The sequence below is a fragment of the Triticum urartu genome, chromosome 5 (assembly GCF_003073215.2).
Source record: "Triticum urartu cultivar G1812 chromosome 5, Tu2.1, whole genome shotgun sequence".
Classification (NCBI taxonomy): Eukaryota; Viridiplantae; Streptophyta; class Magnoliopsida; order Poales; family Poaceae; genus Triticum; species Triticum urartu.
The window spans coordinates 544,779,330-544,923,508 of NC_053026.1; the positions used below are offsets into that span (position 1 = coordinate 544,779,330).

The 144,179-nt window shown below is 44.8% G+C and overlaps 1 protein-coding gene and 2 pseudogenes across 3 annotated transcripts; all 3 read right to left on the bottom strand.

The window, feature by feature from the left end:
- Positions 1-23,854: 23,854 nt before the first annotated feature.
- LOC125510547 lies at positions 23,855-28,652 on the bottom strand. Of its 3 annotated transcripts, XM_048675764.1 has the most exons (4): positions 28,225-28,652; positions 26,170-26,297; positions 24,639-24,690; positions 23,855-24,479 (listed from the first exon to the last, which is right to left on the bottom strand). In XM_048675764.1, exons 1-4 carry the CDS (start codon positions 28,235-28,237, stop codon positions 24,364-24,366), a joined length of 309 nt encoding a protein of 102 aa, XP_048531721.1. In that variant the 5' UTR covers positions 28,238-28,652; the 3' UTR covers positions 23,855-24,363. The 3 variants fall into 3 exon arrangements, 1 of the variants encoding a protein (XP_048531721.1); XR_007284657.1 differs by lacking the exons at positions 23,855-24,479; positions 28,225-28,652 and having other exon boundaries at positions 24,638-24,690; positions 26,153-28,216; XR_007284656.1 differs by lacking the exons at positions 23,855-24,479; positions 28,225-28,652 and having other exon boundaries at positions 24,638-24,690; positions 25,570-28,216.
- A 43,632-nt stretch (positions 28,653-72,284) lies between these two features.
- On the bottom strand, positions 72,285-75,202 carry LOC125507348 (annotated as a pseudogene).
- A 4,864-nt stretch (positions 75,203-80,066) lies between these two features.
- Positions 80,067-105,412, bottom strand: LOC125507349 (annotated as a pseudogene).
- Positions 105,413-144,179: the final 38,767 nt, after the last annotated feature.

Here is a 144,179-nt window from a genome sequence, read left to right on the forward strand (position 1 = left end):
AAAACGAAGATGGTTGAGGGGCAGCATGTAGCGTGCGGAGGTGCATTAATAAGAAAGATCGCTGGAGATCCATGGCCAAAGGGTTCCTTTCCAGAGGTGTCCGGATTATAGCAACGGGAGTGGTTTTACATCACAGCTCCCAGAAGTGCCAAGTGGGCGGCTGCCCCTACTTTCCGCTCGGGCCCTCCACCACAACTGATGTCATGGATTAGCAGAGGGCTGAGCTGGGGTCCAGCCAAGGACATGTCTATACCGCAGAGCCGCATTCAAGATCTCTTCGAAGGAGATTTCAGTCTGGTTATGGTGGTGCAAGTCATGCTGGTTCGTCGAGTCCAGCCTTGCAAACGCCGGCCCCTCCGCATGTGGGAGTTCAACCCAGAAGGACTGCGCACTATTCAGAATTTCCTCGGCCTGACGCACGAGGAGATGTATAAATCATTCTTTGGACCCCCAAATAGAGTGTCCAGATACTACCAGGGACGTGGGCCTGAGCAGCAACCGCACCGCCGACCAAGCAAGTAAACCTCTAGCCAAACACACCATCTTTCATTTATCATGACGTCATTCCGAGAAATCGCTCTTTGTCCAGGACTGGCTAACAAAGGCGAAGATGATTCGGTGTTCGGCCCCCTTCCTGAGGGTTTGGACAATCCGGTACTGGAAAGATGCTCGAGCTAGCGCCTTGCCCGACGCCCTCAAAGGAAGATAAGGGAGGAATAATGAGGGCGAAAGCGGGCCCCCACCGCTACCAATTCCAACCAAGGGAATAAGTGCCTCCGTGAAGGAGGATAACCAAGGGGAAGAATCTGACATTCTCTCGCTCCGGGGAAGGAAGAGGACTGCCTCTGAAGAGCCGGAAACCAAGGCTTCCAAACGAGAGAAGAAGTCTCCACCAGAGGGTCCTGCCTCGGAGGGTGCTCTTGCCGCACAAAGTCCGCACGGGGATCAGCCCTCAAACGAGCCGTAAGTGATAAAAAATGCTTAATAGTAAAGATGTTATACCATACTTCTGAGGAAAATAACTGAAGCGTTCATCTTGCAGTTTGGATCTTAGCCCTTCTCAACAGAGCTCATCTTCAGGGGATCTTCTTCCGGAGATGATGGAGAGCGAAATGCCTCCCCCGGACTCCCCCGCTCAAGAAGCGGGCGACCTTGAGGTGTCGTCACGGAGGGCCTCCCCGTGTCCGGCGAGGCCAGAAGATAATCCTATGGTCACCCGAAGTCCCCAGTATCCGGCCCTTGAAGAGGGCAAACAAAAGAGTCCGGCGCCGTCTGGTATGCGGTCGGACGCATTGAGTGATCTGCTGAAGCGAGCGACCATCTCGGAAGAACACCGTATATTGATGGGCACAGTGATGGAAAGGATTTCGTTCACCGAAAGCGGGTTTCATGACGCCTTTATGAGTCTACTAATGAGCTTTGAGGTACGTAAAATGATATACATTTGTGATAGTACCGCACATTTTTAGGTGTGCCCTGTGTAGGTAGTAGCCCCTAAGACTCTGGTTGTCGCCGAGAACGGCGGCAAACAGAGGATCATAGTCCCAGGTAATAACCATACCGCTTTTATGTGCAGGTGGTGGAAGCTCCATTGGCTAGCCGGACTAATGAGTTTGCCAAACTAAAGGGGCAACTGGATGCGGCAGATGCCGACATCGAGCTTGTTAACAAGTGGCTTGACGAGGCACAGGGTAAGTGATGTTTTCTGGTGAATGTCACATAGGAAGAGCAGCGTGATGCCAGTATCTTTAATATGTTGTGACTGCAGATGGAGCTGCCACCATGGAGACCCTTCGGACGGAACTTGCCCCAGCCAAAGCACAAGCAAGGAGTAGTAATGCGGCTGCTTTGAAGGCGGCCGAAGAGTTGAGAGGCGAGAAGGCCACGCATTGCGAGAGCAAAGAGAAAATGGCCAAGATGGTTGTAAAGTTAAAAGACACTGCTGACCGTTGCCAGTTCCTTGAAGTAGAAAACCGAGCGAAGGCGACGGACCTTGAAAAGGCCACGATGGCGACCAAAGACACCCGCTCTACTATGAGAGCAAAGAAGGAGGAGCTGCGTGAAGCCGGGGATATTGTGGCTGGGAAGCCCTTTATGCTGCGGAGGAAGTTCAGAGATCCACGGTATGCCCCTCTGGATCGGCTGTGGAGTTCGGCAGACGCATATCTGTCCTTGGCGGCGAGGGCGGTCGGTGCGGCCGAATACTTCCGAGATCAAACATATCGTGAAGTGGACAAGCTGTTCTGGTCACAGTTTAACGTTCCAGAGCGTCCGCTTCCATTGACTGATCAGCTAGCCGAATGGGCCAAACTCAATAGGTTGTCCTGACTCGCCATGAGGTCTGTCATGGATCAACTGTGGCCGGAAAGGCCAAAGCCGAACAACTATTTTAGCCTGGTGCAGCAGTTCCTTGGTGCGGTGTCGCGCATCAATGCGATGAAGAGGTTGGCGTGCATAGAAGGCTCGCGGATGGCCCTTGCCCATGTCAAAGCATACTGGGCGGAGATGGATGCTACCATTGTTGTGGCGCAGGGTTCGGCCATAGGCCGAGTGGCTGCCGAGCACTATTTTGAAGAAGTTCTTGAGGGTGCTCGTTTGATAGAGTCCCAGTGCACGAAGAATATTATGTTTGAGTGACATGTATTCCCATTGTAAAAACAATGTTTTAGTAAATTTATCAAGGCTGTATTTATACTTTTGCCCGAAAGTAATATGATGCCTCCTGTGCGGCCGTTTACGTATGTATATCCTGAAAGATTGCAGTCGTCGGCTTCAGCCCCCACGCATATAATGCGGGGATGTTCACAGAAGACGTGTGTTCACACTTAATCCAACCTCTTGGTCCTATTAAGGAGGTGATAGCGCAGCGAACTACAACCGGACTATAATGCTTTAACACTTTCACTTAGCCAAAGGAGTTTGACAGTGGGGCTACTATATAGCCCCTGGTGGCTCCGCACTCACCCGAATTCGGGGTGCGTACATGCTTGGCCGGGAAACGACCCTTCGTTAAGGCAGAGGAATTCTAATATTCCGATAGGCCATCGAGTGCTTGACCAGTCTCACGCTATATCATGATAGTCAGTTTTCGGCTTTCTCTACTGAGGTGCTCGTTCGAATGAACCAGGGCACAATCGCAGTAGTTCTCCTGGTGCCGATTCATAGAGCGGAACATAAGGCAGAAAAACACAGGAGCTGGGCAAACCCAACATTTGACCAAAGACATGATTCGGAGCTGATGCATATAAGGCCAAACTCGCGACGCCGAACACTCCCTATGGTATTCGGTCTTTATGGTGTAAACCAGGCCTAAACAGTGCCCTTTGTAAGAAGCCACGGGTGTCCAGGTACGTGCATTATTCTAACGTGGCCACATGCCAAGACGTCAGCATCCTTCTCAATTGTAATAAGTATCCAAGGGATGTGTATCAACAAGACACAATAAAAAAAGGTTGACGCAGGGTCTTAATCTAGAAAGAATCCTTGGAACGGGTCCCTGCTGCACGTCTGTGCCTGTGTCTCCGTTGTGCCGTATCCTGGACGGGTGTAGCACGATGTTCATCTGTAAAAGAGAGGAACTTAGGTGAAAAGTTGTCTTGCAAAAAGGTAGGTGTAAAGAACCATGTACAATTCAAGATGAGTAAAAATTACCACTTGTCTGCGCGCATTGAGCCCCTTGTATTTGTAATAGGGGTGTGGCCATCAAACCTGTATGAATTGCATATAGCTGCGTTGGACTCGTCTAACCGTGTCCGTAGTCTTGACGACCTATCGAATGCTTTAGTTGGTGAGGCCGTTTTAGTGTGCAGCTGCCAAGGCAGCCGCACTCTCTTCAGCGCGCAGGGATCGCTCAATATTTTCATTTACTGTAATGATGCCACATGGATCGGGTATCTTAAGCGTGAGGGAAGCGTAATGTGGTATTGCATTAAAGCGAGCGAAAGCTTCGCGTCCAAGTAGTGCTTGATAGCCACTTTGCAACGGAGCAATGTGGAAGGTTAAATTTTCACTAAGGAAGTTATCGGGGAAGCCGAATATAACCTCTAGTAGCAGGGAGCCCGTGCAATGAGCCCTTGGGCCTGGCACTACTCCTTTAAAGGTAGTATTGCTGTGGCAAATTTTCGTTGGGTCTATCCCCATTTTGCGGAATGTGTCCTGATATATCAGGTTTAGACTGCTGCCACCGTCGATCAGGACTCGTGTGAAGTGGTAGCCATCAATTATTGGATCTAATACCAAGGCGGCCCATCCTGCGCGTTGGATACTTGCCGAGTAATCCTGATGGTCGAAGGTGATCGGTTGAGACGGCCAGTGGCAGAACTCCGCGGTGATAGGCCCTTGGGCATATTTATCTGGGAGTGCCGCTTTGTTTCTCCCCTTTATCACGTGTAACACATTTACTGCTTTGACTTCTGGTGGAAATTTCTTCTTTTCCCCAGTGCTTTGCTTGCGAGGCTCATCCTCGTCTTCTCTTGGTGTATCCTGCCCCTTATGTTCGGCGTTGAGCTTGCCGGACTGCTTGAAGACCCAACATTCTCTGTGGGTATGATTTGCAGGTTTATCGGGGGTGCTATGATCTGACATATTTGGTCAAGAATATTGTTTAGGCTGGACAGTTCATCTATGGCACCTTTAGAGGGCGGCTTTTGCTGACCTGGCTGAGAGCTTCTGAATCCGGCGTTTACCGCCGTGCTCTTCGGGCTGTCTTCTTTTGTAGCGACCAGACCTCAAACAGTCTGATCTCTGTGCTCCGGTGTCATCCCTGGATCAGTAATGCTGACACCACAGAGTACTCGGAGGATTTATAGCAGAGTAGCAATCACACACTTATTACATCGAGTGTCTCAAAAGAGAACTTAAAACAATAAATATGGCTTAAGGCCATCTAATAACGATAACAGCGGAAGGCTTGGAAGATAAGTGAGTCCATCAACTCCAACGGCATCACTGAGTATAGAACCACGACCTAAAACTCCTCAATCGTCGTCTGAAAAGTCTGCAACATTAACGTTGCAGCCCGAAAACGGGTCAGCACATGGAATATGCTGGCAAGGTAACACATAGAGAGTAATGGAATGCAACAGCTATACTATAAGCATATTTGGCTGGTGGAAAGCTCTATGGTTACAGTTTTTGCGTAAAGCCAATTTTTCCCTACTTCAAAGGAATAAAAATTAATTACTATCATGGTGGTTGTGAAACATTGAGAATGGTTGACAGCATTCTCAATACCAATTAAGTAACATCATTAAAATCCCACAAAATTGATTTAGAGTAACATGTTGAGATTCACATGATAATCCAGGTACTAGATACTCAAGATGTCCATAACCGGGGACACGGCTAACCATGATTAGTTTATACACTCTGCAAAGGTTTGCGCACTTTTCCCCACAAGACTCGATCGCCTCCGTTTGATTTCTCGCACTACATGGTGTTTGAGAAACGGATGACCGAGACACAGTCTTTCAGAAGCGCTAGCACCTTACAACGGATAGACCGGTACACCTACTTTCCCCTACATCTGCTAGTCTACCCTGTAAGAGTTCGCACAACTTACTCAACTATGCCAGAGCCCATAATGGCTTGTGGCTGCACACGGAAGTTTCTAGTATGAATAATCTCATGATCCCTTTGAGCCTGGGTGGCGGTCCAAGAAAACAGGCAAGTCTTGGTAACCCCAGGTGCCTCAATCCACCCAGATGTGTGTTAGGTTGCCACCTTAGATAAACCCTTAATTAACAATCTCACATCTATCATGGATTTCACTCACCCAATCCACGTCTACTAGCATAGCATGGCATAATAAGCAAACGTAGAAGTAACTCCCAAAGGTTTGGTAATAAACAGGTAATAGGTACTACCTCATCTACATCCCATCCCACAATTTAATTAGATCCTAATCATGCAATGTGTGAGGATTGATCTAATGCAATAAAACTGGGTTGTAGAAAAGGTATGATCAAAGTGTTACTTGCCTTGCTGATGATCCGCGTAACCTAGAGATTCGAAGTAACAAGCGGCGCACTCCGGGTATTCTATCGCAGACAAACAACAATCATACAATAAGTACTCATCTAATGCACGGGTAAAACTCAAATAGAAGATCTAACCAGAAAGTTCAACTTAAGAACTCCGGTTGGCAAAAAGAATCAAATCGAACGAAGCAAAAGAAATCAAACGGCGAAAGAAAACAACTTCGTTCTAGTAATCTGGATCTAGGGCAAATTTTACAGTAGCAAAAACTTGTTTAAGTTGATTATTCGGAAAGAGGGTTTCGAGACGAAACTCCAGGCGCTTGAATCGCCTGATTCCGATAAACGAACGAAAAGTTATACTAAAACGAAAATCGGATCAGAAATCGCGATCAGAAAATAACCGCGGAAAATCTGACGAAAAAGAAAAAACGAGAACAGAAAAAAAAATTAAACAGCACGGAAAACGAGGCGGCGGCGAACCTCGAAAGGCGCGCAGCTCCGGCGGCGGCGGGCGGCGGCGGCGGCGGGGCTGGGGCTAGGGTTAGGGTTTAGGCGGCGGCGGCTGGGCTCTCCTCGGGCCGGCTCGGGCGCTATTTAAAGGCCCCGGGCGGAGGTTTCCTGGCCGGTTACGGCCCGGAGTCGGTTACGCGTTTTTTTTATATAATTCCGCTCGGAAGAAAAATAAAAAGAAATACTAAACGGACTCCAAAATTCATGAAATAAATTTTGCCGGGTTCCTAAAATTAAGCCCGATAAAGTGAACATTTATCTGGGCCCAAACTACAACTTTGAAAAACGCGCATTTTTCCTAAATTCAAATAAAAATACCGAAAAACTCCGAAATAAAACTTATTTGATTTTTTTATTAAATCCTCAATATTTCTATATTTTGGGAAAGTCATTTTATTCCCTCTCTCATATTTTTTTGTAATAGAAATAATTGATAATAAAATAAATAAAATCAAATGATCCTGTTTACATAATTTGAGAAAACTCAAATATGTAAATAACGAAATCCCCAACTCTCTCCGTAGGTCCTTGAGTTGCTTAGGATTTTCTAGGATCAAAAACAAAAGCAAAATAAAATATGATATGCATGATGACCTAATGTATAACATTCCAAATTGAAAATTTGGGATGTTACATCTTTATTCCGGCGCTTATTATTTTTGCTGCATCATGATTTCCCGTTTCCATCTCTAACTTCGGATGTACTTGGGTCGCTGGTGCTGCATCGGGCTAGCCAGCTATCCTCGCCCGCGCAAAAGCGGGTCATGAGGCTTGTTAATGCTGCCATTCTTCTCGGCTTTTCTTGGCCGAGGTGTCTGGCAAGCCATTCGTCTTGGACGCTGTGTTTAAAAGCTGCCAAGGCTTCGGAGCCCGGACAGTCGACTATTTGGTTCTTTTTAGTAAGAAACATGTTCCAAAGCTTTCGGGCTAACTCTCCGGGCTGTTGAGTTATATGACTTAAATCGTCCGCATCCGGAGGTCGGACATAAGTCCCTTGAAAATTTTCCCGAAAAGCGTCTTCGAGCTCTTCCCAGCTACCAATGGAGCTTTCGGGGAGGCTTTTAAGCCAGTGCCGAGCTGGCCCTTTGAGTTTGAGGGGTAAATACTTAATGGCGTGGAGATCATCTCCTCGAGCCATATGGATATGGAGGATATAGTCCTCAATCCAGACCCCAGGGTCTGTTGTTCCGTCGTATGCCTCTATGTTTACGGGTTTGAATCCCTCTGCAAATTCATGGTCCAACACCTCGTCGGTGAAACATAGGGGGTGTGCGGAACCCCTGTATCTGGGTGTACCGCGTTGTTCGGATGTTTGTTGTGTTGCATCGTATGCTGGAGCGTGCTTGCGTGGTCCATAGATGGATCTGGTTGCGCCGTCCTTTTGATGTGAGCCCTCGCGTGGACCGCGTATTGGCTTATGTGCGGCGTTGTTTGCCGCTCTATGTTGGTCGTGAGGTCGTCTATCCGGCCAGATGGTCGTTTTAATTTTTGGTTGCGGGGGATCTAAGGCCTCCTCATCGAATTCAGGTAGCAACTTCTGCTTCGGGTAGCTCTTGGTGGGGCGATTACCGCCGTACTTCGCTGCTGTGTTGAATACTTTACTCCATCTGATTCTGAGTGTGTCTTGCGTAGCCTTGAGCCTTTGCTTTTGCTTTTTTAGACTCCTCGCAGTGGCAACAAGCCTTTGACGGGCATTCTGTTGCTCCGGGTGTCTGTCCAGTGTGATGTCGTCCGGACTATTATCTTTGACAGAGTCGGGTTGTTCGGCTTGATTCTCCGTGTTGCCGTGGTCCGGCGATGGTTCACCCTGCTCTAACGCTGGGTCTATATGATCGTTGTTTCTGCCGAGGCGGGATTTGGAGCGGCGCTTACGCCGCCGCTTTGACTGCTTCTCAAGGGGACAACCCTTCATTGCATCCTTCCATTCCTCGTCGTCATTTTCTTTTGGTGTGTCCACCATGTATACGTCGTGTGATGAAGTGGGCGTCTAGTGCCCTGTGGGCAGTGGTTCCTGTTCGTCTCCTGCATCGTCGTCCTTACCGTCGATGTCTTCAGAGTCGAAGTCGAGCATGTCGGTTAAGTCATCGATAGTGGCCACTAAGTGGGTGGTGGGTGGGCGGCGAATTTCTTCGTCATCCGCATACCAATCCTGCCGGACATAGTTCGGCCAAGACTCTCCTGACAAGGAGAGAGACTTTAATGAATTCAGTATCTCGCCAAAGGGCGAGTGCTGAAACATATCCGCAGAGGTGAACTCCATGACTGGTGCCCAGTCGGATTTGATAGGCACGGGCGCAGGTGGTTCGGAGTCTGTGGCCGGGGAAGGATCCGGCAGTTTGGCAACACGGCTCTCATGAAGGGTAAGGTCGATATTCGGCTCGATCACCGCTGAGGATACGGCCTCCGTGACGGGGTCTATCCACCCGTCCATGGATGGCGCAACTGGCTCCGAATTGAGGCTCGGAGCGGCTGTCGGTGCGATGTCCTGAATACGGTCCGAGGTAGAGCTAAATCGTACTCATCGTGACCACGTGGCGCACAAGGCAGGGGCTCGAATCCGTCGAAGATCAAGTCTCCGCGGATATCGGCTATGTAATTTAAGCTTCCAAATCTGACCTGATGGCCAGGGGCGTAGCTTTCGATCTGCTCTAGATGGCCAAGCGAGTTGGCCCGGAGTGTGAAGCCGCCGAACACAAAGATCTGTCCGGGGAGAAAAGTCTCACCTTGGACTGAATCGCTATCGATGATAGAAGGAGACATCAAGCCTAACAGCAACGACACAGAGGAACTCTCGATGAAAGCACCAATGTCGGTATCAAAACCGGCGGATCTCGGGTAGGGGGTCCCGAACTGTGCGTCTAGGCGGATGGTAACAGCAGGCTGGGGACACGATGTTTTACCCAGGTTCGGGCCCTCTTGATGAAGGTAAAACCCTACGTCGTGCTTGATTTATTCTTGATCATATGGGTATTAAAAGAGTTGATCTACCACGAGATTGGAGAGGATAAACCCTAGAAGCTAGCCTATGGTATGATTGTTGTTGTCTACGGACTAAAACCCTCCGGTTTATATAGACACCGGAGAGGGTTAGGGTTACACAAGGTCGGTTACAAAGGAGGAGATATCCATATCCGTACTACCTAGCCTGCCTTCCACGCCAAGTAGAGTCCCATCCGGACACGAGACGAAGTCTTCAATCTTGTATCTTCATAGTCCAACAGTCCGGCCAAAGGATATAGTCCGGCTGTCCAGAGACCCCCTAATCCAGGACTCCCTCACCAGGCGAGTCTCCCCTTCACCGGTAGGGTGGTCAAGCTTGAAGTCCTCAAATCTGTCCATTATTTCATCCACCATCACCCTAGCATATCCTTCTGGAATCGGCCGGTAGTGAAAAGTTGCACCAGGTTCAGGAGGTGCAACAGAGCCAACAGCCACCTTGACTTTCAAATTCTTCCATTATGTCATAAGGTGGCAATTTTGAGACTCCGTGATTAAGTCCACGGGGTAGCTAGCAGGAGTCGTGAAGATAAGCTCTAGCTGCTGCAGCTCGGAGGAAGCCACACTGCTTCTCCGCTGAGATGGCGGGGTAGCTTCAGGGGAAGCTTCGACGGGTCGCTTGTTGCGATCTGCTTCTCGTTGCTCTATCGCTTGTACCCTTGCGTGCAACACCTGAATTTGGATCTGCTCCACTTTCTTCCGCCTGTCCTGGCATTTGTAACCTCCTGCCTCCGGAAACCCTGCCTTCCACGAAATGGAGCCTGGCGTGCCTCGTGTCCGTCCAGGGTGCTCAGGATTCCCGAGGGCCATTGTGAGCTCGTCATTCTCTCTGTCTGGAACGAACGTCCCTTGTTGCACTACCTGGATATACTCCTGAAGCCTCATGATGGGTATTCTCAGTTGCTCGTCCATCCAAAAGCACTTCCCTGATACAGGGTCCAAGGATCCGCCAACCCCGAAGAACCAAGTCTGGCAACGGTCTGGATAGTTCCTCGTCTCTGGTTCGACCCCTTTACAAATCAGGTCATTCTCAGCCTTGTCCCACAACGGTCGGGCTTTGAGGTAGCCACCTGACCCCGTGCGATGGTGATGCTTCTTCTTTGTAGCGTTTTTCTTGTTTGTCACTGACATCTTCTTACTCTTGTCCGATGTCTTGTGGGCCACAAATGCCGGCCGGTGAATTCTGGTGTCTTGTCTTTGTCGACAAACGATGTTTTCAGCTCATTCTTCAACCTCCTGAATAGTTCTGCCATCTTCTTAAGAGCATGAGACTTGATCAATTGCTCTTTAACTAGCTTCTCCGGATCCTCCTCTACCTGTATGGTGAAATTTGCCTTCAGCACGGTCCAAAGATCATCTTTCTGCATATCGGAGACATAAGACACCTCAGGGTCTTCATCCTTAGGCTTTAACCATTGGTGGATACTGATCGGGATCTTGTCCCTAACAAGAACCCCGCACTGAGCAGCAAATGATTCCTTTGTTTGGATGGGTTCAATCGGCATGCCATCACGTGCGATTGCTGTGATCTCAAACCTTTCATCTGAGTGCAAATTTTTCTTCGGGCCTCGTCTCTTTACCGAAGTTGTGCTCGATCCAGAGGTCTAGAAAAAATAAGAAAGATGAGAGTTAATTAATATGTGTACATATACCAAAACAATGAATGCATCAATTAGCTAGTCTGCACTGGCTTAACTAATATATATACCTCGCCGGACTTGGTTCGTTCACCGGAGCATTCATCATGGTCTCCTTCTTGCACCGGCATTGGGTCACCAGAGCCGTCATCACGGTCTCCTTCTTGCACCGGCATTGTGTCACCGGAGCCATCATAATTATAGCCTGCTTCTTCACCCTGTCCTTCCAGACCATCGGTTTCGTTGAGAAACGACATGACAGCATCACTTCCTTATGCGATTATGTCTGCCAACTCCGCTTCTGTTGCTTCGATTTGGGGGTGCTCCATAGTTTCTGCTCATATTTACAACATGGCAATTATTATTCAAACATGACAGATGGATAAATTAGTGGCAAACGTAGGACTAGCTAGCTAATCACAATAAGGAATCATATTAGTGGCCTCGACACTGCTTCTCTAGGGTTTGGGGTGGCCTCGACACTACTTCTCTAGGGTTTGGGGTGGCCTCGACAATGCTTCAAGGGTTTGGGGTGGCCTCGACAACACTTCAAGGGTATGGATGGCCTCGACGACAACACTCTTTTAACTTGGTAAATTTGGGTGGCTTCGAGAGAGTTTTGTCGGGTAGGGGCGCGGCGGGAGGGGGTAGGAGACCGACATCGTTTTGTCTAGGGTTTGGGTGTCCTCAAGAGTTTTGGTCGAGTGAGAGGGCCGGGGGGGTGCTCCCGTGGTATAAGTTATCTTGGTCGAGAGGGCGTATATTGACAACGACGACATATGAAGACCCCTCGACCCACGAACCCTCGGCAACCCTCGACCCCTATGTGACCCTCGACCATCTACCCTAGCTAGTTCCCGACCCTCGCCCCTCGAACCCTCGGCGAACCCTCCCCCCTCCCCCCCTCATGTCGAAGTTATCGGGGAGGGGGTATATCGATAACGACATACCTGATAAAAAATAAGAAAAGGAAGAAGAATAAAAAAATAGGAGAAGAAGAAAGGAATAGAGTATAAGAAGAAAAAATAGAAAATATTCCTTTTTTTCTTCTTCTCCTCTTTTTCCCCTTTTTTCCTCTTCTTATTTATTTCTCCTCTTCTTCTCCTTTTTCTTTTCCTTCTTCCTAACCTAAACATAAACTAAAATAATCCTAAAACTAAATGAAACTTCTCCTCCTCCCTTTTTATTTCTTCTTCTTGTTTTCATCCTAAAACTTTATGAACAAAATTAAAACAGAAAAAACTATAAAAATTCTATGAACAAAATTACAACAGAAAAAACTCATAAAAATTTGATTAAAAAATGACATATTCTTTGCATATGAACATACAAACATTTGCATGTTCTACAATAATATCACCAAAAAAATCTATGAACAGAAAAAAAATCCTAACTTTTGCATATGAACATACATACATCATCATCATCATCTACTACTACTACTACAATATGAAGAAAAAAATAAATATATATGATCACAGGGGGCCTGCTTCGTCGTCGGCGTCGGGGCGGGCGGCAGCATTGGGGCACGTGGGGGGGGAAGGGGAGAGGAGGGGGAACGGCGCAGTGAGGCGCTCACAGTGCAGGCGAGCGGCGTGGTCGGGGCAGGGCGCTCGGCGGGCGCGACAGCAAGGTCGGGTCGGGCAGCGTGTGGCGTGGTCGGGGCAGGGCTCGGCGATGGCGAGGTCGGGGCAGGGCGCGTCGAGGTCGGGGCAGGGTGCGGCGAGGCCGGGGCAAGGGTGACGGCGAAGACGGAGACGGCGGACGGGGGCGCGCGGCAGCCTGGCGGTGTCGATGTCGTCGGCATCGTCGAGGCAGAACTGCGAGATGATAAGCGAAAATTTTCACAAGTCCTTCTTATATACCCAGAGCATTGGTTCTGGTTCATAGCACAAACCAGGACCAATGCACCCTTTAGTTCCGGTTGGTGCTACCAACCGTGACCAAAGGTCAGTTTTCGGCAGCCCAAAGGGCGGGAAGTGGCGGCCTTTGGTTCCGGTTGGTGGCACCAACCGGTAGCAAAGGGGGGGCATTTCGTACCGGTTGGTGCCACCAACTGGAACCAAAGGCCTCGTGCTCCTCGTGGCCAAAACTTTAGTCCCACCTCGCTAGTTGAGAGGGGCGCGTAGTGGTTTATAAGCCCCACTGTCGTACCCCTCTCGAGCTCCTCTCGATTGCAGGCTTACGGGCCTAATTGTCACTGTTATGCCTGATGGGCCTACTGGGCCATCTGCGGGCCTGAATCCTGGCCCATGGTAGGGTTTCTAGTGGTATTCATGCCATGGTGGCCCGATAGTTGGCACTTTTTTATTTTTTGTTGTTGCTCTATTTATTTTATTTTGTTTCTACTTACAACAAAAAACGTATTGTAGCTATTTCTATTTATTTTATTAAATTTTATTTATTTTACTTTTATAAAGTTTATTTTGTTTCTACTTCTTCATTTTATAAAAGTTTATTTTATTCTATTTTATTTTGTTTCTCCTTATTTATTGTATTAAATTTTAATTTGTTTTATTTTTTTCTACTTATTGATTTTATTAAAGTTTATTTTATTTTATTTTGTTTCTACTTATTTATTTTACTAAATTTTAATTTATTTAATTTTGTTTCTACTTATTTATTAAAGTTTATTTTGTTTCTTTGTGCTTTTCATGTTTTGAACAGAAAATACTTTGATAATTTCAGTGGCCCGAATTTTATATAATTTTAGTTTAAAAAATACGAGAGGTTTATAAAAGCTTTTTAGTTCGTTCCTTTTGCTATTAGAGTTCTATAATTGTTTTTTAGTTAATTTTCATTTTGCATGGTATCATTAATTCATCCACATAGCATGTGCAAGAAAGTAGAGAGGGTTACGGCAAAAACTGGATGCACTTCGTGTACAAAATGGACAATCTCTTTCGAAGTATCAGGGTTTCATACGGAAACACGTCTGTTACAAAGGGATGTCAATTTTTTTGAACTTATTTGAACTCCAGTGTTTTTCTGTGTTCAAAATGCACCATTCAAAGACACATCATCAATTTTCAATCCTTTTTGACTTTATTGTTATTTTTCATTCATTTACTGATTATTTTGAGCTATAAGACCCTGAAATTGAAAAGCATTTCAAATGAACTCTGAAAAGGTTGAAAGTTGGCATGGTATCACAATTTCACCCACATAGCATGTGCAAGAAAGTAGAGAGGGTTACGGCAAAAACTGGATGCACTTCGTGTACAAAATGGACAATTTCTTTCGAAGTACAAGGGTTTCATACAGAAACTCGTGTGTTACAAAGGGATTTCATTTTTTTGAACTTATTTGAACTCCAGACTTTTCTATGTTCAAAATGGACCATTCAAAGCCATGTCATCAATTTTTAACCCTTTCTGACTTCATTTGTTATTTTTCATGCATTTACTAATTATTTTGAGCTATAAGACCCTGAAATTGAAAAGCATTCCAAATGAATTCTGAAAAGGTTGAAAGTTGGCATGGTATCATCATTTCATCCACATAGCATGTGCAAGAAAGTAGAGATGGTTACGGGAAAAACTGGATGCACTTCGTGTACAAAACGGATAATCTCTTTCGAGGTATGAGGGTTTCATACGGAAACTCGTCTGTTACAAAGGGATTTCATTTTTTAACTTATTTGAACCCCATATTTTTTTGTATTCAAAATGCACCATTCAAAGCCACATCGTCAATTTTCAACCCTTTCTGACTTCATTTGTTATTTTTCATGCATTTATTGATTATTTTGAGCTATAAGACCCTTAAATTGAAAAGCATTTCAACTGAACTCTAGAAAGGTTGAAAGTTGGCATGGTATCATCATTTCACCCACATAGCATGTGCAAGAAAGTAGAGAGGGCTATGGCAAAAACTGGATGCACTTTGTGTACAAAACAGACAATCTCTTTCGAAGTATGAGGGTTTCATACGGAAACTCGTCTGTTACAAAGGGATTTATTTTTTTGAACTCCATAGTTTTTCTGTGTTCAAAACGCACCATTCAAAGCCACATCATCAATTTTCAACCCTTTCTGACTTCATTGTTATTTTTCATGCATTTACTAATTATTTTGAGCTATAAGACCCTGAAATTGAAAAGCATTTCTAATGAACTCTGAAAAGGTTGAAAGTTGGCATGATATCATCATTTCACCCACATAGGATGTGCAAGAAAGTAGAGAGGGTTATGGCAAAAGCGGGATACACTTTGTGTACAAAACGGACAATCTCTTTCGAAGTATGAGGGTTTCATACGGAAACTTGTCTATTACAAAGGTATTTCATTTTTTAACTTCTTTGAACTCCATAGTTTTCTGTGTTCAAAATGCACCATTCATAGCCACATCATCAATTTAGTACATATAGCTCTCATGAATAGATAAGTGACCAAATTAATAGAAGTTCATCATCACACTACTGGAATTAGCTAATTTGCCGCCTGCCAAGTCTTTGCCGTCCGCTAGCTGACGGCAAAGAAGGTCTTTGCCGTCCGCTTGCAGAAAACGGAACGCAATGAAGTGGCTGATGGCAAAAAACGGACGGCAATGAAGCTAGCAGACGACAAAGAATCTTTGCCGTTAGCTAGCAGACGGCAAAGAGGGTGGTGGTCCCCACTAACAAGCTGAGTAGTCCAAACTTAACAGTCCCCCTCTTTGGCGGACGGCAAAGAGGAAAAAAAGCTGACGACAAAGGTTTGGCAGACGGCAAAGACCTAATAACCTACCTAACGGCGAGACCCACCCCGCCCTGGATCCATCTCTCTTTCTCTCCTCTCTCCTCCCCAAGCCACCAAGCCGCCGCCCGCCGCCGCCCCCACCCCCTGCCGCCGCCGCCACCTGCCGACGCCCCCAGCCCGTGCTGCCGCCACCCCCACCAGCCACCCCCACCTTCCCCACAACAATCAAAACATACACAGCAGGGATACACGTGGCGCGCCGGGCGGGCGGCTGGCGCGACGGCAACCGGGTGGGGGTGGAGCGGGGGTCGACCCGGGAGTGCTGTGGATTGGTGGGCGACTGCGGCAGGGTGGTCGGGGTCTGGCGGCTGGTAGCGTTGGCGAGCACGGGGCTGGGGGTACAGGCTAGGTGGGCGGAGGAGGGGGTGGGGCGTCGGACGGACTGGGCGGCGTCGCCCACACCCTGCGCCCCGCCGCCCCCGCGCCCCACCACCCTGGCGTCGCCGCCGCCCCCGCCACCTGCCACCGCGGTCCGGTGAGTTATTTTTTTTCTTTTTTTTCTATTTAATTGTTAGTGTTAGGTTTAGTGCTAGATATATATGTGTTAGTGTTAGATTTAGTGCATGGGTTTTAGATAATAAGTCATATAATTAAAAGAAGTAGAAAAAAGATGAAAAAATAAGAAGAAAAGAAGAATATGTAGAAGGGGAAGAAGAAGAAGAAGAAGAGGGGAGAAGAAGAAGAAGAAAGTGTAGGAGAAGAAGAGGAGGGGAGAAGAAGAAGAAGAAAGTGTAGGTGTAGGAGAAGAAGAGGAGGGGAGAAGAAGAAGAAGAAGAAGAAGAAGAAGAAGAAGAAGAAGAAGAAGAAGAAGAAGAAGAAGAAGAAGAAGAAGAAGAAGAAGAAGAAGAAGAAGAAGAAGAAGAAGAAGAAGAAAAGAAGAAAAGAAGAATATGTAGAAGGTGCTCTTTGGCCTTCCAGAGGCCGGCGGGGTCATATATTTGTGAATTATGAGTTAGGTCATATATTTTTCGATTTTGTTATGCAAAACATCATACATATTTGTGTTTATCGGGTGGATTCAAATGTGCAATTGTTTCGTCGCTGCGAGGGTGTGTTGTTTGACGACCTCCGCCCCTGCGTTCGTTGGTGAGCACAAATGACATCTCCTCCTCCCCCTTCGTTTGCTCTGTTCCGGTCTTCGTGCAGATGAAACTTGCTAGCTATAGGTGTCAATCATTAGTATGCGTAACCACTATGCGTCTCCCGTTCGAAAGGGTTACATATATAAATATGCATGCATTTGCATATTTATAACCGTGATTCTTTCGAATTGTCCAACGCTATCCATGGACAACTCGATTATGTGTAGATTGGGTTCGTTTTCCCATATGCTTTGCTCCGGATCCGACACATAAATTTCGTCAGTGTCTCCCCTGTTGTTCTTCGGGTACACATCCTCTCTGTTTATTGCAGAGATGTGTATCAGGAGAACAGCGGGGAGGTGCTGCCGAAATTTTGCGTTGGATCCGGAGCGTAGCATGGGAAAAGAAACCCAATCTACACATACTCTAGTGGGATTAGGACCTATCATTACCTATTAGAGTGTAGGTTGCTTGGACGTAATAAAATTGACAAACTAGATCAACTGATGAATATATACATGGTGAATTATATATATATATATATACATCCGGGCTATTCTGTTACGCGTAACAGAATATTATTCTATTACCCTTCTTGAACTGATGAATTTGAGCAGTTGTACTGATGACGTCATTTCGTTGAACTGATCTTTTTTATTAAAAGGGTAAATAAGAGCTCCCTCCCGCTCTCTCCGTGTTCCGCCGGCCACTCCAGTTGTTGATCGAGCTTCTCACGGCCGATCCATCAACCCGCCCGCCACCCTCCACAACCCAGGCCCCACCCTAGGCACGGTGATGGGCACCAGCATGGGCGACGGTGGCGGCGCTCTCGGGGCGGCCGGTGGCGGCGGCATCGTCCACCAGGACGTCGATGCTCCCAAGATCCCCGGCTGCTCGAACGACTTCATGCTCGTATGCCCACCTCCCCTTCCCCCTCCTCCCCCTCCTCCTCCTCCTCCTCCTCCCCCCTTTCCCGAGCGACTGGAGCGGTCGGCCCCGGTTCCTGATTTCGAGCCCATGGCCGGGTGGTCGGCGGAGCTCCGTTCTGGCCGGGCGCGCGACCCCAGAGCCTCCTGATTCTGAACCCGTGGCCGGGTGGCCGGCGGAGCTCCGTTCTGGATGGGCGCGACCCCGGAGCCTCTCGATTCCGAGCCCGTGGCCGGGTGGCCGGCGGAGCTCCGTTCTTTCCGTTCCTCACCCCGTGCGGCGCCAACACCTACATTCCTCTGATAGCTTTTGCCACCTACGTTCGTAGTTACGATTGATTGTTGTGGTTGTAGGAATCTAGAAGAAATGTGCACTATGGCTCTACGGGCGGAGAAATACATATATCATCTGATTATAGTTACTCAAGAAGTTCTGTTTGAGAGTTTAAATAAGAAAAAAATGCAGATGCTAGAGAAAGGTTGAAATGTATACTCCTTAATGCTGATAGAATTCTGTTAGTGATAGTTCAGGATATTCTTGCTTCAATCTTGCTTGTCTGAATAATAACATTATTCCAGAATGCAGGTTTACCCCGGGCTCTAGCTATATAGTTCACAAGAGGGTTACTTGGTTGCTTTATGTAAGTTATTCTCATTGAAGCTCTATTTTATTCACTAGGAAGTGGTGAATCATCATTGATGGACATCGTGGCATATGCTGGGCATGAGTTTGCTGGTACCTCACTTGCGATGTTTGTGTGCATCTTCTGGAGCTACTCATACAATACTATTTTTAAGTACATACATAGCCATGATTGTGTGATAAATTATTTGTCAGGATATGGTCATACTTGATTAAGCCTATATTGTAGACAGAGTGTCCGAATTTACCAAGGTGTTAACTTTGTTATTCAGGAAGAGGTTGTCTAGAAGACAAAATCAGTTGGGAAACTCAAACAAGAAAGCTGAGATTTGCCTACAATAGAGTGAAAGATTTAACAATGAGAAGGTTGAGTTTGAGCAAGCTTCCTTCACAAGAGGTACAGCTCCTTGTCCCGACCTCTTTCTTTTGTGCCCATCGCTAGCTAGCGATGTTTTTGGTTATGCAATTTTGTGTGAAGTTCACCCTTGCCATGGACAACATGTCATGGACCCTTTGTTCCTGGCCTCCACTCCGTCGAGGCACGGATCGTCGTCACTTGCTACTTATAGTTCAATTAATTTGTTGTTCCATTTCAGTTTGTTGGTCTACTGTGTATGCGGTTGCATTTCGTAGCTCGTTGTGGACGCCTTCTCATTTCTTTTACTATGATTCAATTTAAGTTGTTTGTTATTCAGTTTGTTTGTTGTTTATAGGTTCTACAAGTTGTTTGAAGTTTAGTTCAGCCGAGAAAGAGCTCCGCGTCGTGCAGTCCACCTCACACTACTGGCTCAATCTCCTTTTCCTTCTCTCCGTGATCTGCTATGCAGTCTGCAAGGCCACGCTCCCTTCCGTTTCACTAGTGTGGCTGTGGTGGAAAGAGAGAAATAAAGCTAGTGAAGGTGACAAAATTAGATCCATATGGGAAGTTTCATCTTTAGATGATTATCATCTTTTTAACAGTATGAAGGCCAAGACTCAAGGGAAAGAGAAGAGCACCAGGAAAATGCAGAAATGGAAACCACCTCCAGTGGGGAACCTGAAGATTAATATTGATGGGGCTTTCATCGAGGCATCAGATGTAGGCGGCTGGGGTTTCACGCTTAGAAATGATCAAGGAGTTTTGTTGGCTGCTGGTGCGGGTAAGCTAAAGCATGTGTCTGATCCAGTACACGCTGAAATGCTTGCCCTGCAACAGGCTACGAATATTTGTGATTGAAATGGGCTGCCAGCAGGTAATATTGGAAATGGATTCCATGATGTTGAAACAAGCAATCATTAGTCTTGAATATGATTTATCAAAGTTGGGATCCTTATTCCAAGATGTAAAATTTCAGATGCGCGTAGGCCTTATCGTTGTAAGCTTTGAACATTGTAATAGAGAGTGTAATAAAGCAGTACATGTTTTAGCTGCGCATGGTCTCTGTATGGAAAATGCTTGCTTTGAGACTTGGCTTGGCAACTTCCCAGATTTTGTACTGGATGTTGTTGTTGGCGATATGCCAAATGCTCTAATGTAATGGAAATGTGTTCCTTTTAAAAAAAAGAGGTTTCATTTTTTTATCAGGGGCTGGTTGTATTTGTACACGGGGCTGATTGTACTTTTATGAGGGGGGTCAATTGCAAGTACATGACCATAAAATCATAGGGGGCTGATTGTATTTTTATGAGGGGATATTATTATTTTTAGCAGTTCATCACGCCATCGTGTTACTATTGTTGAACTGATAAATTCGAGCAGTTGTACTAATGCTATCATTTTGTTGAATTGATCGTTTTTATTAAAAGAGTAAATATGAGCTCCCTCCCGCCCTCTCCCCATTCCGCCAGCCACTCCATCCATCGACCGAGCTGCTTGTGGCAGATCCCTCCACCCGCCCGCCTCCCTCCCAGCAACCTAGGCCCCACCCTAGGCACAGCGTTAGGCACCGGGGCACGGGCGATGATGGCGGCGCTCGCGTTGGCACTCGTACTGATCTTTGTGTGTTTTTGTACAGAGGAGGTATTTTTCATAAGAGTAATTTTGAATGGTTCCGAAAATAGTACTTGAACCGATGTCCATATGGCTTTTGTACTGAGCATGTTTTCGTAGACTAGATTTTACTCTATTTTTTGGTACGGCTTTTCCTCGTAAGTTTTCAATGGTTTACGGTTTTCATAGTCCTCGAACTTGCATGGTTTATATCATTGAATTGAATGATATTTTTTCGAAAAGAAAATGTTTTGTGTGTTTCTTTTTTTAAACCCAAATTTTTTTGGAACGATTTTTTGGACTTCTCACGTTTTACGACTTGAACTTTTACCATTTGAATTTTCGTGGTTTTTCTTTTGTATAAGCTTTTTCCCAAACTTATCTGAGACGTCATGTTTGAACATACAACTTTTGTAGTTGTGAACTTGTGATTTTTTCCATTTATTAATTTGCTTTTCCTCCGAACTTTCACTGCTACAATTCTTTTTTGCAAATTTATTGTCCCTTGAGTTAGAACTGATGCAATTTTTAATTTTTAATTGATGGTATTTACAGTACTAGAGAGTTTGTACTTCTCAAAAAATAATCACTTGATGTTCTTTTGGTTTTAGTTTTTAATCTTCTTTCCCATCCTTATCCTTACTCACGGTGTCATCACCATCGTACCTTTATGGTTTATATAGTTGAATGGACTTACATTTTTACCATTTTCTTCTTTTAAAAACTTGTGTTTTTTTCTCCAAACTTCCTACCTGACAAGAATCAGAACTTATTTACTTTCTACATTTGTACTTCCAAGTGTCTTTAATGACATTTTCACTATTTTACTTTCTTTTACCTCATCAAACAGGCGCACACCACATTTGAAGAAACAAAATACGAATCTTTGAAGCACTAGGGGGATAACCATTGCGCAGGACTTTCATGTGTGCCTTCATCATAGAAAAATAGTCTGAATATCGCCAAGTTCTAAGGTTGAATAAATGAATCATACAGAATATTGTCAAAACCCCACATTTTTCTCACTAAAACAAAGTTATGTACTTGCATACAACCCTCTTTGAACTTGGACGGCACCTAGTGCTCAACTTGGACGATGACCAGTGCTCAACTCGAACGGAGGAGCTTCCATTGCAGTGGAGAAGACGTTGACATGCACTGGAACTTGGCATGCTGGAGTGATACACTTCACGCCTACTCAATGTCACGATACCCTGCACACACACCAGCCAACAATTAACCATGTGGACTAAATTGGAGCTACAATATGAATTGAACTGGATGAAATTTAGAAATTGAGCTAACAGAAGAAACTAGACACCACATGTACATCAAATAAAAAAGTGGAGTAGTTAGTACCAACTACTAAACTAATGTACTGGATAGTTAACTTATAGATTGTATATTGGCGAACTTTTACACTTGCCGGGAGTAATCAACATGAACTTTTACACTTGCCGGAAAGTTGTAAAATATCTGCAGAATTGAAGGATATGCTTTTTGTATTATCTCTGATCACAATGAACAAAGTATTTAGAACTGACGCATATATGATACTAGATCAATACTAAAATGGATAATATTTGTTTAAGTTTCTCTGTATGAACCTACCAACTTTCTGAACATGAACTTCTTGCTAAGGTTATTCTTCGGTATTGAAAAATGTTTTCTGCATTAACAACAAGCACCTAAAGAGCATCATGTTTTCTGCAAGTATATATGAACTTTTGAGAGGACACTTTATTTATTTCACTGCATTTTCTCCATAATTGGAGCGACAAATGCCATCTATTTTTTGTAAAATGGAAGTATGAAAACATTTGTAACATGAATTTTTGCTAATGGACATGTACTGATAAAATACTGCAGTTATTTGTTGTCAAACTGTACTTAGTTTGGACAGGCAGCTCAGCCACTTTTGGCACATGTATTAACATATCTAGTTGACAAGTGGTACCAAATGTCTGAAACTAGAAAAAGTACAGAAGCTGAATCAACACAGTACAACTCTTTGCCCCATGCAGCAAAGTGTGAGAAGAGATGTAAACTAATGAATTCGCACCTAGCTGCGGTTGTTTCTTTTTGGAATCCATTGAACTGAAAAAAAACTGGCAATGTGTACTGAAAAACTAACTACAGTGTGATATGAAAAAAACATACAAGTGTAGATGGGGGCATTGATCTGGAGCTCGATCCAGCACGGGGAGATGGCGGAGTTGCCGGCTGGGTTGCGGGGTGACTGAAACTAATGAAGATCCAAACTAGTATATTTATCTACCATAAGAAGATAGAATTATGAACTGATGAAAACTTATATCATGAACTGATACACATAGTATAGATATATCTTTCTATGGACAAGAAAAAAGAATTCTCCAGACAACCATCATATTGGAGAGACTAATTAAGCTCTATTTTTTGTGGCCATCCAGCAATAACATTCTTACAAACATGGTGCACACAAACTGTCATTGCGCAACAAGAAACTACATTTAATTAGCCTGCGATGCTCTAGTTCAGCTACACTGCAACAATTCATTATTTTTATGTATACCACCATCAACCATGGCACTGGCACTTATCATCTAAAAACACATAGTGGAATGTTCAACAAACAACTAGTAAAACTGCGGGTAGAAGCAGGCATGTGTGCATCAGCACTGCAGCATGTGCCTACGGATTACCGCTTTCCTAGATTTTTGAACGTATGATTTTTTTTCTCTTCATGAACTTACCCATGTTTTCTAAGCAAGATGTGCACTCCCCAAAACAGAGTGTACTTACTAAGCATCAGTAATCGAACTTCAAGCATTGTGTGTGTAAAATATACTTTTTTTAACCCAAGTGAACCCTAGTTTGTAGGCGAACATTTTCATGTAGATGTACAGACATGAAAAGGCTATGATGACAGAAGTGTTGTATAAAGCTCCACAAAGAAGAAGAATCTTCTTTGCCAAATGAATCATACAAAATATTAACCAAAAATCATTAGTATACACATTATCCAGATATCTCATAAGGCATTTTGTGTACAACATCATTATCAAGCACAAGTGGTATAGGAAGAAGATTGAAACACTAAATAAATTGGACTTACCAATGGGAAGTCGATGAACTAAAAAGCATATAGAAGATGAATTTGTGAATCTGCCTTTTTTATGCACCCTGCAAGAAAATAAGAACTATAACAATAAAGCATTACCACACTGATTTACTTGTTTCACTATTAAAAATGGGTTTCAAACACAACTTCTAAGCAGACAGTGCTTACTTTTGCTCTCCCACTTGGACTGAACAGGCAAAAACAGAACGCATCACTTGCGCTAACAATCTAGAAATCTAATGAACACAAAAAATATAGAATTATTCCGATACCTCGGGCGAATGGCTCTGCATATGTCGCTTCAGATGAGTCGGTTGGACTGATTTCCTTCTCCCATCTGGACGGATAAATTGTAGAACTTGCACGTCGACGTCGCAACACTCACACTTTGGACGGATCTCCTTCTTCCATCTGGACTGACAGTTGCAGAACTTCCATCAGGCAACAAACGTAACAAGCACGAATACAGCGATATCAACGAGAAATCATGAGGGGGAGGGGTGGTCGCAGCGGTGGCGGGCGTGGGGAGGGTGGAGACGTGGTCGTGGCGGCGGTGGGTGCATGCGGAAGCGGGAGGGATGGACAGGAGGCTGGCGACGCTGGGGACGGGCTCATCACATGAAACTGTATTTTTCTATAACACACATGAAACTGTATTTGTGCTTACTTTACGAACTGATGATAAATTACATCATGCACTCCGATGCATAGTGTTTGTTTCTTTTTTTTGTACACATCATATGATTTGTGAGCTGCATACGCGAGATAAATCATCCATTCTCATGGCGCCTCGACGATCTCCGGTGAAGCTCCCAGCGCCCGGCCTGGTCTGCAAGGAGAAGGGAATGCAAGGAGCCAAGGGAGGGAGAGCCCTTTTGTGGTGCTTGTCATGCTTCCTGGACGAATCAGAATGAAATAAACTTGAGAGACTGCAGATATCTGCAGGGATCTTTTCACCTTTTGGATCCTACATGATGCAACACAGAGACAAGATGCCATGACACACAAACGCACATTCATAGAATGAGGAGTGGCGGGTTTTATTTTGAACTTGCCTGGAAGTAATACTCTGGTCCCAGTAAAAGTATCATGTGTATAGTGTATAATCTGTAAACAAAAAAAGATGCAGAATTTACAGACGAAAAGGGTAAAATAAAAGTTGAAACAACAGAGAAACTATGAAGCAAATGGCATCAGTGAACTGAAGCACCATACTGTACTGATTTTTTTTTTGTCAATGAACTTTTGCAATATAGGTACTAGAACTCACTGATGCTATTTACTCTTCGTATAGTGTTGTCTTTTTCATATAGGTAACATGTTCTTCTGCACATGAACTGATACTCTAACACACAGAGAACTGTTTCCATGCTTTTCTAAGAACCGAAGATAAAATATAGGGCCGGACAATGGGGGATTAATGTTTGTAGCAGTAGTGCTCATGGCAATATAGGGCTCTCCCAGGACAGGCCCTCGTGTATAAAAAAGCTAGTGGTTTAAATTCAAAACAATGACAACGCCACCAAGCATTTCATTAGTATATATTCTCACCTTATCCTCGAGTGCCTATTTTGTGTTATATGAAGATGGAAAACATGAAGGCAATTGTACTTACGATTTGGAATTAGATGTACTGAATAGCATACAGAAGATGGACTGAAAAAATTGAACTAGCACAACCATTTTGCCTTTTGACAATCTTTTGAACTAGCTCTACGACAATTTTTTGAACTTACGTATGTAGACGAAGTGAACTTTTTGACACATATCTTTCATCTGTAACCATACCCAACTCACACCCTCCTTGATATTGTGTTCAACTACTGTTGCATTTTTTTTTATCCGGTGACCTTTTTATAAAAAAATACTGACTACTGTTTTCTAATTTACAAAATTACAAGAACAGAGCAATACAAACAATCAATACGAGGAGGAATCTCTAGATGAATAAGAACAGAGCATCAAGAAGATTCATCAAATTCATACCAAAAATATGAGGAGGGGTCACGGTACGCCAACTAATAGGCTATGCGGGAGGAGGGCACCACCTAGGTGGGAGGAGGCCGCGACCTGCAGTTTCAGTGGTATATGCCTAATATAATTGGAAGGTAGATGATCAGCCAGTGTCGGCCTCCAAGGCCAACAACCTTCTTGACAACACACTGTAGACCGACCAACATGGACTTTGTTGGGTTTAAATTTTTTATTCATGCACTATTAGGCGTGCCCATTTTGAACTTACAAAGTTTTCTATACCCATCTGAACCTACGAAGTTTTCCTATAGCCATTTTGAACTTACAAAGTTTTTCTTGACGAACTTTCATGTGGTTTGTTTACAAGGAACTTTCGTAAGGGAACTTCTCACGCAATTGCACATGTACTGGTTATATTTTCTCCCGAAGCCAGAATGGTTTTCATATGTTTCGTACACTATGGTGATGAATATAAACAGCGGGTGAGCACCAAGACAGATTCAACATGGGATCCCTTTCCCCAAGAGGAAGCAATAGGAATTATTGATTAGAAAATAAGCAAGAGCAAGTACGAGGAGAGTAACAAGAGTTGTACTTTTGGTGTAAGCATACATGAGCAGGGCTTGCGCGGAGGCTGCGTGAAGGAACTGGTTGAGGACGGCCACACTGGTATTTGTGCTCCTGCCATTGTGGCAAAGGGGGTAACGACCTGTGTTGGTTGCAGGAGCTGGACTGACCACCTAGGCATCACATCAAAGTAATTAGCAAGATTAACCACTACTTTTTACAAGAATTAGCCAACAATTAAAAGGGTAAGAAATAAGAGTTCTAGTAATTATAATTTCCAAACACTAGTAGCAAGCACTGTTTTGGTTCAGTTTCCTTTGAATAAAATCAACGGCACCATCTCTTTATGAATAAAGCAGCATGCATTATCTCAAGGCCATGTCCACACTTCCTCACACAACGATTCAAAATCCTCTCAGCTAAGCTCGAACAGGTTTCTATTCTCAAGCTATTTGGCTTTTAATACAAACAGGTTGTGAGCAGATAAAATTACGCATTAAAAAGAGTGTATCAATTTCTCAATCGCTAGAGAAAATAACACAAGAGCGGTGCCAGCTTCCATGTAAACCCACACCTACGCCCACCTAACCCAGCAGCGATCGAGCCAGCCAAGAAGGAGCCAGCATTGAAGCACTTGGGGGAATGAAGAAACGGAATCATCTAGGTTCCATGTATAAATCATGGGAGCTCCTAGGCATTTTATCCAACACAACCAGCGCCTACTACTGTCAGCACCACATCTGCAGCTGTAGGAACGCCGCCAACTGAACGGCCTAGGTGGCTGAGTTTGAACGATATGGTCGCTGAGGCAGCGGAGCGGCGCGCGTCTGTAGGAAGGCATGGCGGCGCACATCGACGGGGAGGCGGTGGGCGCGCGTCTCAGGGCGGCGTGCATCTACGGGAAGGCGTGAAACAATGAACAAATTACAGTAGCAACACTTAATGTTTTAGATTGCCTTGGCACAACAAGTTAGTACATCTAGCAATCTAGGCCAAATAAAATCCATAGACTACAGATTGACTAAAATAAGAATTGAAATGAACTAAAACTAAAATAAGAATTGAACTGAAATAAACTTGGATATTGTACTCAACTAAAATGAGAAACTTTGACTAAACTCAAATGAGAATTTGAAATTGGACTGAACTTTTTTTTTGCTGAACTGATCATGAAAGAAACAAGAATCAATTCGTTCTGGAAGTATTTTAAGCATCAAGTCCACGAGGTTTGAGAAGTTACAGAATTATTTTCAGTTTCAAGCACAATCGCAATTCAGAATTGCTAACATAATTTCAAGGTAATATGCAAAAAAACACATTACATTACATTGAGATGTCCAACTACATGTACCATATTAATACCTTCTCATAAAAATTGAATCAATAGTAAGAAACAAGGTAGTAACAATCCTAACTCTGCATAGTTTTGGGATTTGTAGAAGTCTGAACATGGTTATCATAGTTAATTAGTTACTGTCTAAGCAGGATGTGTTTACACACTTATAATTCAGAATTGAACTGAAGGACCGATTTTTCTTGTACTGAAGCTTGTTTTCAGAATTCGTATCAGTGGGGTTATTAAACACATGCATCAACATCGAAAGTGGAACACTAGAAAAAAGGACACCGCTATGCAGGAACTACAGTCTACAGATCCAGAGGAGAAATCATCAAGCAAAAATCAAGAGAGGTCGCAATCCATGGAAGATGCCGACGGATTTGCCATGGAAGGGCCTCCCACTCCCCTGCTCTATCTCCTCCCACTCCCTGCACACACAAACGCAGACCAGAGATAGAGAGAGGATGAGAGGGAGATGACTAAGACGGATCGAGGGCGGACACGGGGTGGCCTGTGCGCAGTTCTTATCGCGACCTACAACAGAGTGTGCTGTTGTACTGTCGAGGCAAAGTTCCTCGACCCAGCGGCTCCACCCGCAGCCGCTGAGCGCAGGCCATGGCGCGACAGCCGAGGGTGGCGCACGGGAGTGAAGCTGCGGCCGTGGCGCGAGTGAGGGGTGCCGAGGATGGCGTGCGGGGAGGGAGACATTTGTACTACAAGAACTGAATATTGTGCAAATGTTGAACTTGTAGGTTCCATACGCAAGCTAGCCATGAATGGGGCGGTGCGTGACCAGAGGCGATAGCGGAGACAGGGCACGGCCCGCCAAGGCAGATGCGGCGGAGGAAGGCGGCCGACAGTGGCTCGCGGGAGGAAGGCGGTTGGCGGTTGCTCGCCGGAGGAAGGCGACCGGCTATGTCTCGCGCGAGGAAGGCGGATGGCGGTTGCTCACCGGAGGAAGGTGGCCAGCGGTGGCTTGCACGAGGGCAAGTTGGGGGCGGGGGGCGGTGACGGGAGGCACACTAGGAGGAGGGGGATGGTGGCGGAGGTGCCTGGGAGGAGGAGGATAGGGCCAGCGGCACGCAGGGTGGCGGTGGGATCCGGGCGGCGGCGCGCTGGGTGGAGGTGGGTTCGGGGCGGCGCGCTGGGCGGAGGTGGGTTCGGGCGGCCGCAGGAGGAAGAAAATGGACGCGCCTCTATACAGGGCCCGAGGGGGTAACAGAATAATATTTTGTTAAGGGTAACAAAATAGTCCAGTCCTATATATATATATATATATATATATTTGTTGTATGTCAGTAGCTTTGAAAGTCAAAATGAGTTATTATGTGTGGATGTACACCGGTCACATTTGTCAGAACAAATGGAGCACTGAATGATTCACAAAAACCAAGGCGTTTGTGCAAGCCGCATTTGCAAATGGCCAAAGGAAAACCTGGTGCCCCTGTTCCCGGTGCGACAATTGGGAAAAGAGGACAGAGGCTGAAATGGGCAAACACCTGCAGAAAAGTGGTTTTACGCCCAATTATACGGTGTGGACATTTCATGGTGAGTCTGCCCAACGTGACCGAGCTGAGGTGGTTCGTCCTTCAAGGCCTCTACAAAGGCCTTCAATGAAATGACCGATGAGCATGGTACCGCTATGGAAAACATGGTGCAAGACTTGGATGATGCTCGGGATTCGGACGAGGAGATGGAGGAATCTGCAAAGGCCTTCAATGAAATGTTGGAGTCTTCAATACGTCCGCTCCACGAGCACACTGAGCTTTGTCAATTGGATGCCATCTCACAAGTAATGGATCTGAAGACTCAGTTCAACTTGGGCAGAGAATGCTACGACGCAATTATGACAGTATTTGGACGCTTTCTACCCAAAAGCCATGTAATGTGTGCAAACCTGTACCAGTCGGACAAAATCCTCCGTGCACTGAAGATGCCCTATGGGAAGATACATGCATGTGAGAAAGGATGTGCCTTATTTATACTTGAATATGCGGACTTGAACTATTGTCCCATTACCAAGTCTTCCAGGTATGTTGTGGTAGACAACTTTATGGGTGAGAAGACGCAGACCAAAATCCCCGTTAGTGTTCTTCGGTATATGCCAATCGTACCAAGACTTCAATGTCTTTTCATGGTTGAAGAGACGGCCAGACAGATGACATGGCACAAAACAGGCAAATAAACCGAACTAGATGCAGATGGGAATCTGATGATGGTACACACATCAGATGGTGTTGCGTGAAGAAGTTTGATGAATTACATGATGACAAAGCGGCAGATCCGAGGCATCCTAGAGTCGGCGTAAGCACGGATGGGTTCAGTGTGTTTGGTCTGACGGCAACCCAATACAGTCGATGGCCCGTATTTGTCTTTCCACTCTATCTCCCCCCAGACAGATTATGCAAAGAAAGAACATTTTCCTGACGTTGATAATTCTAGGGCCCAACTATCCGGGGAAAAATATGAATGTGTACATGCAGCCGCTTAAAGACGAATTGCAAGAAGCCTGGGATAATGGGTTCAAGACATACGACGCCTATAGCAAACGGAACTTCATAATGCGTGTCTGGTACATGTACTCGACGCATGACTTGTCGGCGCATGCGCTATTCGTTGGCTGGTGTGTGCATGGAAGGTTCCTGTGCCCCACATGCAAGGGAGCTCTTGAGTTTCGTTGGCTTCAGGCCGGTCGCAAGTTTTCTTGCTTTGACATGCATAGACAGTTCCTGGATCCTGGCCGTAAGTTCAGGAAAGACAAGAAGAACTTCATCAGAGGTAGAGTTGTCAAAAACTCTGCACCACCTGTGTTGACAGGCCAACAGACCCTGCATCAGTTAAACGCTCTCGAGCCAGATCCAGAGCGTCCAGGGTACTTCAAGGGGTATAATTCTAAACACGCCTGGACTCACAAGACATGCTTATGGGATCTGCCTTACTTCAAAGACCTCCTTTGCCCACACAACATCGACGTATGCACACTGAGAAGAATATCGCCGATGCACTTTTTGGTACATTGTTCGGCATAGATGGGAAGTCAAAGGATAATAATATGGCTAGAGTCGATCTGGAGGCGCTATGTGATAGGCCGTTACAAAACATGGAAGAACCAAAAGTAAAGCAGAAATGGACGAAGCCAAAGGCATGGTTCAATCTTAGAAGGCCAGCTATGAGGAAAATTATCTTATGGGTGCAACAGCAGTTGTTGTTCCCCGATGGGTATGCAGCGAATCTAAAGAGAGGAGCGAATCTTGATAAATTGAAGATATTTAGTCTCAATAGTCATGATTGGCACATATGGATTGAGCGGGTAATGACGGTGATGTTGCGTGGCTTCATCCCTGAGGATGAATGGCTAGTACTTGCAGAACTCAGCTATTTCTTTCGTGTTCTTTGTGCGAAAGAACTATCACCTGGCGTGCTAGAAGAAATGGAAGAGTTAGAGCCGGAGTTGATCTACAAGTATGAAAAGATCTTTCCACCGGGCTTCTTTAATCCAATGCAGCATTTGATTTTGCATCTCCTGATCGAGGCAAGATTGGGGGGGGCGTGCAAAATTGTTGGTGCTACCCAACTGAGAGGATGCAGAAGACGCTTCGGCAAAATGCAAAAATAAACGTAGAATTGAATCATCGATGGCTGAGGCAGTCATCACTGAGGAGGCGACAAACTTCGTGACAGCACACTACGAAGCCAAAAATCATCATTTGCATAATCCGAAGCCTCGGTACAATGCTGACGAACCTCAAAAGGGTGGATCCAACCTCAGCCTATTCAAAGGGAATCTCGCACCAGCCAGTGGTTCTATACCAGTATCTTTGGATAACGAAGAATGGCGGACCATTACGTTGTATATCTTCAACAACCTGACAGAAGTGCGGACATACGTCGAGTAAGTTCTCGGTACATTGTTTCGCAACTTCTATTTCCTTTGAACTACTCTTATTCCTGGATATTTCATACAGTCGATACGTCGCCATATTCTCGTATGGAGCGGTAATCCAAAATGATTCTGTCGAAGAGTATGAGCTTCTCGCAAAGCAAGGAGGCGGCTATCCCGGTTTCATCTCTTGGTTCAAACAAACAGTAATTTCTATTAGACCATTTCATTTCATTCGCTAATTTCTGCCTAATGCAACAATCATTTCGTATTAAACTTGCAGGTTAATTCAGAGTCTATGGACGCCGAATTGAGACAAGTCGCTAATAGTTTTGACTATAAGGTCCGTTCATTTCAAAAATACGACATCAACGGGTATCGCTTTCGTACCTATGGCAAAGAGCTATCTATGGCCGACCGAAAGTCTACAAATTGTTGTGTATCTGCTATCGGCGAAGGAGGTACTGAGTATTATGGGAGAGTTGAAGCAATTTATGAACTTCTATTCTATGGTGACAACCCACCGAATGTTGTACTCCCCAAGTGTTATTGGTTTCAGCCGAAGGAAACTAGAAGGACTCATGAACATATAGGGCTAGTTGAAATCAAACAAAGCACCCATTTAGATGTTCCTGGTGTCTATATTACGGCTCAACAGGCGACCCAAGTATTCTATCTACCGTGGGCCTGCAAAACTAATCCAAATCTGAAAGGCTGGGATGTCGTTTATGAAGTGCCGCCACGTGCTAGACTATCTCCCCCAAGGAAAGAGGATTATGAACCTCACATTATCCCAGACACATATGAAGGAGAATTCTTCCAAGAGACACGTCTTTCCAAAAAAACGTTTCAAGAACTGATATACTTCACCCCAAAACATTGAATTAGACAGCGACAGTGAATCTGTCATCACCCCAGAGGAGGAACAAGAAGAGCCGGAACAAGAAGAGGTTACTGTTGCGGATGACCTGTCAATGCTTGACCGATTACGTCAAGGTGGTCTTCCACATTTTGATGCCGCTGAACCCTATGAGCACGTCATTGATGATAGTGATGATGATGATTATGCATTTATTGATGATAGTGATCGAGATTATTAGTAGCCCGCTCCTACACCTCCATGATCACGGTAAGTTTCTCTAGTGTTTTGCTTAACAAATGCATAAAGACCTAGACTTAGCTTTATTTCCTGCAAAATGACTTAATAAGCTAACTGACCTCCAAAACCATCCATTTTACCGAACTTAGATTACTTATGACAAAAATGGCATAATTAGCTTAGTTAGCTCATAAACGATCCATTTTACCCAAGTTAGCTCTAAAATGACCCATTTTACCTAGGTTAGCTCCAAAATGACCCATCTTACCTAGGTTAGCTCTAAAATGATGCATCTTACCTAGCTTAGCTCATAAACGATCCATTTCAACTAAGTTAGCTCATAAATGATCCATTTCACCTTAGTTAGCTCATAAATGATCCATTTCACCTTAGTTAGCTCATAAACGATCCATTTCACCTTAGTTAGCTCATAAACGATCCATTTCACCTTAGTTAGCTCATAAACGATCCATTTCACCTAAGTTAGCTCATAAATGATCCATTTCACCTAAGTTAGCTCATAAACGATCCATTTCAACTAGGTTAGCTCTAAAATGATCCATTTCACCTTAGTTAGCTCATAAACGATCCATTTCACCTTAGTTAGCTCATAAACGATCCATTTCACCTTAGTTAGCTCATAAATGATCCATTTCACCTAAGTTAGCTTTAAAATGATCCACTTCACCTTAGTTAGCTCATAAACGATCCATTTCACCTTGGTTAGCTCTAAAATGATCTATTTCACCTTAGTTAGCTCATAAATGATCCATTTCACCTTAGTTAGCTCATAAATGATCCATTTCACCTAAGTTAGCTCATAAATGACATATACTTCTTCTTCTAGTCACCTTTTTCTAACTTTCTTATTTTCCATTTTGCAGGTCTCATTCACTTCATGGAAGCTAGCTTGCTATGATGGAGTGCTTGTTTTTTCTTTCATTCTCTTCTAGTATTCTTAGCTTGCTATGATGGAACAATGTGTATGTGCAACTTGCTATGTATGAATGGATGGAACTATATATGTATGTACGATGAAACTTATGTGCTGGATATGTCATATGTTTGCTGTGAAATAACCCTGTGAAATGTATCTATATATGTCATATATATTTGCTGTGAAAATTGTTGGATTTAAAAAAACAGAAAAAGAGCCAATGCAGGCTCTTTGCCGTCATCCACCGATGGCAATGGGCTATTTGTCGTCCGCGACAGACGGCAAGAAGCCACGTGGCAGCCAACTGTGCTTCTGGGAGCTGACCCATTTGGCTAATTTGCACACAGTGGCGGACGACAAAGCCTTTGGCTACAGTGGTGGACGGCAAAGACTTGCTGGAAAGTGACGTCCAACTGACGTCATCAGGCAGACGGCAAAGGGCTGATGATATTTGCCGTCGGCCGCGGATGGCAAACACTGCCGTTAGCCACCCAACGGTCTAACGATGAATTTATTGCCGTCGGGTTTCTTTGCTGTCCACCGCGGATGGCAAAGGCCCCTTTGCCATCCGCTTCCGAAAGCAGACGGCAAAGAAGCTCTTTACCGATCCTTTCTTTGCCGGTGCATTTTGCCATCCGCCGTCCGTGCCTTTGCCGTCCGCCTTGGCGGACGGCAAATTAGCTGATTCCTGTAGTGTCACATTAAAAACAAAATACATACATAGTTCTCATTGAATAACATATAGCTCTCCAGAGTATCTAGTTAAACCATACATTGAAACTATGTAAAACCTTTCAATGCAACAACAAATACTATCATAATCACAACCAAGGTAAAACGTGATCCAACGGCATAATGATACCAAGCCTCGGTATGAATGGCATATTTTCTAATCTTCAACCGCATTGCATCCATCTTGATCTTGTGATCATCGACGACATCCGCAACATGCAACTCCAATATCATCTTCTCCTCCTCAATTTTTTTATTTTTTCCTTCAAGTAATCGTTTTCTTCTTCAACTAAATTTAACCTCTCGACAATATGGTCGGTTGGAATTTCCGGTTCAACTACCTCCTACATAAATAAAATATATGTCAACTTGATGGGCATAATTGTAATAAACAATAAATGAACCAAACAGTTATAAAAGATAATATATACCACATCTGAATCATAGCCAGGACAAGGGACGACGGGGGCGGATACCAAAACCATCCACTATATAATAACAAGCAATAATAAAAGTAAGAAAATTAGACAAGTATCTATCTAAAGTAAGAATTTTTTCTTTCAGAAGAAGATAAGAACAAGAGGCTCACCACGGTGGTGCAGGCGACGAGATCGGCATGGGCGATCGACAGCGGTGAAGACGGGGACGGGACGTGACGGACCGCTAAACCTAGACAAATCTCGGGGAAAATGGAGCTTGGAGGTCGATCTTCGAGAGGAGAAAGCTTAACTAGCATGGCTCGGGCATTTCATCTAACACCTCAGGTGCATAGGAGGTGAGCTAGAGCACCCAAATGCCCTCTCCTCGCCGGCCAGAAAAAATAGAGCACCGAGGAGTGCTCTGCTGCGGCAACGGGGTATATATAGGCAACTCATTTGTCACGGTTCGTGGCTGGAACCGGGACTAAAGCCCAGCCTTCTGTCCCCGTTCGAGCCAAGAACCGGGTCCAATGTTTGTGGGCTAGGAGTGAGGCCCATTGGCCCGGTTCGTGCCTAGAACCAGGACAAATGGGTCCGTACGAACCGAGACCAATGCGCACGAGGCCCCGGCCGGCCCCCTGGGCTAAAGAATCGGGACGAATGCCCCCATGGGTCTCGGTTCGTGACTGAACCGGGACTAATGGGCTTGCCCTGCCCGAACCAAAGCCCTGTTTTCTACTAAAGTGAGAAGGTGCAATGTTCACACGGTCGTCCTTGGCGACGGCTCTTACCCACTATAAGCACGTCCCGATCAGCGTGCCTTGCCGTTCTCTCCCAAGCATCGCTAGCGAGGGACGGCCTCCCACCCCTTCTTCCTCGCTGCCATAGTGTGGGCAGATCCAGCCTCCCGCTGCCCACCTAGCGATATCCCGGCGACCCTCAGGTATAACTTCCTTCGAAAACCGGCCTTGCTCTACTTCCCGAGATCCTGAAGTCGCTGCATTTGTATCTTTTACTATTTCTCAGGCCCCCTCGTAGATAGGATCGATCGACTGTTTGAAAACCACCTATTTTTTTACTGTTAAGAGGTAAAACTAGTTGATGCACTTGAATCTAGTACTACTTGGTTCAAACAAGGAAGAAAGGGGTGGGGGTGGGGAAGATTTATTACCTGAATCTAGGACTTGGTCGAAAGAGGCAATAATGGGGGCAAAAAGTAGCAGAGAATGGCTATCCAACTGGTCTCTAGGTCTAATAGGGAAATAAAGGGAACACTGTACAAACTCAATAAAAACCCGATCTATTGGTTGAAAAAGGAAAGAAAGTGGGGACTGGGGGACAAGTCAACAAAGTAAGTCCAGCACTAGATTTTCTAGCCTCACACAGTAAAAGGTGGTTATATACCGAACAAAAACGGGACCAACCCAGATATCCTCTTCTGATATTTGTTGCCCTGAGCCTCTCTTATGTAATGCCACTAGTAAAATGAAGCAGTCGCACTGTTAAAAGTAAGGACACGTTAAACCAATGTTTTTCAATGTAATGCCTCCAGAAATATGAATCAATGGCACTTTTTTCATGTCCTACTACATTTCCCATTAAGATAAGTTCTTCTTTTTGTTAGAGATGCAAATGTCCTGGTCCGCCTACTCTCTCGTGCCCAAATACCGACTCTGTAGCAGCTGTTAATGTAATGTTGCTGGTAAAATGAAGCAATGACACCATTAAAGTAATGTCGTATTTAATGGTTGTCATAGTTAATCCTAATGCCCACACTAATATCTAGATATGCTACTAGAAATTTCTATTGTCCTTGTACGATTGCCATTCAGATAAGGAACATGCTTTTTTCATTTGATGCATGTTTCATCACTTGTTAGTCACCCTCCTTTCCACCTTTTTTGTGCCAACAGAGATATACATTTCACGCTTGATCTTAGTTGAACTGCACAAATGATATCCAAATTATAGTTTAACATTCCAGGAGCTTCACGGCTGTCAGGACCGTATTTTCGGGATATTAATTTCCCAAAATCGGCCCTCGTGCTCACCAGCCCCAGGATTACTGTTAGCTGATGAGACACCAACTTGTTACAGAAACTCCAAGCAAAATACAAAATATGTAGTACAAGACCATTCTGGCCTATGAGTACAACGAATGGTTTGCTAGTGGCTGAAGGCGAAAGCGATTTGCGGATCACCAGCATCTATGGGACTCCATTTTCCTCAGGAACAGCTGACCATGATAACTCCTATCTTCGCGAGGCTGCTATCTCCGTTGCATAGGTTCCGGGGCTGACCATGATAACCTGGTGATTTTTGACAAAATCAGAAACTTGTTAGTGCAAGTTTTGCAAAACTTCAGTTTTGGACAGAAAGGAAAAGGCATGGTTGCATGCACTAAAAATCCTCCAATGGGTCCACTCTTCTGGACTTAAGGGTTTTGTAAGATGGTCTATAAGCAGGAGAAAGCACATGGTCACTAGAGGAAAAATAATTAGGGTTGCTGTAGAAATCACCAGGTTGGACCAGAATGAAAAAGAGGTTGTTTCACTCAAATTTTTCAAGGAACATTACTAGGTTTTTGCACAAAGTTGAATAATATACTTCTATTAACATCCCATAATTTTAGTGGAAGCTTTAAATAAATATTTAAATAGGTTGTAGTTCAAAATTGCCCACTAGACCAGATTTGAAAACCTGGTGTAGATCTCTAAATATCCAATGAATGAAATATGTTTTTGCATAAAAGTGATTTAAAAACATCACATGACACCTCCAAATTTTGGTTGGAATTTTAGATGAATTTATAAAAGGGTTGCAGTGCAAATGGGGCCCTAAAACCAAAGAAAACTCACTTTAAGGAATAAAACTCAGAGAGAAATAATTATGCAATTAAATCCACTTTTAATAGAAATGTTCTTCTTGAGGGGAAAGACAAGTCCAACAATATATCTGGAAAGATTTCACTTGGGGTAAAAACTCCATGATAACAAAGGAAAGAATGGCTCTGAAATAAAAGGAAAAACCAGAAAATAAAAATTTTAAATTCCCTGGCAAAATTTTAATTAGTAAAACATGGTCAAAATTTTGGGGTGTCACAACACTACCCCCCTTAAGAAAAATCTCATCCTCGAAATTTGCTAAAAGCTGCTTTAAGAAAATATAAGCAATAAAATGTGGCTAAAGTGAGGGGGCAATAAGTGGTGTAAAACCACAGTGTGGAACACTGGCGCTGCGTGGAAAAATCTACGGTTAGGGGAAAAACGAGAGATTTCTACGTTGGATACAGTAAATTTAGAATAAATTCTAAATTTAAAATACGCTGGTCGTACCCGAGAGCACAGTGCTCTCTCTGGCTGACAGGTGGACCCGGGGCCCACTGTCAGCCTCTTCTTCTTCCTCTGGCTCTCTCTTCTTCCTCTCTCCCGCGCGCTTTCCCGCGCTTTCTCCACCGGTGACGTCTAGCGCGTAGGGCATCTAGGCCGTACCTGCGGTAGTGCGCGGCGTGCTAGCTGCCGGTGCAGCGTGCACTCACCTCGCGGGCCAGCGTGCTATCAGCACTGCTCGCAGATTCGCCTCCGAACACCGGCGATCGGGTGACGAGCGGCGCTGGTGGACTTCGCCCACCGTACACCGAGCTAGAGCTATAAAACGGCCGAGGTGCTTCTTTCTTCTTCCTCACACCTGGTCTCGCTTCTCCTTCTCCTTCTTCCTCCTCCATTTCCACTTATAGAAGCTCGAGATGAGGCTCTAATGGGGGGGGGGGCAGTGCCGGGCTGGTACATGATCCTGGTGTGCGGAGGGCTGGCGGCATTGTTGGGACTCTCCGTGCTCCTGTGTGCGATGATCCTCGATGATCGTCATGATGCTGCCGCTCGAGTGTTGGCTCTTCGCGGTGGCGGTGATCACGAGGAGTAGGTGTGGTGTCAGGTGCTAACTATTGTTGGTATGCTGGGCAACTTGTACCCAGATGATTACCCACTAATCTCTCCTTCAGAGACTGTGGTGTATTAAGGAGATGATTAGTCAGGTGCAACACGGTTACGTGGTGTTGCGAGTAGTGTATGTGTTCGAGTGGTTGTGGTTGTGAGTCTGTTGCCGTGGTGCCGCGTGAATAAAAATCCATGCCGTGAGGAGATATATGCCACAGCAACTCAGGAAAAAAAACATCTCACTCTAGGATTTTTCGCGAGAGAAAATTAGTTAAACAAAAGTTACAGTAGCAAAAACTACTCACCACAATCGAAACCAAATATTTAACTCATCGCACAAGATTTAGAAAAATACGTATGAGTTACAACACTTAGCTAAATGTGGGAATAAAAGAACATAGTAGTGACGTCTAGAATGAAAACGGCAACTGGACGGGGTCCCGAGAAAACGTCTCTGGTATTGGGGCGCACTCTTCTTCTATCGGGGGAAGTGGATTGATCATTCGATGAACGCGTCTCTCCTGGCCGGGCCTCAGTGGTCTGCCGATGGCTATCTGAGGATTTAAATCAGCAAGGCTCTAGAGATAACCCATTACTCGCTGGGTTAAACGCTCTTGAGCGATGACATACTGGACAAGGTTGGCCAGTACTGGGTCTCTCTCAATTCGTCCACCGGGAAAAGATGTCACTTCCCCAGGTGCTGCACAGCTCGGAAAGTAGTAATACCCTAGTTCGCTGCCATAGGGTATCGCGAATCGAAGGCAAACAAGTGCTTCGTGTGCAGCCATTTCTCTGGCCATCTGCGGAGTCGGCATAGATTTCCCCAGGAGGGAGACTTCCGTTGGGTCTTGGTTTGAGTTTACGGGGGGAATGTGCACTACTGCCCAATATTTCAAGGTGGAAGAGGTGATCCTCGATTTGAGCAGCTCGTACTGGGGTGGCTGGGTAGAACCCATGGTACTGCAGGTAAAGTCCCACAATATTTTAACAAAGCTACCCGGGGTTGCATCTGGGGTTCTCAAATAAATGCTAGGGCTCGGCATGGCAAAAAATGGTTGTGAGAGTTGTGCACAAGATGAGGTGCACTTGGCATTGTCACGAGGTGGCCTTTTATATAGTGACTAGGCTGAGTTATTTACCGCGGTGAGGGGCACTAGCTTGTTGGTTCTACTCTCATGCGGGTCGGGGTCAAAGCCACAGATACACACATCACACAAAAGTGTCGTGTTACTGTGGGTGTCGTCGGGGTTGGGTTTGGTAGCTACGCCCGGAAAAATGTAACCGTACATCAATACAACTACTATTTAAATTAGGGGCGCACAAGCATGTAACATTGTGGTGATACAAGGTCACACAGCTACAGGTTGTGGACATACAGAGACTCGGTACTACTCGAGTGACTTAGTCCACCTCGTTTATGTCTAAGCGGGCGTGCCTTGTGGCTGTCGAGGTTTCTCCACGGGCTTCGCCATCGAAGTTAGGTGCAGGTGGTTGCGGAACTGCAGGACCGGGGTAGTGATGATGACCATCGCGGGGATTGTTGGCCACAATCCCGTTGGAGTGTGTTCCCAAAAGGCGATGAAGCACTTCTGGGGTCATCAAAGCACCTTGGTCGATGGCTGGGGCTGATCTCAAGGTCTCGGTCGGTTGTCCGAACAGCACGACTGGGTTGTCGGCATCGGGCTCAGCTTCTCTTCTTGCCGGGGCTCAGCGAACCAGTTCTCCACGAGCTGCGATCAGATCAAGGGTGATTTGATCGAATAGTACCTCTAGTGAACTTACATAGCGTACCAGATGCAATAATGCAGGATCTGTCTCGTGATCTCCATTGGCAACTTGGGGTGGTCTACCATACCCGTCACGGCTGGGGTAGTAGTAGAAGGAGCGACAGTTAACTCTGGGCGACAAGTGCAGGAGTTGAACTATAGCTTCTCGAGCAGCTAGTTGGATGGCTTGTGGCTCAAAGGAAGTTGTCCTCCCGGTGAACCTGTAGGGGCGCTCTGGTGATAGACCCCTACCATAGACGTGCACAGTGGCCCAAAATTGATGGCTCTCGCCGCTCATGGACCCTTGGTACACAACATATTCTGGGGGCTCTTCTAATGCAAAGGCACGGTGGGTGAGGTTTGCTAGCACGGTCACAAAATCTCCAAGGTTGGTTGTTGTGGTCTCATTGTGAACAATGGGGCGAGGCATTATAGCTTGGTTTGGGGTAGAGGCTGTGTTGTGTTGGGTTGAGGCTAGCGTGCCCTTTTTATAGATAAGGGGGACGGAGTCTTCCTTCGCATGCTTGCGAAAAAGGACTATTTAGGGGCCGGTCACTGGTGCGTGATCGACAGGCTAGGAGGGTAGGTTGGGCACCGACTGCCAAAAAGGTGTCGGGCTTACTGTGTGGCTATCTTGTACGAGAAGCTTGGCCGAGGTTTGGTTAAGGTCTGGTGGGTTGGTTTACCTAGGTTTTCGACCTGGCTAAGATAGGATTAGCCCATGGTCAGCCTGGCTCTGATACCAAGTTTGTCAGGACCGGATTTTCGGGATATTAGTTTCCCAAAAACGGCCCTTGTGCTCACCAGCCCCAGGATTACTGTTAGCTGATGAGACACCAACTTGTTACAGAAACTCCAAGCAAAATACAAAATATGTAGTACAAGACCATTCTGGCCTATGAGTACAATGAATGGTTTGCTAGTGGCTGAAGGCGGAAGCGATTTGTGGATCACCAGCATCTATGGGACTCCATTTCCCTCAGGAACAGCTGACCATGATAACTCCTATCTTCGCGAGGCTGCTATCTCCGTTGCGTAGGTTCCGGGGTTGTCATCGCAACGCTACTTTCCACGCAAGAAATCTGGCCAAGACAATAGCCAGGGACAAGCCAGTGAGTACTTTGAATGTACTCGCAAACCTTATGAACACAGGCATAACATGCCCAAAATATTCTATGATCACAACGTCAGTCACAAAAATAAAATCCATGATGCACGCAAGCAAGTTATTCACAATACACATGAATAATGCAATTAGAGAGTAGAAATAGAATGCCTCAGTCGGGCGTCTGAGCAACACCACAAAAAGGGCTTATAAGTAATTGAAATAACAAGCATGCCACAGTCGGGCGTCTGAGCGACACCACATAAAGGGCTTATAAGTAATTGAAATAACAAGCATGCCACAGTCGGGCATCTGAGCGACACCACATAAAGGGCTTATAAGTGATTGAAACAACAATCATGCCACAGTCGGGCGTCTGAGCGACACCACATAAAGGGCTTATATATATATACAAGGAATAATAAGCATGCCATAGTCGGGCGTCTGAGCGACACCACATAAAGGGCTTATATGTATAAACATAATCACAGTGAATATCCAGGAGGCAGAACTGTCCCAGGGATATTCATTATCTCCAATTAATGCAAATGGTTAGTCCATAATAATAATAATTATAACCATCATATATCACCAGTCATAATCAATGTTCTGGTTTAGTAGTTTCTCCTCCGAAGACCGACACTTGACCCATCCTAGACTATAGTCCTTAACCATGGACACGGCTATTTGAATAGATTTAATCTCTGCAGAGGGTGTACTCTTTACCCACTAGCAGTGGATTTCCTTTAGTCCATCGGGACTAATTCTGTCCACGGTCTTTCGTTCGAAAACACACCTAACCGCACACACCAGCCTAACTTACCGGTGTCTGGAATCACTCTTGGCACCTGTTAAGCAAAACTCTAAGTGAGGAGGCTACAACCTCTACTAGCATGGGATCACAAAATTTATACCGCACGCAAACTAGGGGAGCTACCCCTTTGGCTACAACCGAAACACCCATGCCCCCGGACTAGGTGGCATGCCTACCGGATGCAGTCGGTATCTTCCACCATGGCCTCTCTGTACGATGGGTGCTAGGAAAGGGGATGACAACTTACTGAACTATACCCTACCCATGGTAGGGACAAGTGGTAGTACGAAACAAGTATGGGGTTTACCGGAACAAGACTCGATCTATGGTCGACTCAGGAGGTTTAGGTATTCCCTGCACGATTATTATAGCAAAAATATTTCAATCCAACAGACAGAATCACCGCTCATCATACCTCATCATGCCATACCGGACGCTACTGCATCGGCGAGGAACTGGAGACAAGCATCGTGTCTACCCAAGACAAAGGCTTTCCCGGTTTCCCTCTGGTATGCATGAAAGGCATACGATGGTGATTACTATCACCACGTGTCCATTTCCAATAGTACGGAATCATCAATATGCACTTATGAGTATGTTCATATCATCACACAAAATAATGAAAGCTCTGAAACGAGGGGTGTTGTAACCGTATTAAACAACACACGGCAATATTATGCCCGGGGTCAGAATGCTTGCCTTCAAGGTGTGGAGAGGTGAGGTGCACTCCAATACTTTTTGAAAACTCTCTTCTCTCTCTCCAAAAATCCTATTTTCGAAAATATGCAAATAACACATACTTTAAAAACAGTACAAAAAGTTGTCCTAATTATTTTTGAAATAAATCTTAAAATAAAGTAGGTGAAATTTGAGAGAGGTAGGAAAAAGAATCAATTCATTTGGAGTTTTATTTAAAAAGATATAGCCAGTCAAAGTTTTGGTCAAATTCTGTTTTTAAAATAAAACAGAAAAAGCAAACGTTTCAGATAGAAATACGCTTCCGGGGCAGAGGAGATATACTTATGAAGTTTACGCCTTCACTTAAAACACGTGGAGGCGGGGCTGGGTCACTGACAGTGGGTCCACGGGGCCCACTGGTCAGGTTTGACCAGTCGCCCCTCCCTCCTTTTCCTCTGCCCGAGCAGGGGCGTGATTCCGGTGATCGTCGCCGGCTCCTCGAGGGCATCCGAGGCCAGGGATGGATCCGCCACTCTTAGGCGGTCCTCCCGGTGGTCAACTGGCCGGCGGGGACGGAGGGAATTGCCGGCGGCGAGCTCCGTGGCGGAGGGAGCTTCGGGCATGATTCGGGGGTTGCCTCCGGTGGCTCCCGATCAAAATTGAGCTTGGGGGGTGGACTCACGAGATGAAGAGAGGGCCTCTGGTGAAGAGAGTGGAGAGGGGGAGGCCCTGGTGGCGCCGGAGTGAACGAGACGGTGGCGGCGGCTGTGGTTGCTGGAGAAGAAGAAGACGACCACCTCTGGTCTTTCTACTGCTACGGGAGGGTCAGTGAGGGAGTGAGGTAAGTTGCTTGAGGGCCTGACGAGCTCGGGGGCTTCTTATATAGGCGGGCAATGGCGGCCCCGCGGCGGCCGGGGATAAGATCGTCGGCGACCGTTGTTCTGTAGCTAGGGGGTGCGTGGCGATGGTTGGCGAGGTCTGGCAGGGCGAGAGGATAAGCGCGAACTGCTCAAGGGCGAGCTGGCGAGCGCTCATGGCTTGGGCGGCGCCGTCCACGGCAGGGCGCACTATGGCCGTTGGCGTGCCGCCAAGAGGGCCCTGGCGGTAGCGCTGTAGGGTGCCAGGGGCGAGCTGGCGTGTTCTGGTGAGTGGATGAGGTCGGGGGCACGGCTCTACAGGCGAGCATGGGCCGGGGCGCGACGCGGTGACCCGAGCGCACGCACGTGCAAAACGCGTGCTCTGGGCGCGCCCAGAGCACCCACGCTACATGCTCGACAATATGCCAAGTCATGCTAGGGGGCTCCAATCCATAAGAGAGTTAGCAGGGTGGGGCTATAGGCTAGGTCAAGTCCATGGGACATGCTGGTCTGGCCACGGGATCAAGTTCACAATGTAAACTTGAAATCATGCCAAATCTGGCTATGCACACAGGGTGTTTGACAAAATGCCAAGGGCAACTAGGAAATTCTTGGGGTGGCCAAATTCTCCAGATCAGTGTCTTCTTGGATGAGCAAGAGGGTGGTGAAGTTAGTTTGACAAAATCAGAAACTTGTTAGTGCAAGTTTTGCAAAACTTCAGTTTTGGACAGACAGGAAAAGGCATGGTTGCATGCACTAAAAATCCTCCAATGGGTCCACTCTTCTGGACTTAAGTGTTTTGTAAGATGGGCTATAAGCAGGAGAAAGCACATGGTCACTAGAGCAAAAATAATTAGGGTTGCTGTAGAAATCACTGGGTTTTTGCATAAAGTTGAATAATATACTTCTATTAACATCCCATAATTTTGGTGGAAGCTGTAAAGAAATATTTAAATAGGTTGCAGTTCATAATTGCCCACTGGACTAGATTTGAAAACCTGGTGTAGAGCTCTAAATATCCAATGAATGAAATATGTTTTTGCATAAAAGTGATTTAAAAACATCACATGACACCTCCAAATTTTGGTTGGAATTTTAGATGAATTTATAAAAGGGTTGCAGTGCAAATGGGGCCCTAAAACCAAAGAAAACTCACTTTAAGGAAAAAAACTCAGAGAGAAATAATTATGCAATTAAATCCACTTTTAATAGAAATGTTCTTCTTGAGGGGAAAGACAAGTCCAACAATATATCTGGAAAGATTTCACTTGGGGTAAAAACTCCATGATAACAAAGGAAAGAATGGCTCTAAAATCAAAGGAAAAACCAGAAAATAAGATTTTTAAATTCCCTGGCAAAATTTTAATTAGTAAAACAAGGTCAAAATTTTGGGGTGTCACAACGGCCAACCTTGACATTGCTCAATTTTATTGCAACTAATGAGGAGAAGCTTTGTGGGTTTCGTTTTTCTGATGGAAGTGGAACCGGGGCTGGAGCCCTTTTCTTAAAAAAAGAAGAAGCTGCTAGCTCATGGGACATTGCTTCACTTTAGGTGAACTGCACCAAAAGGTCCCACGAATTGACTCATCCATGTTGATGACTGGTGTCATCCCTTCTACGATGGCATTGACTGCAGATATGGTTCCCACTGTTTTTTTATATATTGAAAGAGGGGGTTCCCTCCGATTTCATTAAAGAAACCCAACCATCTTAGTGTAAACGGGAAGATATGCAACTACTACTTGAATGGACTGAGTACTAGCAGGAGACAAGTTCCCCACATAAGCTAGACAGGTAGGGGGACTCAACACCAGCTTGACCAAGTTTGGATTACAACCCAAATGCTACCACAAAAACATCAGGGGGAAGATAGGGACTGAAAGAGCCAGCTTCAGCATCCCAGTCTAAGCACCCCCGGCCTTCATCCTTGTGACGCATAGTACACCTTGTTTGCAACCTGCTCGACCCTAGTGTCACTGATAAAATAAGTAATAATACAGTTAAAATAGAGCGAGTGTCCTCTCTATCATTTGAACTAGTCCCATTGTTAATGTTTAAGTAATAATACAGTCAACTAGTCCCATTGTGAATGTTTAAGCGTTTCTGCAAACTGAGCTACTTAATTTTAGTTAATCTGCACAAAAATAGAGATTTGAATGTCTCAAGGCCCCTCCTTGTACTACCGCTGTACATTGATGTTCATCACTGTCAGAAGGTGTATCGGGGAGACTTGGGACGATTTCCAGTATGAGGCGTGGCGTACCGTATGAGGCGTCGCAGGCCCATCTCGCCCTCACAGCATGGCATACTATGATACTATCGCAATATTTTCTTCTATTTATTTTTGCGTGTTTCATCAACTAGTGCCACTATAATGTAATCACCCTTTTTCATTATCTATGCAAACAGGGTTATTCAGCTACATTTTGGTGGAACTGCACAAATGTACGAATGGAACCGGCATATATGCAGAGTGCGAGGCGTGCCAAGTAAAAATTACCGACACCAACCATGCTCCAGGAACGCATTGGCATCCATCACAACCAGTGGGATGTGTGGCGCTCTCTGTGGACGGATCTTTCTCTGCAGCAAATCCTCTAACCAAATACTAGTAGCTTATATTGGCAGTTTTCTAGGGAGTACTCTTTTCTGAAAGAAGCACCAATCTACTTTTCTTTATTAGTACACAGTGTCACAACTTTGACCCAAAGGTCCAGAGCTATTTAAGAGTGATTGGCGTAGTACTCGGAGACTGATTGTAAGCATGATTTTCATTAGCTGTCACACTGATTGTAAGCATGAGTAGGTGGAAGATTAGGTTAGTGCGAAGCTTACCTTAAACCCTACCGCCGCCGTTGAAATGAGGCGAGCGTCGAGGGAACCGTGGAGAACGGCGGGGAAGCAACGTCACGCCATCCGGCCTCCTCTTGCGGTGGGAGAACGAATACTCCTGTGGCTCCGGCTGGCTCTGCACCCTCACGAATGGCACACCATACTCGATCGATTTGTTATCATCTGGGTGCTCGACGTTCGACCTGTATGCCCATCACCTCCGCCTGACTTTCTCCTCGGGAGAATCTGTCTGCTCCATCGCCTAGAGGAGATACTCGATGAACTCGAAGGACTGCGGCGTGACTGCCGCTGAGGAGTACATGTACATTGCCGCCCTCATCGTCGTCGTCTCGCTCTTTCTCATACATTGCCACAAGGCCCTCACCGCCCTCAAAATCTCCCACTCATTGTGAAAACCAAGTAAGGATCTCCTTCAGCCTGGCTAACTTTGCCTAGCCGCCACCGGCGATCTGCCTGATCTGCTGCTGCATCCTCTCCATAAATGTCCTTCTGAGTGATCCGGTGCTAGCTTTGGAAGATGGGAGGAGAGATGGTGGTCTTGCAATAGAGAAGAGGGAGAGGCGAGATGGTGGTTTTGGAATGGAAATGATGGAGAGGAGAGGAGGTGATTTTGCAATGGATAAGAGGGAGAGGCGACACAGTGGTTTTGTAATGGAGATTATGGAGAGGAGAGGAGGTGGTCTTGCAATGGAGAAGAGGGAGAGGAGCGTGCGGCCGCGATTTAGGATTGGACGAGAGGGCCGGTGCGCTATGACTCGATCAAAATCAAAATCAATTCACCCTTCAATTAAGAAAGCGACCCCACATTAACTAGTTTCCCTTTTATTCTGGATCATAATTGACCATGATTTTCACAAATAAAATATATGTCATATGTTGCAAAAATAATATAATTTGAAAGTACATTCAGATACAAACCAAACGATACAATTTTTGGTGACATGCATTCACATTTTGCTTGTGAAATACAGTACGTGGTCAACCTTTGACCCAAAATACGCAAAACAAAAAAATAATTCCATGACCAGCGCCGCTCTTCTGCTCTTCTCCTCTTAAACCACCGTCACTCCTCTCCTGTTTGAATGTAAATCTAGCGCCGCTCCTCTCCTCTTCCACTTCAAAACCACCGCCCCTCTCCTGTTCCAATCCAAAACCAGCATCGCTCCTCTCCCGTTCTAATCCAAAACCAGCGCTGCTCCTCTCCTCTTCCATTCAAAAACCACTACCGGTGAGTGAAGGTGCTATGGAGAAGTACATTTATGGAGGAGTACAATCAATACGGGAGGATCACAGACGGCGACCTGTGAAGCTAGCTAGGATGTTGGAGATACAGTCTTGGTTTGACAACAAGGACCAACTAGCAACGACGACGACATCCATGGCCAAATATCTGCAACAGAGGAAAAGGCGACGATACTCCCGGAGGGAGTCGCACGGGAGTAAAAGAGCCGCTCCTTTGGGCTATGGAGCAAACAGATTCGCCGAATCCAATCGTGAGGGAGCGGTGGTGGGAGTATCGATTGCAGATGGAGCATCAACCAGAGATTGAAGGATCGAGCATCTACAGGGTGCCGTTTGTGAGGGTGTCGTGTCAGAGTGAGCCGATGGAGTCTTCATCGACCGAATCCAACTGCAAGAGGACAAAAACAGTTGGCTCGAGGACGCTTCCCCGCCACCCTCTCCCTCGCCGTTCACATCATCTCATGGGGCGGCTGTCTGCTGCCGAGGAATAGGAGGGACAGCCCCCCCCCTAGTCCAATAGTCGGGCAGGTTGTGAATTGTCAGGAGGAGCTTAGGGTTGTCAGTATTTGCAGGTTGCGAATTGTGTTTTGTGTTTTGTATGTATTTTGAGAGTACTTTCAGATATGAATATCTTTTGAATTTCAGATTTGTAGTATTGAGCATATGAAGTATTGTATGAATTCTAGAGATCTATTTTTAGCAGTTAAAAATGTAGTTTCATAGGAGTATAAGAGTGCAGACAATGTGATTCTCAAAGAAGAAACTGCAAGTTTCAGTTTCAGATAAGAAACTCCAAGTTCAGTTTTAGATAAGAAACTGCAATTTCAGAGGTAGAGCATTTATATTAACACGGCCTTTTCAAACAGTTTTAACATCATGTTGGAAGTTTTATTCATGGTCGAAACTGGAACTACCAGCGAGTTAACATCATGCTGATCAACATTCATGCATAGCACATCTTCGTATGATGCACAGTCAAAAAGATATGCTATTTTCAAAATGTCCACACAATGTCGAGTGTGTGAAAAATAGAGAAAACGAGGGATGAAGTTTTGGCAAGTGTTGGATGTGGTGTGCGTAGATGACAATTGGGACCCACATGTCAATAAAGGCAGAGGCAAAAATTTTGGAGATATTTTCTCTGCACAGGTGGAATCGAACCCGGGCGGAACATCTGTCGGGTAGTGTCACTCGGCCACTAGGCTAGTTCAGTTGTTTCGTTACTAATAAGGCACTTCCTCAGGTGGTCAGATCTCCTCTTGCGCGTTTGTGCGCTCGCCGCTGTCTGCCATTTTGAACATGCTGAACAAATGAGAGAAATCTGGAGAGGACTGTACTTGGAGAGGCGGACAGTCGGGACCCACTAGGTCTATGGCCGTACGCAAGCAAGTGCCTCATCGAAGAAAATACTTCCTCCTAATGCTATACTGACATTGGGGCCCATGGGTTTGTCAACATAATTACATTTTTTTTAGGTGCTTCAACGTAGTTACTATAGGAGATAAATTCACAATGAAGCCAGGGAGCTGGCAGGTATATTTTATTATCACTGGGGCAGCAAGTAGCAGCTGGGTTCTGGGTGCTCCATAGGCCCGTTTGTATTTTCTTGAGGGCCCTCATGTATCAACCAGCCTATGGACCTCCCATCCGAGGTTTTATTTTTCCTGAAACATCGGCAACCCAATTTATGTATTCTTTATTGAAGAAAATGCAGAGGTATGTTCTATTTTTCTATATAAGCATAGGAACGCCTGGTCCAACTTATGTTTCCCTTCTAACTATATTATATATATTTAAATTATTTTTATATGTTATTATATATTATTGTTATTCTCATCATATATTTAACAGATACTTACATATGTAAGAAAATAATATCCCACATCTTATTAAGTTATAAAAATAATTTCTTATCAATAAAATCCTGGATTTTTTTGGCAATGAAAATCCTGGTGATTGTGTACAAATGCTTGGTAAGATTTAAGGACCAATGTAATAATAAATCACTTATTATATATATATAACAAAATGCTCAGCCCGTGTTTATTTTTTGATAACATTGTTGCACCCACCCCAACATTATAATTAGAATCAGCCAAGCAAAATCATGTATTTTGAGAAAGTGCAAATGGCCTGTATTTTTTAGAAAATCATAAATGAGCCTCATGGACGTGATACGTCTCCAACGTATCTATAATTTTTGTTTGTTCCATGCTATTATATTATCAATGTTGGATGTTTTATATGCATTTATATGCTATTTTATATGATTTTTGGGACTAACCTATGAACCTAGAGCCCAGTGCCAGTTTCTGTTTTTTCCTTGTTTTTGAGTTTTACAGAAAAGGAATACCAATTGACGTGCCAATTTTTGACGATTTTTTATGGACCAAAAGAAGACCCCGGATTAAAAGAGTTGGGCCAGAAGAGTCTCGAGGCGTCCACCAGGGTGGGGGCGCCCCCCAGGCGCGTGCGCCTGCCTCGTGGACGACTCGGGAACCTTCTTGACATCAGACCGACGCCAAAAATTCCTGTAAATACAAAAACCTCCAGAAAATAACCTAGATCGAGAGTTCCGCCGCCAGAAGTCTCCGTAGTCATCGAAAACCAATCTACACCCGTTTCGGCACCCTGCCGGAGGGGGAGAATTCCTCGCTAGTGGCCATCTTCATCATCCCGGTGCTCTCCATGACGAGGAGGGAGTAGTTCTCCCTCGGGGCTGAGGGCATGTACTAGTAGCTATGTGTTTGATCTATCTCTCTCTTTCGTGTTCTTGAGGTGATACGATCTTTAAGTATCGCGAGCTTTGCTATTATAGTTGGATCTTATAATATTTCTCCCCCTCTACTCTCTTGGGATGAATTGAGTTTTCCTTTGAAGTTATCTTATCAGATTGAGTCTTTAAGGATTTGAGAACACTTGATGTATGTCTTGCATGTGGTTATCTATGGTGACAATCGGATATCACGTCATCCACTTGATGTATGTTTTGGTGATCAACTTGCGAGTTTCTTGACCTCGTGAACTTATGCATAGGGGTTGGCACACATTTTCGTCTTGACTCTCAGGTAGGAACTCTGGGGCACTCTTTGAAGTTCTTTGTGTTGGTTGAATAGATGAATATGAGATTGTGTGATGCATATCGTATAATCATACCCACAGATACTTGGGGTGACATTGGAGTATCTAGGTGACATTAGGGTTTTGGTTGATTTGTGTCTTAAGGGGTTATTCTAGTACAAACTCTATGATAGATCGAACGGAAAGAATAGCTTTGTGTTATTTTACTACGGACTCTTGAACAGATCGATCAGAAAGGTTAACTTTGAGGTGGTTTCGTACCCTACAATAATATCTTCGTTTGTTCTCCGCTATTAGTGACTTTGGAGTGACTCTTTGTTGCATGTTGAGGGATAGTTATATCCAATTATGTTATTATTGTTGAGAGAACTTGCACTAGTGAAAGTATGAACCCTAGGCCTTGTTTCCTAGCATTGCAATACCATTTACGCTCACTTTTACCACTTGCTACCTTGCTGTTTTTATATTTTCAGATTAGAAAAACCATTATCTACTATCCATATTGCACTTGTATCACCATCTCTTCGCCGAACTAGTGCACCTATACAATTTACCATTCTATTGGGTGTGTTGGGGACACAAGAGACTCTTTGTTATTTGGTTGCAGGGTTGCTTGAGGGAGACCATCTTCATCCTACGCCTCCCACGGATTGATAAACCTTAGGTCATCCACTTGTGGGAAATTTGCTACCGTCCTACAAACCTCTGCACTTGGAGGCCCAACAACGTCTACAAGAAGAAGGTTGTGTAGTAGACATCAAGCTCTTTTCTGGCGCCGTTGTCAGGGAGGTTAGCGCTTGAAGGTATATCTTTAGATCTTGCAATCGAATCTTTTTGTTTCTTGTTTTAGCACTAGTTTAGTTTATAAAAGAAAACTACAAAAAAATGGAATTGAGTTTGCCTCATACGCTTCATCTTTTTAATATCTTTCGTGAGAATGATGGAAAGGAAAATTGTGCTCAAATGCTAGAAGAAGAAGTCTATAAAATGTTTGGCACTAAATCTTTAAATGATGAGCATGATTGCAATGTTGTTAGTATGAACTCCTTGAATATCCATAGTACTAATGATGATTGCACTAGTCATGATGAAAATGTCTCGTATAAGCATGTCAACTTTTGTGGAGTGCATGGAGTTTGCAAGTACACACCAAATAGGGAAGATAGATTTTGTAATAGGCATAAGTATTTAGAAACTAAATGGTTGCAAGAAAGGATAGATGCTAGTGCTGAAAATTTAAAATTTGTTCACCATGCTTGTGAACTTTGCAATGAACATGATCATTTAAATCTCAAATGCAAATTGTTTCATGATCGTATCATGTCCAAAAATTGTGATGTTTTGATTTCCCTTGCACATCATGATGAACATAGTTTTCTCTTGGGTTATGAAGAAATGAAACGTATAACTAAGTATATTCCAAAATATAACCCTGAGAAATTCTCTGATCTTGATATAGAATAAATTTTTATGTATTGTGCGGTGCATTGCATTGAAAATCCTTATATTGCCAATTACATAAAGAAAAGAAAACAAACAGAGGATGAAGAGAATACTAATGAAAGGGAAGAGGCTTCCCAATATCCTCCTATTTGTGATGAAAGAGAAGAAAAAGAAAAGACGGAGAAGCAAAGGTAAAAATGTGTCCCTCGCAAATGTTGTTACTCCTATTTGTGATGATGATAATTGTTATACTATTGGTGCTATCCATACTATTAATGATGAGAGTGATTATGCTTATGATATGAAAAGGCCCAAGCTTGAGGATGCTATGTCTGATGAGAATGACATGTTTGAGAATGTATTTGCTACAATTAATGTTAGTCCCAAGCTTGGGGAAGCTATGTTTAATGAAAATGATATTTGTAGTCTCCCAGGTTTTGATATGAAAATTTATTATGATGATAGCATGCCTCCTACTTATGATGATTATATTGATGAAAGTGCGTTTGGAAGAGTGTCCACTTTAGGAAGTAATGATCCCACTATTTTGGAGGATGTTGAATCTTATTTTGACAATTTTGAAAGTGGATTTGGAGAGGTCATAACTTTATTTAGTAATGATTCCACTATCTTGGAAGAGGTTTCAATCGATTATGATGGGAACAAAGTTGCTACCTATGATGATTATTGTGATGACACGTATGCTATAAAAAGTAGTGATGATTATATTAAAACTTTTCATGATTATGATTACCCTTTTCCTGAATACTACTCTTTTAATGTGGAAACAATTTGTAGTATTCGAGTTTCTTATGATACTCCCACTATTCCGAATGAGAAGAATTTTGCCTATATGGAGAGTACTAAATTTTCTATGCTTGGAGATCATGAAAAGAATGCCTTATGTGATGGTTATATTGTTGAATTTATTCATGATACTACTGAAATTTATTATGAGGGAGGAATATATGCTTGTAGGAGTTGCAATAATATCAAGTTTCCTCTCTATGTGCTTAAAGTTTTGAAGTTTTGCTTGCTTTACCTTCCTATGCAAGTTGATTCTTGTTCCCATAAATTGTTTGCCCACAAAATCCCTATGCATAGTAAGTGGGTTAGGATTAAATGTGCTTGTTATATTCTTCATGATGCGCTCTTTATGCCCCAATTCTTATCTTTTGTGTGAGCATCATTGAAATCATCATGCCTAGCTAGGGGCGTTAAACGTTAGCGCTTGTTGGGAGGCAACCCAATTTTATTTTTGTTCCTTGCTTTTGGTTTCTGTTTAGTAATAAATAAATAATCTATCCTCTGTTATGATTGTGTTTTTATGTTTTACTTAGTGTTTGTGCCAAGTAAAGCCTTTCGGATCTTCTTGGGTGATTGTTATTTGATCGTGCTGTAAAAAACAGAAAGTATGCGCTCACGACAATAATTTTAATTTTTTACCAGAGAGTGATAAAATACCAATTCCACTTGTAGTAGATTAATAAACAAATTCACTAGGAACTACTAATTTCTCAGGATTTTTGAAGTTACAGAAGTATTGTAAACCTACAGATTACTACAGAATGTTCTGTTTTTGACAGATTATGTTTTGTATGTGTTGTTTGCTTATTTTGATGAATATATGAGTAGTATCGGCGGGTATGAACCATAAAGAAGTTGGAACATAGTAGATATTACACCAATATGAATTTAGAATGAGTTCACAATAGTACCAAAAGTGGTGATTTATTTTCTTATAATAACGCAGCTCATGAGATTTTCTATCGAGTTTTGTGTTGTGAAGTTTTCAAGTTTTGGGTAAAGATTCGATGGACTATGGAATAAGGAGTGGCAAGAGCCTAAGATTGGGGAAGCCCAAGGCAACCCAAGGTAACATTCAAGGACAACCAAGAGCCTAAGCTTGGGGATGCCCCGGATGGCATCCCCTCTTTCGTCTTCGTCTATTGGTAACTTTACTTGGAGCTATATTTTTATTCACCACATGATATGTGTTTTGCTTGGAGCATCATTTTATTTTATTTTGTTTTGCTTGATATTTGAATAAAATACCAACATCTAAAATTCTTAAAAGTTAGAGAGTCTTCACATAGTTCATAATTATTCGACTACTCAATGATCTTCATTTATATCTTTTTAGAGCACGGCGGTGGTTCTATTTTGAAGAAATTATTGAACTCTCATGATTCACTTATATTATTTTGAGAGTCTTTTAGAACAGCATGCTTGTTTGCTTTGGTTATGAATTTTGTCCTAATATGACAGGCATCCAAGAGGGATATAATAAAAAACTTTCATATAAAGTGCTTTGAATACTATGGGAAGTTTGATACTTGATGATTGTTTTGAGATATGAAGATGGTAATATTAGAGTCGTGTTAGCTGAGTAATTGTGAATTTTAGAAATACTTGTGTTGAGGTTTGCAAGTCCCGTATCATGCATGTATGGTAACCGTTGTGTGACAAATTTGAAGCATGAGGTGTTTCTTTGATTGCCTTCCTTATGAGTGGCGGTCGAGGACGAGTGATGGTTTTTTCCTACCAATCTAACCCCCTAGGAGCATGCGCGTAGTGCTTGGTTTTTGATGACTTGTAGATTTTTGCAATAAGTATGTGAGTTCTCTATGAGTAATGTTGAGTCCATGGATTATACGCACTCTCACCCTTCCATCATTGCTAGCGTCTTCGGTACCGTGCATTGCCCTTTCTCACCTTGGGAGTTGGTGCAAACTTCGCCGGTGCATCCAAACCCCATGATATGATACGCTCTCTCACACATAAACCTCCTTATATCTTCCTCAAAACAGCCACCATACCTACGTATTATAGCATTTCCATAGCCATTCCGAGATATATTGCCATGCAACTTTCCATCGTTCCGTTTATTATGACAGGCATCATCATTGTCATATGGCCTCGCATGATCATGTAGTGGACATCGTATTTGTGGCAAAGTCACCATTCATAATTCTTTCATACATGTCACTCATGAGTCATTGCACATCCCGGTACACCGTGGGAGGCATTCATATAGAGTCATATCTTGTTCTAGTATCGAGTTGTAGTCTTTGAGTTGTAAATAAATAGAAGTGCGATGATCATCATTATTAGAGCATTCTCCCGAAAAAAGGCCAAATAAAAAAAGGCCAAATAAAAAAAGAAAGGCCAAATAAAATAAAATAAAATAAAATAAAAAGGGGCAATGCTACTATCCTTTTTCCACACTTGTGATTCAAAGTAGAACCATGATCTTTATGATAGGGAGTCTCTTGTTTTGTCATTTTCATATACTAGTGGGATTTTTTCATTATAGAACTTGGCTTGTATATTCCAACAATGGGCCTCCTCAAGTGCCCTAGGTCTTCGTGAGCAAGAAAGTTGGATGCACACCCACTTAGTTTCTTTTGTCGAGCTTTCATACATTTATAGCTCTAGTGCATCCGTTGCATGGCAATCCCTACTCCTTGCATTGACATCAATTGATGGGCATCTCCCTAGCCCATTGATTAGCCGCGTCAATGTGAGACTTTCTCCTTTTTTGTCTTCTCCACATAACCCCTTCATTATATTCTATTCCACCCATAGTGCTATATCCATGGCTCACGCTCATGTATTGTGTGAAAGTTGAAAAAAACTATGAGATTACTAAAGTGTGAAACAATTGCTTGGCTTGTCATCGGGGTTGTGCATGATGAGAGCATTCTTGTGTGACGAAAGTGAAGCATGAAAAAACTATATGATTTTCTAGGGATGAACATTCTTTTGCTATGTTATTTTGAGAAGACATAATTGCTTAATTAGTATTCTTGAAGTATTATTATTTTTATGTCAATATTCAACTTTTGTCTTGAATCTTATGGATCTGAATATCCTTGCCACAATAAAGAAAATTAAATTGATAAATATGTTAGGTAGCATTCCACATCAAAAATTCTATTTTTATCAATAGCTACTCGAGGACAAGCAGGAATTAACCTTGGGGATGCTTGATACGTCTCCAACGTATCTATAATTTTTGATTGTTCCATGCTATTATATTATCAACCTTGGATGTTTTATATGCATTTATATGCTATTTTATATGATTTTTGGGACTAACCTATTAACCTAAAGCCCAATGCCAGTTTTTGTTTTTTCCTTGTTTTTGTGTTTTACAGAAATGGAATACCAAACAGAGTCCAATTGACGTGCCAATTTTTGACGATATTTTATGGACCAAAAGAAGACCCCAGAGTAAAAGAGTTGGGCCAGAAGAGTCCCGGGGCGCGCCCACCCCCTCCAGGCGCGTGGGCCTGCCTCGTGGACGACTCGGGAACCTTCGTGACGTAAGACCGACGCCAAAAATTCCTATAAATACAGAAACCTCCAGAATATAACCTAGATCGGGAGTTCCGCCGCCAGAAGCCTCCGTAGCCACCGAAAACCAATCTAGACTCGTTCCGGCACCCTGCCAGAGGGGGGGAATACCTATCCGGTGGCCATCTTCATCATCGCGGTGCTCTCCATGACGAGGAGGGAGTAGTTCTCCCTCGGGGCTGAGGGTATGTACCAGTAGCTATGTGTTTGATCTCTCTCTCTCTTTCGTGTTCTTGAGGTGATACGATCTTGATGTATCGCAAGCTTTGCTATTATAGTTGGATCTTATGATGTTTCTCCCCCTCTACTCTCTTGTGATGAATTGAGTTTTCCCTTTGAAGTTATCTTATCAGATTGAGTCTTTACGGATTTAAGAACACTTGATGTATGTCTTGCATGTGCTTATCCGTGGTGACAATGTGATATCACGTCATCCACTTGATGTATGTTTTGGTGATCAACTTGCGAGTTCCATGACCTCGTGAACTTATGCATAGGGGTTGGCACACGTTTTCGTCTTGACTCTCCGGTAGAAACTTTGGGGCACTCTTTGAGGTTCTTTGTGTTGGTTGAATACATGAATCTGAGATTGTGTGATGCATATCGTATAATCATACCTACGAATACTTGAGGTGACATTGGAGTATCTAGGTGACATTAGGGTTTTGGTTAATTTGTGTCTTAAGGTGTTATTCTAGTACGAACTCTATGATAGATCAATCAGAAAGGATAACTTTGAGGTGGTTTCGTACCCTACAATAATCTCTTTGTTTGTTCTCCGCTATTAGTGACTTTGGAGTGACTCTTTGTTGCATCTTGAGGGAAAGTTATATGATCCAATTATGTTATTTTTCTTGAGAGAACTTGCACTAGTGAAAGTATGAACCCTAGGCCTTGTTTTCTAACATTGCAATACCGTTTACGCTCACTTTTAGCACTTCCTGCCTTGCTGTTTTTATATTTTCAGATTACAAAAACTATTATCTACTATCCATATTGCACTTGTATCACCATCTCTTCGCCGAACTAGTGCACCTATACAATTTACCATTGTATTGGGTGTGTTGGGGACACAAGAGACTCTTTGTTATTTGCACTAGTAGAAAACGGACCATTAGTACCGGTTTGTAAGGGCCTTTAGTGCCGGTTATGGAACCGGCACTAAAGGCCCCCCCCTTTAGTACCGGTTCGGCACGAACCGGCGCTAAAGTGCCACCACGTGGCGTGAGCTCGCGCCCTGGTACGGGGGACCTTTAGTACCGGTTGGTGTTACCAACCGGTACTAAAGGTTTTTTTTGAATTTTTTTTTTGAAAATTTTGGAAAAAAAATTGATTTTTTATTTTTAATTTTTCTGAATTATTTGATGATTTAGTCTCTAATCACCTCTCTTAACTGCTCAAGTTCGGATCACTCATTCCAAATCATCTAACTTCCCGACCGGTCACCCATCCCTCTCACTACTCCAGCCCGAGCACGCTTAACTTTCAGGTTCTATTCTCCTTCATTTCCGAGTCTGCACTTGTTGTTTTCCTGACAATTGTAAGATGTCAATCCTATTAACCCTCAGGAGTTTAGCTTGAGAATGAAGTCACACATTTCACCGTTTGAGTTTGAAACTATTATTCTAAAAAAACAGTAATTATTTAGTAACGCTAATATTTCTTGAATAAGTTTGGCCATAGTTTGACCACAGTTTGACCATAGTTTGACCAAATTTGACCAAAATTCAAAAAATTGAAATAATTATTTAGTAACACTAATATTCTTGAATAATTATGTAGTAACACTAATATTTCTTGAATAAGTAGTTTGACCACAGTTTGACCATAGTTTGACCAGATTTGAACAAAATTCAAAAAAACTGAGTTACTTATTTAGTAACACTAATATTATTGCGTAATTATTTAGTAACACTCTATATTTCTTGAATCAGTTGTTTGACCGGTTTGACAAGATTTAACCAAAATTCAAAAAAACATAAATTAGAGCATATCTTTTTTTCCTTTTACAATTTGTCATTTCAAAAATTGTCCTAAACTCTAAACCCGGGACTTAAAACGTCGGAAACTCTATGCTAAACAGTAAAAACTAAGGGTTTAGACCATAAAACCTAACCCTAAATGCTGAAATCTAAACCCTAGCTCTAAACGCTAAAAACGTCCAAAAAAACGTCTAAAACGCCCAAAAACTCTATTTTCCCTTTGGAATTTTGTGATTTTAAAAAATTGTCGAAACGGCAAACTGGTTGTTTCAGCGGATCAATCTTTTTGTTCTGCAAATTTTGATATATTATATGTATTTTTTTTGAATTAGGATGATTTAGTTATGATTTTTTCAAGTTTGAAAATTGCCCTATAGTGCCGGTTTGTGTCTCCAACCGGTACTATAGGTCAGACCCCGTTAGTACCGGTTCATGGCACGAACCCGTACTAAAGGTTAGACGTTTAGTACCGGTTCGTGCCACGAACCGGTACTAAAGGTGATCGTGGGGCTCCGGCCTAACGCCAGCCTGCCACCACCCCTTTAGTACCGGTTCGTGCCACGAACCGGTACAAAAGGTTCGACACGAACCGGCATTAATGCAAATCCGTTCGAACCGGCACTAATGGTACCATTAGTACCGGCTCAAATACAAACCGGCACTAATGTGCTTCACGTTTGACCCTTTTTCTACTAGTGTTGGTTGGAGGGTTGATTGAGAGAGACCATCTTCATCCTACCCTCCCACGGATTGATAAAGCTTAGGTCATCCACTTGAGGGAAATTTGCTACTGTCCTACAAACGTCTGCACTTGGAGGCCCAACAATGTCTACAATAAGAAGGTTGTGTAGTAGACATCAGGACGCTACATTGTTTGTTCACGCAGCCCAGCTAATGGATTGTAATTCAAAAAAAAGATCAAATTGATTGTAAATTCTACCCTGCAAAAAAAGACTCTAAATTCTGAAAAAATGGGTTGAATACGTGCCATATTTTTGGAGGCTGAAATATGGGCCAATAGGTCGCAGCCAATGCAAGTCATTGTCAACTTAATCAACAAATGATTCTGACATCGTTAGCCGTTACGTTTACATCCAATGACCAGCATCCATCTTTAATCTCTCGTCTTCTTCCTCCAGCATCGCCGGGACCACCTACTCCTGCCTCCTCCTGCTAGCAGCTCTGCTTAGCACGCTTCACTGTGAAGCGCAACTCCACCGTTGGCCAGGCCATCCCTCCACCCCTCCACACCTCCTGTTCTTCTCCACCTACTGCCGAGCCACACCGCACCAGCACCAGTTAACCCTCATACACCTCTCCCTCTACGACTCAACTCCCGCGTCTTCCCATCTCCAGCTCGTTGCTGTCCGGGGCCTCGCCGTCGTCCACCACCTTGGATGCGCCTGGCACGAAGTGGTCAACGTGGTCAATGAACGACACCATCGGAAGTATACTGTGCGTGGAGAGGCTGACAGCTGGGTCCATGGCCGCATGTAAGGAAATGCCTCCTTATTACACGCAAAATAATGATTCCTCCACCTGATAGCTGGGACCCACCGGAAGGGCCTCTGTATTTCGCGAAAAAACGTTCCCACCGCTGACAAGTCGGACCCACCAGCTATATCTTCACACACAAGGCAGTGCCTCCTAATCATGCTAAAATAAAATGAATACCCCCTACTAGCTGGGACCCACAATAGTGGGAGGCTGACTTGTGGGCCAACTAAGTTGACGGGGACGGAGGGCTTTGTCAACTTAGTCAATATGAATGATTCTAGCTCTAGTGGCCGTACGATGTCCATCCAACGGCCATAGTGCTTCTTCAACCTCTGGTCTTCTTCCTCCAGCCGCCCAAACCAGCGCCGGTCGTGCCTCATGCTCCTGCCTCCTGTGGCCGGCTGTGATGCCGCGAAGGCCTCATTGCCCCCTACTACTCCCACCGCTGGCCAGGCCACCCCTCTACTCACCCACACCCCCATGTTAATCTGCGGCGACGGCAGCCTCACACCGCAGCGAACCAGTGAACCCTCATACTCCTCTACGCGTGGGCATTCACTGCCGCTTCTTCCCCGGCTCCACGCCGTCCCCTTCCTAGGCCTCGCCATCGTCCACCACCCTGGTGCTCTCAGCGCGTCGTGGTCAACGTGGTCAAGGAACGACTTCCATTGGACGTGGACTGTACGTGGAGAGGCTGACAGCTGGGTCCATGGCCGCAGCAAGGAAGTGCCTCCTTATTACACGGAAAATAATGATTCCTCCACCTGACAGCAGGGACCCACCAGACGGGCAACCGTATTTCGCTAAAAAATGTGCCCCCCTGACTGCTGGGACCTACCAGCGACATCTTCCCACGCAAGGAAGTCCGTCCGAAAAAACGATTCGCCCCCCTGACTGCTATGACCCACCAGCTACATCTTCGCACGCAAGGAAGTGCCTGACAGTCGGGACCCACCTGGTCGAAGCGTATGTAGCATTGTCATTCTAGTCGCGAACGTGTACGTACATATTGGTTGATGCAGAGGCACGCACGTGTCGTAGTAGAGGCGCGCACGTAGCATGTGCACGTATGTACAGCGGCCAGTGTGCAAGAAAGAAAATACGGCCACGTACGTACATACAGGCGAGGTCTCGAACTCCTACTCGCGCATACGTACGGCCAGGGCTCGTGTACATGGCTTGGTCGGAACGGAGAAACAACCTCGTCGTCACCCGCAAAAAAAACAACAGCGTCGTCGTCGTGTTCATGTGAGGCTACGGAATGCGTCGTGTTTATCGGGAGGCAACGGAACGCGTGGGAGCCAACCGGCTTGGAGGGAACAGCTGATGGAAACGAGGTCTGGCATACCGCACAACGGAGGAAACGACTTTGTGTTCGACCAGCCATGTTCGAAATGGGATCATGTTCATCGAGAGGGGTCTGGCATACCGCAAATCGGAGGAAACGGACCTCCTATGGTCGAAACGGGGTCATGTTGATCGGGAGGGGTGTGGCGTACCGCAAAACGGAGGAAACGGACTTGTGTTGGAGCGCTATGGTCGAAAGGGGGTCCTGTTCACCGAGAGGGGTGTGGCATACCGCAAAACGGGACTCAACGGGATACTGATCATCTCCACCGTCGACCCCCTCCAGCCTCCACGGGCTACTGTTCATCCACCATCGACCTCCTCCAGCCTCCACCTGCGACTGTTCATCCACGGGGTCCTGTTCATCCAGCCTCCACCGCGCGCTACTCCCCCGGCTACTGTTCAACCAGCCCTCTCCATGGGCTCCTGTTCAACCACCCCTCCACGAGCTACAGTTCATCCAGCCCTCCACCGTCTACTGTTCATACAGCCCTCCACGGGGTCGTCCTGTTCATCTAGCCCTCCATGTGGTCCTGTTCATCCAGCCCCAACCGGCTCGATCGATCGGGGTCCTGTTCATCCAGAGGCAACACCACGGGTTCCTGTTCATCCACCCCCACCAGGAACTGTTCATCCACCCCCCAGCAACGCTCACTTTTCATCGAGAGGCAGCATCTATCAGCTTCAGTTAGCAGCAGTAGCGAAGGAATCGCTCGATCGGGTTCAGTTAACAGCCATCAATCGATCGCTCGGGTTCAGTAATGTGTAGCCTGCAGTGCAATCACTCGGGTTCAGTAGGCGAACGCCTTGCTCGGGTTCAGTTAGAGCCCAACGCCTCGCACCCACACGTGTGCCTATATGAGAGAAACGCGCAAACCTCCATGCATCGCTCGTCCCCGACCACCCATCGTAATCGGGAACACCCTAATATTTTCCTCGCCCTTGCTTCTACCATGGTTTTTTCTGTCATGGACGGCCCGAATAATGTCATGCAGCTGCGTCTCCGGGCCGCCCAGGATGAAAAGCCCATTTCCTGTCATGATTTTTTTTCATACAAGTAGGAGCCCACCACATATATTATGATACCGGGTTTTCTCACAATTATCATCATAGAAGTGTCATAAGTATGACAGAAAAAGTTTTCGGCCCAAAATGTCACGGATGTGTCTACTTTTTGTAGTGCAAGCAGCCGACATCCATTGGTCCCGTTAGCCGATGCCGAGCTCTCAAGATGAAGTCCCCAAGAGGGAGTACAACACCAAGTTTCTGCCATTGTCCCATCACAGATCAAAGGTTTACCCTGGAGAGGCCGAGCTTGCCGGATCCGCATGGGAAGGGTGCAACAGCAAAGCAACGATGCCTCCGGGAAGGTAAACAGCAGCCACAGCCGCCTCCATCACTGGTCACGGCACAAAGCCGAGACAGGGTCTTCACCCAAGCTCCCACACCACCTTAGTCGCACATCATCCCACACCGGCGCCTGCAAGCTCACCAACCAGCACTACCACCGAAGCAGCCCATCAATGAAGAAGAAGCACAGACATCCGCCGCCACAAATCGCACCTCAGGACACCAACGACGGTCAACCTCCAAAACAAGGCACCATATCCGTCATTGGTCGTCTGGACGCAGAGCCACCAGACACAACACAAGCCATCGTGCCCCATTGAGCACCGTGTAAACAAGGAACGGAGGAGTGCTGCCCAAAGCCAAGAACCGCCTCAGTTCCGAACCATAGCCAAGCATCAAAAGCGCTGACACACCCCATGTCTGCCACCGCGGCTGCCGGAGACCAGATCTTCAAAATCCGTAGCTTGAGGCGCCCTTCCTTTTAATTCAGGGCCCCCAATCCGCACACCACCACACTCCTTGTGGCCAAAGCCGCAGTCAGAGCGCCGCACAAGCCACTTGAGCCCCTCTGCCTTGCGCCCCGCCTAGCCTCCAACACGCCGGAGCATGCGACCAACAAGACACAGCTCTGCCTTGAGCAACGCGCCGGGCCAGTAGGCCCCTCCACGCGCCGCCACACACCCTCAGTGAGGACAAGTGCGGCTACACCACCACTGGTCGCCAATCAGAGAAACCGCATGCCGCCCCCTCTCATGTGCGCCACCATGTCGAACTCGAAGGCTGCCAACACCATGACGAGAAGCCTCCCCCGGCACCATTAATTTGGTGGCGGGGACCCACCGCCACCGCAGCGACAGGAGAGGGCGGCAGCGGCAGCGAGGAAGCACAAGGTAGGGAGAACTTGGGTGGCGGCGGTTCGCCCCCAGTGCAGCCTGGGTGCGAGGGGATAAAATTAAAATCTGCCTTATATGGAAACAAATTATTCCATGTAGCATTGATACTTATATCAGCCCTTTAAATAAGGAAACAATCAATCATGATAGCTAGTAGCATATAGTTGAGTACCTGAGTAGAGATCGCATGAAAAAAAATAAAGGTGACTGCAATTCTAAGCTTTTGCTTCATAGAACAAAAATGTATATACTTTTATTAGCAACTGCGCGTGTTTGAGCCAGTGTTTTATTAGACAAGATAATAATTAGTAGGCAGTCGGCATGAAGAGCTGCGATAGCTGTTACTACTTATGTAAGATTTATACAGTAGAATCCACAGTAGTTTAATTATAAGGAAAAGTCCTACTCTACCCCCAAGTTTAAATGAGCTCAGGATGAACAGTAAATTCAGAAAAAATTTATTAATTTTTTTTGAAATTTTTTAATGGCGAACACTGACAAATTTTCTGGATTCTTGCAAAATTTCAACATGAAAGAGCATTCATGGAAGTCATTGAAAAAATAACAAAATCAACACTCAAAAATACTTTTGAAAATAGCACTTTTAAAACATCAGTTCTATTTTATTTTTGCCACAATTTCCAATAATGTTATTTTGGAATTTACTGTTCACCCGAGCGCATTTGAGCTCGGGCTGGCAAACATCACGTCGTATAAGCTAGTATACTCTCACTAATTACGAGAAGGAACAATTTTTTATTCAGATGTGTACAGAGATGTTAATGTTAAGTGCACTTTCCTGGTATATAAGGGTCGTATGTATAATCTTATTCTTCACAAAAATGTTAAGTGCACTTTCAGTTATATAATGGTCCAAATAAGCTAATTATTTCTGCAACTATTAATAAATGATGTGTGTAAAGAACATATTTTACTGAAAGGTACAACTGTTTATATGCAATAACACAATGGAAATGTATTTGAACTCCTATGACTTCAAGGATCGGACTAAGATCAAGCTACATATGTGTTGACATGTTTGCTTGTGGGCATTGCATATATCGTTCACAATAGTTCTATACGGATTCTATTCAAAGTGAATTTCACTAGCATGTTTTCTCCATTCTGACCATATTTTCGTCTACAGTTTATACATCCCCACTGCCAAAGGTCTTAAGATGCAGTTGGCCGTCATCGGAGTTCGAGGCCATTGTCAGCGACATACCGTTGGTGAAGGTAAAACCTAAATTGACAACGACAGGAGCATGGGACTATGCGGTATGGTTTGTCGCTTGTCAGTCAAATGCGGAACTAAAACTGTTGGCGGAAACTGCTTCAACTTTGATGTGGGGCTTTGGTACGTGGTCTCTGAGGCCATCTGCCGACTCATGCATTGAGGCTCTAGCACGTGCAATAGGAGAGAGAGGTGCCACAAATTTTTGTGTCTCCCAATTATTACAGAGATGAAACAAGTGTGATGACTTGTAGCGTCATCCATTTTGAGGCAACCAGGGAACTATAAATTTTGTTCTATTGTTACAGATGAATAGAAGGCTTTGGATCATATATACTTACTTGATTTAGTATCCGTAAAACCTCATAATGGCCTTTGACATGAGTATGGCATTTTGGATCATGGCCTCTATGGAGGCCGATTTTTGAAAAAAAGTCAAAATTCAAAATTTTCGGTTTCAACAAATCAGAAAAAAATCAGTTTCAACAAATCAGGATGAAGTACTTTGAAATGCGATCTGTACAAAAAAAGAGAAATTCATGGTCTGGGAGGATAAATAGTATCATTTGTTAACAGGCCATATATTCTTCTTATAGCACAGCCCTCATTTCATCCTATTTCGTCCTGGAAATTTACACACTTGTGCATTAAGCTATCATGTATGTCTGTATTTTTTCAGAATTTTTTGAAATGTAACAATATGAATTTTGACGAATTTTGAATTTTGCATTTGGAGGCCTGCATGAAGTTCGGCCTCAAATAGCAATTTCCGCTTTGACACCCACTATAAGTACTATTAGTGATGAGAAGGCACTAGTAGAAAACAGGGCTTTCGTTCGGGCCAGGTAAGCCCATTAGTCCCGGTTCAGTCACGAACCGGGACTAATGTGAGCATTGGTCCCGGTTCGTGCGGCTAAAGGCATTAGTCCCGGTTCAAATGAGCCCTTTAGTGCCGGTTCATATCTCAAACCGGGACTAAAGGGTGCCATGCCCTTTAGTCCCGGTTCGTGTCTTAAACCGGGACTAAAGGTCCCATTTTCAAACTCTACCCCCCCCACGTGGATGGCCTTTTCAGATTTGGAAAAAGCAAAAGAAAATGATAAATACTTCAAAAACATAAAATCCTTCGAGATGTAGTTATATTACTACATCTACTAGTTAGGAAAATTAAAAAACTTAAATTTGGACATGTTTTGCAAAAAAGTGTCATGAAAAAGTAAAACGACTATAACTTTTGCATACGATGTCGAAAAAATGTATAATATATCAAAATGTTCAGCACGAAAATCCGCATCCGATTACAATTTGCAAATTTTTAGAATCCTCAAATTCTAAAAGGAAAAAAGTTATGCTCAAATTTCAGATTTTTTTGAATTTTGGTTAAATCAGGTCAAACTTTGGTCCAACTACTTATTGAAGAAGTATTAGTGTTACTAAATAATTATTCAACAATATTAGTGTTACTAAATAATTATTACAGTTTTTTAGAATTTTGGTCAAATTGTGGTCAAACTATGGTCAAACTACTTATTCCAGAAATATTAGTGTTACTACATAATTATTCAAGAATATTAGTGTTACTAAATAATTGTTTCAATTTTTTGAATTTTCGTCAAATCTGGTCAAATTGTGGTCAAACTATGGTCAAACTAATTATTTAAGAAATATTAGTGTTACTAAATAATTATTGTTTTTTAGAATAATAGTTTCAAACTCAAACAGTGAAACGTGTGACTTCATGCTCAAGCTAAACACCTGAGGGTTAATAGGATTGACATCTTACTATTGTCAGGAAAACAACAAGTGAAGACTTGGAAACGAGGGGGAATAGAACCAGGAAGATAAGCGTGCTCAAGCTGGAGTAGTGAGAGGATGGGTGACCGGCCGGGAAGTTAGATGATTTGGAATGATGAGGGGTGATTAGAGATTACAGGTTAAATCTAGCAGTGATGAGGGGTGATTAGAGATTAAATTGGAAAATAATTCAGAAATTAGAAAATCAAAAAAAATTCAAAAAAATTTCATTTTTTTTTCGTAAAAATACCTTTAGTCCCGGTTGGTGTTACCAACTGGGACTAAAGTTGGAGCTCCAGACAGCGGCCACGTGGACGGCCTTTAGTCCCGGTTCGTGTAAGAATCGGGACTAAAGGAGGGAGGCTTTAGTAACGACCCTTTAGTACCGGTTCCAGAACTGGGACTAAAGGCCCTCTAGAACCGGGACAAATGGCCCGTTTTCTACTAGTGAGGCCTAAAAAGAGTGGCAGCACAACTTCTTAAGGCTCACATGTTGTTAACGCTGGATCCCTTTTGTTTGCAGACAACTGGGATACATCACAGTAATGGTAAGAGTACTAAAAACAAGTGGGGTCTTAGCACAAGCAGCTCATACAGTGGGATGAACCCAATTCGTCTTGGTCATCTCATGATACTTTGCCTCGATAATCTACTTCAAATCCACCGTACCCATATTGCGACTAAAAACAGTTGGATTCAATGGCTAGTTTACTCGATCTTCCTAGCTTGCTGTAGAATTAGACCTATCTATGAGTGAATAAACCTTTTTTCAATTGCTAGCTTACTCAATCTTCCTAGCTTGCTGCCGAATTAGACCTATCTATGAGTGAATAAGTTGCTCCTAAAGTGAGACTAACATCAGTTACTCCCTTCCAACAGATCTAACAATGTTCGAAAACTAAAGAAAGTGTATCTATGATCGCGAGATAGGAAGGGAGATAGGAGGCATACTGTCTTGGGTTTCCCCGTCGGGGGTGGATCCTGACGAGGATACTACAGGGCTTAATGCCTGAGATGGGGATGAGGGCGAAGCTTTACCATCCCTTCTGTGGTGCAGTTTTCCTACAAGATCGTGCTGGCGTAGGTGCCGACGATCGATGACATCGAAGCCGACTGGACGATAGTACAGATAGAGCCGTGGAGGAGGCATGTGGTTCCATTTTGAGCCACATTGGTTGGGCCAGGCAGATAAATGGGTTATGGGCCTACTAATGCAAGCAACATGCACAATGGCTGATACTCGTTTTTTAAGTATTCTGAAAAACAAGTTAGATGTTTTTTATCATGGATTTAAAGAAAAAAAAGAATCGACCCGTTGGAAAAACAATATTGTACAACAGATAACCTTGGTATTTTAACAATTACTTACCTGAGTTTCTCTTCAGGAGTGATCCCAACAACAACGTCACATACTGGGCAGGATACAATCTCCTCTAATCTATTTTCTTCATCATACACTCCCGGCAAACTGCATACACGAAGATGGTTATAATACAGGCAGGCATGCAAGTATCACACAGATATTTCTAAGAACCAAATTTATAATCGCACACATGTCACCTCACATCAGACAGTTCCTATGCATAGGATATACAGTTCATCTCTCGTCATAAACCAGCAGCAAAACACTCTCTCCCCAAAAGTGATCATACTACGGCCGCTCGCCATCTCCCTAGCCCCCCGTTCTGCTCTAATCTCGAGCTCCAAACCAAATTCTCCTGACAGACTAGTGGCCTATCTCCGCAAAAGGAGATGGATGCCGGCAGTAGTAGTAGGAGTATGACTACGAGGAAGAGGAAATCAGCCGCAATCGAGGTTAAGGGCTAACAAGCTCCGGTGTTGGTGGCAATGGTTGAACACGACAGAGGCGGAGAGGGTGAAAACTGACGCGATCCCGACCGGATCTGCAACACCCCCCCACCACCACCACTCGAACGACATGCTCTCGAAAGATAATATCGCTCCTCCCTATCAAGCAAGCCAGTTGCACTCAGATCCTCGTGAAATGGCGCCTCTTTATATTGTGACTTTCCTATGATTCAAATAAAATCAAAACAACTTTGGGCCTTAGAGAAACTAACAACATTTTCTGTTTTGAAATAGTGTCAGGGGGGTCAACCATCTCAATATTGTTTCAGCAAGAGACTAATGTCTTAAGATAACCTGGATAACTAACACTAATCCCACTAATTATACCGTAATCAACACTAAAATACATTTAGGGTCTAGATGCAATTTCAACTTCTTTTGCGACAACCCTTTCAAAAAGGAATAAAAAAATCCTTGCGCCTTTGTCGCTCGTTTTAGACAAAAAGGTCAAAAGAAAAAATGCATCATGTGTGAATTGACTGGCAACATCCGCCATACCTAGGGGCTGCTACCTTAGCGTCCTATTGGTGAGCAGAGACGGGCACCGCCATGTTTGATGTCAACTGAAACCCATTGGTGGGCCCTTGCACCATCAATGATGGATGTTGCCACTGTAGACGTGAGCCTCCACGTGCAGCCGTTGCCCGCGCACTACACAACTAAAATGTGGGCCCCAATCACCATGTGCAACACTGGTCCAATTTGATAGTATCTTCGGAAGCAATCAGAGAATGTTTCTACGAATATAATTGTTGCAATTACTGGTATTTCTACAATTAATTGCACTTAATGATTTTTAATAGATTTCTAAGATCACTTGCAATTAATGCAATCAATGTTGTTTCCAAATTATGGTGGTGTGATAGATACATCATTGGAGCAACTTTTTGAACGTTGGATGTAGGTGGTCGAATGGCTGGGATCATCTGGATTCACCAAACTCATGATTTTAGAAGAAGTAGTAGATTTACTCATTGATTCTAAGTAGATTATGTTTTCTTAAGCATCAATCGGTTTAGATTAATTCAAATTTAGTTTACTGAAAAAGTGTAACCAGCACTTTTCTAGAAAATTCTAACTGAACAAAAAAGTGTAAGTTGCACTTTCACTAAATTGTTGCATGGCCACCTCTACTCGGGCGCGTCCTGCACATATGCTACTCAGTGGATGCCTTTGTAAGTTCCTGACCTAGCTCCATTCCCCAGGTGGCCCTCTCATCGTCGGAGCTCGATATCCCGGACATTCACTTGGTCGAGGAAGAGGAATTCTTTCAGAAATGCATGCGTGGCGTCTGGGTCTTCGTTGTGCACATGCATTCATGTCCAACAATGGCCTCACTCGGGCTGCGACATGGGTTTTTTCTAGAGTAGCTTCGGGGCAAGTGGCTACCGGAGCAGAAACACATCAAAAGGCTTGCCGCAAGGTGGAATCATGCTAGTGGAGAATCATGGAACAGGCAGTGCTATCCGAGATCCACTAGACGCAAAAACAGACAACATCTATCGAGACCATTCATGTAGGGATCGTCACCCTGTTCCATGACGCGGCTCCCCTGGTACCGCATGAAAAAAAGTGGATCATGAAGAATGTGGTCTTCGACGGTAAGGATTTGCCTTTCAAGAAGAGAAAATGGGTTGCCTTTGCATTTACTAACCACAATGAAAGTATCCCGCTGCAACTGATCCCGACTAGTGCTTCTCTAACTCCAAAGATTTCTAACAAATATAGTCCATCTCCTCCGCTAACATCGATTCCTGGATGAGGAGATTTCGTTCAAGATGAGGAAACAAAAGTGCTTGAAGTAATCAACATTAGCGACGATGATGGTGTCGTCCCAGTCCCACCTACCCAGATCTTAGGGACTATTCTCAAGAAGAAGTGGCCACGGGAGGGTGTAGCAATTGGACGTCAACCATTTGGAGGTTCCACGGATACTAAAGTAAGTAAGTACACATGATCCAAAATCTTCTGTTCATCTGTAACAATAGAACAAACTCTATAGTTTCTTCGGCTGCCTCAAAATGGCTGATCCTGCAAGCTTCCCGCTTCTTTCATCTCAGTAGCAATCGGGTTGACACAAAATTTTGTGGCCCCCTCCCCCCAATTTTACATATAGGAGCGTCATTGGATGAGTCAGTAGATGGCCTGAGATTCCACGCAGTAGTGGTAAGAACGGTCTTATATTATGGGATGGAGGGATTAGTACATACAATAGATGGCAAGTATGTGTACATGATCCAAAATCTTCTGTTCATCTGTAACAATAGAACAAACTCTATAGTTTCTTCGGCTTCCTCAAAATGGCTCATGCTGCAAGCCTCCAGCTTCTTTCATCTTAGTAGCAATTGGGTTGACACAAAATTTTGTGCCCCTCTCCCTCCAATTTCACGTATAAGAGCGTCATTGGATGAGTCGGCAGATGGCATCAGAGTCCATGTACCAAAGCCCTGCATCAGCGTTGAAGCGGTTTCCGCCAGCAGTTTTAGTACTGCAACCGACTGACGGGCGACAAATCACACCACACTGTCTCTTTAGGTTTTACCTTTGCCAACGGTACGCCTCCGACAATTGCCTCCAACGCTGATGATGCCTTAAGAATTTGGCAGTAGGGATGTATAGACTATACAGCTACAAATGGTCAGAATGGAGAAAACAAGCTAATGAAATTAAATTTTAATAGGATCCGTATCGAACTATTGTGAATGATATATATGCAATTCCGACAAGCAAACATGTCAACACATATGTAGATTGATCTTAATTTGATCTTAAAGTGATAGGAGTTCAATAAATTTCCATTGTGTTATTGCATTTAAAAATTTGCACCATTCAGTAAAAATATGTTGTTCATACACACCATTTATTAATAGTTGCAGAAACAATTAGCTTATTTGGACCATTATTTAACTGAAAAGTGCACTTAACATTTTTGTGAAGAATAAGAGTATACGTACGACCCTTATATAGCAGAAAAGTGCAGTTAACATTTTTGTGAAGAATAAGAGTACATGTATCTCTGTACGCATCTGATTAAAAAATAGTTCCTTCTTGTTATTAGTGAGAGTATACTTGCTTATAATTACACTTCTGTGGATTATACTACTATATAAATCTTCCATAAGTTGTAACAGCTATCAGAGCTCTTCATGCTGACGGCCAGCTAGTACATTGTTATCTTGTCTAATAACACTGACTCAGACACACGCTTGCTAAAAATAAGTATATACATTATAGTTTTGCGAAGCAAAACCTTATAATTCCAGCCACCTTTGTTCTTTTTTTTCATGCGACCTCGAGTCAGGTACTCCGTCCCTCAACTATATGTGCCGCTAGCTAACATGATTGCTTGTTTCCTTGTTTGAAGGGCTGATACAAGTATCCATGCTACCTAGAATAATTTGTTTCCACCTAAGGGCTGATACAAGTATCCATATAGACGAAATGAGTTCGAAAACATACTTCAAATTTAGCACACATACAGCAAACTGGATATGTAACTTTCAGGTTCACATATTACAACAACAACCAAATCAAAGAGTACAACATAAAAGAAACACTGACGAGGAGAAAACACAAACAACAAAGACTCTAATTAAACTGATAGGTATCTGTATGATGCCTCGAACTGAACCTCCTGGGTATAGCTCAATTAGTGCTAGTACCAAACGCACGGCGAGGTGTCTGAGGGGGGAGACCATGGCAGGCAACGGTTGATCTCACTAGGGATTGAGTAATGCCACCGGCTGGTGTCGGCGCAGGGATACTTGTTCTATTGGAGGACACTATACGGACCACCAGGGTAGACGTCATCGAGGAAGTAGATGTAGCCCGGGCTGCCAGCGTGTCCCGTGTCGAAGGCCTTGGAGCAGGCTCGGCCATCGAAGAGCACCTGCTCGGCCATCTGGTAGACGAGCAAGGACCAAGAAGCCGACCAGCCATCCTGATGCTTCTATAGCCTGAAGAGCTGGAACCGCGACGTGCGGCCTCTAAACGGCGAGATGAATCTCCTCACCATCAGTAGATCGGCAACAGAGGCGGAGGGATGGAGGTAGCGGGATACGATCCCCCGATGTGCCATCTTTGCCCGGGGAGCACGGATCTATGCGTAGATGTCGAAAGTTCGCCTTGTAGTAGTAGAGATCATCATCAGAGTCAATAGCCCAGAACCATCCGTGGTGGTAAGTCAGGTCTTGGGCGTTGGACGGGGCCGTCATCTCTGCCGGCAGTGATGTCCAGCACTCCATGCCTGGGCGGTAGAAGGCCATGTTTGTCTGGTTGGACGTTATGGCAGCAACCATGCAGGCACCAGAAGATGGGGCAGCGGATATGGCGGCTGCACAAATCATCATGGGGCACCTGATGTCATCAGAGTTGATGAGGATGCACACGCCATCTGGGAGCGTGATGCGCTCGCCGGTGCGGAGGATGAGCATGGCATGACCGCGCCAACATGGGATGATACCATGACCCAGCCTCCTGGAGCGGAGCAACAGAAACAGGCCCCGCCGCCTCATCAGAGAGGGCCGAGCGCGACAACGGAACCGCCAAAGATCCTATAGCTGTTGGTACGGGCTGTGGAGGGCTTTAGGAGCCATGGCAGCATGGACAGGTTCTGTAAGGCTACCCGGGGCTAGGGCTTGCTGATGGCGGACGCCTAGACACGATTCTCGATGCAAGACAGCAGGAGGAACATATGGCCGAGGAGATCTCGGTGGAGGCTGGATGGAGAACTAATGCCACGACGAGCCGGTCTGCCCTCGCTGCATGTCCTACTCAAGAGGTGGCTGAGCTGCAAGATGAAGGATGAGGTCCATATGCCGGTGGGTGCTCCGGCGAATGAGTTCGTGATGGAGCTACGCTATTGCCGGTACCAGGCGTCCAGGCTCCCTTGCTGCATGGTGAAGACAGCCTCCCTCCCCTGCCATTGCAGTACATAGTTTCTCCGCTCTCTGTCATCCGCTCATGCTCGTCATTCAGTTGTCCATCGATAGGACAGCCTACCAAGAACTCTATATGTGCATATCTTTCACATTTTTGTGGACCATACAAAGGGAGAAGGGGCGAAAAAAGAGGTTAGCTTAGCCGTAGACCTGGTAGACAAAGAATCTAAAAAGTTTATGTAGGCATTTTTGGTTTATAGTTTGTCTGTCTCATTCTTGTGGTAATTTTTGGTTTATAGATCTTCTAGGTGAGATGCCTTCGGTTTGTTCCATGGTGGTGTCTAGTGGTTTGGCTGGTAATGATCTATGCCAGTGCATGGCTGTCAAAGCTGCACACCAAGCGAGCTAAACAGCTGGCTCCATACTCCACATGTCATTCTGATGGTCTCTTCTCCGTATATGCCTAAGTCGATGATACTTTTTGAAGTCTCATTCAATTTAGAAAAGTGCAACAATAGTTCAGTCAAAGTGCAACTTACACTGTTTTATGTAGTTACATTTTTTAAGAAAAATGCAGGCTACACTTATTTAGTAAACTAAAACTGTTTGGTTCTTAAGAAAAACTCAAATATACTTTGAATTAACAAAAGAACATGATGGCATATTTGTGCGCTTCTTTCTTGGGCCATCTGGGCAGATACTACCGCAAAGTTCTTGCAATTGTCGTGTTTTGGACTGCAGTATGCCGGTGTCTGCATGACGGTCTAGTGCATGCGCAACGGTTGCACGTGGGGGCCCTCCTGGGCACTCGCAATGTTTATCTTTGATGGGGTAAGGGTGCACCCATGTCCTCTAGTCCGCATCAAACATGGTGGTGCCCGTCTCAACTCATGAAAAGGACGTTGCGGTAGTGGCCCCTGGGAGATGGTGAATGTTGTATGCTAGTTCGTGCAGGTGTGAATTGGCAACGGCTAGATCGCACAATGACATGGGTGACCACTTTGCAAAGGCTACTTCCGGGAGGCCTGCGCATTCGTCCAGTGTGTCCACATATGTGAGTTCACTCTCTCTCTCTCTCTCTATGTTGCTCCCACTGCCTCCACGGTTTTCTTTTGTGCTCCCTTTTGTGTCCGACAGAACGCACTCCTCGCGGTCTTCCTGTGCTGCTGCGGACGGGCATCCTTGGTTTTTGTGTCCACTATTCTCATCTGGTGTCCCGTCTATCTCTTGGTCGGTGGTGTCTAGATCCAAGAACAATCCTTATTGTTCTCTTGAAAATTCCCTAGCCTATTGATTGCGTGCGAATTCGTCCAATTCTAAATATCATCACTTTCATCCTCCGAACTACTTTGAACTAGGACATGCACATCAGCCACTAGAAAAGGTGGTGGTGTTGTGAACAGGTGCTTGTTACGCACTGGCAAAGAGGATGCTATTAGCCAAGACCGGTTTCCTTGTGAGGACGAAATAGCATGGGCCGACTTACTTGTAGAGCTTGGTCGGCGTCAGCGTCCACAACCACTACCATGAGCAGGACCACAACCACGACTGTGTTTTCCTCCCGTGGCCACTTCTTCTTGAGAATAGTCCCTAAGATCTGGGTAGGTGGGACTGGGATGACACTATCATCATCGCTAATGTCGATTAGTGAGCACTTTGGATTTCCTCTTCTTGAACAAAATCTCCTCTCCATGAATCAATGTTGGCTGAGGAGATGGACTATATTTGCTAGAAATCCTCGGACTAGGAAAAGCACTAGTCGGGATAGGTTGCAGCGGGACAATTACGTTGTTGTTAGTAAAAGCAAAGGCAACCCTCGAAGCCCACCTTCTTCATGATCCACTATTCTTCATGCGGTACCGAGGGGCCGCGTCATGGAACAGGGTGACGATCCCTAGATCAATAGCCTCGATAGATGTTGTCTGTCTTCGCATCTTGTGGATCTCAGACAGCATGACTTGTTCCATGATTTTCCACCAGCATGATTCCACCTTGCCGCAAGACTTTTGACGCGTTTCCACTTCGGTAGCAACTTGCACCGGAGCTACTCCAAAAATAAACCCATGCTGCAGCCCGAGCGAGGCCGTTGTTGGACGTGAACACATGTGCACAATGAAGAGCCAGACACCACGCACGAATTTCTAAACGAATTCCTCTTCCTCGACCAAGTGAATGTCCGGGATATCGAGCTCCGACGATGAGAGGCCCACCTAGGGAATGGAGTCGGGTCGGGACCTTACAAAGGTATCCACTGAGTAGCATATGCATAGGACGCCCCCGTAGAGGTGGACATGCAACAATTTAGTGAAAGTGCAACTTAAACTTTTTTGTCCAGGTATAATTTTCTAGAAAAGTGCAGGTTACACTTTTTCACTAATCTGAATTTGAATTAATCTAAACCAATTGATGCTTAAGAAAAACATAATCTACTTAGAATCAACGAGTAAATCTACTACTTCTTCTAAAATCATGAGTTTGGTGAATCCAAACGATCCCAGCCATTCGACCACCTACATCCAACGTTCAAAAAGTTGCTCCAATGATGTATCTATCACACCACCATAATTTGGAAACAACATTGATTGCATTAATTGCATGTGATCTTAGGAATCAATGAAAAATCATTAAGTGCAATTAATTGTAGAAATACCGGTAATTGCAACAATTATATTCGTAGAAACATTCTCTGATTGCTTCCCAAGATACTATCAAATTGGACCAGTGTTGCACATGGTGATTGGGGCCCACATTTTAGTTGTGTAGTGCGCGGGCAACGGCTGCACGTGGAGGCCCATGTCTATAGTGGCAATATCCATCATTGATGGTGCAAGGGCCCACCAATGTCTTTCAATTGACATCAAGCATGGCGGTGCCCGTCTCTGCTCACAAATAGGATGCTAAGGTAGCAACCCCTAGGTATGGTGGGTGTTGCCGGTCAATTCACACATGATGCATTTTTTTCTTTTGACCTTTTTGTCTAAAAGGGGCGACAAAGGCGCAAGGATTTTTTATTCCTTTTTTGAAAGGGTTACCGCAAAAGAAGTTGAAATTGCATCTAGACCCTAAAAGTATTTTAGTGATTACGGTATAATTAGTGGGATTAATGTTAGTTATCCAGGTTATCTTAAGACACTGGTCTCTTGCTGAAGCAATATTTAGATGGTTGACCCCCCCCCCCGCCACACACCATTTCAAAAAGGAAAATGTTTTTAGTTTTTCTAAGGCCCAAAGGTGTTTTTGATTTTATTTGAATCATAGGAAAGTCACAATATAAAGAGGCGCTGTTTCACGGGGATCTGAGTGCGACTGCCTTGCTTGATAGGGAGGAGCAAGATTATCTTTTGAGATCTGAGTCCAAGTGGTGGAGGTGGTGGTGGTGGTGGGGGGGGGGGGCGGTGTTGCGAATGAGGCCGAGATCCCGTCAGTCTTCACCCTCTCGGCCTCTGTCATGTTCAACCGCTGCCGCCGGCACCGGAGCGGGCCATGTAGTCGTACTCCTACTACTACTACCGGCATCCATCTCCTTTTGCAAAGATCACCCGCTAGTCTGTGAGAAGAATTTGGTTTGGAGCTCGGGATCAGAGCAGAAACGGGGGGCTAGGGAGATGCAGAGCGGCCGAAGCATGATCACTTTTGAGGAGAGAGTGTTTTGTTGCTGGTTTACGACGACAAACGAACTGTATAGCCTATACATAGGAATTGTCCGATGTGAGGTGACATGTGTGCGATTATAAATTTGGTTCTTACAAATCTCTGTATGATACTTGCATGCCTGCCTGTATTATAACCATCTTCGCGTATGTAGTTTGCCGGGAGTGTATTATGAAGAAAACAGATGAAGAGGAGATTGTATCCTGCCCAGTATTTGAAGTTTCTCTTGGGATCACTCCTGAAGAGAAAATCAGGTAAGTAATTGTTAAAATACCAAGGTTTTCCAACTGGCCAGTTCGCTTTTTTCTTTAAATCGATGATAAAAACATGTAACTTGTTTTTCAAAATAGTTAAAAAAAAATGTATCAGCCATTGTGCTTGTTGCTTGCATTAGTAGGCCCATAACCCATTTATCTGCCTGGCCCAACCAATTTGGCTCAAAATGGAACCGTGTGCCTCCTCCACGGCTCTATCTGTCGCATTGTCCACTCGGCCTCCATGTCATTGATCGTCGGCGCCTGCGCTGGCACGGTCTCGTCGGACGACTACACCACAAAAAGGATGGTAAAGCTTCGCCCTCGTCCCCATCTCAGGCATCCAGCCATGCAGGATCCACCGCCGACGGGAAACCCCAAGTCAGTACACCTCCTGTCCCCCTTCCTATCTCTCGATCATAGATACACTTTCTTTAGTCTTCGAACACTGTTAGATCTGTTGGAAGGGGGTAACTGGTGTTAGTCTCAGTTTAGGAGAAACTTATTCACTCATAGATAGGTCTTATTCTGCTGCAAGCTAGGAAGATCGAGTGAGCTAGCAATTGAAAAAAAGTTTATTCACTCATAGATAGGTCTAATGCTGCAGCAAGCTAGGAAGATCGAGTAAGCTAGCCATTGAATCCAACTGTTTTTCGTTGCACTATGGGTGGATTTGAAGTTGATTTTTCAAGCAAAGTTTGGTGCGAGGACGTAGACAAATTGGGTGCACCCCGCTTGTTTTCTGTACTCTTACCATGACTGTGATGTATCCCAGTTGTCTGCAAACAAAAGGGATCTAGCGTTAATAACATGTGAGCCTTAAGAACTCGTGCTGCCACCCTATTTAGGCATTGTTATCACGAATAGTACTTATAGTGGATGTCAAAGCAGATATTGCTATTGGAGGCCGAACTCCATGGAGGCCTCCAAATGTAAAATTCAAAATTAATGAAAATTAATAATTTTACTATTCAAAAAATTCTGAAAAAATATAGACATACATGAAAGCATAATGCACAAATTTGTAAATTTTCAAGACGGAATATACGTTGAAATGAGGGCTGTGCAATAGAAAAAACAAATCTTGGGCTTTTTAACACATGATACCGTTCATCCTCCCAAACCATGAATTTGTATTTTTTGTACAGATCACATTTCAAGGTATTTCATCCTAAAATTTACACATAGACCTCACATCGTTGTTTACTTGTACAAAAAAAGCATATTTTTTAAACCATAAAAATTTGAATTTTGAATTTTTCCAAAATCTGCCTCCATGAAAGCCGATATCCAAAATGCCATATTCATGCCAAAGGCCATTTTAGGAAACACTAAAGCAAGTAAGTATACCTGATCGAAAGCATTCTATTCATATGTAACAATACAACAAACTTTATACTTTGCTGGCTGCCTGAAAATGGCTCATCCTACAAGTCCTCCTGCTTGTCTTATCTTAATAATAATTGGGCTGACACACAATTTTGTGGCCCCTCTCCCTCCTATTGCACGTGCTAGAGAGTCATTGGATGAGTCGGCAGATAGCCTCAGTGACCACATACCAAAGCCCCACATCAAAGTTGAAGCAGTTTCCGCCAACAGTTTTAGTACTGCATCCGACTGACAGGCCACAGACCACACCGCAAACACTGGTCAAAATGGAGAAAACATGCTAACAAAATTCACTTTGAATACAATCCGTATATAACTATAGTGAAGGATATATGCAATTCCGAGCAGACATGTCAACACATATGTAGCTTGATCTTAGTTCGGCCTTAAAGTGATAGGAGTTCATATACATTTTCATTGTGTTATTACATTTTAAAATTTGTAGCTTTCATTAAAGTATGTTGTTCACACACGCCATTTATTAATAGCTCTAGAAACAATTAGTTTATTTGGACCATTATATAACCGAAAGCGCACTTAACATTTTTGTGAAGAATAAGAGTATACTTACCACCCTTATATTGCAGAAAAGTGCAGTTAACATTTTTGTGAAGAATAAGAGTACATGTATCTCTGTAGGCATCTGAATAAAAAATAGTTCCTTCTCGTTAATAATGAGAGTACACTAGCTTAAAATTACACTTCTATGGATTCTACTATGTATAAATCTTGCATAATTTGTAACAGCTATCATTGCTCTTTGTGCCGACTGCCTGCTAGTACATTGTTATCTTCTCTAATAACACTGGCTCAAACACACACGCTTGCTAAAAAAAGTATATACATTTTTGGTTTGTGAAGCAAAAGGTTAGAATTCCAGCCACCTTTATTCTTTTTTTCGTGAGATCTCGACTCAGGTACTCCGTGCCTCAACTATATGCGCAGCTAGCTAACATGATTGCTTGTTTCCTTGTTTGAAGGGCTGATACAAGTATCCATGCTACACGGCATAATTTGTTTCCACCTAAGTGCTGATACAAGTATCCATATAGATGAATGAGTTTGAAAACAGACTTTAAATTTAGCACACATACAACAAACTGGATATGGAACTTTTAGGTTCACATGTTACAACAACAACAAATCAAAGAGTAAAACAGAAAAGAAACACTGACGAGGAGCAAACACAAACAACAAAGGCTCTAATTAAATTGATAGATATCTGTATGATGCCTCAAACTGAACCTACTAGGTATAGCTCAATTAGTGGTGGTAACAAACACACGGCGAGGTGTCCGAAGGGGGAGACCATGGCAGACAACGCTGGATCTCACTGGAGATTGAGGAACGCCACCCTCCGGCATCGGCGTAGGGATACTCGTTCTGCTGTAGGACACTGTGCAGTCCACCAGGGTAGACATCGTCGAGGAAGTAGATGTACCCGGGCTGCCAGCATGTCCCGTGTCGAAGGCCTTGGAGCAGGCCCGGCCGTCGAAGAGCACCTGCTCGGCCATCAGGTAGACACGCCAGGACCAGGAAGCCGGCCGACCCTCCTGTTCCTTATGTAGCTTGAAGAGTTGGAACCGTGACATGGGACCTCTCAACACCGAGAAGAATCTCCTCATCATCGACAGATCGGCGCCACTGGCGGAGGGAAGGAGGTAGCGTGATATGATACCTCTGTGTGCCATGTTTGTCTGGGAACACAGATCGCATAGGCAAGATGTACAATTGTATGCGTAGATGTCAAAAGTTGGGCCTTGTAGCAGTAGAGGTCATCATCTGAGTTGACTGCCCAGAACCATCTGTGGTGGTATGTCGGATCTTGAGCATTGGGCGGGGCCTTCATCTCTGCTAGCAGCGACGTCCAACACTACATGCCTGGGCAGCATAAGGTCATGTTTGTCTGGTTGGACGTGTTGGTTCTCAGGCCGGATCACACAACAACGACGAAGAAAACATGGACACACGCGAGAGAGGCACACACTGTTGAGTATGTGTTTTGTATTGCACGTGTATTGGAGTTGTGGCCCACCTCCTAGTCTTGTATAGTTGAGATAGAAGCCTTCCCTTGTAATATATATACGTGCACCAGCACCCCATCAATACAACGATTATTGTATTGCAAATCATCTCTCTACATGGTATCAGAGCCAAGAGGTCTTGAGTTCAAGACCCGGCTGGCGCAATTAAATTGCAGCCCACTTTGGGTCCACGTTTAGATCTGAGGGAGCCACACGTGAGGGGGAGTGTTGACGTATAATGTGTTGCCTAGTCTCTTCCATCAGATCGGTCTTTTGGTTGCTTTGGCTAGAGCATGCACTTTAGTTTTTAGGTTTTAATCCTCGCCTTCCGCTGCCGCCACCGCCACCCCACCACTGCCGCCGCCGCGCGCTCCTCCCGTGCCGTCGCCGCGACCCAGCGCCGCCGCCGCCGCGCGAATCCTCTCGTGCCGCCGCCGCCGCTAACCCGCCGCCGCGCGACTCCTCCGCGGCGCCGCCGCCGCGCAACTCCTTCGCGTCGCCGCTACCCCGCCGCCGCGCGACTCCTCCGCGCCGCCGCCGATGGAGTTCACCGGCCTGTCCGCCGCCGCCTCTGCCGTCCCGCCACCAGCACCCTCCAGTGCGGCCCCGGCGCCATACGGCGCGGTCGCCGCCTACGGCGCATCCGGCGTCACCCACATGCAGCCGTCCCCGCCAATGGCCGGCGGCCCTGCTCCGCCCGCCCCGACTATGGCCTGTCTGGCCTGGTGTTACCCGTCGACCGGCACCGACTACGACACCCTCCTTGTGCCGCTGCCGGCACAGGGCGCCGGCTGGGCCCCGCACTACTCGCAGGCTCTCCCCGCGGGCCACCGGGGGTTCATCGGCGCACCTTACCAGTCGACCAGCACCGGCTACGGCACCCTTCTTGTGCCGCCGCCCCTCGGTGGTTATGGCCCACCCACTTCGGCGCCGCCCTACGGGGGCCTCTCACCGCCACCGGTACCTGCGCCATGGGACCCCGCCCTCCTCGCCGCCCAGCACTCCGCGCCGTCGCCGAGAGGCTCTATCGGTGGAGGCGACTGGTACATGGACTCAGGTTCTACCGCACACATGACAGCTCATCCCGGTAACCTAACCTCTTCCACTCCCGTTCACACACCCACTCGTATCACTGTCGGTAACAACTCCACCATACCTATTACTCATATCGGTAGCGCTAGTTTTCCCTCCACTTCCACAGCCATCAATATGTCTAATGTTCTTGTTTCACCAGACTTAGTCACGAACCTAGTTTCCGTTCGTCGTCTTACTCGTGAGAACCCACTCACTGTTGAATTTGATGGCGTTGGCTTTTTTGTGAAAGACGCCCCTACCCGGATGGTCCTTCACCGTTGTGACAGTCCCGATGAGCTCTACCCCGTGCACGCCGGCGCCTCCACCTCCACACCTGTCGCCTTTGCCGCCGGCATCGACCTTTGGCACGCTCGCTTGGGTCACCCCAACCACACCGTGTTACGTCAAATTCTTAGGAGTTTCTCTTTCTCATGTAATAAGCTCGACGAGCACTCTTGTGAGGCATGTCGCTTAGGCAAGCATGTTCGTCTTCCCTTTAGTGCGTCCACCTCAGTTTCCACTTTTCCATTCCAATTACTTCATAGTGATGTTTGGACATCTCCCGTTGCGAGTAACACGGGCTATCTCTACTACTTGGTGATTTTAGATGATTATTCTCATTATGTGTGGACTTTTCCTCTTCGTCGTAAATCTAATGCTTTAGCCACACTCACCGCCTTTTATTCCTATGTCCCCACCCAGTTCGGTCGCCCCATACTTGCACTCCAAACTGATAACGGAAAAGAGTTTGACAACATTGGTCTTCGCACACTTCTCGCCTCTCACGGTACCATCTTCCGTCTGACTTGCCCCTACACTTCACAGCAGAACGGCCGCGTCGAGCGCATTCTCCGCACTCTTAATGACTGCGTTCGCACGTTACTCTTTCACTCAAACGTGCCCGCTCGGTTTTGGCCCGATGCCCTCGCCACCGCCACCCTCTTAGTTAACATTCGTCTGTGTCGTCCTCGGTGGAACTATGCTCCTCACCACCTTCTCTTTGGTACACCACCATCCTATGATGGTCTCTGCATCTTTGGGTGTCCCTGTTATCCCAGCACCGCGTCCACCACACCACACAAGCACGCACCCCGATCCGTCCCATGCATCTTCCTTGGCTACCCTCCCAATACCAAAGGTTACCGGTGCTATGATCCTGTCACTCATCGTGTGTGCACCTCGAGGCACGTGTATTTTGTCGAGACGATGTTCCCTTTTTTTAGGTCCCTCCGGCTGCGGATTCTTCGGCACCGGCCCCCGCGCCCCCTAACTGGAGCAATGCACAGCGGCACCCCCCGGCGGCCCAGCCGGCCCGGCACCTTCTGTCGCCACCTCCCAGGTTCTCGACTCCCTCTTACGAGGTCGATTCAGTGGGCACACCGCCCACCACCCCGGCTGGCACCGCCACCCCTGCGACGGGCTCAACCTCGACCTCGCCCGTCGCTCCAGCCGCCGCGGGATCGGCCGCCGCGGCCCCCGCCGCCGCCGCCGCCACCCCTGCGACGGGCTCGACCTCGACCTTGCCCGTCGCTCCAGCTGCCGCAGCCTCTGCTGCCGCCGCCGCCGCGGGCCCCACCACCGCACCGGGTGCCCCCACCACCGCGGCCCCCGCCGCCGCACCGGGTGTCGCCGCACCGGGTGCCACCACCGCCGTGCCCCCTTCTGCCGCGGCACCCGCCGGCCTGCTGCCCCATCACTTGGCGTGACTACCCATGCCCGAGCAAGAGTGCTTCGGCCCAGTACGCGCTACTCCGCCGACGAGTATGTGTGCACCGCCTCGACGTTGATGCCATCACCCGTCCCCACCTCCGCTCGTGCTACCCTTCGGGATCCCCACTGGCTAGCTGCGATGCAGGAGGAGTTCGATGCCTTACAGCGCAACCGCACGTGGCAGCTTGTTCCGCGACCCCCTCGTGCCAGCATCATCTCTGGCAAGTGGGTGTTTCGCCACAAGAGTCGCCCAGACGGTTCTCTCGAGCGCTACAAGGCTCGCTGGGTGGTTCATGGTTTTTGGCAGCGCGCGGGCGTGGACTTCACCGACACTGTCGCCCCGCTTGTGAAACCGGGCACGATCTGCGCCGTCCTTCAGCTGGCCGTCTTGCGCGCCTGGCCTGTGCATCAGTTGGACGTTTCCAACACCTTCTTGCACGGTCATCTCGCCGAGCAGGTGTTCTGTGAGCAGCCTACTGGTTTCGTCGACACCAAGCACCCCAATTTCGTGTGCTTGCTCTCCCGCTCTCTGTACGGGTCGAAGCAGGCGCCTCGGGCTTGGTACCAGCGTATCGCCGCCTGCCTGCAGTCTCTGGGCTTTCGGTCCACTCGCTCCGATGCCTCACTTTTTGTGTATCATCAGGGAGCTGCCACTACATATCTGCTGCTCTACGTCGACAACATCATCCTCACGGCATCCACCCCGATCTCCGTCAACGGCTGACTGCTCGTCTTCGTGATGAGTTCGCCCACAAGGACTTTGGGCCCCTGCACTACTTTCTCGGCATCGAGGTGATCCGCCGGGCTGACGGTTTCTTTCTGCATCAGCAGAAGTACGCCCACGAGCTCCTTGAGCGTGCCGGTATGCTTAACTGCAAGCCGACGCCCACTCCCGTCGACACGAAGGCGAAGGTCTCTGCTCTGGAGGGGTCTCTCGCGTCCGATGGAGCTTTTTATCGCTCTATTGTCGGTGCTTTACAGTACTTGACGCTGACTCGCCCCGACCTGCAGAACGCTGTTCAGCAGGTGTGCCTCCATATGCACGCCCCGCGTGACTCTCACTGGACTCTAGTGAAGCGTATTCTTCGTTACATGTGCGGCACCATGTCCTCGGGACTCACCCTGACGCCCTCTGCCTCCGCCGACCTCGTGGCATACTCGGATGCTGACTGGGCTGGTTGCCCCGACATGCGACGCTCTACATCAGGCTACTGCGTCTGCCTTGGGCCCTCGTTGTTCTCTTGATCCTCGAAGCGGCAGCCCACGGTCTCCCGCTCCAGCGTCGAGGCAGAGTATCGTGCCGTGGCCAACGTCGTGGCCGAGTGCTCTTGGATACATCAGCTGCTCCAAGAGTTGCTTTGTGATGTTCACAAGGCCACTCTTGTCTATTGCGATAACGTCAGCGCGGTCTACCTCTCCGCCAACCCGGTGCACCATCGACGGACGAAGCATATTGAGCTCGACATTCACTTCGTGCGCGAGCAGGTTGCCCTTGGCCGTGTTCGAGTTCTCCACGTGCCGACGTCGCAACAGTTTGATGATGTGATGACTAAGGGATTGCCTACTCCCGTCTTCGAGGAGTTTCGGTCCAGTCTCTCTGTCTCCGGCGACGCTTCGACTGCGGGGGGTGTTGAGTATGTGTTTTGTATTGCACATGTATTGTAGTTGTGGCCCACCTCCTAGTCTTGTATAGTTGAGGTAGAGGCCTTCCCTTGTAATCTATATACGTGCACCAGCACCCCATCAATACAACGATTATTGTATTGCAAATCATCTCTCTACACACACGAACACCCGGTGGGAAGATCAGTTTTGCGACATGCTTAACCTTCATCTTTTCCGTTCTTTCCTTTATTCCATTAGGAAACAGACTAACAAACTTGGAACGAATCCTAAGCCACGATCCACTTCCATCATGTCATCCCACGATTGAGATCACTGCCTAGTCCTTCTACTAGACGCACCCCACGTGAACGCAGCACATGTCACGTTCTTTTATTCTACGACGTACAAGATGAAAATACAGACTAATGGGCATGTACAGGTACAAAACATGTTTACATGCACCAGACTTCAATTGAAACAGAAAACCTACATGATAAAACTGAACAAACTTGACAGCAGCAACATTCTCTCCCTCAAGTTTGCTTCATGTCACTCACTGCGGTGACCCCAGCCTTCTTCCTCATCTCCTGAAACTTCACTCGCCCCAATGACTTACTCAAGATGTCGGCTAGCTGATCATCAGTTCGCACATGCTCAATATCAATGTCACCAGTCTCCACCTTCTCTCTCACAAAATGATATCTCAAATCAATGTGTTTGCTTCTATCACTAGTAGAAAAAGGGGCTTTCGTTCGGGCCTGGCCAGTCCATTAGTCCCGGTTCTTCCATGAACCGAGACCAATGGATGCATTTGTCCCGGTTCGTGAGCCCAGGGTCCGGCCCGGGCCTCATGGGCATTGGTCCCGGTTCGTTTGGACCCATTTGTCCCAGTTCTAGGCACGAACCGGGACCAATGGGCCTCGCTTCTGGCCCACAAACACTGGTCCCGGTTCTTGGATCGAACTGGGACCGAAGGCTGGGCTTTAGTCCCAGTTCCAGCCACGAACCGGGACAAATGAGTTGCCTATATACACCCTGTCGCCGCAGCAGAGCACTCCGCAGTGCTCTGTTTTTTCTGGCCGACAAGGAGAGGGCATTTGGGTGCTCTAGCTCACCTCCTATGCACACGAGGTGTTAGATGAAATGCCCGAGCCACGCTAGTTAAGCTTTCTCCTCTCGAAGCACGACCTGCAAGCTCCATTTTCCCCGAGATTTGTCTAGGTTTAGCGGTCTGTCACGTCCCGTCCCCGTCTTCACCGCCATCGATCGGCCGCGCCGATCTCGTCGCTTGCACCACCGTGGTGAGCCTCTTATCTTCTTCCGAAAAAAAATTCTTACTTTAGATAGATACTTGTCTAATTTTCTTACTTTTATTATTGCTTGTTATTATATAGCGCGATGGTTTTGGTATCCGCCCCTGCTGGCCCTCGTCCTGGCTATGATTCGGATATGGTATATATTATCTTTTATAACTATTTGCTTCATTTATTGTTTATGACAATTATGCCCATCAAGTTGACATAGATTTTATTTATGTGGAAGGTAGTTGAACCGGAAATTCCAACCGACCATATTGTCGAGAGGTTAAATTTAGTTGAAGAAGAAAACAATTACTTGAAGTAAAAAATAAAAAAATTAAGGAGGAGAAGATGATATTGGAGTTGCATGTTGTGGATGTCGTCGATGATCACAAGATCAAGATGGATGCAATGCTGTTGATGATTAGAAAGATTAGAAAATATGCCATTCATACTGAGGCTTGGTATCATTATGCCGTTGTAACAATTTTTACCTTGGCTGTGATTATGATCGCATTTCTTGTTGCATTGAAAGGTTTTACATAGTTTCAATGTATGGTTTAACTAGATGCTCTAGAGAGCTATATGTTGTTCAATGAGAACTATGTATACTTTGTTTTTAATGTGATGATGAACTTCTATTAATTTGGTCACTTATCTATTCATGAGAACTATACGTACTAAATTGATGATGTGGCTTTGAATGGTGCATTTTCAACACAGAAAAACTATGGAGTTCAAATAAGTTCAAAAAAATGAAATCTCTTTGTAACAGACGAGTTTCCGTATGAATCCCTGATACTTCGAGAGAGATTGTCTGTTTTGTACACGAAGTGCATCCAATTTTTACCGTAAGCCTCTCTACTTTATTGCACATGCTATGTGGGTGAAATGATGATACCATGCCAACTTTCAACATTTTCAGAGTTCATTTGTAGTGCTTTTCAATTTTCGGGTCTTATAGCTGTAAATAATCAGTAAATGCATGAAAAAGAACAAACGCGGTCAGGAAGGGTTGAAAAATGATGATGTGGCTTTGAATTGTGTATTTTGAACACATAAAAAGTATGGAGTTCAAACAAGTTCAAAACAATGAAATCCCTTTTGTAACAGACGAGTTTCATATGAAACCCTGATACTTCGAAAGAGATTGTCCGTTTTGTACACGAAGTGCATCCAGTTTTTACCTTAAGCCTCTCTACTTTCTTGCACATGCTATGTGGGTGAAAGGATGATACCATGCCAACTTTCAACCTTTTCAGAGTTCATTTGTAGTGCTTTTCAATTTCAGGGTCTTATAGCTGAAAATAATTAGTAAATGCATGAAAAATAACAAATGAAGTCAGAAAGGGTTGAAAATTGATGATGTGGCTTTGAATGGTGCATTTTGAACACAGAAAAAATATGGAGTTCAAATAAGTCAAAGAAATGAAATCTCTTTGTAACACACGAGTTTCTATTTGAAACTCTGATACTTTGAAAGAGATTGTCCGTTTTGTACACGAAGTGCATCCAGTTTTTACCGTAAGCCTCTCTACTTTCTTGCACATGCTATGTGGGTGAAATGATGATATCATGCCAACTTTCAACCTTTTCAGAGTTCATTTGTAGTGCTTTTCAATTTCAGTGTCTTATAGCTGAAAATAATCTGTAAATGCATGAAAAATAACAAATGAAGTCAGAAAGGGTTGAAAATTGATGATATGGCTTTGAATGGTGCATTTTGAACACAGAAAAAGTATGGAGTTCAAATAAGTTCAAAAAATGAAATCCCTTTGTAACAGATGAGTTTCCGTATGAAACCCTTACACTTCGAAAGACATTGTCCGTTTTGTACACGAAGTGCATGTAGTTTTTGCCGTAACACTATCTACTTTCTTGCACATGCTATGTGGGTGAAATGATAATACCATGCCAACTTTTAACGTTTTCAGAGTTCATTTGAAATGCTTTTCAATTTCATGGTCTTATAGCTCAAAATAATCAGTAAATGCATGAAAATTTAATAGCAAAAAGAATTATCATAAATAAAATAAATAATTAATTTGATATAAAATAATATAAACTTCAATAAAATATATAAGTAGAAAGAAATAAAATAAAATAAAATTTAATAACATAATTAGAATTTATGAAACAAAAATTATCAAAGTATTTTTGTTCAAAACATTATAAGCAACCTCTAAAATTTATGAAACTAAAATTATATAAAATTGATGCAACTAAATTTATCAAAGTATTTTTTGTTCGAAATCATTAAAAGCAAAAAGAATTTTCATAAAGAACTTTTTAAGTAGAAACTTTAATAGCAAAAAGAATTATCATAAAATAAAATAAATAAGTAATTAGCAACAAAATAAAATAAAATAAATAATTATTTTTTTGTAAGTAGAAACAAAACAAAAAAATAAAGCAAAAAAGAAAACAAAAAAAATAGAGAAAAATAAAAAATTGCCACATACTGGACCACCACAGCCTGAATACGACTAGAAACCCATCCATGGGCCAGGATTCCGGCCCGCGGAAGGCCCAGTAGGCCCATCAGGCATAGCAGTCACAATTAGGCCCGTAAGCCTGCAATGGAGAGAAGCTCGAGAGGGGCGCATCAGTGGGGCTTATAAACCACTACGCGCGCCTTTCAACTAGCGAGGTGGGACTAAACTCCCACCACCACCCCGCTGTGCAAGTCCTTTGGTCCCGGTTGGTGGCACCAACCGAGACTAAAGGAATGCATTGGTACCGGTTCGTGGCACTAACCAGTACCAATGCCCCCCCTTTAGTCCCAGTTGGTGCCACCAACCGGGACCAAAGGCCGCCGCTTCCCGCCCTTTGGGCTGCTGAAAAAAGGCCTTTGGTCCCGGTTGGTGGCACCAACCAGTACTAAAGGTCGGATTCGTCCCGGTTGGTGTCACGAACCGGGACCAATGTTTCGTCTATATAACTAGCACTTGTGAAATTCTTCATTCTGTTCATCTTCCCCGCCCTGACGATGCCGCTAGGCTGCCCCTCTGCGCCTCGTCGTCGCCATCGTCGCCCCTGCCTCCGACGCCGTCCCGCGCCGCCCAGACGCCGTCGCCGCCCCGCGCCCCCTGCCTCATCGTCGCTCATCGCCGCGCCCCTCACCCGCCCCCTGCCTCCTCATCGCCCGTCGCCGCGCCCCTCACCGTCGCGGCCCCCTGCCTCCTCGTCGCCTGTCACCGCGCCCCTCACCGTCGGCCCCGTGCCCTGCCTCCTCGTCGATCGCCGCCCCCTTAGTGAGCTCATATGAATTTTCCTAATTTAGATGTGTAGTTAATTTAGATGTGTAGTTAATTGAGTTGTTGTAATTTGTTTATAAATGAATATGCAAAAGTTAGAATTTCTTTTTCATATATAATGTATATGTATATGTATATGTATGTGTATGTATGTATCGATGGATGTGTAGTTATATTATTTTAGTTTATGTTTAGTTTAATTTTAAGATTAGGAAAATTTCAGATTGTAGTTATATTTATTTAGATGTATAGTTAATTTAGATGTTGTAATTTGTTCATAAAAATTGTGCACTTTTGTATAGAAACTTTATTTTTTTCATATATATGAAAATGTAGAATGAAAACGAAAACAAACATATAAGAAAAAATAAAGGAAAAATGAAGAAGGAAAAGAAAACCGCCCGGCCCGGCCACCACCGCATTTTCATAAAGTGTTTCCACCGAGTCCACGTCGCACCGCTCGAGCACCCACGGTGAAGCAAGTCTTTTTTTAAGATAGTTCTTTGTTAAAGTGAGGGGGGACGTCGGGAGCACCCCCCGGCCCTCTCACTCGACCAAAACTCTCGAGGACACCGAAACCCTAGAAGAAAATGATGTCGGTCTCCTACCCCCTCCCGCCGCCCCCCTACCCGATCGACAAACTCTCTTGAGGCCACCCAAATTTACCAAGTTAAAAGAGCATTGTCGTCGAGGCCACGTCGAACCCTTGAAGCATTGTTGAGGCCACCCCAGAGCCTTGAAGCGTTGCCGAGGCCACCCGAAACCCTAGAGAAGCGTTGAGGCCAGGCTAGTTCGGGGTGGCCAAACATGACAGATGGATATATTAGTGGCAAACGTAGAACTAGCTAGCTTCAAGGGTTTGCCACTAATATATCCATCTGTCATGTTTGAATAATAATTGCCATGTTGTACATATTTGCAGAAACTATGGATCTGCACCCTCGAGACAAAGGAACAGAAGCGGTGTTGGGGGAGATAATCACACACGAAAGTGATGCCGTCTTGCCGCTTCTCAACGACACATGCACCGATGGTCTGGAAAGACAGGATGAAGAAGCAGGCTACGACGATGATCAAATAATGGAGGAGGAAGGACACCGGGATGACGGCTCCGGTTGTCACGACCGGTTTTCCAATAAAAATATTTATTGAGAAACCAATCTTTTGTGTCCAGTATGAGAAAAATTCTCCTTACCGGTGGACAATTTCTTGATACAATAAGCCAGTAGCATAAAATATATTACAGGGTCGAGCTACGGTAGCTCAACCAAATTATTACAAGCACACCAATAATTATACATAATGGCGGACATGACACAGTGGTTTGGAGGCATACTACTGACTGGAGGATAGGGCGGTGGTGGAAAAACACAGTGGGGAGTGGGATACATGACTCTAAAACTGGCATCTCATCGAGCGTCGAGGTGAGGCTCGATGAATTTATTTGGTAGCGGAAGCGGATATAATACAGTGACCAAATCCAGGGTCGCACGAGACTGACTGGGATTCCTCTAGGCGTCGGACTCACTATCGAACTCTTCATCCATGAGATCGCCTTCATCAGCATCTGGCCAAATCAACAAGCAAGTGAGTACTTTGAAAGTACTCGCAAGACAGTTCGGACATGAGATATAACAAATGCAGGGATGAATGCGTCACGATTAATTCACCAATGTATATTCAAAAAAATTAGCATAGCGAAGTAAGTAAAAGGGAAACGGCGGTAGTCCACCTGAAGTCCCAACAAAATATAAATAAAAACCGATCGTGTGTCTGAAGCAACGCCTCGAAAGGTGAACAAATAAAAATAAGGAAATGATGCCACAGTCGGACGTCTGAGCGACATCACAGAAAGGGCTTTAAAAGAAATGCCACAGTCGGACGTCTGAGCGACATCACAGAAAGGGCTTTAAAAGAAATGCCACAGTCGGACGTCTGAGCGACATCACAGAAAGGGCTTTTAAAAGAAATGCCACAGTCGGACGTCTGAGCGACATCACAGAAAGGGCTTTTATCGAAAGTAACATATAACAATGCCACAGTCGGACATCTGAGCGACATCACATAAAGGGCTTTTATTCACAAGTAAATAATACTCATAACCAACATTCAATTCATGAAAATAAACGGGTTAGTCCATCCACAGGAATAATCATTTAACCGGAATTAGCACTCATACGATTCACCGGAGTCTCTGTCATCAAAACAGGCACTTGTCAGGATAAGATGATACTGAACTTGGACATAGAATAGATGATTCAAGGAATGTATGACTCTGCAGAGTTTGTACAAAAAAATTCCCACAGCCAACGGATTTCCGTAGTCACGAAGGACTAGTTCCGTTTACGGTATTTCGGAAGAAAACACGGCTAACCAGTACACACCCATCCTACCTCTCGATGCTAGGAATCACCCTAGACATCGTCCAAGAAAAACTTTTGAGACGGGGAGATCACAATCTCGAATAGCATGGGATCAAATTTATATACGCGCGCTCTAAGGGGTGCCCCCTTCTCGGTCCCAACCGGAAACACCCATGCCCCCTGACTGGATGACTGGCTTTAATCCAGGGCCATGGAACCATCATCACGGCCTCTCCTTTTTGGTGTGTACCAGGTAAGCGGTTTACAACTTACTACGCCATATTCCTTGCGGAAAACATGTGGTAGTACAGGGAAGGAAGAATGGTAGGAATTGGAATGATACGGGTTGACACTGAAGTCATATAGTCTGGCATAAGACTGGCATGCTACAACACTGCCATCTTACCCATCCTCATGCCAACACATGGCCATTCACACTCACATCCATCCACTTATGGATCATCGAACTCACTTACCTCAACAGTGCATGGAAATAACGTTCATCGGTATGCTCATCAACATGCCATGAGACTAACAAATGCAAAACATGCCAAGACACTCATCATATCAAAAGTTGAAACATGCTTGCCTGGTTCGGAGTTGTCGGAGCCTAGCTCGGTGAAGTTTGCGGTCCCGTCACCTCCTTCGGTATCTACGGTATAAAGAAAATATATGCGCTATCATAAATACCGTGAGGTGCACAAAAAGTATTCCAAATTTTTTTCAAATAAATATGATAAAAAAACTAGACAAAAATCTGAAGAGAATAGAAAAAGAATCAATCAAAAATATTATTCTATTTAAAAGTTGTAAAGGTTTTTGTCCAGGGACTCATCTGTAATGAAACAGAAAGTTCCCAGGGGCTAGCTCATAAAAACAGAAAATGTTCCCGTATAGAATACGCCGGTCCAGAGGGGAAAGCGCATTTTTCCCGAAGGCGCTTCCAGAAAACGATTCAATAGAGAGGGCAGAGAGGCTGACGGTGGGGTCCCACTCGTCAGGTTTAAACTTTCAAATGGGGGGGGGGACGAAGCTCGTCGGCGCCCGAGAGCCGCGGTGGTCGCCGGCGGCGATCCACGGCGAGGCAGGGAGATCGGAGGATACCTCCGAGTTCAGGGCACCCTTCCGCGTCGGTTGGTGGTGGTGGTGGTGGTCGCCGGCGAGTACCACGTCGGCGGCGAGCCTTGCTCCGGCGGACGGCGGCTCGGGTGATCGAGGGGCTCGTCGGAGAGAGATGCAGTGATGAAATTCAGGAGGGGGTTAGGGTTCTGGTAGCTAGAGGGAGTAACCGACGGGGTTTGGGCGCCGGAGACGGCCTCACCGGAGCGAATCGAGGTGGAGGCCGAGGCGGATCGGGGCGGCCGGAGCTAGGGGAGGAGACCTCCTCGAGGTCCTCCTGGTGGCCTGGCGGGGCGTTGGTGAGGTGTAGTGATGATGCATGCACGAGGGTGACATCGGGGGCCCTTTATATAGGCGGTCCGAGGCGGTGGCCGTGAACGGGGGTCTCCGGTGAAGATTACGGCGGCGCAGAGCTTGGTCGGGGGTGCTTAGGGAGTTGGGCGGCATCACGGAGGTCCACTGGCTCCATTTAGGTGCTAACCCGGCTGGGATTTGATGCTTAGGGCGAGCTCGACAGAACGGGGCGGCGCGGGCCCATCAGCGGCAGGGAGCACGTCCCGTGCTTGCCGGGCCACGGTGACGGTGCCACGGGCATGCGCTGGCATGCATGGGCCATGCCTAGAGTCATGGAGCAAAGGGCGGCGCGGAACGGCGTTGAGCCGCCGTTCTTGTTCCCTGTCGGCTGTAACGGGGTTTCGGCCGCCGCAAGACACGCCGGCGCGGGCGGCCAGGGGCGCCACCGACGCCGGGAAGACGCCAAGCGCGCGTGCGGGATGCTCCAGACAGGAGGAAGAGGCGGCGAGGAACGTGCCAAGGGCACTGTGGGCATGTGATTGAACCTCTGTCGAAGATCGACACTGAACTCTGAATCTTTCTGAATTTTGAACAGCAGCAGTGCATGCAAGGTGTTCGACAGAATGAATTTGGCCTCTGGTGATTTTTCCCTGAGCTGATTTTTGGTGGAGTGGCTACTCATTGCTCCAGTAGGCTGCCTGAATTTTTGTGGAATTTTTGGAGAAGTGTAGATATGAATTTCACCAAATTTGGCAAATCTGGTCCAAACTTGCAGAGACTAAATTTTGAAAATTTTGAAAAGGGGAGGAGTGGATCAAGATGGTTCTGGGTTGTGGGTTCAAAGAACTATCCAGGAGAGTTGGTTTGAGGTAAAAACTCAAAAGCAAAAGGGTACTTGCTTTGAAAATCACTCAGGCTCCAAATAATTTTCAGAAATGATCTGAGGGAAAAATAATTAGAATAAAATCCAAAACTTGCTTGGATGAGTTGGGACAGAGATCTTAGGTTGATTACAAGGAGGAGGGGAGGTTTTGGAGGGGTTTTATCACATGGGCAAAAATACCAAGTCATGGGTGGTTTCCAAGATATGAAAATCCCAAATTTTCATAGAGTTTCTTTTTAAAAGAAAAAAAAATTAAACTCCCAAAATAATTTGAGAGGAAACCAACAGAGAAGAAGTTTCAAAAGATCAAACACCATAGTTTTGAAAAAATAAAATCCTTGCCAAAGAAAAGGAAGTTTTTAAGAGGACGGTTTTCTGGAAAAGAAATTTTAAATGCCTTCTTTTAATAAAAATTCAACAAAGCTTTTGATGAAAACCAATTAAAATTTTTGGAGTGTTACACCGGTGACCGAATGGAGGGGGAAGGACACCGTGATGAGGTCTTCGGTGACCGAACGGAGTCCGGCCAGGTATATATATTAATTAATTAAGCATGTGCTGACTATACCTAATTGATGCATTAATTGTTTTTGGTATGTACACATATTAACTCTCTTCTTTTTCTTCTTTTCTAGCCCTCGGATCGAGCAACACTTCGGTAACGAGACGAGGCTCGAAGAGAAAGTTGCGCGTGGATCAAAGGTACACGATCATCGAAATTGATCGCGCTGGCCAATCGATTGAACCCCTCCGGGCTAAGCAAAAATTTAATGCTCAGTACGGGGTTCTAGTTAGGGACATGATCCCGATCAGCATCGAGCAATGGTTGAAGCCTAAGGACAAAGACTCTCAGGTGTCTTATGTCAGCGATAGGCAGAAAGCTGATCTTTGGACCGCGTTGCAGGAAAATTTCACCTTCCCGCTAGAGGAGGATTCGGAGAATCCAGTTAAAAAGCCAATGATCAAGGCTTATGCTCTTAAGAAGATGGCTGAGCTATTCAGGAGGTGGAAGAATGAGCTGAAATCATCGTTTGTCGACCAAGACAAGACTCCAGAATTCATCGGCCGTTTTGAGAAGATCAAAGATCAGTGGCCCGCATTTATCACCAAAAAACATCTGAGAGAGCAGCGAAGATGTCAGCGACAAACAAGAAAAATGCCGCAAAGAAGAAGCATCACCATCGCACATTGTCAGGTGGCTACCTAAAAGCCCGACCGTTGTGGGACAAGGCTGAGAATGACCTCATTGATAAAGGGATCGAACCATAGATGCGATGCTGGCTAGACCGTTGCAGGACTTGGTGGTTCGGCATTGGGGGAAAATTGGACCCTGTAACAGGGAAGTGCGTTTGGACCAACGAGCATCTGAACACACCCATCGAGAAGCTTCAGGAGTATATCAAAAAGGCGCAGCAAGGGACGTTCATTCCTGATAGAGAGAACGACGAGCTCACAGAGGCCCTCGGGAATCCTGAGCACCCCGGACGGACCCGAGGCACGCCAGGATCCCTTTCGTGGAAGGCTGGATTTCCCGACGTAGGCGGTTACAAACGCCGGAAGAGGAAGAAGAAAAAGGAGTTGACCCAACTATAGGCGCTGCACGCAAGGGTACAAGCGCTAGAGGAACGAGACGAGGCCCGCAGCATGCGACCTGCGAAGCTACACCCGAAGCTACCCCGCCATCTCAGCAGAGAAGCAGCGTGGCTTCCACGAGCTGCTTCAGGAGCCTGTCTTCACGGCTCCTGCTAGCTACCCCATGGATGCTATCACGGAGTCTCAAAATTGCCACCTTATGACGTAGTGGATGGAATTTAAAGTCAAGGCGGCTGTTGGCTCTGTTGCACCTCCTGAACCTGGTGCAACTTTTCACTGCCGGCCGATTCCAGAAGGATATGCTAGGGTGATGGTGGATGAAATCACAGAAGGATTTGAGGACCTCCAGCTTGACCACCCTACGGGTGACGGGGAGACTCGGCTGGGTTCTTGTTTGAAGACTCCATGCCTATGGCGGAAGGAGCTCATCAACCTTCCGAACTGGACGCCTCCGCCTCCTCCTCCTCCTCCTCCGGCGTGTCAGGGCACTCCGCCTCCTCCACCGCCTCCTCCTCCGGCGAGTGATCAGGGCACTCAGCCTCCTTCTCCGGCGCGTGGCGGCACTCCGCCTCCTTCTCCGCCTGCGCCGGCGCGCCCGAGCAGCCACCAGCCTCCTCCTTCTCCACCTTGCCAGCAAGGGCAGAAGAGACCCGTCGCCGCCCTGGCTGCTCCGGCGCGTCGTAGTCCTCCTCCTCATAAGCAAGGAAAGAAGATAGCCGCAGCCGCTCCGTCTGCTCTGGCGTCTAGCAGTACATCCAGAGGCGGGAGTCAATACAGATTCGGTCCTTCTCTGAAGACTCCAGAGAAGTTACCATACGAGATGACCCAGAGGAAAATGAGAAGATCATGCGACATGAAGTGAGGAACTTCTTTGAAGGGGTGAAAGCAAAGAAACATCCACCTCCAGAGGAGAAGGTAGATCCGGTGAAAGCGAAGCGCACTCTGGAAGCCCTGAAGAAACCACCAAAGTCTCCGCCGAAAGGCAACTAGGAGCGGTCGGGAAGTACTGTTAGTGATCAAAGGTTAGCTGAATGACGAGCTGGGAAAAAATTGCCCAGCTAGGCGAACAAGCGAACCAATCGTTCCCCCCGCTCAATGTGTCTAGCGATATCGTCGCTAACGATTCGAGGATGGTGCCCGGTTATAACAATCTTGATGATTACCTACCCGACGATGTACATTATGAATTCTTGGAGGTGGAAGAACACAGATACGAGTACGGGAAGCCTCTCGTCAATGATGAAAGGTCTCTAACAACGATGATGCGAAGATTCCATGATTGGTACATGAAAACCTGCAGAGAGTCTGGGGGGAGGAATACTTTGACGCTGAGAGTTAAAGAGGAGGATGACCTCATTGGAACTGATCTGTTGAATGTTCCATTTGAGGAGTTCTTCCAGTTTTTCAATCAAAGGGCGCTCGATAAATTAACGGTCACTTGCTACTGTCTGTAAGTACTACTTATGTCATTAAGTCTCTATATATAGGTCAGCTCTTTCATTGCATGTATTTATAATTATTCTCACTATATTATGTAGATTGGAGATTGCCGAATTGAAAAAAAGACAAATCGGTGATATTGGGTTCATTAACACAAATATCATAGATGCATATTCGGTTGAATTTAAGAAAAAAGAAACCAAGTCCAACTTGCAACGATCGTTGGTATTAAATCAAAACAAAGCTATAATACTCTTTCCTTACAACTTCAAGTGAGTGTTACTTTCTTTTGCATATTCGGTTTTCCTTATTAGTCGAGGTTATAGTAATATAATTGATGATTTATGCATCCGTGCGCAGGTTCCACTATATTCTCCTAGAGATTAAGCTCGAGCAGGGACTAGTAACCGTCTTAGACTCGAGACGAAAAGATCTCAAGGAGTATGCGAACATGACTGAAATTCTTGAGAAGTAAGTTAAACCGATCATTATCGCACCATATTGGAAACTTTGTTCACTTCCTGATATCAAGTAATTATTTTCTTTGTCTGGCAGGGTTTGAAAAAAAATCACCTCAAAAGCGCCGGGACTGCCGAAGAAGCAGGAATTTAAACACGCGAAAGTAAGTACTACTAGCATGTTCCGCGCATCTCCTAGTGATTCAAGTGCTAGTTTCATCAATGCCATTTTAGCATGCTTGCTTATCAGTTTGATTGACCTCTATTTCTTGTAAAGTGGTTGTGGCAAGAAGCCGGAAATAATTACCGTGGATACTACATTTGTGAGTCCATCCGCCACACGACCTGTGAGCAGGGCTACACTAAAAAACAATATGAAGTGCGTAAGCAATAAAATTCAGAATTTAACTTTATTTACCATCTTTTGTGTTGAGTTTCATTCATTCATATATATGTATTGACCCCGTTCTTCAAATTAGATGTTTCAGATGCGGGATGAACTCCTAGCACCAGATCGCATGCGAGGAATTCAACAGGAATTGGCGGCATTCTTTCTTGACCACGTGATCGATAAACACGGAGAATACTATGTGGACCCTGTGTTCATATATAATTAGGGGATTATATTGTAAGAGATCTTATATTGTATATATGTAGCCAGTAGCGTCGGGTAGATATACGAAAACTTGTTGTTAGACCAATCTCTCGGAGAAGGAGCGGTCGATATCACTTCTCTCTATATGCATATGTTCATGACGATCTTCTGTTTCCTTCATTTTTGCTTACTAGCTAGCGTGTCGAGTGCTCACTATGCGCATAGTACGTAGCATCGACCAAGCACAGAGATAAGAGAGGACACTTCTCTCTATTAATTAATTAGCTACCTAACACCATATATGAAACACCTTAATTAACCATACAAAACCCCCAAATCCCCCCCTTCAGAAAAAAAACAAAAACCCTTTCCCCTGAACAGCTGACGCGTGGATGCCTATTGGTCCAGGTTCATGCCACCAACCGGGACCAAAGGGCCTCCTGCCTGGGCTCACCGTGCTGGCCACGTGGAGGCCCATCTGTCCCGGTTCGTGTAAGAACCGGGACTAAAGGCCAAGGGCATTAGTAACGACCTTTTAGTCCCGGTTCCCAAACTGGGACAAAAGGCCCTTACGAACCAGGACAAATGGCCCTTTTTCTACTAGTGTATCGTGAAAGACCGGATTTTTGCTGAGTGAGATCGCTGACTTATTATCAACCTTCAGTAGCACTTTATCTATCTATCTTCCCAACAGGTTCGCGAGCAGCCTCGCCAACCAAATACCTTGACATGTCACTGCCGTAGCAGCAACATAGTCAGCCTCACATGAAGAAAGGGTCACAATCTTTTGCTTCTGTGAGGACCAGCTGACCGGGTTTTCACCAAAATAGAACAACACACCAGAAGTACTTTTCCTAGTATCCAAGTCTCTGGCATGATCACTATCGCTGTACCCAATCAGTTTTCCATTTCCACCCTTCTTGTACATATAGCCCAAGTCCAAAGTACCTCGCACATATCTGAGAATGTGCCTCATGGCTGCCATGTGCTCCGATGTGGGTCTCTCCATGAAACGGCTTACTATGCCAACTGCGTAACATATATCTGGCCGTGTATGCACAAGGTATCGCAGACTACCAACAATGCTGCGATTATATGTGGAATCAACGAGTGGAGCATCACTTACTTTTCTTGTCTTCAGTCGTTGTTCCATTGGTGTCGGAGAGGGGTTGCAATTTTCCATTTGGCACTTCTCGATAATTTTCCGAGCATAAGCAGATTGAGAGAGAGTTGTACCATTAGGGCTTGTTTCACTTCAATGCCAAGGTAAAAACTCAACAAACCAAGGTCACTCATCTTAAATTCTTTCTTCATTTGTGACTTGAATGCTTCTATCTCAGTCTTGCTGCCTCCGGTAATGATCAAATCATCAACATAAACACCAACAAGAAGACCTAAATTACCTTCTGACTTCTTGTAAACAACATGCTCGGTTGGACATTTTTCAAAACCCAAAGCTTGGATAGTAGCATCCAACTTTGCATTCCAAGCATGAGGGGCTTGGTGCAGACCATAGAGGGCTTTGTGCAGTTTGTAGACCTTGTTCTCTTCTGCATTGACAGCAAAACCAGGAGGTTGTGACACATAAACCTCCTCTTTAAGTTCCCCATTCAAGAAAGCGGATTTCGCATCCATGTGATGGATTTCCCAATCCATATGAGCTGCCAATGCGATTAGGAGATCCACGGTTTCTATCCGTGCAACAGGAGAAAATACTTCATCAAAGTCTATGCCTTGCCTTTGCACATATCCCTTTGCTACTAACCTTGCTTTGTGCTTTACCACATTTCCTTCGGTGTCTTTCTTCAACTTGAACAACCATTTGAGACCAATTTCTGTCTGTCCTCGTGGAAGCTTCACAAGTTGCCAAGTCTGATTGCTCTTAATGGACTCGAGCTCCTCTTTCATAGGTTGCTGCCAACATGCCTTTTTCTCAGCTTCCTGAAATGTCGTCGGCTCCTCCATACCCATCAAACACAGCCCAGAGTACTCAAGCTGCATCTCCTTGGTTTCATCATATATTTCTTCCAAAAACCGCTTCCCTTGGGGTCCCACGGACGAGCTTGAGGTGCTGGTAGTGCCCTGCAACCAAATGGAACCAAGTCCAGGAGGTATTGGCGAAGGAGTCTCAAAAACAGGAGATTTCGCTGTCGTGGCAGGGGTTCTTGCTGGAGTTTCTGCTACCATGGCAGTGGTTCTCACTGGAGTTCCTACTGCCACGACAATGTTTTTCCTTGATGATTCTGTTGCCAAGGCAGGAGTTTCACTGTCCAGTCCAATTGAGAAGGTGCTCCATGCGGCTTCATTCGCCTGCTGCTCTGCCCCTTTGCTCGACCAATCCCACTGCCTTTGCTCATCAAACACGACGTCTCTTGACACATGTAGCTTCTGAGTTTCCGGATCATACATGCGGTACGCCTTGGATTTTGCTTCATAACCACTGAACACCATGGGAGAGCTCCTATCAGCCAACTTGGGGAGATGCCGACCTACTTTCTTCATAAGTCCAACACACCCGAAAGTGCGTAGGTGCTCAACACTTGGCTTCTTCCTGTTGTAGCTGCTAACACTCTTTGTTGTAGCACGGTTTAACAAATACACCGTCGTTGTAGCCGCTTCACCCCAAAATTTGGCCGGTACCTTCATACTTTTCAGCAAGCTCCTGGTCATACCTACCACTGTTTGATTTCGACGCTCCACTACATCGTTTTGCTTTGGGGAATATGGTGCTGTTAAGTGGTAGTTTACACCCAATTCCTAACAGTATTCAACGAACTGATTTGAGGTGAACTTGCCCCCACGACCAGTCCTCAAAACCTTCTGCTTGCAACCTGATTCCAACTCGGATGCGGCCTGAAACTTCTGAACAGCAGCAAAAGCTTCGTCCTTTGACCTCAACAATACAATCCACATGAAACGGGACATGTCGTCTACAAGTAAGAGAAAATACTTCTTTCCTCCCGGTGTTGCTGGAGTGATTGGGCCGCACAAGTCACCATGCACCAGCTGCAATTTATCCTCTACATGAAAACGAGCTTGACAGGGAAAAGGGTTTCGGTGTTGCTTCCCTAGCATACAACCATCACATACTTTGATGAACCTGATCGAGCATTGGTAGGCCCTTTACCATACCTTCTCTTCCCATCTTTTTCAGTGCATGAAAATTTCCATGACCATATCGAGCGTGCCATCGCCATGCCTCATCATCTTGATGAGAGAGCAAACAAACCGGTTGTGCCGGCTGTATGTCAAGAATGTATAATCTGTTATTTGCACGTTTAACTCTTGAAAACAATTTTCTCTGCTGATCCAGTACCACCATGACTCCATCTTCAGCTGAGTACTTGCAGCCTATCTCATCTAGCTGACCCAAACTAATGATGTTGCTTTTCAGCCGAGGAATGTAATAAACCTCGTTTAGGACACGGTGCTCTCCGCTCTGAGTTTCCATTAGTACTGAACCTCTCCTACAAATTTCAACTTTGGAACCATCACCAAAACGTGCAGTACCTTTCACAGATTCATCCAACTCCGGAAACTTGCTGATGGACCCAGTCATATGGTTACTAGCTCCAGTATCCAAGTACCAACTCAGATTTTGTTCACCGGTCAGCTTCGGGATCACCCACTCTTCATTCAACAGGACCTGCTCGCCACCCTTATCAGAGGCGATGACCAAGTCACACACTTCGGCCATCAGCAGCCCGGGCTCATCCTCTTCATCATTAGCAACAAAGTGAGCTCACTCTCTCTTGGGCTCAGGACAATCTGAAGAAAAATGCCCCATCTTCTCACAGTTCCAACACTTCACCTTGGTGATGTCGAACTTACGGTGTTCCTTTTGCTTGCCACCGTTGTTGTTGCCCTTCTTGCCGCCACCACTACCGCTACCGCCGGCGGCAATGTTTCCAGGACATTGACCCTGGTTCGGCTTCACCTTACTGCCGCTTCCGCCGGCGCCGACACTGCCTTTCTTCTTCTGGAAAAAGGACTCAAGGGCCTTGGTCATAAGAAACAGTTGATCATCCTTGCCGCTGCGACCATCATAGCGGTCAGACTCGTTTTCCTCAAACGTACGCAGATGACCCACAGCCTCAGCTACCGTCATCTTGCTCATGTCCGCCCACTGCTCAATAGTTCCGATGATCTATGAGAAACGGCTCGGCATCGCTGCAAACAACCTCTGAACAACAGTCCTCTCTGTTACGTTACCTTCTCTCCCAGAGACCTGAGCTTGCCCACTAGGGTGGTAAGGCGTCGAGAGAACAACGACACGTCCTCCCCATCGGCCATAGTCAACTGATCAAGTTGCCGCAGCAGCGACTGGATCCGCGCTTGCACCACGCGGTCTTCTCCGACCCGCATCTTGCGGATTGCAGCCCATGCCTCACGCGCAGTCTCGTACTCGGCAAGGATCATCATGACGTCGTCAGGGACAGATTGTGAGATCGCCGCCATCGCACCTTGATCCTTCTCCTCGTCGAACTGGGCGTCACCCTCGACCGCCGACCACACGCCCATTGGGCGCATGATGATCTTCATCTTCGTCGCCCACAACTGATAGTTGGACTCCGTCAGCTGCGGGTACTGGACGGGAAAGTTTGTGGCCCTCTACACCAGACGCACCACGATGGAACCGCCCTCCTCTGAGCTGCCATCGCCGTTGGTGCGCTTCTTGGGCGGCTGATACTTTGTGCCGCCCGAGAGATCCTTGGCCACGTCCTTCTCCGCCATCTGCTTCACGTCGCCGCCACTGCTGCGCCTCCAATCACCGCCGCCGTATCGCCACCAAACTCTGTATACGAATTGTTGGTTCTCAGGCCGGATCACACAACAACGACGACAGACACACGCACGCACGCGAGAGAGGCACACACGAACACCCGGTGGGAAGAGCAGTTTTGCGACGCGCTTAACCTGCGTCTTTTACGTTCTTTCCTTTATTCCATTAGGAAATAGACTAACAAACTTGGACCGAATCCTAAGCCACGATCCACTGCCATCGTGCCATCCCACGATTGAGATCACGGCCTGGTCCTTCTACTAGACGCACCCCCACGTGAACGCAGCACATGTCAGGTTCTTTTATTCTGCTACATACAAGATGAAAATGTAGACTAATGGGCACGTACAGGTACAGAACATGTTTACGTACACCAGACTTCAGTTGAAACAGAAAACCTACATGATAAAACTGAACAAACTTGACAGCAGCAATAGGACGTTAAGGCCACGACCACGCAGGCACCAAAAGATGGGGCAGCAGACATGGCGGCTGCGCAAATCATCTTGGGGAACCTGATGTCGCCGGAGTTGATGGGGATGCACACACCATCCGGGAGGGTGATGCGCTCGCCGGTGCGGAGGTTGAGCATGGCATTACCGCGTCGGTGATGGGATGATGCCACGACCCACCCTCCCGGAGCGGAGGAACAGAAACAAGCCCCGCGGCCTCGTCAGAGCGGGCCAAGCGCGGATCAGCAGAGCCGCCGAAGATATTGTAGCTATCGGTCCGGGCGGTGGAGGGCCTGAGGAGCCATGGCAGTGGGGACAAGTTCTGCAAGGCTACCCAGCGCCAGTGCTTGCTGATGGCGGACGCCTGGACTCGATCCGCGATGCACGACAGTAGGAGGATGATATGGCCGTAGATATCTCGGTGGAGGCTGGATGCAGATCTTATGCCATGACGAGCCGATTTGCCCTCGCTGCATGTGCAACTCAAGTGGTGGCTGAGCTGCAAGCCGAAGGATGAGGCCCATAGGCCGGTGGGTGCTTGGGTGAATGAGTTTGTGTTGGATTTGTGCTGCCGCCGGTGCCTGGCGTCCAGGCTCCCTTGCTGCTCGGTGAAGACAGCCTCCCTCCCCTACCATTGCAGCACCTAGCCGCCCCGTTCTCCGTCATCCGCTCATGCTCGTCATTCGGTTGTCCTAGCCTACCTAGGACTCTATATCTGCATATCTTTCACATTTTTGTTGGACCAGGCAAAGGGAGAAGGGGCGAAAAAAGATGTTATCCTAGCTATAGACCTGCTAGACAAACAATGTGAAAATTTTATGTAGGCACTTTCGGTTTATAGTTCCTCAGTTTCTTTCTTGTGGTAATTCTGTTTCTTTACCCACTGTACAAGGATGTGTAGTAGCCGTGATTTGTTCAAAAGATCTTCTAGGTGAGATGCCTTCGGTTCGTTCCATGGTGGTGTCTAGTGGTTTTGGCTGATAATGTTCTATGCCAGTGCGTGGCCATCAAAGATGCATACCAAGCGAGCTGAACAGCTGGCTCAACACTCCACAAGTCATTATTATGGTCTCTTCTCCGTATATGCCTAAGTCGTGATATTTTCCGAAGTCTCGTTCAATTCAGAAAAGTGAAACATTAGTTCAGTCAAAGTGCAACTTGAACTTTTCTATTTAGCTGCATTTTTGAACAAAAGTGCAGGCTACACTTATTTAGTAAAATAAATTGATTTTTCTAAATTGATTGGTTCTTAAGAAAAACTCAAATCTACTTTGAATCAACAAAAGAACATGATGGAAGATTTATGCGCTTCTCGCTTGGGCCAGCTAGGCAGATAGTGCCGCCAAGGTCCTGCAATTGTCGTGTTTTGGATTGCAATATGCCAGTGTCTGCGTGATGGTCATGCGTTGTCCAAGGGCGTGCGGGTGGTTGTTGTCTAGTGCATGCGCAATGGTTGCTCGTGGGGCCCCTTCTCGGCAGTCGCAATGTTTATCTTTGATGGGGTAAGGGTGCACCAACGTCTTCTAGTCTGCATCAAACATGGTGGTGCCCGTCTCTACTCACGAAAAGGACGTTGGGGTAGTGGCCCCTGGGTCACAGCGGATGCTGTATGCTAGTGCGCGCAGGTGTGAAATGGCAGCGGCTAGATCACACAATGACATGGGTGACCACTTTGCAAAGGCTACTTCGGTAGGCCTGCGCCTTCGTCCAATGCAGCCATATATCTGAGTTCGCTCTCTCTATGCTGCTCCCACTGCCTCCATGGTTTTTTGTGTGCTCCCTTATGTGTCCGACAGAACGCACTCATCGCGGTCTTCCTATGCTGCTGCGCATGGCCATCCTTGGTTTCGGTGTCCTCTATTCTCGTTTGGCATCCCGTCTATCGCTTGGTCGGTGGTGTCCAGATCCAAGAACAGTCGTTATTGTTCTCTTGCGAATTCCCGAGCCTACTGATTGCATGCAAATTCGTCCAATTCCAAAGATCCATCACTTTCATCCTCCAAACTACTTTGAACCAGGACATGCCCACTAGCCACTTGAAAAGTGGTGACACTGTGAACAAGCACTTGTTAGGCACTGGAGAAGAGGGTGCTATTAGCCGAAACTGGTTTCCTTGTGAGGACGAAGTAGCATGGGCCGACTTACTTGCAGAGCTTTTTTGGCGTCCACGTCCACATCCACTACCATGAGGAGGACCACAACCACGACCGCGTTTTCCTCCCGTGGCCACTTATTCTTGAGAATAGTCCCTAAGATCTAGGTAAGTGGGACTAGGACGACACCATCATCATCGCTAATGTTGATTACTTCAAGCACATTTGCTTTCCTCATCCACGAATCGATGTTGGCGGAGGAGATGGACTATATTTGTTAGAAATCCTCGGAGTTGGAGAAGCACTAGTCAGGATCGGTTGCAGCGGGACAATTTCGTTGTTGTTAGAAAAAGAAAAGGCAACCCATTTTCTCTTCTTGAAAGGCAAATCCTTACCCTCGAAGACCACATTCTTCATGATCCACTATTCTTCATGATCCGCTTTAATTGGCTCTTTTTCATTTGAGATCAAATCTGAAGTTGCACTCTTGCGACCATCACTTTTAACACGATAAATTTGCTTGACCACCTCTTTCTTCTTCCTTGAGCTCTAGACCGATTCCTTACGATTGAAATGGTCTTTAACATGTGATTGTTCAAGTGTTGATCTTCTCGGAGCTGCATAATATTGATGAGATGGTCTAAATAAGATGGAGAATGTGCCCTTGTATCATACCTGTCCCATGATGGATATGGAACTACATGAGCATAGGGAGGCATCCACGACATTGGCATTGGGGGCCCAAAATAAGGATATGAATATGTTGCATTAAAATTCCCACTTTGCCAATACCGATCCTCACATTTGCGCCTTGGGGGTGATCTTGGTTTCTTTACATGATTTGGCCGATACGCATTCTTCTCTTCACTCTTCTTTTGATATTTATCCAATAGTTCAGCGAAGGTGATTTTTGATCTCTTACACTCGCGTTTATTTCATCCTTTGTTTTCTTTTGGTTTGCTTTCATCGATCATTGGATTTCCTTGTTGACCCCCTAGTCCTTAGTGTCTTCATTGTAGCTTCGATGGAATTCTCACCCTCAAGTTCATGTTCATTGTGATCTTCAACAACTTCTTTATTTGAAAGCTTGATCCCATCACCTGCAGTTTTTACCTTCTCTTTAGATGGATTGGCTTCAAGTAGCCGATGCAAAAACTTTTTGCCATCAAGACCAATCGAAATAGACTGGTCATCCTTTGGTGTTTCAACAAATTTCAGTCGTCCTTTTTCAATGGCCGATTTAACTATTTGTCGAAACATGTGGCAGTCCTCAAAATTATGCTTGGACGAATTGTGCAACTTACAATACATTCATCCTTGGATAGATGGCTTGACATGGTGATCAAGAATTCTAATGTAATTATTTTTCAACAACAAATCAAAGATTTGATCACACATGTTTGAATCAAAGGTATACCTTTTGTTTTCTAGCCGATCTTGTTGTGAGAACGGCCTTCGAGTTAAGCAAATGAATGGTTCAGATTTAGCATCTTCCCATTCGGCTATGAATTCTCTTTCGCATTCTTTTTCCGATGTCCTTAAATAAGAAACTATACTAGCATCGGTTTTCCCAAAAGATTTTAACCTTGGCTTTAAATTTCTGAGATCAAAGTAGTTAGAACATACATGTATCAATTGAGACCATGCGTAAGCCAAGTATGAAGCAAGCAAAGCTACCCAATTAGATATGAACTTTAAATAAAGCAATGGGAAAAGCTTTGGCTGCAGTAATAAGTCACTATCGGTCTCTTTGAATGGTACAATATATTGACCGATATGCTTAGTAACAATTTTATTGCTAACAAGTAAATTGCCCTTCTTCATTGGTCTTTGAAAATTACTTACTAGAATTTTTCTAATAGATGCATCAACAATAAAGTTGTGACCAAATCTGAAAATAGGTAAATTCCTTGCTAGACATACCTCTTCAAATATGTTGGGAGAGCATGATGGTTGCATATGATGAATAATATTGTGCTTTGCTTCTGGATGACTTCCCAACACCATGTCACAATTTTCTTCTTGATTTCGTGCATCATAAATTTGAAGATCTTTCTCAATCGAACTTTGTTCGGCTACTTGTTCTTGTCCTTGAAGCTTGTCAATTTCTATGGCATGAAACTCATAGGGCAGGAAGTAGGTTCCATTAACTTCAGAAAAATCAAGCATGGTTATTTTGTATGCTTGCCATGCCCTTTCTCAATAATACTTGCCTCTTTGGATTTGATGGATTCGGAATATATACTACTTGATTCGGCTTTTTCAACCAAAGCACTTTCAAGTTCCGAATCATCCTTCTTTTCATTGATACTACCCATTTGCAATGCTTCTTTTATCTGAGCCAATTCTTTTTCTATTTGTTTCTGGCGGCAAGCGGCAAAGTTGGCTTTAAGCTTTTTCTCAATTTCAGCCCACTCCGGATACGATTGCCCCCCGGCGTTTGTAGATTCTTTCGACAATGACACACGGGTGTTGCCGAAATTGGCTTTAAGCAGTAGTGTAGGAGGTGTATAATATGATGTAGTACTAGGTGAAGGCATATGCATTGTTGTAAAACCATATTTTTGCTCACCAATTTTATCAATTGGCAAAGATTCGTCTTCTTGCAAAAATCTAGCTTTTATTGCGGCACAATCAGGAAATAACCCTTTTTCATGTTGTTCAAGGCAAATAGCACTAATCCTCTTATTCTGGGCTAAACTCTTCAATGCAGCCACCACTACCTCATCTTCTATAATATTTGGCACAACCGCCCCTGTAAAATTTACATTTATTCGGCTATGACCTGAAAGGTGTGAAGCCGAATTTTGAGCATCTACAGTTGTATACGATGCTGACAAATTACTAACATGAGGTGTAGCATATGATGGTTGAGAGTAACTGGCCGAATAACTAGTAGTAGCATGGCCAATTCTCCCATCCATCGGCAAGGTTGGATTCACATATTGCAAATTAGTTGCCGATGAATAAAAAGGTGAAACACTTTCTTGTATGCTATTGGAAATTTTAACACGAGGTGTTTCAAATTGATTAACCAAACCCATCATGTTGTTCATCGACATATGGATTTGTGGGGTTGCCGATGCATGAGAGTTTGGATAGATATGTTGTACGTTGCTAAAATCATAAGAATTTGAAGCATGAAAATTGCTTTGCATCGGCCCTTGTGCATAATTAGATGCATGATTGATAAAATTAGGGTTAGCCGATACATTATGCTCATTAGGTGATCCGACAACAACATATGGATTTTTTTGCGTCTACAAAGGGGAATTGAGTATTCATATTACCTTTGTATATTGCAGCAACTTGATGACGATCTCTTCATATCAAGAACGGGCTGGAGACCGTTCAAAGCTTCGTCCCCAGCGGAGTCGCCAAAAAGTGTGTTCGCACACGAACACGTCACCGTGTACCCTCGACGCCGGGGTGATGCACCGCAGCTCACGTCGAAGAGATCGACATATGGATTTTTTTGCATCTACAAAGGGGAATTGAGTATTCATATTACCTTTGTATATTGCAGCAACTTGATGACGATCTCTTCATAGCAAGAACGGGCTGGAGACCGTTCAAAGCTTCGTCCCCAGCGGAGTCGCCAAAAAGTGTGTTCGCACACGAACACGTCACCGTGTACCCTCGACGCCGGGGGTGATGCACCGCAGCTCACGTTGAAGAGATCGACATATGGATTTTTTTGCATCTACAAAGGGGAATTGAGTATTCATATTACCTTTGTATATTGCAGCAACTTGATGACGATCTCTTCATAGCAAGAACGGGCTGGAGACCGTTCAAAGCTTCGTCCCCAGCGGAGTCGCCAAAAAGTGTGTTCGCACACGAACACGTCACCGTGTACCCTCGACGCCGGGGGTGATGCACCGCAGCTCACGTCGAACGAGACCCACCGGAAGCGCGGTACGCAAGACAATCCGGCGGGCGCTTTTGTACACCCGAAACACCACATGCCTGGGAGGGACCCCGTCAGGGCGCGCGGCGGCTATGGGCTGCCCTAGGTCGGCCTGACCGCCCCAAGGGTCTCGAGGTTCGCCGCCCTGCAGACGAAGAACGAACAAAGAATGAGGAAGAAGAAGAACAAGGGAGAAGATAAAAGTAAAGGTAAAAGATGATAGATTGATTTGTCGATTGTATGTTGTTCAATTGGCCGTCACCCCTTACATATATATGAGGCTCCTGGACTTCCCGTACAAGAAAAGGACTCAAATCACGTCCAAATCATCAAAAGTTACCCTAACTCGGACTACGAGGGCCGGAACTTCCGGTCTGGCTCGGAACTTCCGGGCTGAAATTATATCAAGTAGCCCTCTCGCACTTAATCAGCAGGCCGCATACTACTTCGGATGACGATGGTCCAAAAGCAAAGTTGTAGATCTTGCAATGGATAAAAACTCTTCAGTTGATGACTTTTTCATCCGAGGTCATCTTGATGTCGAAATCGGCCCCGCAAATATGCAAACAATGTTAAAATTCCAGTCTTCGGGGCGCACCGCATGCAAACTTTCGGTTTAGCCCGGAACCTCCCCGGAAGTTTTGCCCGGAACTTCCGGGGCAAACTTATGCAGCACACCATTTTGGCAATAACTTTTGCATACAAGCTCTGATTTAGACGTTTTTTTATATCGAAATCGATCATCTCGACGAGACAAAGACAATCCGTGTAGAAACATTTCTCATATGTGTCCATCTTGGGGGTGTAATCAGCTGAATGGTATTCTGAATATAAAATCTGAGTACTTCAAACACAACTTCGGCCTTAGAGATGAGACCGGATTGCTATGGCCCAAATATGAAAATTTCTCCTTTTGACGATACGGAACTTTCTCACTTTGAGCACTTCTCCATTTGAGGCCATGTTAATTAAGTTCTTGGCCGTGTCAAAATCTGGTGTCAACACTAGTCTTTTTCATAAATTTGTTTACGGGCTATTCTTGTAAGTACCAGAATCTGATAATACATATGTTTTATGTGGCGTTGGCTGCGTGGTCATTTGTTACTCGTTTTTTCTTCATGACCGGTTCAGCTTATGCAAGGGTAATTGTAGTTCTGTATATTCACCACTTTTGCTACAGCCAAGTGAAATAATTGATTGTTTCCTCATGTAGGTGTAGTAGGTGTTCACGGAAAAAGACAGAAGTTTTTAGGAGATGAGGAGTTACTGAAACATTGGCTGCAGTGCAAGGCCTCGATGAGGCCAAATCAACTCAATGGTATGTTGTGCTGGGCACTCAATCATTATTTAAAGAGTTGTGACTTTGCACTGCTAATATTTGAAGAAATTGTACATTTTGAGACTTTAGTTGCAAGGAACGGAAAGCTGGATGTCTAGTGTATGTTTAGTACAGGTAGAAATTTTCTACCCTACCACTTGCTGTCGTACATGCTGATTCTAGTTCATGTGTTGGATGCCTCAGACCTAGTTACATAACATATATCTAAATTGATGTGCTTGTCCTTTTCATAAATTTGTGATGGCTTATTTTTGTAACCACCAAAATCTGATAATACATATTTTTGTGTGGTGATGGCAGCCTGGTCATTTGTTACTCAGTTCCTCTCGATGATCGATTCAGCTTTTGGTAGTTCTATATTAATTGACCTCAAACACTGGGCAAAATGTGAAGTCGATGCATTGTATATTTTTGTGTGCTAGATCGAGGGCTTCAAGATAGAACTTGTTGTGAATCTTCCAGTATCTGTGTGAATTCTAATATGTTGATGCTTGTTGACTCTTGTCCCTTATCGATCGTTTGCAACTTAACTTTAGAAATTCATGCGTGTGGTAATGGACTTACAGGTTGCATCGCAGATGCCATTGACGGTGGGCATACATGCTGTGGTGGAAGCTCATTGCATCTTTTAGGTTCATGCTTAGTGTGAACTTGGAAGTCATGCTTTTGTTTGTGAACTCTTGTTGCGTATGTATAGATGTTGTTGTGAACCTTCGTTGGATATGTATGCATGTGTGACTTGGAACTCATAGTCCGTTCGTTTGTGAACATATGCATGCATGCATGGACGTTGAACTAATGGTCAGTTTGTTATGTTGTCAAGTTGTAATATATTGTTGATGTGAACCTTCGCTAGACATATTTGTTAGATATGTATTGCTGGACATATATATTTAAATGTTGTTGCTGCTGCCCCCTGAAGCCAAAAAAATAATATGCTATCCGAGCTATAAGCCGAGTATCTCAGGGATCTAGCACCCAGCTTATAGGCATATATGCCATGGCCCTGTCAAATATAAGCCGACAGGATGGCCCTCTTATGTATAAACCGGGCTGCTCATCTTGGCCCTCGGTGTATGTATAAATTGTGTTGCTCACCTCCGCCCTCGGCTTATAGAGATGGCGACACGTGGCCATTAACGTCCGGCTGTCGTTATGTTACTTTATTAAACCGAGTGCCACCTATAAACACTCGGCTTATATATAAACCGAGTGTTTTTGTCATGGCATCCAGCTTATACCTGATAAGCCAGTCCATTGTAAGCCATGTACTATAAGCCAGGAGTTTTACCCCGCTTATATATAAACCGAGTTTCAATCGGCATAAGCCGAGTGTATTAGGTACACGACTTACAATTTTTTTCCTGTAGTGAGGGTGCTATTAGCCGACACCGCTTTCCTTGTGAGGACGAAGTAGCATGGGCCGACTTACTTGTAGAGCTTGTTTGGCGTCCGCGTCCGCGTCCACATCCACTACCATGAGGAGGACCACAACCACAACCGTGTTTTCCTCCCGTGGCCACTTCTTCTTGAGAATAGTCCCTAAGATCAGGGTAGGTGGGACTGGGACGACACCATCATCATCGCTAATGTTGATTACTTCAAGCACATTTGCTTTCCTCATCTTGAACGGAATCTCCTCATCCATGAATCGATGTTGGCAGAGGAGGTGGACTATATTTGTTAGAAATCCTCAGAGTTGGAGAAGCACTAGTCAGGATCGGCTGCAGTGGGACAATTTCGTTGTTGTTAGTAAAAGCAAAGGCAACCCATTTTCTCTTCTTGAAAGGCAAATCCTTATCCTCGAATACCACATTCTTCATGATCCACTATTCTTCATGTGGTACCGGGGGAGCCGCATCATGGAACAGGGTTACGATCCCTATATCAATGGCCTCTATAGATGTTGTCTGTGTTTGCGTCTCATGGATCTCGGATAGCACGGCTTGTTCCATGATTGTCCACCAGCATGATACCACCTTCACTACAAGAAACATGTTTATCTGTAACGGTTTATGGGTGACGGTCCTGTAATTCGTCACAGTCTGTGACGGTCCTCACTTTGCCGTCACGGAAACTGTCACCGATCAGTGAGCCATGGATGGGCCTGCGTTGGGCATCCCAGTAATGACGTCCCGACCGAAACTGTCACGCAAATCGTGAGGGATTGAACAATTGGGCCAGATCGGGCTTAGTTTTTATTTTATATATATAAGTCAGACCGTCATGGATTACCACTTACACTAATGTGGTGTGCATCGCCTTGTGTGGCCCACATGTAAGTTGGATAATACAATAGGATTAAAAATAATAATTCGTGTATATTCCTCGATTAGCCTGAGACCAGAAGAACGAAAAGAAAACCACCGCTCAATCCCCTCGGCCCTCGGTGCCGCCAGCGCCGCCGCCGACTGCCCCCTCGGCTGTCGGTGCGGCCAGCGCCGCCGCCGACTGCCCGGGCGAGGGTTCTTAGATCCGGCGAGTTGGGAGTGTGGGCGCCATCTTCCTGATCCTGTCCAAGTCGCCGCCAGCGCTGACGAGCCAATCACCAACCGCCACCCACCAATTGTCTTGTGCGTAGGAGTCAACCACCGGTCGCCGTTTCTGCAACAGTCACTCCTCGTTGCCCTGCCTCAACATCGGCCAAGGTAGGTACGTCTCAGATTAAAATCTGACTTTGATCTGTTTCTGAATGCTTGAGCGTACAGAGAGAAATAAGATGGTTTTCTCCTTGGTATTGTTATTCCATTGTACTAGTTGATTTATTGAGCCGAATGTCTTTTTGGGTACTGCAAATTCGAGTGGTGTCGTTCAAAAACAAATTCCTCTTGCTGATTCCAGTGGTGTTGATAGACTGTAGAATAGGAAATGTACTTTGCAGTCACCATGTTCTCAGTTTCTCACAGATCACCAATATTGTGTGTTAGTACAGACTAGCCAATACGTATTAAAGTTTATCGGTTTGAACTAATCTACATGTAAGATGGAGCGACTGTGTCGTAGCTCGTAATAATACTACCAGGCAGTTAGTCGTATCTACATGTAAGATGGAGAGATTGTGAAGTTTCAGAAATACACCTACTGGAGTATGCTTCAGAAATACACCTACAGTTTGTTCTTTTTTTTAGCCATATTCATTCCATTAACCTGACACTGCACCATACATCGCAAGGACATCTGCGACTTTATTACATACCCTCGGGCAATATGAAATGCGAAAGAAATTAAATTTTAAACAAGCAAAATATTTAATATCCTTGAAGAGGATCCCATTTATTGCCAAATCAATATTAACCTTCAGTACATCATATCCTAGAGGAATCCATCTGTCCTGTAGTAGCATAGTAGTATCCTTCTTTTCCTCAACCAACATAATATCCTATACTACACTCTTAACTCGCATGATTACAGTTGTGGTATTTCTCAGCGGCTCGCCTGCGTTCGTTTTATTTCTCGTGTCACACCACATCCAAAGCATCGTGATGCACTTAATTTTCTTTTCGTCAGGTAGCACTAGAATTTTGGTAACTAGCTCCTTCGGCCCCTGCTCATCCAGAAGCTGAATTCTTATTTTGCTCCAATTGCATCTCCCTCCATAGTGGCTTGACATTTTTGCATCAGTCCATGTTCTTCCGAGCTGCTGCCTACTGGAGTATGCGCTTTTATATAACTTTATGCAAGTGATGCACCTGGTACTAGACTCATAAACATGTAAATTTTACTATACGTTTGTGTTGTGATTTTGTACATTATGTAACAGTAAGTGAACTTGCTTGTCCTCCTCTGTGCAAGTTGTTTTTGTAGGTCATGTATCTTACTGTGAATTGATGTTTTGTAGAGCATGTTTCCTGGGAACTGCTAGTAAACATGTTTCCTCATTGATTATTTACCTTTGATTAAGTTGGTCTTTTTTCTATAATGCAGATGGATAGATCTTGGATTCGTGGCACACTGTTCTCTCGAGAGTACGTCAATGGTGTCAAAGAGTTTATGAACTTAATTCAAGCAAAATTCAGCGAGGATGAAGAAATACTATGCCCATGTAGAGAATGCCTTAATCACAAATACTGGCATCAAGCTATTGTGAACAAGCACATATTGACGCATGGCATGGAAATTACATATACTCGCTGGATATATCATCGAGAAGACTTCAATGCAGATGTTATTGAGCACCCTGTTGATGTGCATGACTCTGAGGATGGTAACAATGGTGCTGACCGATTTGAAGAGATGTTTGGCGACCTACGCACAGCTGTAGAACAAGATCAGAAGGAAACTGAAAATGAAGACGGTAACAATGATGCAAATCCTTCTGAGACTGAGTCCTTTCTGAAGAATGTGAGGAAAGAGGCAAAGCGGCACCTTTATCATGGTTGTACCAAGTTTTCAAGGTTCTCATTTGTGGTGAATCTTCTTCATTTGAAGTCATGCCATAGGATCACAAATAGTGCATTTACTGACATTTTGAAGCTATTGACTGAAGCATTCCCTCAACCCAATACACTCCCAAAATATTATTATGAAGCAAAGAATCTTCTAAAGGAATTAGGCCTTGGGTATGAGTCTATACATGTGTGCATCAATAATTGTGTTTTGTTCAGAAAGCAATATGCCAAGCATGACAACTGCCTAGTTTGTGGCATGTCAAGGTGGAAAGACCCTGCTAGAAAGAAGATACCACAGAAAGTTCTGAGGCATTTTCCATTGGTGCCTAGGCAGAAGAGGATGTTTCTTTCCAAAAAAGCATCAGAAGAAGCACAGTGGCACAAGGTAAAGAGGCAACCCAGTGAGAAGGAAATGAGCCATCCAGCTGATGGTGATGCGTGGCAAGATTTTGATGAAAAATATCCAAAATTTGCAGAAGATGCCAGAAACATGAGGCTTGGCATTGCCACTGATGGGTTCAATCCTTTCGGAAACTTTAACACAATCTATAGTATGTGGCCTGTATTTGTTGTGCCATACAACCTTCCACCTTGGGCATGCATGGATCAGTCAAATTTCATGATGGCTCTATTAATTCCAGGTCCTAAATCACCTGGCAAGCACTTTGATGTCTTCCTACAGCCACTTGTAGAAGATTTACTTGAGCTTTGGAAGGGTGTGCGTACATATGATGCTCGTGAAGGAAAAATGTTTGATCTTCATGCTGCAGTTCTATGGTGCATTCATGATTACCCAGCTCTGAGCACTCTTTCAGGGCGTACCACAAGAGGCTATGATGCATGTACTCATTGTGACAAACACCCTCTTCCTACGGCCTAAGGCACAAAATTGGGTATATTGGGCATTATCGTTTCCTTCCAAAGGGACATCGTTTGCGAAGAAACAATGAATTTGTTGGTCTTCATGAACGCAATGTTGAGCCAGGTAAATTCTCAAAGGAAGAGCTACAAGCAGAATTGGAGAAGGTTAGACCTGGGCGACAAGAAGAAAGCAGGAAAAGAAAGCGTTCTGACTTGGGCACAGCAAGAAGGCTCATGTGCCAATTTGGAGTCAGAGGGTTTGTTTGTGGGATTTGGATTATTGGGATAAATTGAAGCTGAGACATAATCTTGATGTCATGCATATCAAGAAAAACATTTGTGAAAACCTCATTGGGACAATTCTCAACATGGAGGGGAAGACGAAGGACACACTTAATGCTAGGCTTGATCTCCAAGATTTGAAAATTAAAGAGGAGTTGCATTTGAGGAAGGATGGAAACTCATATGAGATGCCTCGGGCCCGGTATACCTTGTCTAAAGAACAAGTGGTTGCATTTTGTCAATTTTTACGGGAGTTAAAGTTTCCATATGGGTTTGCTTCCAACATATCCAGATGTACAAGTGCTGATGGAACCAAGGTCCAAGGCCTAAAAACACATGATTGTCACATTCTTTTGCAAAGAATCTTACCTGCTAGCATGAGAGGATTTTTGGATAGTGATATATATGAAGCAATAGCTGAGTTGGGCAAGTATTTCAAGGAACTGTGCAGCAAAACTCTTAACAGGGATGTGTTGGCTGAAATGAAGAAAGAAATCCCTATAATTTTGTGCAAGCTTGAGAAATTTTTCCCTCCTGCTTTCTTTGATGTGATGGTGCACCTTGCCGTACATTTACCTGAAGAGGCATTACTCCGAGGTCCCGTACAATATGGGTGGATGTACCCAGTTGAAAGGAGGTTGTATACTTTAAAGAGGTATGTGAGGAATAGGGCAAGACCAGAAGGTTCAATTGCTGAGGCATATATTGCCGATGAATGCCTGACATTTTGCTCCAAGTACATGGATGATTTCGAAACCATATCTTATCAGAAACCAAGAAATGTAGGTTATTCAGATGAAGAAGCCTATGGTGTTGACGTTTTTGGACATGGAGTAAATTTTACTTCAGGATATGAATATCAATATGTATATGAGAAAAAAGAATTTGATCAAATGATGTGGTATGTGTTGAACAATTGTGGTCAAGCTCAGAAATATATCGAGTATGTTCCCACTTCTAAACTTGCATATGTTGCATTTTTGTGGTACACATGTATTCTATTGACTAATATGTTTTATCCTATTTTACAGAATGTTCAGAGATGAGTTAAAAAGAAAACGGGTGCCAAACATTGATAAAGAGCTTCAGAAAGAATTCCAGACATGGTTCAAGAACTATGTTAGTTTTCATTCACATCTAGTTATAATATTTGGTTGTTAGACTTCACTACAGTTTCTAATGTATGAACTTGTGTGTTGTAGATCATGAGGTTGCGGGATGAACACATCGAAGAAATAGATGAAGATCTCTTTTCCTTGGCATGTGAACCAGATCGGAGAGTCAGAAAATACTCATCATGCATAGTGAATGGTATTAGATATATCACTGTTGACCGTGATAGCAACAAGAGAACACAGAACAGTGGAGTCATGGCCGAAGGTGAACATGCCAGTAAGGTCATAGATTTTTATGGAACCTTGAAAGAGATCATCCAGTCGGACTATAACTCCAACGATAACTTGGACGGCAGGTCAGTTATTTTGTTTAAATGTGACTGGTTTAAACTTGATGGAAGGAAGAAGGAGCTAAAAAATGACCGGTTTTTCAAAAGCATCAATGTTGAAAGTTTATGGTACAAGGATGATTCTCTTATTCTGGCTACTCAGGCAAGAAAAATCTTTTATTTGCCAGACACAAAGTATGGGAAAAATTAGCAAATTGTGCAAACATTTGACCATAGGCATGTCTTTAATATTAGTGAAACTGAGGGTGCACCTTTTACTGGTCCTGCATATCAAGAGGAGGAGTGTTGTGATGAGGAGGGTACGAGAACGTTGGTTTCTGAACATACATCTGAGATGCCTTTGCATAGAGACAATTAGCAAGGCATTATTTTTGAAGCTGATGTAATTGCACGCTTGATGAAAGAAAAGAACACAGAAGTGTATGAAGTTGGCAATGAAGATGAAGATGATACAGGAATGGAGCATTGCAGCGAAGACGAAGGAGGCGGCATGATGGATGTTGACAGTGATGATGAGTAGATGATTTACGTTGATTTTGTGTCAGATTTTGTGCACTTCCGTTTTTATCGAAAGATGTTGTGTCACTTTTGTTTTACTGAAAGATGTTGTGTCACTTTGCAAAACCTGCATGATGTGGATGTTGTTATCTAAATATTTCTGTTGGGAGAATTTTTTTGTGTGTATATTTGAATCCCTTATGTGGTTTCTTCAGTGCATACAGTATGTGTATCTGAATGTGTGTTGTGCATATCTGAATGTGTGTTGTGCTGAACTACAGCAACGCACCAAGTCAGACACCTTGTCTGGTTAGGCGCGCGAGCAGCCGAGAGAAACACACCAAGTATTTAACTTCTCTCTTGACCCAGCATGGGCAACATACAAACTGTGGCGCATTGGCAACAGGCTGTTTCTCCCACTCGAAAGGCCAGGGATCGAATCCTGCTACCAACGTTTTTCCTCACTCATTTTTCTCACCCACCTCATCCCTGTGTATGTCTTCATGGGCCGGCCCGCGGGGCGTGGCATCCCTGTTTTTTTTTCATTTCATTTTTTTTCTTTTCTTTTCTTCTTTCTGTTTTTTGAATTAATTCGAGATTGAAATTTTTTAAATAGTTGCGACGTTTCGAAAAAATGGTCGAGAAATCATAAAATGTCTACTGATTTAAAAAATGTTCGAAAAAACATAAAATTTTCGTGGTTTCAAAAAATGTCGGTAATTTTTCAAAAAAATTGGCAAATTATAAAAAAATTACAATTTGGAAAACAATTGTTGGGAAATAAAACCATGTTCCTGATTTTGAAAAAATGATCATGTATACAAAACATATTCATGAATCTAAAAAAATATCCATGAAATTTTTGAAAATTCTCAAAAAAAACAACATTTCTGTGAATTTCAATTTTTTCCTAATTTAAAAAAAACATCGATTCAAAAAAATGTCAATTAAAAAAACTTTTCGCTGTTTCAAAAGTCTTTTATGTCTAGGTTTTGATCATTTTTTGAAAGTCATGCAAGGTGTCGTCACACCAGTCCGAAGCGCCAAGGCGTGATCAAGCGATTCTCGTCTTCTTTTTCGATGTGGGCCATAGTAGCCGACGATACACACCAATCCTAATTATCTTCATATCTACACAAGCATCTTTGGACAATCAAATAATTCCTAATTAATCTCAACTATTTTTAGTTTTGAATGGCACAAACCGCACAGATTTGAACAAATTAAAGATCAAGAGATGAACTAAAGTAGTAAGGATTAATTGTGCACCTATGCAGCCATGGAGGATCTCGTTTAATCCTCTTCTAGTTTCTGATTGGAAACTTGGGGAAATTCGCCCTGTCGGCGATAGGTGGAGACTCGAGCATAGAACAGGTAGAAGGATCTCCTCGTGTTGTTGCCGCTCATCTGCGCGTCCGGTCTGGCGGCAAGTGGCTGCCTGTCCTGGCGTCCCCTTCCCTTCTGCCCTTCTCGATGACGGCGCGATGGAGACTCGGATAGATCAGCAGGCCCCTTGCCGCTGCATGCTTCGGTTTAGATCAAAAAGCGGCTAAACGAAGAGGTTAGCGATTGTGTTTTTAGAAACAGGAGGTTAGCGATATCTGCGTGACTACGTGCGTTATGGAAGCCAAAAAAATCAGCGATCAAGTCATCCACATCAAGGTACCACAGTGGGTGACACAGCGACAACCACCTCTCCATACTACAGCCTTCAAGTGTTGGGACACCCCAGTATCCTCACCACCTTTTTGTGTTCCTCCTAAGTATGCAAGGTGTCGTCACACCATTCTGAAGTGCCAAGGCATAATCAAGTCGATTCTCATCTTCTTTTTCGGCACGGGCCATAGGAGTCGACGATCCAAGATTGTACATGTCTCCTTTTGTGTGGTGAGGATGCCGGTGTCATGGCGATCGATTTGAGAAGGCGTGTCGGTAACTAACTTCATTGGAGTTGGCTAATAAATAGCATGTAAAGAAACATATGCTTTACCAATTCTAGTAACAAATAAAATGCTTGTGCTATATATATATATATCCTTTGTAATGTTCTAAATATCATTTGGCGGCAAGAATACCCGGGCACATGTACAATTTTAGCTCCAACGGCGCCAAGCCAAAAAGTCCACCATCGTAAATTGACCGAATGACCCATCAAGGTGCTTGACAATTGCACAGAACCATTCTTCCACCAGGTGCCATCCGAAGGGCATGTTAGTAATATGACACGCAAGAAATACTTAATCCCCACCACACGCCCGCCCCTACCCCACAGTTCGCCAAATCCGCTCCCCATTCCCCTTTCGCCTCCTCCACCGCTGGCCACCGCTTCACCTCCTCCACCGCCGGCCACGACTGTCCTCCCTCTTCCACATCCACGGCCGGTCACGACCCCACCCCCACTACCGGCCAAGAACCCCCTCCTCCCCACCATCCGCCTCCATCGAACCCTAGAACATGCCGTCACCTACTCCACCGGCGGCCACCGCTTCATCTCTTCCACCGCCCAGCACGAGTGTCCTCCCTCTTCCACATCCACGGCCGGTCACGACCCCACCCCCACTGCCGGCAAAGACCCCCCTCCTCCCCACCATCCGCCTCCACCGAACCCTAGAACACGTCGTCACCTCCTCCACCGCCGAGCAAGACTCCCTCTTCCGCATCCACCGCAGGTCACCACCCCACCCAACTATCGGCCAAGACTCCCCCTCCCCCCTCACCTTCCGCTCCACCGAACCCTAGAACCCCAACCATGGGGAAGAAGACGGCAGGGAAGAAACACTGAGGAGGCAAGACAGCAGTAGCAGGTATAACCCCTTCCCATGCCTTTAATATTCTCTGTTTTTGTTTGTGATTCTGGTTCTAATACTGTACTGCTAGTGTTCTGGTTCTAGTAAATACTGCAATGGCCAAATCGATAGTGCTTCTCGTTCTGGCCAAATTGATAGTGCTTGATTTAAATACACACTAAACATTTTTATGGTGCTAGTGCTTCTGGCCAAATTGATAGCGCTTGATTTAAATTGATAGTGCTTCTGGTTCTAATACAATATACAAATTGATAGTGCTTCTGGTTCTAGTAAATACTGCAATGGCCAAACGCCTCTGGGTTTTGCCAATACTGAAGAATACCAAAGTATTTGTATAGTGTTGTATTTCTTGCCTACAAGTTCTAATACTGTGGTTTCTTACTACTATGGTTTTCTAAATATTGTGCATCCAAACATAGCCGAATAAGATCCTTGTGCTTCCAAGTGTAGATTTGGTTCCCGTATTGATGCAAACTCAAGAAAAACAGTAATATTTGTTATTACTCTTATGCACATAGTAATTCGTGTTTACATCTGTACTCGTCTTAGAACGACCACTACATCCTATGGAAGTGTCGCGCCTCAAAAAGTTCATGAGGAACAATGCAAGGCTGCAATCACTTGGACTACCTACATTATCAACATTGTTTGCAAACAAAGCTGTCATTTCACGTGAAAAAAGAAAGCCCAAGCATACTTGTGATGAATCTGAAGCTGAGTACCATCCTAACGAGGAGGATACCAGTGAAGGAGACTCGTCTGATGATAGTTTAATAGATGAGAGGGAAGTACTGCAAGACTTAAAGTCCACACCATCTCCTAGCTCAAAGTTGAAGGTGCTAAAATCCTCCGACTAGTCATTCCTAGATATGTTGCTTGTTTGCTATTGCAGCAGAATTTTTGTTACACTTTGTTGATTTAACCATGTTTTCATTTCTATCAGGGGTTGAACGACTGTAAGAAGACCAGTGAGGAAACTAATAAGAAAAGATCTACTGCCATGGCCTCTGGTGGAGTCAAGCCTCGGCCTCCTAAAAGAATTCATGCGGAGCTTCCAACGAATGCGCGAGTCACAAGGTCGAACAAAAGACTATTACTAGATGCTGATGCAAGTCCTCAAAGTGAAGGGGTGTCAGATCCTAAACATCAAACACCAATTGCAATCCATAAGCCAACTGTTTCTGTGCCTGAAGCTGAAGAAACCGTTCCCAACTTTGATAACTGCACACATGGTGTTGAAGGCAAGTTGTACTGTCATTCTAATGTTCTGTCTTATGGTTCATTAGCCCTATTCATTAACTTTGATTGCAAGACGAGCATACTCTCACTAGATGTATTTTTTTAATAGATGGCGATCGTGCCCATTCTGATGATGACTACTGGATGAGCAATGGATCTGATCTCATTGCCCGTCATGATGATGGCAACCATATGGACTTCGAAGCTGGTGGTAGTGCCGAACCTTGTCAGTAAACACAATCTGCACCTGACAATGACACTCAAGGCATGTTATAAAATCCAAAATCTTTCTAGCATGTTATTTGAGTTACAACAGTGGTGCTTTTTGTTAAGCTGAACTAATAATTGGTGGAGCTTAAAACAGTTCTCTAAAATTAGACTAAAGCTATGAGCTTAATTCATCTTGTTCCAGTTACTGATTTTGAAAGATGTTCTCCATTTATCAGTGCACTTTTCTACTTCCTAATTTTCATTGATATATGTATACATTCTGATTTACCTTCTTTGAAGGGCCACGATCCTATGAGTAGACAAGGGAAAGGGGGGTCAATATTGGAAAAGGCCTGGAAAGGATCAGTCGACGGCGGGGGGGCAAGCTGCCGCTTGTCAGTCCAGAAGGGAGGTTAAGGCCGGAGACACCTCTTCTTGCTGCAAAGTTTGCAACCGAATGCAATGTCACAGTCAGAGGCCATGTGCCTGTGTTTAAATGCTAGAAGGATTACAAGGACCCAGGTGGAAATGTCCGAGAAGGGGTCTTCGAGAACTTCGTAGGCAAAGTTGGTGCAAGTACATGATCCAACCCTTTCTCGGTCAAATGGCTAGTAACCTATCAATTTTGTGTTATTTTTATTATGTGCAATCATGATTCTTACACATGTTCTTTCATCTGACTAGAACAAATTTGAGATGGACGTAAAAGCTGTGCCCGTTAGGAAGGCTTGTATGGAAATGCTGAAAGGTGCAATTCGCCAGCAACGATACAAGCTCAAGCAGACGTATTTTGATCCTTTCCCACTCAATTTGGTGACGAAAACTTCTCCAGTCCGCTCGATGACTGATGACCAATGGAATGAGCTTGTTGAAAGCTAGAAGGATCCCCCAAAAATGGTACATTTCTTCTTGGAGAAAAATATTATTTTGTCGTTGCCAACCACCCTTATTATTGTTTCTTGTACTTCAGTACTGAACGCAACACTCCAGTACATCCTGTATTAGCTAGTAGCATCAAAATTGGATGGTTCTAACCCATTAGTCATGAGTCAGAGGTCCTGCAAGTTACCAGACTTACATTTAGGAAATAATAAAATTCAATATATATGTAAAGCAAAAACATTATGACTTATTCACTTCTTTGTGTGCTTGTCAATTAGCTTTGTCATCCATATATTGATTATGAGAACTCAATGTATGATCGAAATGTCTACTCTGATGTAATACACTACCATAAAGCTCCTGATCTGGAAGTACTTGAAAACAACCTTCTGTACACTATAGCTCATATTTTAGCATGAGGTTGTCTGTCAAAAGATCAATCAATTAAAGTTGCAATGTTATTGTGTGAACATCATGAACCTCTGAAATGTCGGGGTGTGTATATAAGATGAATCCTTCTCAAATGTTTATTTGTTTCCATAATAACTCTTGAATAAATGCATTTAACTAACCAAATCACTGATCCATGCAGAAGATATGTGGAATTAACAAAAATAACCGTGCTCAAGTCAAGTTTCACCACACTACTGGTTCGCGTACCTACCGTGTGCACTGTGATAACCTGGTAAGTCAAACATGTGTCTGGGGATGTGCAAACAGTTTATGTGACAGTAACCGGCAATTGTTTTTATGAGATTTTTCTGCCTAGTCTTCATAAATGTTATTGACCATAAGTTCATGTAAACCTTACCATTGTAGCCAATACATGTCTTTTGCACTTAAGTACGTTAAGTACGATAGTTTCTTAGTTTGCTAGCAGTAATGAATATAACTGCTCCCTTGCCTATAGCCAATACATGTCTTTTGCACTTAATGGTATCTCATCATGAATAAATGAATAGAGTACAGTTCAATATTGGTACTATACATGTTGCTTCTTCACAAATGTTAGCTTGATGCTTATATGTTGTTTTCAGGGAGACAAATACAAGGAGAAAGAACCCACTGCACTGGATTTATTCAAAGAGTGCCACTACAGCAGCAAAAAGAAAGGCTACACCGATGTTGCGCAAGCTGCAATTGTAAGTCAGCTTTCAAAGATCACCAACCATCAAAATGTTAACCTTTTGCCATAGATCCAGTAGTAGGATAATAACTAATTGCCAAATATACTTGTTATTTTTTGTCCTTGTGCTAAAATACTAGCTGTGTTCTGTCCTTGTGCTATAATACTTCCCACCTTTTGTCCTTGTGTAAAGTACTTGCTATTTTCTGTCCTTGTGCTAAAATACTTGTTGTCCTTGGCCTACAGTACTTGCACCATACATGTAGTGACTAGAGTATAATTACATGTCTACATCTGTACATGGAAATGTGGCATACATATAGGAAAAACCTATTTGTCTCCTATTTTTCTCACCGTGTTCGTTTGCTTGCATGGCGAGGATGAAATGGAAGAGAAAGCTACTCAACCTACAGAAGATGGCCAACAATCCAACTCTGCAACCAAGGCTGTGGCTGAAGTTCTTACTAAGCACACTAAGAAGCCAATGTTTCATAAGCATGTGGGGGTCCAACACGTGCATGAGAGATCCAGTCATAGTGACCGTGAGGCAGAACAGGAAGCGCAGAAGAGGGGAAATGCTGAGCTTCGGGCCCTTGTTGAAACCTTGAACAATAAGTTACAGGAATCAGAAGAAGCAAGGATCAGGCAAGAAGAAGAAAGGACCAAGCAAGAAGAGGAGAACAGGAAAAAGCAAGTTGAGCTGGAAGCTAAATTAGACTTTTTACTAAATCAGATTCATCCAAGATAAGCTCATGAGTAAGTTGTTTGTCCAAGCAAAATTCTGCTAGAAGCTGTGAATGTGCTGGAACCTGCCTTCTGCTATATGTTATTTTGTAGTGCAAACTGCTTATGATGTTGCTGGATGCAAACTAAGTATTTTGTTGGTAGATGGAAGTTGTGTTGGATGTGTTATGTTTGATGGTTAGCGGATTTGGACATGGAAGTTTATTTATGTTGGATCAGTACTTATCTTATTGTAATGCTAGAGTTTAATTTGTGTTTGTGATGATGTGCATCTGTTCTGCCTATTTTACATTGTTGTTGTACCAAAAGAAAGTTCTTCATTGTGGTGGACCAAAATTTCTTTTTGAGCATTAATGGGCTAGATTTGGTACAGTGTAAACGGGCTGAGAAACAGCATACTGGACCATCAGAAACACGCTAACAGATAGAAGTTTTTTAAAAATATGGGCCTGACAAAAATTAACGGGCCAAACAATCTGGTATGTCTTATTTTTTTTCCGGATATTCGACCTGGCTTGACAAATTAACTGGGCCAAAATTATAGGCCCAAAGGGTAGAGGCCCATATGAAGCCACATCAGATCCACGTGGATGCCACGCAATACATCATGGAATGCAGATCGGTGACGGATCTGTCCGTCACCGAAACCCGGGCCTGGGGCGGGCCGAGTGGGGCCGGGGGCCTGATTAGTGACGGTCAGATACCGTCATGAATCTATGACGGCTAAGCATTTCTGTCACGGAGTGTGCTGGTGGAAAATTATGACGCGCCATACATGACAGATTCTTAATCAGTCACAGAGGACAAGGCCTGACGGTTTTGTACACTGTTGTGACGGTTTATATCTGTCACAGATAAGCAGGTTTCTTGTAGTGCTTGTGGCAAGCCTTTTGATGAATTTACGCTCCGGTAGCCACTTGCACCATAGCTACTCCGGAAAAACCCCATGCAGCAGCCCGAGCGATGCCGTTGTTGGACGTGAATGCATGTGCACAACGAAGAGCCAGACACCACACATGAATTTCTGAACGAATTCCTCTTCCTCTACCAAGTGAATGTTCGGGATATCGAGCTCCGACCATGAGAGGCCCACATGGGGAATGGAGCCAGGTCAGGACCTTACAAAGGCATCCACTCAGTAGCACATGTGAAGGACGCGCCCATAGAGGTGGCCATGTAACCATTTAGTGAAAGTGCAACTTACACTTTTTTTGTTGAGTTACTATCTAGAAAAGTGCAGGTTACACTTTTTTAGTAAACTAAATTTGAATCAATCTAAACCGATTGATGCTTAAGAGTATTTAATCTACTTAGAATCAATGAGTAAATCTACTACTTCATCCGAAAATCATGAGTTTGGTGAATCCAGACGATCCTAGCCATTCGACCATCTACATCCAACGTCCAAAGTTGCTCCAATGATATATCTATCACACCACCATAATTTGGAAACAACATTGATTGCATTAATTACAAGTGATCTTAGAAATCTATTAAAAATCATTAAGTGCAATTAATTTTAGAAATACCGGTAATTGCAACAATTATATTCGTACAAACATTCTCTGATTGGACTAGTGTTGCACATGGTGATTGGGGCCCACATTTTAGTTATGTAGTGCGCGGATAACGGCTGCACACGGAGGCCCACGTCTACAGTGGCAACATTCATCATTGATGGTGCAAGGGCCCACCAATGGCTTTCAGTTGACATCAAACATGGCGATGCCCATCTTTGCTCACAAATAGGACGCTATGGTAGCAGCCCCTAGGTATGGCGGATGTTGCCGGTCAATTCACACATGATGCATTTTTTTCTTTTGATCTTTTCATCTGAAAGGGGGACGAAGGCACAAGGAATTTTTTTTCCTTTTTGAAAGGGTTGCCGCAAAAGAAGTTGAAATTGCATCTAGACCCTAAATGTATTTTAGTGTTGATTACGGTATAATTAGTGGGATTAATGTTAGTTATCAAGGTTATCTGAAGACATTGGTCTCTTGCTGAGACAATATTGAGATGGTAGACCCCCCTCCCCCCCACACACCATTTCAAAAAGGAAAATGTTAGTTTTTCTAAGGACCAAAGGTTTTTTTGATTTTATTTGAATCATAGGAAAGTCACAATATAAAGAGGCGTCGTTTCACGAGGATCTTAGTGCGACAGCCCTACTGATAGGGAGGAGCGAGATTATCTTTTGGGAGCATGTCATCCGAGTGGTGGTGGTGGTGGTGGGGGGTGTTGCGAATGAGGTTGAGATCGCGTCAGTCCTCACCCTCTCTGCCTCTGTCGTGTTCAACCGCTGCCGCTGGCACCGGAGCTGGCTAGCCCTTAACCTTGATTGCGGCTGATTTCCTCTTCCTTGTAGTCGTACTCCTACTACTACTGCCGGCATCGATCTCCTTTTGCTGAGATCGCCCGCTAGTCTGTCAGGAGAATTTGGTTCGGATCTCGAGATCAGAGCAGAACGGAGGTCTAGGGAGATACGAAGTGGCCGAAGTATGATCAATTTTGAGGAGAGAGTGTTTCGCTGCTGTTTTATGACTAGAGACAAACCGTATAACCTATACATAGGAACTGTCCGATGTGAGGTGACATGTGTACAATTATAAATTTGGTTCTTACAAATCTCTGTATGATACTTGCATGCCTACCCGTATTATAACCATCTTCGTGTATGCAGTTTGCCGGGAGTGTATTATGAAGAAAATAGATTAGAGGAGATTGTATAGGTAAGTAATTGTTAAAATACCAAGGTTATCTGTTGTACAATATTGTTTTTCCAACTAGTCAGTTTTCTTTTTTCTTTAAATCCATGATAAAAAACATGTAACTTGTTTTCAGAATAGTTAAAAAATGAGTATCAGCCATTGTGCCTCTTGCTTGCATTAGTAGGCCCATGATGTCTACTACACAACCTTCTTCTTGTAGACGTTGTTGGGCCTCCAAGTGCAGAGGTTTGTGGGACAGTAGCAAATTTCCCTCAAGTGGATGACCTAAGGTTTATCAATCCATAGGAGGCGTAGGATGAAGATGGTCTCTCTCAAGCAACCCTGCAACCAAATAACAAAGAGTCTCTTGTGTCGCCAACACACCCAATACAATGGTAAATTGTATAGGTGCACTAGTTCGGTGAAGAGATGGTGATACAAGTGCAATATGGATGGTAGATAAAGGTATTTGTAATCTGAAAATATAAAAAGAGCAAGGTAACTAATGATAAAAGTGAGCGTAAACGGTATTGCAATGATAGGAAATAAGGCCTAGGGTTCATACTTTCACTAGTGTAAGTCCTCTCAACAATACTAACATAATTGGATCATAAAATTATCCCTCAACATGCAACAAAGAGTCACTCCAAAGTCACTAATAGTAGAGAACGAACGAAGAGATTATGGTAGGGCACGAAACCACCTCAAAGTTATTCTTTCCAATCAATCCGTTGGGCTATTCCCATAAGTGTCACAAACAGCCCTAGAGTTCGTACTAGAATAACACCTTAAGATACAAATCAACCAAAACCCTAATGTCACCTAGATACTTCAATGTCACCTCAAGTATCCGTGGGCATGTTTATACGATATGCATCACACAATCTCAATTCATCTATTCAACCAATACGAAGAACCTCAAAGAGTGCCCTAAAGTTTCTACCAGAGAATCACGACGAAACCGTGTGCCAACCCCTATGCATAGGTTCCCAATGTCACGAAACCCGCAAGTTGGTCACCAAAATGTACATCAAGTGGCACGTGGTATCCCATTGTCACCACAGATATCCACGGCAAGACATACATCAAGTGTTCTCAAGTCTTTAAAGCCTCAATCCGATAAGATTACTTCAAAGGGGAAACTCGATTCATTACAAGAGAGAAGTGGGGGGAGAAACATCATAGGATCCAAATATAATAGCAAAGCTCGCGATACATCAAGATCGTATCATCTCAAGAACACGAGAGAGAGAGAGAGAGATCAAACACATAGCTACTGGTACATACCCTCAGCCCCGAGGGAGAACTACTCCCTCCTCGTCATGGAGAGCACCGGGATGATGAAGATGGCCACCGGAGAAGGATTGCCCCCTCTGGCAGGGTGCCGGAACGGGTCTAGATTGAGTTTTGGTGGCTACGGAGGCTTTTGGCGGCGGAACTCCCGATCTATGTTGCTCCCTGATGTTTTTAGGGTATATGGAGATATATAGGCGGAAGAAGTACGTCGGTGGAGCTCCGAGGGGCCCACGAGGTAGGGGGGCGCGCCTAGGGGGGGCGCCCTACACCCTCGTGACCTCCCCGGAAACTTCTTGGAGTAGGGTCCAAGTCTCCTGGATCACGTTCGGTGAGAAGATCACGTTCCCGAAGGATTCATTCCGTTTGGACTCCGTTTGATATTCTGTTTCCTCAAAATACTGAAATAGGCAAAAAAACAGCAATTCTGGGCTGGGCCTCCGATTAATAGGTTAGTCCCAAAAATAATATAAAAGTGGAAAATAAAGCCCAATATAGTCCAAAATAGTAGATAAAGTAGCATGGAGCAATCAAAAATTATAGATACGTTGGAGACGTATCAGCCCATAACCTAGTTATCTGTTTGGCCCAACCAATTTGGCTCAAAATGGAACCGCGTGCCTCCTCCACGGCTCTATCTGTACGAACGTCCAGTCGGCTTCGGTGTCATCGATCGTCGGCACCTACGCCGGCATGGTCTCATCGGACGACTGCACCACAGAAAGGAAGGTAAAGCTTCGCCCTCGTCCCCATCTCAGGCATTAAGCCCTGTAGGATCCCCGTGAGGATCCATAGCCGACGGGGAAACCCAAGACAGTATGCCTCCTATCTCCCTTCCTATCTCTCAATCATAGATACACTTTCTTTAGTTTTCGAACACTGTTAGATCTTTTGGATGAGAGTAACTGATGTTAGTCTCAGTTTAGGAGCAACTTATTCACTCAGAGATAGGTCTAATCCTGCAGCAAGGTAGGAAGATTGAGTAAGCTAGCAAGTGAAAAAAATTTATTCACTCATAGATTGGTCCAATTCTGCAGCAAGCTAGGAAGATGGAGTAAGCTAGCCATTGACTCCAACTATTTTTAGTCGCAATATGGGTGGATTTGAAGTAGATTCTTGAGGCAAAGTTTCATGATATGACCTAGACGAATTGGGTGCATCCCACTGTATGAGCTGCTTGTGCTAATACCCCACTTGTTTTCAGTACTCTTACCATTACTGTGATGTATCCCAGTTGTCTGCAAAAAAAGGGATCCAACGTTAATAACATGTGAGCCTTAAGAAGTCGTGCTGCCACCCTTTTTAGGTCTTCTCATCACTAATATTACTTATAGTGGATGTCAAAGCGAAAATGGCTATTGGAGGACGAATTCCATGGAGGCCTCCAAATGCAAAATTCAAAATTCCTTAAAATTCATATTGTTACATTGCAAAAAATTCTGAAAAAATACAGACATACATGAAAGCTTAATGCACAAGTGTGTAAATTTCCAGGACCAAATAGCTGAAATGAGGGCTGTGCAATGAAAAGAATCTAGGGCTTTTTAACAAATGATACTATTTATCCTCCCGAACCATGATTTGGCCTTTTTTTGTACAGATCGCATTTCGAAGTACTTCGTCCTGGAATGTACACATATACGCCTCACATTCGTGTTTACTTGTATAACATTTTTCCGATTTGTTGAAACCGAAAAATTCAAATTTTGATTTTTTTTTCAAAAATCGGCCTCCATGGAGGCCAAGATCCAAAATGCCATACTCATTTCAAAGGCCATTTGAGGTTTTACGGATACTAAAGAAAGTAAGTATACATGATCCAAAGCCTTCTATTCATCTGTAACAATAGAACAAAATCTATAGTTCCCTGGCTGCCTCAAAATGGCTCATGCTACAAGTCATCCTGCTTGATTCATCTCAGTAATAATTGGGTGACCCAAAATTTTGTGGCACCTCTCTCTCCTATTGCAAGAACTAGAGCGTAAATGGATGAGTCGACAGATGGCCTCAGAGACCAAGTACCAAAGCCCCACATCAAAGTTGAAGCGGTTTCCGCCAACAGTTTTAGTACCGCATTTGACTGACAGACAACAGACCATACCGCACAGTCTCATGCTCATGTCGTTGTCACTTTAGGTTTTACCTGCACCAATGGTATGCCGCCGACAATGGCCTCCAACTCTGATGACGGCGAGATGCATCTTAAGACCTTGGCAGTAGGGATGTATAGACTGTACAGCAAAATGTGGCCAGAATGGAGAAAACATGCAAATGAAATTCACTTTGAATAGAATCCGTATAGAACTATTGTGAAGGATATATGCAATGCCCACAAGCAAACATGTCAACACATAAGTATCTTGATCTTAGTTCGATCCTTGAAGTCATAGGAGTTAAAATACATTTCCATTGTGTTATTGCATATAAAAAGTTGTACCTTTCAGTAATATATGTTCTTTACACACACCATTTATTAATAGTTGCAGAAACAATTAGCTTATTTGGACCATTATATAACTGAAAGTGCACTTAACATTTTTGTGAAAATAAGAGTATATGCACGACCCTTATATACCAGGAAAGTGCACTTAACATTAACATCTCTGTACGCATCAGAAAAAAAAATAGTTCCTTCTCATAATTAGTGAGAGTATACCAGCTTATAAGACTTGATGTTTCTCAGCCTGAGCTCAAATGCGCTTGGGTGAACAGTAAATTCCCAAATAACATTCCTGGAAATTGTGGCAAAAAGAAAATAGAACCGATGCTTCAAAAGTGCTATTTTCAAAAGCATTTTGGAGTGTTGATTTTGTCATTTTTAAAATGACTTCTATGAATGCTCTTTGATGTTGAAATTTTGCAAGAATCCAGAAAATTTGTCAGTGTTTGCCATTAAATTTTTATAATATTTTTTTTCTGAATTTACTGGTCATCCCGAGCTCATTTGAGCTCGGGGGTAGAGTAGGTATTTTCCTTATAATTACACTACTGTGGATTCTACCGTATAAATCTTACATAAGTTGTAACAGCTATCACAGCTCTTCGTGCCGACTGCGTGCTACATTATTATCTTGTCTAATAAAACACTTGCTCAAACACACACGGTTGCTAATAAAAGTATATACATTTTTGTTCTGTGAAGCACAAGTTTAGAATTCCAGCCACCACTAGTAGAAAGCAGGGCTTTGGTCACAGCATAATATACACATTAGTCCCGGGACTAATGTGAGCATTAGTCCCAATTCAAGCGGCTAAAGGCATTAGTCCCGGTTCAAATGGGCCCTTTTAGTCCCGGTTTGAGACACAAACACTAATAGGGAAAAGCCTAGCAGCAGCGCTGGTTTTCGGCCTCTCAGTAGCGCAGGGACTGGCGCTACAGCTAACGTATAGCAGTATCGCCTGTTGTCCCACGCTACTGCTATACATGAATATCTATAGCGCTCTTTAGAAAAGGGCGTTGCTGATATTATCTGCAGCGTTGTTTACTGGGAAGCGCTACTGGTAAGGCGACGCTACTGCTAATTTTTCCCCCTCGCTACTACTAGTTTTATTAGTTTTTTTCCTTGCATATTTGTTTTGTATTTGAATAGGCTTTATGCAATAATCTTTAGCATATCATACACATACAAATGTAATCATAGCATATACATACAATTAGTCTCATCAAATCATGTCATCATCATAATCATCATCCAACACAAAGTGGTCTCTCGTCATCATCTCGAAAATAGCGATACAAGTCTCAATTACTTGCAAATACATCGTCATCCATCTAAACAATGATATACGTGAGAAGAGCTATCACTTTGAGTACATGGGTTTGTATCCCTCTCTCGCATTAGCGTGAACCTAAACTACCTACTGCCTGTCGCTCGGAAACCGGAAACCGGTACACCTAGGCCTGACACTCCAGCCACTTGTCGTATATATACTCCTGGTGTAGCACTTCTTCGCCATCTATGATCTATGCACCTACATCGTCACATGAGTCAATGATATGCAACATATATAGTTGAGCAACCGAAAGAGATAGACTTGGCAAAAATAGAAACAACATATCATAAGCATAAATAACAAAGTTCATCGTACCCCAAAATTCCCTAACTAGAGTGATTTTCGCTAGTCAAGGAGGAGGACGGTTTAATTACATCACAAATAAAGTTTCACCGTGCATAAATCAAAGTTTTGTCATACATAAAGTATGGACTAAACGGACACATTGTCATATATTGACAATCACTCCAACATGCCGTTCCATCCATCCAAGTCAGGGAGATAGTCCTCGAGCTTAGTGAAAGGCTTCATGTCGAGACGCTGAGAGGCTATCCATGTTCAGACGTCTTCCCGTGAAATTTTTCCTTCTCCGTAGAACATCCCTGTTTTTCTGACGACCTCCTTGATGATGATTTGGGCAAGTTCGCGCTAGATGTTATAGAACTCAGCTCGAAGTCGATGATCCTCGATATCTCCTATGTCCTTTGCCCATTGCAGAATATGGGCATCGCCGGATCTAGGTGACATGCGAAGGTTCTGGTGATCCCGTCTGTATTCCAGCATGTGGTGTAGGACATAGAATCCATCATTAAGAGAATCGTTTGGTTGCTAGATGCAGCAAAAGTCGGTCTTATGGCCGAAGGCGACCCTGCCGCCCCTTCTCTTCTTGTCCCTGACCTCTCCACCCCTTGCTTGGTAGTAAAACATAGCACTGTCGAGAACATCCTTGATGTGGGTGTAATCCTTTTTGTGAATGTTCTTCGACGAGTCCAAGTAAAGAGCGTGGGAGAATCGGGGGTAGAGGATGATGAGGACGGCGCGCCCGCCGCTGTGCAAAATAAGTACACCTCAAATTAATTAGCCTCCACCGTGCAAATGAATGATTGAAATCGAAGGAAGGATAGCAGCGCGGATGACTTACACGAGAAGATAAGGCACAAGAATCACCTCCTTGTCCTTATTGGGGAGCATGAAACTGACGATGTAATCCCTCGCGTATTCACGGTGCTTTGCGCAGACTCCCAAGAAGCCCTCGTTCATGTAGTACGGGTCAGCGACACAGATATGAGATATCTACTCAACCCCGATGATGTAGTTCATGTGCAAGGCATAAAGGCGGACAAACGTAAAATCCAGCTTCTTCACGTGAAACATGTCGAATATGTAATCGAATCGGAGGAAGAACTTATCCGCGGGGAAGCTGTCGACATACGACATTTGCCGCGGAACATTAACCACGTAGAGTGGGTATCCTGGATCTTTCGAGGCGATGAGGCCTTTCTCTACCCGCAGCACATCGTCATGAAGTCTCCTTAGATCGCCCAATCTGACCCGTAGCGCTGTTGCAGGTAGGATTGGTTGACCGGGGATATGCCATTTATCCGCATCGGGGATATCTATATAGTCCTGAAGTCGAGGCTGCTGAGGCGGCTGGATCATAGAATCAGCTTTTTTTTCCTTTCCTCGCTCTCTTCCTAGACTTCTTTACTACCGGAAGGTCATCCATAATACGTTGAGGCGGAAATTCAGGCACCGACTCATGATGCTCAAACCCCGAGGAGGCGCCAGTATAGACATATTGTTCAGCGCCATCGTCGTCCTCATCCTCATCCGTGGCGACGTCATCAGCGACTAACGGAGCCTCCTCCTTACCCCGTCCGCTATCACCCAACCCGACACCCGACGCTAATTGGGTAGGTGGGGTGTTGATGTTCATACCTTGCTGAGGCTGCATGCTCGTGGGTGTGCTCCCGGCCGCCTCCAGACGAAGCAGACTCTTTGGCCACAACAGGACCCACCCGTTGCAACAATCACCAAGCCGCCGCGGTGTCTCGTCGTCATCCCCCACTAGTATTAGAGGAGGCAAATTCTCGTGGCCCGGTTTGACACTGGCCGCGGAAACCTGAAGACATTTGGGGGGATCGGCCGGCTGTGGAACAATGGTTCCTTCGGCTCCATTATCATCGCCTTCCCCACGTCCACCTTCTGGTCGCCGATGGTGTACAATATGGTGCACGGGGTTTCGTCGGCCTACAAAGAAAAGACTGCGACGTGAGACATCCGAAAGGTAACGAAAACGGGAGATTATACATTTATATTGAAGGGGGCCGGTGTGATAGATACCATGAGGGCGTCGCACTCAGCCAAAGACGAAGCACCATCGAGCACGTCGGGTGCGGGAGCCGCTGCAGGAGCAGGTGCGGAAGCAGGTGCGGGAGCCGGTGCGGGAGCCTGTGCGGGAGCAGGTGTTGGTGCGACGCTAGTCGAGCTGCTCCATAAGAAGTCAGCAAGGGGAAAGTCCTCTGCATTTTTTTCTGGATTTTGCCTTGTCCAAGTGAAAACGCCCATCACCAAGGAAGTAGACAAATCTGCAAACGCCTGTTTTGCGGCAGCTATCGCTATTGCGACTGTCTGAGATGATTTCTTCTCAACCGCAATCTCAACCTTCTTGTTGATGTTTTATTCAGTTAACATCCGTCTTTCCTTTCTCTCCTCCGTGGTCTCACGGTAGTACTTCTTCCACGTGGCGCTGTCTCTGACACCGTGCACGCATCCATATGACGGTCGAGTATCCACCGGTTGTCGTTTCAATATGTTCAACGCCCGGTTGAATGGAGTGTCCCACTTGGGCCTCGCCAATGCCTCAGACGGCGAGTCTCTTTCAGCTGCAATCCGTTGTTGCTCTCTCTGCAAAAGGCACAAGGATCATTTACAAATATGACTAACGTGTGCAGTCGAATTGATTAGAAACTAAAATTACCAGCAGTCTCATGAACTCCGTAATGACCGGTTTTGTCTCGTAAACCTTCTTTACTGGGTCGCAATGGTGTCGGGCCCTGAGGACGTTACGCTCCTGCGGGGCGGTGAAATCTGCCAAGGGGTCTGGGATGCCCAGACTCGCGGCTTCCGCATCCTCCTTGGCCCATTTTGACCTCTTTCCGCTGTAACCACGGGCTTCCGAGGTGGTGGCTCCCAATGTTCCTCTCTTGAAGCCCCTTCATGTACTTAGACTTTTTTTGGCAACTTCGGCCTCGCAAGCCTCCTTCAATATTTGAAACTGCTATTCCGTGATTGTCATATTATCCTTTACAATCTCGGAGTAGGGTTCCTTCTTGTCGATGATCTTTGCTTTCACTCGATTTTTCCAGGCAGCCAACGCGTCGCTAAACTTGGTCATGGCGTGTTTGTTTATCTTCTTCATTGTCGGGTCCTCATCTGGATCTTCATAGTCCTTCTCATTCCGGCCCGGGAACAAGAATATATGGTGAAACTTCTTTAGGAGGGAGCTCCTCATATTTTCTATCTTCTGTAGTTTCTCATCATTGATGGTGGCAGTTGTCCTTACGATACAGCCTCTTTGATTGCCGTAGCATCGACGCGCTTCCTCGGGCGCCTTTGGCTCAAAATTGCCGTCGTCCACCTCCGTGACCACCAATCTAGCAGTCCTGAGTTTGTTAGGAAGTCGTTGCCTCTTTGCTTTCAGTTCTACACCGGCTCCGCTCCCCGAGGCAGCGCCGGTCTCAGTCTCAGCGCCAAGCTCGATGCCGGTCTAAGTCTCAGCGCCGGTCTCAGTCTCAGCACCGGTCTGCGTGTCGGTCTCAGTCCTCAATGCCACCGATGGGCCCAGCAACAACATCGGTTGATCGTCGGCAAGGCTAAAAAATTCATCTGCCGCCCGATAGACTTTGTCGCAATCACCAGAACCCCGTCCTTCATCGTTGCTAGCCATGTTTCCTATGATTAAATCTAGTCAATTAATTCTAGACCTAATAAAATGAAAAATGACATAAAAAGGCCTATTTTTTGCAGGAATGTTGACTCCTTCCTGGTGCGGCAAATCCCGGGCACTCGATATGTCCTAGTTTGTAGCACAAGTCATGCCGAAATTCACGGAAAATTTCGGCATGAAATTTGCTAAAAAGTGGACAAATCGAGAACCTGAAATTTGCCGGAACATAAATGAATCAACATTCCGGCAAAACATAGGCCACTCAGCATCATTCCCTGGAAACAACAAAGCCACTTGGTCACAATCGAACAACTTCAATGAAAAGATATAACATGAGCAAACACTATTGAGGAATTTGCATATAACATGGCCACTTCAATGAAAACATATAATCAACAATAATGGAATATGCAAATGAACATCAATGACATATATCATATAAAAAAGTCTTGTTTTTGTTTACATAACAACAATTAGTTTGACCATGTTTTTGAAAAGAAAAACAATTCTGTTTTTTGTTTATAGCTAAATTCCATAGCTACTGTTTTTTATTTATAGCTAAATACTTTTGTTTTTTGTCTAAAGTTAAAAGTCTAGGAACTCCATTTTCTCTAAACCTTCTGACCTCACCAAAATTTCCACAGCAAGACCTTAGTACCTACACCCAATTTCTTAAAAAATATTCAGGTCCATTGTCCAAATAATTCAAATTTCATTTGAATGAAATTTGGAACAAATTCAGGTCTGTAGTCCAAATATTTTTTTTATAGCTAAGTGTTTTTTTGTTTATAGCCTCTATTAATTTAAATCTAAATGCTACTATTATTTATATACCCTCTATTAGTTTAAAGCTAAACGAAATTACTGTTTAGGCATTTTCACAAAAATTTCCCTAGCTAATTTCCTAAAAAAATTGCTAATCATTTTTCCTAAATGCTATAAAATGCCTACTGCCCTAAAAAATCTAGGATTCATATGAACACCTAGGGTCATATGAACATCAACACAGTATCAACATATATATGAATTGCCCTAGCAGAGAGAGAGAGAGAGGAGGGTAGGGGACAGGAGAGGCAGAGCCTTACGGTCGGCGGCGAGGGTAGGCTCTGGCTCGGGCGGCGGCAGTGAGGTCGAGGGCGGCGGCGGTGAGCTCGAGGGAGGTGATGGTGAGGTCGACGATGGCCTCGGGCGGCGGCTATGAGGTCGAGGGCGGCCTCGGGCGGCGGCGGTGTGTTCGAAGGCGGCTGGCGGTGGCGGTGTGGTCGAAGGTGGCCTCGGGCGGTGGCGGTGTGGTCGAAGGCGGCAAGGCGACGGCGGCGATGGAGCAGTTGGGGGACAGGGGGGGCGGGAGTAGAGAGGGGGGAAAGTACTTAGCGAAATTTTGAGCTCGGGCTGCCGGGATTTGAGTCAAACTAGCAGTAGCGCATTTTGCCGAAACGCGCTATATCTAAGATAGCTATAGCGTGTTCGAGAGAAACGCGCTACAGCTATTCCTTTCTGTTTTATTTTTATTTTTCTTTTCCTTACATTTTCTTTTTTTCATTTCTACTTTTTTCTATTTCTTTCATTTTCATTTACTTTTCTACTTATTTTTCTATTTATTTTCTTTTTCATAGCAGTAGCGCTCTACAGCATAAACGCGCTGCTACAAAGTTTTTAGCAGTAGCGTGCTTCTGGGTAAACCGCTACTACTATTCCTAGCCTACCGGCATTAGTGAGGGAATTTTAGTAGTAGCGATTTTTCGTGAAGACGCACTACTGCTAAAACAATGGTTGTACTGTGGTTTTGCAACAAGTGCTACTACTAAGTAGCCCTAGCGCCGAGTTTTGACGAACGCTACTGCTATACCTCTGTGTATAAGGTTTTCCCTAGTAGTGAAACTGGGTCAAAAGGGCATCGCACCCTTTAGTCCCGGTTCGTGTCTCAAACCGGGAATAAAGATTAGACCTTTAGTCCCGATTTGTGACCTTTAGTCTCGGTTTGAGACACGAACGGGATGAAAGGATGCGATGCCCGGTTTGAGACACGAACCGGGACTAAAGGGTGCGATGCCCGGTTTGAGACACGAACCGAGACTAAAGGGTGTGATGCCCTTTTGTCCTGGTTTGTGTCTCAAACCGGGACTAAAGGGCCCATTTCTCAAACTCTACCTCCCTTGTATCGCCATTTCAGTTTTGAAAAAAAAAACAAAAGAAAATGATAACAAATTCAAAAAATAAAATCCTTTCAGATGTAGTTATATTACTACATCTACTAGTTAGGAAAATTAAAAAAACTTAATTTTGGACATGTTTTGCAAAAAAGTGTCATGAAAAAGTAAAACGACTATAACTTTTGCATATGATGTGGGAAAAACGTATAATATATCAAAATGTTTAGCACGAAAATCCGCATCCGATTTTGACGGCCTACGGCCTGTTTGCAAAATTTTAGAATCCTCAAATTCCAGAAGGAAAAAAAAGATATGCTCATTTTTTTGAATTTTGGTTAAATCTGGTCAAACTACTTATTAAAGGAGTATTAGTGTTACTACATAATTGTTCAAGAATATTAGTGTTACTAAATAATTATTTCAATTTTTTTGAATTTTGGTCAAATCTGGTCAAACTACTTACTCAAGAAATATTAGTGTTACTAAATAATTATTGTTTTTTAGGATAATAGTTTCAAACTCAAATAGTGAAACGTGTGACTTCATGCTCAAGCTAAACTCCTGAGGGTTAATAGGATTGACATCTTACTATTGTCAGGAAAACAACAAGTGCAGACTTGGAAACGAGGGGAATAGAACCCGAAAGTTAATTAAGCGTGGTCAGGCTAGAGTAGTCAGAGGATGGGTGACCGGCCGGGAAGTTAGATGATTTGGAATGATGAGGGGTGATTAGAGATTAGAGATTAAATTGAGCAGTGATGAGGGGTGATTAGAGATTAAATTGTAAAATAATTCGAAATTTTGAAAATAAAAAAAATCAAAAAATCAAAAAAAAAATCGTAAAATTTCCTTTAGTCCGGGTTGGTGTTACCAATCAGGACTCGAGGTGGAGCTCTAGACAGCAGCCACGTTGGAGGGCCTTTAGTCCCAAATAGCCCTTTTTCTACTAGTGCACCTTTTTTTCATGCGATCTCGACTCAAGTACTCAACTATATGCTACTGGCTATCATGATTGATTGTTTCCTTATTTGAATGACTGATATAAGTATCCATGATACCTGGAATAATTTGTTTCCAGATAAGGAAAATTTTAATTTTATCCCCTCGGACCCAGGCGGCACTGGGGGCGAAACCGCCGCCACCCGAAGTTCTCCCTCCCTTGTGCTTCCTCGCCGCCGCTGCCGCCCGCTCCTGTCGCTGCGGTGGGAGTGGGTCCCCGTGACCAAATTAATGGTGTTGGGGGAGGCTTCTCGTCATGGTGATGGCAGCCTTCGAGTTCGACATGGTGGTGAACATGAGACGGGGCGGCACGCGGTTTCTCTGAGTGGCGACCAGTGGTGGTGTAGCCGCACTTGTACTCACGGGAGGATGTGTGGCGGCGCGTGGAGGGGCCTACTGGCCTAGCGCGGTGCTCAACACGAAGCTGTGTCCTTTTGGTCGCATGCTCCGATGTGTTGGAGGCCATGCGGGGCGCAAGGCAGTGGGGCTCGGGTGGCTTGTGCGGCGCTCTGGCTGCGGCTTTGGCCACGAGGAGTGTGGTGGTGCGCGTATTGGGGGCCCTGAATGAAAAGTAAGGGCGCCTCCAGCGGCCGCGGTGGCGTAGATGGGGCGTGTCGGTGCTTATGATGCTTGGCTGCGGTTCAGAGCCGAGGTGGTTCATGGCTTCGGGCAGCGATCCTCCGTTCCTTGTCTACACGGTGCTCGACGGGGCATGACAGCTTGCGCTGTGTCTGGTGGCTCTGCGTCCAGACGACCGATGACGGATATGGTGCCTCGTTTTGGAGGTTGGCCGTCGGTGGTTTCCTGAGGTGCGATTTGTGGCGGCGGTTGTCGGTGCTTATTCTTCATCGATGGGATGCTTCAGTGGTAGTGCTGGTTGGTGGGCTTGCAGACGCCGGTGTGGGATGATGTGCGACTAAGGTGGTGTGGGAGCTTGGGTGAAGACCCTGTCTCGGCTTTGTGCCATGACCAGTGATGGAGGTGGCTGTGGTTGTTGTTTACCTTCCTAGAGGCATCAATGCTTTGCTGCTGCACCCCTCCCACATGAATCTGGCTAGCTCGCCATCTCTAGGGGAAACATTTGATCTGTGATGGGGAAATGACACCGCCTCGGTGTCGTACTCCCTCTTGCGGACTTCGCCTTGGGACTCAGCATTGACTTACGGGACCGATGGATGCCGGCTGCTTGTCACATCGAGGCTTCTGAGGAAAAGATGGTGGTGGGGGGCGTTGTGGCGACACACCAAGGTTGAGGTAGTCGACTCTTCTCCGGTGTGACCACAGGGTTGCCTTGGTTTATCTATTGGTGTGAAGTAGAAGTTGTGGCAACGGAGCTAGCCCTATGTTGTACGATGACTGTCTGAAGGTGGCCCATTCAGCGATCTTCCGTGGCACCTGTCATGCCTAGTTTTTCTTCATAGCTCTCCATTAGAGTCAGAACTTTGCTGTCTAGACGTGGGAGGCTTAATTTTGGCGCGGATCTTCATGCTACCCCTCATGGCCTATGTAGTGTGGATTGAGTCTGCCTATGACAAAGTCGAAGTCGTTTGCTCAGAGTGTAGGGATGACAATGACCCCTCTACGGGAAGAGTAATGACGACGACGCCTCTGTGATATCTCACCGACACCCTCTTTGGAGCGGTGTGCGTGGGGTTTCATATGTGAGCCGCTTAGCTTCTTTGATAGTTTTCACCTGGTTCTCCATAATTAAACAAGCATCTTTTTTCTTATTAATGAATGTAGGATAACTGGCATTTCAAAAAATAAGGAAGAAGTTTATGCTTTTGAGGCTCCAACTATTCCTTGGTTATAACCCTAAAGATACAAGTCTACTCGGAGAACCAAAGCTGTAAGGAAGACTATCACATCCCAAATGTTTTACCACGGTAAATTGCCAAATACATCTGAAGATTGCGATCAGATGCAGGAGAAGGCCTCGGCACCAAAACCTACCATGATGACAACATCGGCAAATAAAAAGCAAGTCGTATTGAAGTGTTATCAGAACATAAATTCATATGTAAGTTTGATGCCACAACATTTGCTTGTTATAACTACACTTTCATCCCAAACAGAACAATGCAGAAATTTCTAAAGATGGATAGAATCACGAGACGATTGACAAGGAAGAGCTTGAGAAGCCCTTATGAAGTTTAGTCGTGGCAAGCACGAAGAAATCAGAAAAATCAAATTCTTCTCTCAAGGAAATGTTCAAAAACTGAAACTACTACGGAGGATAGTCCAAGGGAAAGCCTAGAAGCAGACTCGCATGAGCGAATAACTACCCAAGTCTGGTTTTCACTAGTCACTTCATCGAACTGGTAAGACCTCTTGCAGAATATTCAGTATTTATGCTGATTCCCATAGATCGTGTGTTTTGCTTCCTCACATTGAAATGAGAACTGTTTTGCAGGGTAGAACCTAAACTTCTTCCTCAGCTGTAAAAGAATTTCTATAGGATTAAGTGAGTTCGCGTCTAGTCTTCAAGTTTCTTGTCAACAATGATCGAGGCCTCTCAACCACGTGATATATGTGGTAAGCAGTCCAAAAAATTCAAAAAAAGAGGCCTCTCAAACTTTACTTAGCATCCTCTTATTCGTAGCATATACTACTAGGGAAAACCCTAATAGTAGCGCGGGTTTTGATGCATCAGCAGCGCGGGTAGCCGCGCTACTACTATGACGCTATAGCTAACAGTTAGTAGTAGCGCGGTCTAGCCCCGAGCTACAATAAACTACAATTTCACATATACCTGATAACAATATCATTAACCACAATACCATATAGTCATACAGTAGTCATACAATGTCATAAAGCATTATAGGTACTCATATATAGTCAACATGCATCCTCACATAAATATAGCATATATGAATAGCAGTACTAGGTAGTCTTACAGGTACACACGTATATAGAAGTTCTACTAGGTATATATAGTCATACAGCCACACACACATATGTAGTTCTAGATGATATCAGCGACGATCATCATCCTCAAGCCTGGGCGGTGGGTGTTCCTGATAGTAATTAGAATGGCCTGTCCAACAGGAAGATTCTTGCTAACAAGGAAGCTCTTCCACCCAACCGAGCTTAAGTGTGTGCTACCATCCGTGTCTACGCCGTACATACAGGTGGTGACAGAGCCCATTGCGGTAAGGCGTATTCCAGCTGAGCCTTCTTCATCAGGCTCCATACCACATCTCACAGATAGGCTCTTTGGTAATTTCTGAATAAGAATAATATATAAATTAATAAGTAGTCTCACACATACTCTTGCAATTATATTTCTACTAAGTATAGGTTTCTACATTATCAAAAGACACAGTACTACACATTTCTACTAAGCATGAATTCTACTAATAAGAATTGGTTATCTACACAATTAACAGTTCCTTGGATTCTACACTAATAAGCACGTCATCGGACTCTACACTAAGAATATCATCAGATTCACTAAGCATATCATCGGATAATTTGCATTTGTAAGTATAACAATATAGCATATATATATATATATATCCTCAAATTACTACAGTTAGTATAACATACAATATCATGCCAATCAACCATGGTACTTGTCAGGTGGGTCATGAATGGCACCCCGACAAAGTTATCACATGGCGGAATTATGTCTTGTAGGTTGCACACCTCCTCCTCTCTCAACCTCATTCTTTTAGTAGAGATGGCTTCATGAAGTGGGTCCAAATC

Bases quoted from the DNA above. Each gene is read 5' to 3' on its own strand.
- LOC125510547 (XM_048675764.1), bottom strand. The intron at 24,691-26,169 runs GTATGCTTACAC...TTTTGTTTACAG, and splicing joins TCCGCGCAAGCCCTGCTCAT to ATTATACACTATACACATGA. The intron at 24,480-24,638 runs GCAAGTTCAAAA...TGATTCGTCCAG, and splicing joins GACCAGAGTATTACTTCCAG to GAAGCATGACAAGCACCACA.